At 43.6% G+C, this 144,179-nt stretch overlaps 3 protein-coding genes across 5 annotated transcripts; 1 reads left to right on the top strand and 2 right to left on the bottom strand.

Annotated features, from left to right (window-relative positions):
- Nucleotides 1–3,727: 3,727 nt before the first annotated feature.
- Nucleotides 3,728–8,289, bottom strand: LOC130544591 (ras-related protein Rab-39A-like). The gene is made up of 2 exons (XM_057316893.1): nucleotides 8,252–8,289; nucleotides 3,728–7,814 (listed from the first exon to the last, which is right to left on the bottom strand). The coding sequence occupies exons 1-2, from the start codon at nucleotides 8,287–8,289 to the stop codon at nucleotides 7,388–7,390; spliced, it is 465 nt and encodes a 154-aa protein (XP_057172876.1). The 3' UTR covers nucleotides 3,728–7,387.
- Nucleotides 8,290–31,582: 23,293 nt separating this feature from the next.
- On the bottom strand, nucleotides 31,583–59,645 carry LOC113260103 (ras-related protein Rab-39A). The gene is made up of 2 exons (XM_026505835.4): nucleotides 59,282–59,645; nucleotides 31,583–35,654 (listed from the first exon to the last, which is right to left on the bottom strand). The coding sequence occupies exons 1-2, from the start codon at nucleotides 59,506–59,508 to the stop codon at nucleotides 35,228–35,230; spliced, it is 654 nt and encodes a 217-aa protein (XP_026361620.1). The 5' UTR covers nucleotides 59,509–59,645; the 3' UTR covers nucleotides 31,583–35,227.
- A 37,042-nt stretch (nucleotides 59,646–96,687) lies between these two features.
- SLC35F2 (solute carrier family 35 member F2) lies at nucleotides 96,688–142,688 on the top strand. Of its 3 annotated transcripts, none has more exons than XM_026505827.4 (8): nucleotides 96,688–97,384; nucleotides 127,216–127,391; nucleotides 129,888–130,015; nucleotides 134,088–134,247; nucleotides 135,105–135,261; nucleotides 135,786–135,838; nucleotides 137,094–137,248; nucleotides 141,629–142,688. In XM_026505827.4, exons 1-8 carry the CDS (start codon nucleotides 97,275–97,277, stop codon nucleotides 141,812–141,814), a joined length of 1,125 nt encoding a protein of 374 aa, XP_026361612.1. In that variant the 5' UTR covers nucleotides 96,688–97,274; the 3' UTR covers nucleotides 141,815–142,688. The 3 variants fall into 3 exon arrangements, with proteins under 3 accessions (XP_026361612.1, XP_057172817.1, XP_057172818.1); XM_057316834.1 differs by having other exon boundaries at nucleotides 127,216–127,395; nucleotides 129,892–130,015; XM_057316835.1 differs by lacking the exon at nucleotides 96,688–97,384 and adding an exon at nucleotides 108,032–108,617 and having other exon boundaries at nucleotides 127,216–127,395; nucleotides 129,892–130,015.
- Nucleotides 142,689–144,179: the final 1,491 nt, after the last annotated feature.

Below are 144,179 nucleotides of genomic sequence, written 5' to 3'. Positions count from 1 at the left end.
TGGGAAAGGGGAATACCCAAATATTTCAAGGACCATTTGACACAAGGTACAAGTTGACTTTGAGATTCAGAAACCTAAAGTGTCATCATGGTCCCACTGTTATAATGGAAACATATGGGAACCAGGTATTAAATGATGCATTTGACTGGTTCCAGCTCTCAGTGGGTCCACTGCATCTACAGACCCACCTGGTGGTCCTCTCGCCCCGTCCTCCAATGCAGAATCGAAACAGACACGCCTGGTACCTTACCCGCCATACCGGGGAATCAGCCTGTGAACTAAATAAAAGCTAGCATAGTGCGGAAGGCCAAAGTCTCTGCCCTGGCAGGAGAAGATATATATCCTGAGGGAAATGGTGGAAATTAAGGCTATTCTTAAAGATTCTAGAATTCAGGGGTGATAATCTTCATCACATCTCCATGTGATTCACCAGTCTTGCCCTCATTTTGGAGGACAGTAGACAACCAAACCCAACCAACTGCAGCACCAACAGGTCCAAATTGTGGTGCAAGTGACTGTACTACCTGGACCCAAAATCAGCAGACCCTCTGCCATTGGTGGTTAGGAAAGACGTATGGCAGAGTCTATGGTGAGACCCAATGGGAGAAGCACAAGCAGCCCTTCGGGTCCCTGATCACAGTCATTCCATCTAGAGCAGAGAATTATATGCCTTTTTATTTTATTATTATTTTACATTTTTATAAGATTGTATTTATTCATTTGAGAGGGCGAGAATCTCAAGCAGACTCCCCACTGAGCGCGGGGCCACCCAGATGCCCCTAGCATGTGACTCTTGATCTGGGAATCCTGAGTTCGAGCCCCACGTGGGATGCAGAGATTACTTAAAATTGTAAAAATAAAAAAAACTTCCAGGGGGGTCTGGCTGCCTCAGTTGGTTAAGCATCTGGCTATTGATCTCAGCTCAGGTCTTGACCTCAGGGCTGTGAGTTTGAGCCCTACATTGGGCTCCGTGCTGGGCATGGGGCCTACTTAAAAAACTAAGCTAATAAAAAACTCAACAAATGAAAGTGTGGTGTTAGCTCAACAATAGACAATCAGTGGAACTGAAGTCTGGAAACAGATTCTGTACAGACACAGAGAAGCTAAACTATAGAAGAGTAAATCTTTTGTGATAAAGATGTTAATTCAAATGTTTGGAGAAAGGAACACAGGACATTGGAACAACGGACTATTCAGAAAAAATTCCTATGTCACACCATGTTCAAATAAATTCTGACATATAAAAGTGGTAACATAAAAAGCAAAACGTACGACAGTGTTTTATAATTTGGGCTAGGGAAGAAGTTCCCAATCAAGACATAAATCCTAGAAGACAGGAAGAAAAATGAAAACTTTAAACAGAAGATAACTTACACAAGCTAGTCCTGGCTGTAAGAGAATAATCTCAAAACACAAAACAAAGCGTTTCTGTCTATATTATAGAAAGTAGTCGTAAAAAAATCAGTAAGAAAAATTCTAATAATCCAACTGAAAATTGGCAAAGGATATTAATACATAGTTCACCAAGGAAATACAAATGATCGATAAATTTATGAATGCAGCTTAGCCTCAGAACAGAAAAATGCAAATTAAAGAGAATATTTTTTTAAAAAATAAAATAAATAACATGAGAATATTTTTGCCCATCATTTGTCAATTTGTACTACCGTAAAAACATGCCAACGGAAGGAAGCCAGTCACAAAAGACCATGTATTATTTGATTCCATTTATATAAAATGTCCAGTACAGGCAAAGAGAGACACAAAGTAGATTCAGTGGTTGTTTAAGACTCAGGTGGTGTGAAGTGGGAGGGGTGTTGGGAGTGACCACTAAAGGGTGTGGGGATTTCTTTTCAAGGTGACAAAAATGTTCTAAAACTGATTGTGGTGATCGCTGCACATTTCGGAGTACGTGAAAAACCATCTAATGATACATCTTACATGGGTGAATTGTACGGTACGTGAATTCTATGTCAATAAAGCCATTTCCAAAAAATCTTTTAAAAAACAATGCTACCGATAATCATTTCATACATAACTAAGAAGCCCAGTCCTTTGGCCCAGGTCCTTACCACACCGCGCACACACACTGTTCTGGTGATGACTGTTTCTAGCGCAGCTACGGCAAGACACGAAGGCTACACTTATTTGAGGCCCTGTCCATTGGGTCGGATGCCATCGGGGAACGCCAGCCATCCCCAAGACCTGTATCATCTTCTGTTTGTCCTGCTAAAGCGTGCTCCCCTGATTCTAAGAATCAGACCATTTCAGAGAGTCATGACCCTTTGCAATGATCTGTAAGACTGCCATTATCAACAATTAGTTTCCAGGACACCTTGGGGATTAAAACTGGCTTCCTGGCAATTCGGTGGTTGTAAGAATACCACTAAAAACAAAAATAAAAGGTGACATTTATTAGGTACTTACTATGGGCCAAGCATTGTAAATATTTTACATGTGTAACTAGTTTTCTGTGCAGAAGCTATGAAATCTTTTTCCGTGTGATTGAACACTCGATTCAAAATTTAATGTGCTCTTGCTATGTGCAAGGCTGAAGTATGACAAAGATGAACTAACTAGAGAAAAGTCACAAATTCTGAATTATCTGTTAAGGCATAATAAAAGACCATGATCCTTTTTCGAAATTGTGAAACCCAAAAGGCTCTGAAAATCTGCAATTCTCTTGATAACTCATTTGGCAGCCAAAAAAAAAAAAAAAAAAAATCTGACCTCAATTGATGACAGGTTATTTATAGACATTTTTTAGTGTATATATTCATACATTTTGCTGTACATATATAAATGTTTGATTATGGGGTTCTGCCCCACACTTCACCAGGGTATTATGTAATATATATGGGATTTCAGATCTGATTCTTATTTGGCATTTCATTTGTAAATACACACACATGGACATGTTTAATTGCATTAAATAGTTGCTTCTGTTTTGAAAGCACCACTAAAGATGGATAATATAACAGTCCTGTGACAACCACAGTTCTCATTCTCATTCTTTTTATTCATTATTTAAAATCAAATAACACTAATAACATACTTCAAAAAATGTATACCATGTCTTTCTTTCATTGGCTGTCATTCTAAAAACAAAAATCTGGGAAGAGGATTGTAGCAAAACATGTTTGTTTCTCCATGGAATGTAGAAATTAAAACCACGTATATGGAATCCACATTTAATAGGATTAATTCAACATAATAATCATTAATTACCAGTCACCAAAGAGCACATCGACAATGCTTTAGGCACTATTTAAAAAAAAACAAAAAAATTTTCCAGAGAGATGTAACAATAAGGAGCACTAATTTAAAATACAATCTTTAAAAGTTTTCTTTTCTCTTCATTTATTCTATATCATGATTATGCGTAGGAATGAATCACAGTCTGTAATGATTGATATAGATTGTCACAGCTCAACACGCATGTGTCTACTTTCATCAGTGATTAGGATTATAGGAATACCAAGTCACGTAGCAGTTCATCCAAGTTCGGGAGAAAAGTTTGTTAGTTATCTTAAGATCAGGTGAAGATTGGTTGCTCAGGTAAGTTTAGTGAAAACAGTGGGATTTAGAAAGATTTTGTAGCAGAGATGGCTATTTATCAGCTGTGGAATTTCCAAGAGCTAGCTTCTTGTTGGGAATGTATTCTATATTAAAATACAAAGGATCTAACTTTAAAGCTTTTATAGTTCTCTTCCTCTTCTTCTTCTTCTTCTTCTTCTTCTTCTTCTTCTTCTTCTTCTTCTTCTTCTTCTTCTTCTTCTTTCCTTAAAGATTACATGTTTCCTTTGCATTTCCAGCTAAATCTCTCCAGGCAGTTACTGGGGAACAAATGAATAAGCTTCCAAAATGGGTCTTTAGTCTTCCAAATCCATGTCACTGTCAGACCTAAAGAAATTATTCAAATACAGTGCACTCTTTGAAGTCAGTGGAAGCTTTGTACTTGATTGAAACAAAGGCAATATAAAATCAAAAGCACTCTTAAAAGGATTTTATTAATCTATAGATTCAGTTTTTGAAAACTGTAAAGTTGGATAAATAGATTTGGGAAACTTATCTTAACAATAATAAAGGCTGCTTTGGTTGCCACTAAAAAAAATCATGCAGGACTTGGAGGCTTTTGGAAACCTAGTGTAAACTCTCAAAGAAATCTTGATTGCTACTCTTACGTATATAAAGGCCACATTTAAAAGCATTCTGTTTATAAAATCATTTTGGCTTAAGCTTACTGTTCAATAAACCATCACTTTACCACGGGCACCGAAAGTGTTAACGCAACTCAAGATGAAAACTGTTTGTCAGGGGGACACGTGTATTATATGATCAGATAGTTCTTCATTTCTTCTTTATCATATTTATCTAAAATATTTAGTAACTAGCTACATCATCCATTAGTTTTGAATTTTAAGTTAAAGTAGGTTTAAATTTAAATTAATTAAATTTTAAATTAAATAATTTCAATTATAGCTGATTCAAGTATATATGACTTGTAAGACACTTAGTCAGAATGTTTTGCCTGGAGCAAATATTTTTACTATTTTGGCGTGATTATCCATCTTCTCCATAATTACGTGTAAGAAAATAGGTCAGTTATTTTATATATATATATATACATGGATAAAAATATCTGGCTAAGGTTATACAGACGTTTGGCAATCTTGCATAAGAACTCAGATCTTTGTAGTTATTTTTCATTTTAGTATTGTTACACCACAAACAACTCTTCTATAACCTTGAAATGCCATGGCCCAGTTTTAGTATTTTGTGGATTAAGCTAGATCATATTTTCCCTTTGCTTTACCACACATACACACACACACGCACACCCCTGACACAGCAGGGTAATGGGAAAGAACCCTGACCAGGCAGAGTTCTAGGTTTGCTTCTGCTTCTGTGTGACCTTGGTGAAGTATCAATTTTGGGGGGCCCTGCATTTTCATCTGTTTCTTATGACTCTTTGGTACTATTCTAAATCTTGGAACACATCATACCCTCTAGGCCAAATATTAGTCTTACCCCAATGTTAGTATTATAAAGGGCGTCCACTGAAGTTAAATATTTTATACCTTAGCTGTTTAACTTTACAAGTAGGCACAGGGGACCATACTTTAAATTGTTGTTAGATACTCAGTTTCTGAGTTGGTGCTATTTTGGACCGATGGAAAATTGTAATACAAGATTTAAAATTGTAGCAGTAAAAACAGATGACTTCACATTTGGAGGGGGCAGCTGTTCTCATCTGATCAATTACAGTTTGAACTCACTCGAGTGAAATTAATACAAGGGTATCAAGAAAATGTTGACAACAGAACTATTCACAATCTTACACTGATGTTACAATTTATATTCTTCTCTCCATAAGCACTATTAAAAATACTTCCATGAACCTAGAAAATGTACAAGTATTTAAAATATAATTAAATATCTACTTCAAAGATGCACAAAAACCACATTCAAACAGGACTTCTGATTGAATTAAGTCTCCCGTGATTTCCCTCCCTATTTTTTGCACCCTGGAGGAGCAGTGTTTCCGAGCAAGAGGGCAGAGGGCATACATGAAACCAAGAGAGTCCCCAGGTCCCTGAAAGCATGCACCTTTCTGCTCCCTCTGCAGAATGTGGGGACGAGGGGAAAGAACATGAGAAAACAAAATTCTCATCCGTTGTAAATATAATAGTATGCCCGCGAGCCGCTGATACAACGCTCGTATTTGCATCATGCTTTCTCTTTTTACGAAGCTTTTTCACATGACACACTTGATTCTCAAAATAATTCCATGAAGCACAATAAATGGGGCTATTAGCCTCATTTTACGGTTAAGAGCAATGATGCTTAATGAGGGTAAGTGACTCACTCATGCTTTACTGGTACAGCAAAGGCAAGCTTAGGACCCAGGTTTTCTGGTTTCTCATTAAATATTCTTTCTACTATATCACTTTGGTTTTCAAACAAATGGAGCTACTATTTTAACAGTAAAACCCATGATTTCAAAAAGGGGGCTGCATTTGGTGCCTCATTGTGATTAGGGAAGCATAACAGAACAGAAATGTAGGTTATAAAATATTTGGCTTTGTGATCAAATATTCCAGGAGGAGAATTTAATCAATAAGTTAAAAATTAGAAAACTCAGAAGTCATTTTATAGCCCTAACTCATTATTTTTTTTTGAAGATATTATTTATTTATTCGACAGAGATAGAGACAGCCAGCGAGAGAGGGAACACAAGGAGGGGGAGTGGGAGAGGAAGAAGCAGGCTCCCAGCAGAGGAGCCTGATGTGGGGCTCGATCCCAGAACGCTGGGATCATGCCCTGAGCCGAAGGCAGACGCTTAACCGCTGTGCCACCCAGGCGTCCCCTAACTCATTATTCTATCTTTAATTTTACTGAAATACAATTTGAATGCTAAATATATCGAACATCTAACCAATCTTCCTTGCCCAGAAATCTTTCCTGTACATTTCTTATACAAGAAATGGGCAAATTCAGAAACTTACTTGGACAGAGCGATCACTAAAAATATTCCATATTTACCTATGTTGATAATTTTGACAATAGTTCAAGGTAAACTGCACTTACTTTCTCTGAAAATGTCTGTATTATATAAATCAATTTGTTTCTCTTGTCTAAATAAGGACAATATACTCTAACATCAAAACATTTGCTGATGAATGGTCCTTCATTTTTATTTTTATAAATATTTGCAATAAAATATTTTGTTTGGATCCTTAGATATCTTTACAAAACATAAAATTATCAAGAACAATAAATCAGAGAACAAAAGTGAGTATAAAACTTATTTTCTTCTGTTTGGGCAAATTAAGGGAGGATAGCTATTTCAAAGAATGGTTAAAAACGTGGTACCTCCTACAAGGAATTGTTACTTTAGTCCTAGTTGATGACGCCTCTGAGATGACTGACTTTGTAAGCGAACAATGCACTTTTAAACCCACTTCACTCTTCAGCATTAACAGATTAACTCATGAGAATGTAATGCCTGATAAAATCCTTTCGATCAGACTACATGTGTATAAAACACCCATTTCAAACTGTCAAGAAAAATGAGTAATATTGATATACGTGGACATTCAGGTCAGCTACACGCTAACAAAGTGAGAATGGGAGTAATTCTGTAGACATTCGCGTTTCAAGAAGTAGTTGTCTGCTTTGCCTGATAATTGAGCAAAATACCCAACTGGTAGTGTAGCAGGTGAGCATAGGACTAGCTCTGAATTAAATAACTCACAAAAGAGCATTAGCACGGGCTCATAACTGTTTCTCAAATGCTTTCGCTGCACCGTTCTGCCGTTAACGTTGGCATTTATCCTGAGATGACACCCAACCTGTTCATGTGAGTTCTTTGGCCTGTTTGAACTCAGCAGAAGCACTCTTTCCTGGGCTTTACCGCTTCCTCAGAGGAATGCACAGTATTTGGGACAAAACCACTTTTAACCCCTTCCCAGCCGTCTTGAATACAAATTTCTCCCCTTTTAATAAGTTCATAAATGTCTCTTGTCAAGATCGTGAAGGACTCCTCGACATTGGTGGCATCCTTTGCGGACGTTTCTATATACTTCATGCCACAGTCTGCGGACAGTTTTTCGGCTTCTTCCCTCGTCACCTGACGTCGTGAAGCCAAGTCACACTTGTGTCCCACCAGCAGAAACACAATCCGAAACGGCTGAACGTGCATTTTTGCCTCTTCTAGCCAATCTTTCACGTGTTCGAAAGATCGTCGGTTGGTGATGTCAAACACTAAAAACCCACCAACTGAGTTGCGGTAGTAAGATCGAGTTATTGATCTGAAAAACAAGCAGAAAAACAGGTTGTCAAAGGACACATTGTTCCTTCAAACAATGTAGCACCGCAATAAAATGTGAAGGTAACTTGATGTGACTTAACCCAAATTTATAAATCAAATATGACATGTTTTAAGTGGATAAAAATATTCTGAAGCTAATGGCGAGCTGGTTTCATCCACTGACAGAACAGTAAAGTGTCATTTCTTAGACAAAAGGACTTACAGTGTATGTCATCTCACACTTAGGATGATTTGTTTTTATTTTCAAGTATCTGAGAGAGTAATTATTACATTACTGGGATTAAAAATAGGCATATAGAAAGTTTTGGTGAAGGGCAGAGGTTGCCCCGTTGCAGGGAGGCCCAGCCAACAGAAGCACCAGCTGGAGACCAGAGGGAAGAGGTTGGGTATCTACCCTTCTCTTTGTCTCCGCCAGACCGTGGCTTAGTAGCAGCTGTGTTCCTGGTTTTGGTCATGGTTCCTGCTGGGCAAGCGCCCTTCTTGTGGGTTCCACTGGGTTCAGGTAATCCCATTCTCTTTCCTGTCTCTTTTGGCCAGGTGGCGAATGGCTTCTCATCATTGCTAACTCCAAAAGTCTCACCATCCTTTGTTGACGCCCTTCACCTTGTCCACATTTCCAGAAATGGTCACTTCATTAAACTTTCCTTTAACTCTTCAAGTGTGCTGCTTGTTTCCTGACTGAATCATGACACAAGGTGGCAAGGCCATACTGTTTTACATTTCTTGCCTTTACATATGTTATTGTTTCTACCTAGAATGTCTTCAACCCTTTTCTGCCTAGCAAACTCCTATTTCTTCTTCAAGAATCAGTTCAAAAATCACATATATGAGAAGCCTTCCCTGCCATTGGCCTCTTGTTCTGCACCCCTCTTAGGGAATCCTCTTAGAATTCCATGGAGCCTTTGGCATAATGCCATTATGATTGTGCCCGTTTTCACAATGTGCTGATTGGATTGGTTGGTATGTCTTCCACTCAATTCAAGGCGCCTTGAGGGTCATGTTTTCTCTAAGTATCTAACAATCATACTGCCTGGCAGAAGACAGATGTCACTTAATATTTGTTATACTGGATTGATCAATCTTACTGGAGAGAGGAAGTACTAAGTGTTGTATGAGGCAGAGATGGCACGTGTCTCAGTTTCTAAGCTGTCAATGATCTTGAGCACTGAGATGATCTGACCCCCAAAGATCTTTGTGGGGGGTCAGCAGGGCACCTGGTACTCTCTCCACCTCTTGTAGACCTTCGTTATCCTTACTGCTGAAACCACAGCTCAGTTCGGTGACCCAACACCGCAAGCACCACTTGCTGTGGAAGTGTGAAGAAAGTACTTCACTTCTTTTTTCTTTCCCTTTCGTTTGCTTCCCTGCTTCTCCTCAGAATTCTTTTTTTTTTTTTTTTTTGGTAAGATTTTATCTATTTATTTGAGAGAGAGAGAAAGAGAGAGAGCACAAGCAGGGGGAGTAGCAGGCAGAGGGAGAGGAAGAAGCAGGCTCCCTGCTGAGCAAGGAGCCTGACGTGGAACTCGATCCAAGGATCCTGGGATCGTGACCCGACCTGAAGACAGATGCTTAAACAACTGAGCCCCCCAGGCGCACCAGAATTCTTTTTTTTTAAAGATTTATTTACTTTAGAGAGAGAGTGCACGAGAGAGGGAGAGGGAGAGAACCCCCAGCAGACTCCCCTGACTTGGGGCTCGATCTCATGACCCTGAGATCACGACCTGAGCCGAAATCAAGAATTGGATGCTTAACCGACTGGGCCACCCAGGTGCCTTCTCCTCAGAATTCTTAGTAGAGAGATTCTCAAGTGACTATTTTAGGAGTGTTTTCTCAAGGACTACTGTATTACACAGCCACTGACAATAAGAAAAATCTCCCACTATCTTTGGCAGGCTTCAACTAATGTAGTTCATTTTTTTTAAAGATTTTTATTTATTTATTTATTTGACAGAGATAGAGACAGCCAGCGAGAGAGGGAACACAAGCAGGGGGAGTGGGAGAGGAAGAAGCAGGCTCCCAGCAGAGGAGCTCGATGTGGGGCTTGATCCCATAACGCCGGGATCACACCCTGAGCCGAAGGCAGACGCTTAACCGCTGTGCCACTCAGGCGCCCCTAATGTAGTTCATTTAAGTTGCTGCTTTTTTTTTTTTTTAGTTGAGGGATAATTTGTTATTGCTTTGCTACTTATCTTTATATGTGTGAATTTAGGCGGATGTGCAGTGCCTTTTAAAACACAATTAGGGCTGTGTTATTAGACTGAAAGCTTAATTTACTCAGCACCAAGTCTGCATTACTTTTATTCCCCCTCCTATTGAATCTACCATTAGTTTAATTTATAAAGACATGCTTTTGTGGTTGAGCACTCAATGCTGAAATGCTGGTATATTAGGCAGAGGCATATCTTACAGTGTGGAAAATGCCATGTTTTCTAGCCCTTTGTATTTAGTTTTGCAAACACATTGGGAATAGAGTTGGCAAATTAATCTACAGAATGAAATTAGAGCAAAGTATACACCATGTCCACTACAAAACGGCCCTTATTAATGATTAGTTGGAATAAATGGTCTCAATATGGCATCAGTCATTTTCTATACAATAACGTGATCTTCAGTTTCTCTGTGTGGGTATGGATATGAGGTTTAGAATCCTGATACGGTTAGGCTTCAGATTCAGATATGGTTGTCCCAGGGGGGTAGGTTTCCCCTAAAACAGTTGGGCATCCCTGCTGTCAATTATTTAGGGGACAAGCCAGGCCCACAGACCGAAAACTGGAACTTGAAAGGCAGGTCTTACAGAAGGGTATGAGGAGCATCTGTCTTTCTTTGGACCTGCTCTCCTGGGTCACACTTAGGTCTCCAGAAGTTCTCGGAAGTGTTGTAAAAAGTAGGGTACAGATCCTAGAAGAACTATATAGGTCAGCCTCCCTATACAGAATACCAGAGTTGATGATGAGTACAAATTCTTTGTAAGCAACAACATCACTTTAACTATTTCCTTCTGAGCTTTGCAAGTCTCACAGAATGAACGGATGATTTAAAGAAAGGGAAACAATATTAGGGGAGCGGGAAGTGGAAGGAAAGAAGAGAAGGAAGGAAGAGAGAATTGAATGGATTCCAATCTGGTCTCAGGTGTGTTATGGGAAAATTAAGAGTTATGAGGCTACCCTCTGGCAAGACCAAAAAGGGGATACAGCACCCCCTAAATCCAGCATGATGCTGGTATAATGGGGAAGGTGAATCATGGGCGATAGCTTCAGGGATACAAGTTCTCAGCAGACCCTTGTCCCTCCCAAGTAGATCTGTTTTTTGGTTTTCTTTTTTTTAAGATTTTATTTTTGGGGCACCTGGATGGCTCAGTTGGTTGAGCGTTTGCCTTCAGCTCAGGTCATGATCCCAGGGTCCTCGGATCGAGCCCCACGTTGGGATCCCTGCTCAGTGGGGAGTCTGCCTCTCCCCCAGCTCATGCTCTCTCTCTCAAATAAAGTCCTTAAAAAAAAAAGATTTTATTTTTGAGTAATCTCTACATCTGACGTAGGGCTCAAAGTCACAACCCTGAGATCAAGAGTGGTACAGTCTACCAACTGAACCAGTTGGCATCCCAATCTGGTTTTGAGTATGAAAGAAACCTACTGGGTCTTTTACACCTTGAAAGCACACTGTTAGCAATTCCTATCCCATGTTCAAAGACTAGTCTCCTGGCAGAATGTTTTCCCCGCCTCCTAGCCTCTACTGACCCCTGCTGTATGTAATTGCATTTCCTGATCGCACGGCTTCCCCTGCAGCATGCTCAAGCTGCTCATTCTATAGGATGGGGAGGAGGTGGCTTCTGCTTCCCCAGTGCCACTTCCAGATAATTCTCTCCCAAACCCTGTCGTGAAAAACAAAACAAAACAAAAAACCGGAAAAAAAGGGGGGGGGAACCCCCAAACCCCACTGTTCCTTTGAGGCGTAGGCCATCTGGCTCTATCGTCTACTGTCATCGGCCAAGTGCTTGGTCATTCTCCATGTGCCGAAGACTTCAGCACTTTGCTTTGTGTTTCTTTCCATCTCAATGCCTGTCACTCTGCTCACTCATTTGGACGGGCTCTCTGCTGACATCTCTGTTACTCCACTTCCTCACGCTAATGAACTATCCCCTCCACTCTGCCTTTCTCATCCAGTTCCTTTCCATCATCAGAAATTCACCACTTCCAAACCTGTAGATTTACAGCCTACTTTTTGATCAAAATCTTGCAGCCTGCAGCCTATTTTTAGTGACAATTTTAAAATTTTATCCACATTTGTAATCTACTGAGTAATTCTATTACTTTCTACCCAGTACATTAATACCCTCCTATATTTACCTCCTTCCTTGTTCTGTGAGACATCACTATAATTGGTCTCTTGGAAATATCTAAGTTCCCAAGCTATACTCATTGGGGAAAACTCTATCTCCGGATCAGTCCAGCATGCCACTGAATGTTTCTGGGGAAAATCACTCAGCCAGGCAGCCTGGTGTCCCTATGAATTATAACCAAACCCAAGTAGACACTCAATACTGCCAAGGAACACTGCCGGTATCAGGAGAAACTCCTCTCCCCTCTCTCTTACCCTTAGACCTCTACTATAGGATTTCCCTCTCAACCCTTTTCTCTCCGCAAAAGAGAACTGGAGGAACACTTCACTCCTCTTATGGAATACCCCCATTGAAGGAAAAATGGCGGTAGCTCGGGTAGAATCGGTTTCTCAGGTTGGTGGGCAGAATTAACCGTGTTCAAGGTTAGTAACTCTTGCATACCACCCTTCTCCACCTCTTTCCACTTTCTGAATTCAGGATATTGGTTTGCTAATTGTGAAAGGTAGGCAGGTGCCATGTCTATGCTCGTCACTCGATATCCAGTGATTCTCAAGCGCCTGGCACACAGTGGGCACTCAATACATTCTTAGTGAGGGAATAAGTGGTTGATTTGGTAAAGCCATGAACACAGCATAGGGGAAACAGGGAAATGGCAGAGAGAATGAGGAAGTTTGAGGGAAAGAGATACTAGCAGTGCAAAAAAAGAAGGTGCCCAATATTAAGATCTATCAGCAGTGTTATATTCTCACACCAAGGTCACTGAGATTCTATGAGCATGTCAGTGGCTAGAGAAGAGTGGGTAAACCAAAGAGAGACATGACAGATAGATAGATCTCATACTAAATACATATCCCATGAAAATACAGCCAGTAATTTCTGTGAAGTTTCTTGGGGGAGCTTGGCTGGTTGGAGTTATGGTCCATCAGATCTAATGGTGCCTTCCAGAAGTGTCCATAGCAGACTGGGATGCTCTGTCAAGCCTGAAGGTTCCACCGGACAATTACGGGAGTGGCATTTTGGAATAAAGGTGTGCTCTCTTTGTCAAGAGCTATTATTCTTTTGAGAAATAGTTCTTGGTTTACAAGCTGGCTTTGATAGAGACTAAATGCTTGGAACGCCAAGCGACTATACAATCTGAGCGCTCATTGAGAGCTAGGTGTTCTCTGTTTCACCAGGCTGGAACTTTGCCACCAAGCAGAAGCCGTATATAGGGCAAGACAGGGGTGGAACCTGAGGGGACCCAGAGTAACAAGGCTCACACACCCAGCACGCCTATTTCTGCAGGACCCTCTCAACCTGCGGCCTTATCGGGATTTCCCCGTAACTAAAGAGGAGAAAACTCACACCTGCCTTACAGATGGCTGTGCACGGTAGTATGCTGGCATTGGTAAGCCCCACTCAGTAGTGTGCTTGAAGGCTCGTGGAAAAGAGAGTCCCTCCCATTTGTGGACTTCTAGTGGTACTTTTTCCAGAGAAAGAGATGGAAGGATGTAGGTAACGATCTACACCAATTCATAAGCAGAGGCTAAGGGTTTAGCACAGTGGAAAAAGCAAGATCGGAGTTCTGATAAGGTCTGGGGAGAGGTACGCTGATGGGTCTAGAGCATGAGAAGACCCGTGTTCTATGTGAATCCTCCCCCCCACCCAACCCCCCTCTGTGGAGAGTTACTAATAACTGGTGAAACAAAATATCCTGTCATGCAATTATCAGTCTGTATTTTTACCCCAGTCTGGACTCAACGTGATCATGGCAGAGAGATGGAGGCTGTGACTGGGCTCAACAAAGACGTTCTCTTCCCTGGACTGTCACTGTTCAATAGCGCACTTTCCAGCAGCGACTGACACGTCAGATATGGTACCTCTCTCTGGGGGGACCATCATGGAGGGGACACTGATGTGTCCCCACTGTAACATACGTTGAATCTGGACTCAAACCATGCTGGCACCACCATCCATGAACTTATGGAATCCCTTGTATATAGATGTGGCGTTCCACACTTTGCTACAGACCAACAATTTCACTCAGCAGAGGCAGAGACAGGGAAACGGCTGATGCCACGGGACTCGTTGATCTTACCATGTCAGTATCATCTGGAGGCATCCGGCCCTATGAAACTGTGGAATGGGTTAAGATTCAGTTACACCTACATCCAGGAGGTAACAGCTTGGAAGATTTTGGCTGGATGATTCAGGATGTATATGTTTTAAACTAGTGAGGGACAGAGTAGGAGTTAAGTTTTCCTCATAAACAGATGCTGTGCTTTGGGAGACAAAGGGTGGAAGTGGGGTGATGGTGCCTCTCACAATTACACTTAATGAGTCACTACAATTTTTTGTTGCTTCTAATCCCTGTGACTCTGAATTCTGCTGATGTAAAGGTTTCGGTATCCCAGGGAGAAATGCTTTCACGAGACAACACTGGGATGCTTCCTACTGAATTAGCTAAGACCGTCAGTGGGTCATCTGGGGCTTCTTATGGCAGTGGGCTGCCAGGTGACAAAGGGGCGACAAATTGGCCTCCTGTGGTTCTCGTTGCCCAGAACTCCTGGGATCTTCTGATTCATTCCAAGCCTGGTCCGTCCAGTTTCCAGTCAAGGCTCTGTGTCTCAGATGTGCTTCCAGAAACTTCTGTTTCGTGTAGATTTACATTTCCTCAAGCTGGTTTTGGTGGTGGCAACCAAAGACCAGACGGGCAGAGTCCACATATATTTTGCAAGAGAAGAATGACATAAAACAAAGTCACAAACGTTTTATAACCTTCAATGTTGTTTCACGAGGCCGAAACTCATTCTTTTTTGAAATTATTGTGGTAAAAATGTGAGATCCACCCCTTATTTTTGACGTGTAAGCACAATGCTGTACACCCCATCTCTAGAACTTTCTCATCTTGCATGACCGAAACTTCATGTCCAGTGAACTGCAACTCACTTCCTTCTCCCTGCTCCCAGCCCTTGGCAACCACTCTTCTTTTTGATTCCCTCCGTCTGATCACTTTAGATGCCTCATATACGTAGAATCATGCAGTATCTGTCCTTCTGTAACTGGCTATTTTCACGTAGCATAACGTCCTCAAAATTCGCCCATGTTGTTGCATGTAACAGAATTTCCTTTTTTTTTTAAATGACTGAATACTATTCAATTGTATGTATATACCACATTTTCTTTTAACCATTCATCTGCACAGTTGATTTTTTAAAAAAGATTTTATTTATCCATTTGAGAGAGAGAGAGAGAGAGAGAGAGAGCACACAAGCAGGTGGAATGGGAGAGGGAGAAGCAGACTCCCCGCGGAGCAGGGAGTCTGACGCAGGGCTCCATCCCAGGATCCTGGGATCATGACCTGAGCCAAAGGCAGATGCTAATTGACTGAGCCTTGTCTTGGATCCGGTAACTTTGCGGAGCGCTTCCTCGGCACTCAGCGGACTGTGTGCTGCACCGTGGCTGCGGAGCAGTTTCCCAAGGAAAAACATGAAAAATGGGAACTCAGGAATGGGAGGACAGGAGCAAAGGTGCAGCGAGCAGAAGAGGGAGGGCGCGAGCGGGGTGGAAGGCACCGCTTGCTGTCTGACCCGGAATTTCGTGCACACAAGAGGAGGCCAACAGAGATTAAGAAGGCGAGGGTGAGCCGGGCCGTTGAGACCGACTGGGCAGCATTCTCTCGGATTTCCCCTTCATGCGTCTTGGACTCTCGCCGCACCGGAGACCCCCAGGGTACCGCGGCACGCGGGGCCGGCGCACAGCACCACCACGCGCCCGCCGCCCCGGCCCACAGCGGCTCCCCCGCCAGCCGCGCTCGCCGCCTGCCCTCGGCCGGGCCCTGCACACCCCGGGCCGGCCGGCGGGCGGACAGCCGGAGCCTCCCGACCCCAAGGCCACAGACCAGCGTTCCGGTCCCCGGCGGCCGCCTCCCCGGCCTCCCCCGAGGCGGACAACCCCCAAGCACTCCCACACTTGGCCGCCGAACCCGAACCGGGCCTCTCCCGAGGCGCCAGAGCCGGCGGGCGCGAAGTCCAAGCCGGGCTGGACGGAGGGTCTTACCTTTAACAGATTCGACGTCGCCATGTTCCTGCAACTTCGCCTCTCGCGAGACGGCGCGAGATTTCGTGCCGCTCCGGGCCAGGCCACAGGCGGAGGCCCGGCTTCCCAGCAGGGCCGAGCAGCCCGCCGGCCTGCACCGCGGGTGTGCTGGGCGCAGCGGAGGCGTGCCGACAGCGCTGACCTCGTCCCAGGCACCTGGAGCTTCCTCGCTCTTTCCGCCTACATGGTCACCGGCGTTTCCCCACACCAGAGAGCTCATGCACACGCTCGGGCAGTCGGCAGCGGCGAACGGGGAGGAGATAGCGGGAGCCGACCTGAATTGGAAGAGGAAGCATCGACTCCGCGAGCCTCCCCAGTCTTTCGGATTAGCCTTTGTGGTTGCACCCGCGGAGGCCACCCGCAACGAATTTAGCTCGGCTTAGGCCCGGCAGCTCAGGTTCCGCGGCCGCATCACGTGACGCGGCGGGCGGGGGCGCGCTCGGGAGCGAGCGTGGGAGCCGGGAAGCCTTGGTGGGTCGGGAGGCTGCGGAGAGGGCGGCAGCGCGCCCTCTGCTGGCGGAACTGGATATATTCCCTGGTCCCCCCCCCACCTCCGCCCCAAATCCGGGGACTGGGTGTGCTGGGGAGCACCGCGATCCCGAAGGAGACGCTTGTGACAGCTCGGCTTGGGTCCGGCAGCTCAGTCAGTAAGAACTGGCACATCGAAGGCGTCCAATAAATGTTTGTTGAATGACTGCATGAATCAGTGGAGGCGCAAAAGTGTTAACTATTAATATTTCCAGCCCAGAGTACCTAGCGCCAAAATAATCCATGCAAGGTTGTTCAGGCAATGAATATTAATCTTGGATTTCCTGAAGGCACATGATCCTAGAAGGTACTCACCGTAAACCCCCAAGCTTTAGCCCTTCAGACCACTAACCACTGGCCCGGGGAAGAGAATCTAACACAGTAGAAATGACGGTGTACCTGGTATTATACGATGCATGTGTACAAACCATATCCGTTCCTACATTCATTATATTTTTTTAAAGATTTTATTTATTTGAGAGAGAGCATGAGCAGGGGGAAGGTCAGAGGAATAGGGAGACTCCCCCTGCTCAGGGACTCCATCCCAGGACCCCAGTATCGTGAACTGAGCCAAAGGCAGATGCTTAACCAACTGAGCTACCCAGGTGCCCTATATTCATATTTTAGGGGGGAAAAATCATAAGATCTCTGGAGGAAAATGCAGCCCGGAAGGGGCATGAAGTTTGCACTTTGCAAAGAGTGACCCCAGCAGGCGTCACCGTCACCATCACCCCGTCACCATCACCGAGAAGATGGCATTTGAGCAAAGACGTGAAGGAGATGGGGGGCGAGGCCAGGCTGTGTGTAGAGGGCATTCCAGCCAGGGGGAAGCCCGGGTGGCAGGTTGCCCAGAGAGTGGGAAGATCAGTGAGAAGGTTGGTGTGTGGACAGCAGAGAGGGGAAGGAGAGCCTAAGATCATTCAGGGCCTTGTGGACCACTGTGATTAAGGACGGGCTCTGATTCTGGGGGAGGTGGACAATCACCTTGGGCTTCTGAACAGAGACGCAGCATGACCAAATTCCCGCCTCCACGTGCTCCCTCTACTGTGTAAATAGTAAACAAGCAGAAGGGTAATGTAGGGAGCTTCCCTAATGTCTCCTTAAATTGATTCAACAACCATGCCACCTAGGCGTCCCCACTTTACAAATGCTTTATTAGAGCGATCTAGGCATGATTAAACAGTAACTGGGTGACAGACCAAGGACTCAGAGCCACTGTGCCTGGGATGTCCTGGCCAAGTGTTAGCAGAGGGCTGATCCTCCATTATCGGAGGTTATCTGTCTTGCAGGGTGATCTGGCCAACGTCAGTCAACTGGGTCAGAGAAAAGGCCTCGTCCAGGACAAACTTGATGTAATTACGGTTCCCTTTTCCAGGGAAACTGGATTTTCTCTTCAACCCCAGGCCAACTCCACTGCTTAATTTAAGGTGTAAATTGATTACATTATCGTCAACCTGATGTATCTTTAAAAAAGTTGACAAATTGATAAAGTAATTGCATTGATTAATGGCTAACGCTGCTTAAGAATCCAATTAAGTATTTCATACTTGTTTGAGCGCCTATTATGTACTAGGTGCTGGAAATATAGGATTAAATGAGGCAGAGAACCCCCGTGCCATCTTGAAGCTTATCGTCTCATAAAGGAGCTGGATATTAAGTGTAGTTACACAAATTAAATTTACTTAGTTGAGGGCATCTGGCTGGCTCAGTCAGTGGAGCCTGCAATTCTTGATCTTGGGGTTGTGAGTTCGAGCCCCACTTTGGGTGTAGAGGTTACTTAATAAAATCTTTTAAAAAATTGCTTAATTGCGGTTGTGATAAATAGTGCAAAGGAAAAACACTGTGCAATTCAGAGCATATGGTAGGGAGGGACACTAATACCCTAACTGCCACCATTCCCATGTCCACAGCATGGACCCTATGACTGCTCTTCAAAACTCAGCTGCAGGGTCGCCTGGGTGGCTCAGTCGTTAAGCGTCTGCCTTCGGCTCAGGGCGTGATCCCGGCGTTATGGGATCGAGCCCTACATCAGGCTCCTCCACTGGGAGCCTGCCTCTTCCTCTCCCACTCCCCCGGCTTGTGTTCCCTCTCTCGCTGGCTGTCTCTCTCTGTCAGATAAATAAATAAAATCTTTAGGAAAAAAAAACAAAACTCAGCTGCAAACATCCCACTGACTAACAGGATATTTCATCCCCCCTCACTTGTCGTGGCAACACTTCTACAAGTTGTCCCCAGCTTCCCGTGAACTCTCCTTACCATGGGCTCCTTGGAAGTCATTGGAAGTAACAACACTTCCTTGTTGCCTAGCATTCCCCATTTTCACTGTCTTCCCCTTCCTATTTTGATTTGATGGCCCATCATTAGAGAAATGTTTAAATATTTTAAATGCTTAAATATTGCATTTATTTTAAAATAGAGATCACAAGCACGTGGTACAAAATTCAGAATGTGCTAAAAGGAACACAGCTAAAAGCAAGCCTCCTTCCTGGAGTCATGTTCTAGACTGTGGTAGAGATTTGGGTTATTCAGGTGTATGTATTTGTCAAAACTTAGCTGTGTGCTCTTCAGGTTTTTGCATCACATTCAAAAGAAAAAAATAGTAAATGGTTTGAAATTTGGTTAATGGTATTCATGCTGAAGACTTTAGGAGTAAGTGAGGTCATGTTTACAGTTTACTTTGAAATGTTTTCAAAATAACATGGTTTGGGGCACCTGGGTGGCTCAGCCTGTGAAGCGACTGCCTTCAGCTCAGGTCATGATCCCAGGGTCCTGGGATCAAACCCCACATTGGGCTCCTTGCTCAGTGGACAGTGTGCTTCTCCCTCTCCCTCTCCCCCTCCCCTCCACTCGTGCCCTCTCTCTCTCTCTCTCTCTCTCTCTCTCAAATAAATAAATAAAATCTTAAAATATATATATAACAGGGATTGATGGTTGCATGGAAAGGTTGACCAAGCAAGTATAGTAAAATGTTAATGACAGCATCTAGGTGGTGGGTATACTAGTGTTCAATGTGTAAAATATCTCAGCTTGTCTATACGTTTGAAATTTTTCATAATTAAATGTTGGAGGAAATTTTTTTTTAATAGGCCTCCCTTCTTCCACAGTCCCCCAGCCCACCCATCATCTCTCATGCAGGAACAAACACAGTTACCAATTTCTTGTGGAACCCTAGGACATTCTGTGTCCATGCAAGCATTTGTGTACGTATTCTCTTTTCTCTCCCCACAAATGGTGGCGTCCTACTTATACTCTCTTACGTCTTTTTCCCCCACTCAGCTGTATGATATAAATTACTGAAAAATACGTTCCTGCTTTTTTTTTCTCATAATTCTTGATGGACATTCAAACAATTATTGGCAGGCCCTAATGCAGCCATTGCCCCCAGCGTGTTTAGGATTATTCCTTCAAAATTAGGCTCTTGCAGTCCCTTTTAAACGTGATAGCTATAAAGTCAAAGCTTTTGATTTGTAGGAAGCAAAAAACAAAAAGTTTCTGCACATAAAAAAGATAATATGTAAAGTTTAATCGATATATTGATTGATAAGAGAATTGGTGAAAACCTGGAGGGACACCAAGAGTTTACAAGATTTTAGAGCAAGAGAGGGAGGAGAGAAACAGACCCAAGAGGAGGGGGATGGCCATTGGGCTTCCCAGATCTCTGTACAGCACCTGGAGAAAAAGAGTCCACCTCAAGACTGCCCTCACCCCCCCACACCCGCCCAGCACTAGGAAGACCCATGGGAGCCAACCCTAAGCCTAAGCCAAACTTGAATCTAACCATAGCCCGATATCCATTTCTATTCTTATCCCTAAGCCAGAAGATCCTTCCCCACTCTGCCGGGGACTGTCACACATCACCAGTGCTGAGCCATCTGTTAGCTGTCTTTCTTCGGAAGGCTATGTCAGAGGGAGCTGCCTTCTCCATATTGCTTATAAGACAGTTGTCCCGCGCTCAGCCCATGGCACTACTTTATATGGGTGACTCCCTCTTCCATGGCCCCCGAACACTTCTAAGCTCCATGCCTACCTCTAGGAAGTGGGGCCCTGGACAAGATGTGTGGCCAGGGGCTGGGGGTGGGGAGGTAGGGGGGTGGGGGGGAGGAAATGAAAACCCCGCTAGCAGCTGTGTGAAACTAAGGAGAACCATCCTGAGATTTCCACCCATGGGACCAGGTCAGGGGGGAAACTTCCACAGCCCCCTTTCTACATGTCACATGATCACTTTTCTTGCAAATGTCTTCAACAAAACTCGTCCCTTTCCCAGTCCATCAAACATAAGTAACCCAGTCACAACCTTGAATAAACCCTTCCATCTTTTTCACGCCTACACCCAAGGAGTGAAACATCACCAGAGAAAAGCCTGGAACCAAGGTCAGAGGCTTCTCTCTAAACTCCCAGACTTAGACCACAAATGAGCATTGAACACAACCCAATAATCCTGGCGTGTGTTTCTCCAGGGGGCTTGCTCTTCCACCCCATTCCCTGGTACACCCATTCATTTCAGACCTCCTCAGTGCATTACCTCCATCCAGACTTCACTGCAAACATAAACGGCAGCTTTCTTTTCTTCCCAAAGCCCATCTTCAAACCTCGGTCCCCGCATTCGTAATTCTTCTCCCCGGTTGCAGTATGCTGGCCGGGCCCCTGCTCCAGCTCAGGACCATTGCTTCTGCTCTCACTCTGGGTCCTGTCCCAAGAACTCCCTTCCTCCAGCAGGCTTTTACCTCTCCTGTGGTCTGGTGTTCCCCTCTCTCCCATATCATTCCCACCCCCATAAAAAACCCCACTCGTCAGCAGCTGTCACCTTAAAAGAAATGAATCCCTCCTTTGACTCTTGCCAATTCTGATGGTCACCGCCCTGGTCTTACTGTTCCGCGCGTCTCAGTCCCAATCTCCACCCTCCCGGTCCCGAAGCACTTTCCTCACTTGGCCTCCACAGTACCAAATCCTCCCCCTTGTTTCCTACTCCACAGGTCTGCCTCTCTCGCTGTGGTCTGCCTTCGGGCCATCATGAACCTCGAGTCCCAGGCTCCCTGCTTAGCGGGAGGGAGTCTGCTTCTCCCTCTGACCCTCCCCCCTCTCATGCTCTCTCTCTCTCTCTCTCTCAAATAAGTAAATAAAATCTTTAAAAAAAAATAGCATCTGCATCATAGAGGAGTTTTTCTTTTTCATGGAGTTATTTTAAAGATTAAATATGGGGGCGCCTGAGTGGCTCAGTTGGTTAAGCCTCCGACTCTGGGTTTGGGCTCAGTCATGATCTCAGAGTTGCGGGATCGAGCCCTCGGGGGACCCCCGCTGGGCAGAGTCTGTCTGTCCCTCTCCCTCTGCCCCTCCCCCGCTCGAGCGCGTGTGCAAGCACAGTCTCTCTCCCAGATGAGTAAAATATTCAAGAAAAATTTAGAAATAAAGATTAACTGTGATAAGGCGTGTAGAGCATAACGTATCACGCGTAAGCAGTCGTGCACAGTAAGAGCCGTACGGACGCGGCAGGCCCCGTGCGCTTCACCTTTCACACGGAAGCAGTCGTGCACGGTAAGAGCCGTACGGACGTGGCAGGCCCCGTGCGCTTCACCTTTCACACGGAAGCAGTCGTGCACGGTAAGAGCCGTACGGACGCGGCAGGCCCCCTGCGCTTCGCAGAGGTGACGGCTCGTGCTGCCGCAAGTCTTCCCTCCTCGTGGAGAACTCGCGCAGCATTTAAACTTCACGTCCGGCTGATGCGAACAAGCTGGTAGGAGGGAACAAACGAAGATGCAGAAGGTGGAAGGGGGGAAGCTGCCGGAACCATTGTCCTGATGAGGAGCGCGGATGGCGGTGGCCGGGAGCAGGGGCCGTCACACACAGCAGCCGGAGGGGCACGACGCCTACATGGGCTGTTGGAAGTGAACGTTCTCTTCTGATGGCTCTGCTGCCCAAGTTGGAAGCCTGACAGCGAGGGCATTGTGAGAAAAGAAGGTGGGGAATTATGATTTACGGTGGAGGGGGAGTGAAGGGACTGAGGGAGTGCATTGTGACTTCTCGGCAGCCCCAAGGACGCCCTTGAGACGACTGGTCCTGAATTTTAGTTGAGACTGCTCAGCATAGCTGAGGAAACTAAGACTCGGCAGGAGTAGGTGATGTGCCCACAGTCCCGCAGCTCGTGAGTGGCAGGATCTGTCTGGTTTTAAACCCACATTCAGCTGCTCAGATGCAAGGAATGAATGGGTAGAGAACGCGATGGGACCAAGGCTGGGGTTGTGCTGAGGGAGGATGATGCAGGAAGTTGAGCACACATGTGAAAGCATAAGTGTGATGGTTGACTGTGGGAGTAAAGCTGAGTCGGGTCGGGGACAGTGAAGAACAGTGATGAGACAGAAGGATCAAAGAGCTGGGATTCTAAGGATTGTTGGAGCCAAGACACAATAGGGGACCGAGTTGATAGGAAAGATATGAGCAGGTGGTTGGGGGTGAAATAGAGCTCAGGCTGTGAGTGGTTGCAGGAGAGAGGGGAGTTGAGGTAGGGTGGAGGACAGGATCCCTGGGAAAGAGGAAGGTAGGGAACTGAGAAACCAGGCATTCCTGATGCTTTTGGGATCCTAGTCACATTCCTTAACCCACTTCTGATTTCAGCAGCAGTTATGGTGGAAAGAATTTCAGTCTCCCCCTGATAGCTTCCCACTTGAAAAGGGCACCTCTCTTCTCTGCTTTCACTTCGGGGTCTTCTCCAAGACCCCAGGAGCCTACTAGGTTCACAAGCAAATGTAGCAAGTATGGGGAAGATAATGCTTCAAGGAAAACCTTCAACCAGTAGGGTCAGAAGCCAGTGAGTAAGTGACCCAGCCTCCAGTGCTTTGGTAGACAACGTTGTGGGGCACTCAGGAGACTTCCCAGAGGTCTCAGTGGACTTGAGTCTCTGGGGTTCATGGTAGTGGCCTTGATGCCACACCTTTACAGAGGCTTTTCCGCCTTCCCTATCTTATTCTCCTTGCTCCCTAGTTCCTGATTCCTGGATCATCTCCCAAATAAACCACTGGTATGTCCAGTCCTTGTTTCAGGAGAAATCTTACTAAAACAGCAGAGTGTTAGTAATCTTCTGTTAATATTGAAATCACTAAGAATTATGACAGGGGTCATGTTGGAGAGAATGATAGTGAGTCAGCACTTTAACTAAGGAATGAGAGTATGACCTCAGGGGTCGATACATGATGGCGACAAGGAGAGTTCATGGATGGATAGTCCATTGACACCCAACTCAAAACAGAGTGTTTCTAGGAAGGAAGGGAGAAGATGATTTGGAACTGGGAGTGGGAGGCAGAGAAGACCAGCACAGGAGCTCCAGGCCCAGGGAACATCAACCATCTTGTGAGAGACGCAGGAGAGGCAGTGACTTCAGGGCTGAATCAAGCTTCACGGAGAATAAAAAAGTAAAGAGAAGAGTTTGAGGGTACAGAGGATTTTACTGCCTGTCCAGAGGCTTGGAGATTGGGGAAATGGGAGATGAAATCAGATGGGGTAAGTGCCCAGGGGTAACCTTCTTGTGGATACAGACATAACAAGGGTAAAGGCATAATGAGGTTGGTTTTAATAGTGTAAGAGCAGATAGTGGAGGTGTGTCAGGCAGTAGGGCTGGGTGGGGATCTTGCCAGAAACACACAGAGTTCTAGGGTCCCCTTTCCTCTGTTACAGTTGAAAGTGTGGAAGCTGGGGAACGGCGCTCCTACTCCATTCAAATCCAGAGGATTCTTGGGAATTCTCTCTCTCTCTCTCTCTTTTTTTTTTTTTTTTAAGATTTTAAAGTAATCTCTACACCCAGTACGGGGCTTGAACTCACAACCCTGAGATCAAGAGTTGTACACACTCCACCAACTGAGCCAGTCAGGGGCCCCAGGGATTCTCTTGATTCTTATTAGAAGGAGGAGGGAACCCAGGGAGAAAGACAGGCTTAACCAAAGTACTGAGAATTCTGGGGAACAAATTTTAATAACTAGTCTGAGACTGGTGTTCTCAAGGCAACCGATAAGTTGTCACCGTTCTTTCCAGCTTCTTCATTAACAATTGTTAGCCAACGCCTGAAGTTTATGCTTTAAATGTGTTTTCTAGACAAAGATGAATTAAGTAATATGGGGTTTGTGACATTTTATTTATATAATGGAAAATAACCCCAAATCCTGAAAAATAGAAAAAGTGTCTAAAGATGAAAAATATTGCAAAACAACACTGTGAGACCCCAGAATTGTCAATTCTTGAAAAACCAGTGATTGGGTGTACGATTTCTGGAACAAACAGATATTTTAACCAACTTGATGGGTTGACCAACTTGTATCCTATGAATGTGCTTGGAGTCAAGTTATCTTCCACCATAGTAGCTAGTGTTGGTGATTGACACTAGATCCAAGTCTTCAGATTTGGAATTTAATGTTCCTCTTGTCTGAAGGATGACTTCACAGAAAAATATCAACGGAAATATGCTCAAGGAATGTTTTGCTTGAACTGTGGGGTTGAGCCTTCACTTCTAGACCTGATTCTTCTTACCTTCTCTGAGGCTGTCTCACCAAAGACTCAGACTCTAGATCTTCTTTGCACCTGTCACATCCGCGGATCTCTCCTTACTCTCATGATATACCCTAACTCTTCTCGTAGGAGAGGAGCGGTTAACCTGCAGATGGCTCCAAGTTTTCTGACATTTTTGCTGGACTTGTTTGTTCCGGTGCCCAAGTCAACCTCATCCTCTTCCCCTTCCTCTCCCACTGAATATTCCCCAAAATGAATAGTTCCCCAGCAGGTAGAAATCTTCCTTCTTGGAAAAAGAAGACTGACAGGTTTGAAGTCTGGGCTCCTTAATTTTGCAGTCTGGTGCACTCCAGCGACTACTGTTGGAGTTGCAGCCGCTGGGATGGGGAGTGTTCAACGCTCTGTCTCATGCGCTCCCCCTAGTGGCATATCAGTTAACTACAGGAGCAGGAGATGCCGTCTGAGACGAAGTTGATCTGGGGCTTAAGGGGGATTTCAAAGAACCTGGAAAAAAAAAAAGACACACACACACAGAGACACCCTAATACTTCTAATACTTGTTTCATTATCTATAATTACACAGGCAATTATTCACTTTCCCAGTACCAGAAAAAACAAGCAACTTTATCTTGCCTAATTAGCGCTAAGTGGAAAAAACAAATTAACAGCTGTTGGCCAATTATAACATTTTTATTCATGCTATCACTTGGAGACCTCATCTAATTAGAATTTTATTTTACAATTCTATAATAGTACTTTTACTCAAGCTAGTACCATTCAAAAGCCTTATCCAATTTATTTTTAAATTCTCTGTTTAGACAGTTGACAAGATAAGGATGAATGATGAAAATAATATCTTAGTAATAGAATTTACAGACTTTCTACATGAAACTCAATTTCCTAATTGAATTAAACCCGAAGTAAATTGTCAGAGAATTTTTCTGTGCCAAAGCAATCCAGTTGTTGGAGCACGAAGGATGTGTCTGCTTTATTTTGCTTAATAAATTACTTATGACTTATGAAATTAAAACAACCCCAGGTTTCACAAGACTAGGCAATGAAGTCACATCAGTATATTTTTTAAGTTCACTTATTTTAGTAATCTCTACACCCAACGTGGGGCTCGAACTCACAGCCCTGAGATCAAGAGTCACGTGCTCTTCCGACTGAGCCAGCCAAGAGCCCCAGTGTCACATCAAAATATCAAAACCACACTTTTGCCACCTCGTCCACCAACCTCCGCTTCTCCCCTTCACTCTTTCTGTTTTGTTTTATTCTGTTAGTCTTCAGGGCATCCTTCAAAATGCTCAGGATCAATGCAGCTCGTACTCGGCTTCACTTAGCCCTGTCATTTACAATATATTGATGATTTCAGATAATACAGTTAGAAACTAATTCTGAGCCAACGGACGACACACATAAGGGGACGAGTAGGGCATAAAATATTTACAGTATAGTCTAAAGCTGTGCTGGAGAATATGTCTTGGAAGGGAGGCCCAATGTCTTTTTTCTTCTCTCTTCTCTCTGAATAGAACTCACCCGCTCAATTGTCGATGGGGTGGCTGGAATAGGACAGCCCTCCTTCAACTGGTGCGATTTACAAGGTACCATAGCTGGAGCCCATCCACTGGACACACGCAAGAGTCAGCTCAGACTGGCAGGGACGTCTGGTTACACTTACCTCTGATACGGTTTCCCCTAAACTAATTGTATATTCAATAAAATGCTGATAAAATGCTTACCTGATTTTGTTTGTTTGTTTACAGAAATGTGACAAGCCAATTGAAAATGTATTTGGAAGAAATATGTGGAAGAATGACAAAAAAAATTAAAAAAAAACAAAGAAAAAAAACAAAAAATAAATTAAAAAAACAAAGGAGGACTTGCTGAACTACATATCAACCCACATTACATTTACTTTTTCTTTTTCAAGATTTTATTTATTTATTTGAGAGAGAGGGAAAGAGAGCATGAGAGCAGGGTGAGGGGCAGAGGGAAAGCAGACTCCCCACTGAGAAGGGAGCCCGATGTGGGACTCAATCCCAGGACCCTGAGATCATGACCTGAGACGAAGGCAGATGCTTAACCAACTGAGCCACCCAGGTGCCTCCTACTTTGCATTTCATCTGCAATATTGACTCTTCTTGATTTTACAGCAGGTGGCCTCCAGACTCAAGCTGGCATTCTGGCTCTCCTGCCAACCGACCCTGCGGATTCTGGACTTGTGAGACGCCATAATCTAATGGCCAAATTGCCCATAATGAATCTCTTCGATATCTATGTCTTATTGGTTCTCTGGAACTAATTCACTAATACAATGGCTCTGCTTCTAGACGATGGGCAGCCAGAGTGGAATACGTCACTCTATACTGTCAAAAAAAAAATCAAGGATATATGATGAGGAGGGCAGTCACTCCAAAAAAAAGTCCCACATTCCCAGAACCTATTGACTTTAGAAGAAGTTGGGTCCCCAGAAGGAAGGACCCCACAACATCTCAGCGAGTGGGCATAGTGATGATTTCTCCTGTTCTTTGCCAAAGAGACTTACAGTTATTTACTTTGGCAACTATGCACTTGGGAAAGGGGAATACCCAAATATTTCAAGGACCATTTGACACAAGGTACAAGTTGACTTTGAGATTCAGAAACCTAAAGTGTCATCATGGTCCCACTGTTATAATGGAAACATATGGGAACCAGGTATTAAATGATGCATTTGACTGGTTCCAGCTCTCAGTGGGTCCACTGCATCTACAGACCCACCTGGTGGTCCTCTCGCCCCGTCCTCCAATGCAGAATCGAAACAGACACGCCTGGTACCTTACCCGCCATACCGGGGAATCAGCCTGTGAACTAAATAAAAGCTAGCATAGTGCGGAAGGCCAAAGTCTCTGCCCTGGCAGGAGAAGATATATATCCTGAGGGAAATGGTGGAAATTAAGGCTATTCTTAAAGATTCTAGAATTCAGGGGTGATAATCTTCATCACATCTCCATGTGATTCACCAGTCTTGCCCTCATTTTGGAGGACAGTAGACAACCAAACCCAACCAACTGCAGCACCAACAGGTCCAAATTGTGGTGCAAGTGACTGTACTACCTGGACCCAAAATCAGCAGACCCTCTGCCATTGGTGGTTAGGAAAGACGTATGGCAGAGTCTATGGTGAGACCCAATGGGAGAAGCACAAGCAGCCCTTCGGGTCCCTGATCACAGTCATTCCATCTAGAGCAGAGAATTATATGCCTTTTTATTTTATTATTATTTTACATTTTTATAAGATTGTATTTATTCATTTGAGAGGGCGAGAATCTCAAGCAGACTCCCCACTGAGCGCGGGGCCACCCAGATGCCCCTAGCATGTGACTCTTGATCTGGGAATCCTGAGTTCGAGCCCCACGTGGGATGCAGAGATTACTTAAAATTGTAAAAATAAAAAAAACTTCCAGGGGGGTCTGGCTGCCTCAGTTGGTTAAGCATCTGGCTATTGATCTCAGCTCAGGTCTTGACCTCAGGGCTGTGAGTTTGAGCCCTACATTGGGCTCCGTGCTGGGCATGGGGCCTACTTAAAAAACTAAGCTAATAAAAAACTCAACAAATGAAAGTGTGGTGTTAGCTCAACAATAGACAATCAGTGGAACTGAAGTCTGGAAACAGATTCTGTACAGACACAGAGAAGCTAAACTATAGAAGAGTAAATCTTTTGTGATAAAGATGTTAATTCAAATGTTTGGAGAAAGGAACACAGGACATTGGAACAACGGACTATTCAGAAAAAATTCCTATGTCACACCATGTTCAAATAAATTCTGACATATAAAAGTGGTAACATAAAAAGCAAAACGTACGACAGTGTTTTATAATTTGGGCTAGGGAAGAAGTTCCCAATCAAGACATAAATCCTAGAAGACAGGAAGAAAAATGAAAACTTTAAACAGAAGATAACTTACACAAGCTAGTCCTGGCTGTAAGAGAATAATCTCAAAACACAAAACAAAGCGTTTCTGTCTATATTATAGAAAGTAGTCGTAAAAAAATCAGTAAGAAAAATTCTAATAATCCAACTGAAAATTGGCAAAGGATATTAATACATAGTTCACCAAGGAAATACAAATGATCGATAAATTTATGAATGCAGCTTAGCCTCAGAACAGAAAAATGCAAATTAAAGAGAATATTTTTTTAAAAAATAAAATAAATAACATGAGAATATTTTTGCCCATCATTTGTCAATTTGTACTACCGTAAAAACATGCCAACGGAAGGAAGCCAGTCACAAAAGACCATGTATTATTTGATTCCATTTATATAAAATGTCCAGTACAGGCAAAGAGAGACACAAAGTAGATTCAGTGGTTGTTTAAGACTCAGGTGGTGTGAAGTGGGAGGGGTGTTGGGAGTGACCACTAAAGGGTGTGGGGATTTCTTTTCAAGGTGACAAAAATGTTCTAAAACTGATTGTGGTGATCGCTGCACATTTCGGAGTACGTGAAAAACCATCTAATGATACATCTTACATGGGTGAATTGTACGGTACGTGAATTCTATGTCAATAAAGCCATTTCCAAAAAATCTTTTAAAAAACAATGCTACCGATAATCATTTCATACATAACTAAGAAGCCCAGTCCTTTGGCCCAGGTCCTTACCACACCGCGCACACACACTGTTCTGGTGATGACTGTTTCTAGCGCAGCTACGGCAAGACACGAAGGCTACACTTATTTGAGGCCCTGTCCATTGGGTCGGATGCCATCGGGGAACGCCAGCCATCCCCAAGACCTGTATCATCTTCTGTTTGTCCTGCTAAAGCGTGCTCCCCTGATTCTAAGAATCAGACCATTTCAGAGAGTCATGACCCTTTGCAATGATCTGTAAGACTGCCATTATCAACAATTAGTTTCCAGGACACCTTGGGGATTAAAACTGGCTTCCTGGCAATTCGGTGGTTGTAAGAATACCACTAAAAACAAAAATAAAAGGTGACATTTATTAGGTACTTACTATGGGCCAAGCATTGTAAATATTTTACATGTGTAACTAGTTTTCTGTGCAGAAGCTATGAAATCTTTTTCCGTGTGATTGAACACTCGATTCAAAATTTAATGTGCTCTTGCTATGTGCAAGGCTGAAGTATGACAAAGATGAACTAACTAGAGAAAAGTCACAAATTCTGAATTATCTGTTAAGGCATAATAAAAGACCATGATCCTTTTTCGAAATTGTGAAACCCAAAAGGCTCTGAAAATCTGCAATTCTCTTGATAACTCATTTGGCAGCCAAAAAAAAAAAAAAAAAAAATCTGACCTCAATTGATGACAGGTTATTTATAGACATTTTTTAGTGTATATATTCATACATTTTGCTGTACATATATAAATGTTTGATTATGGGGTTCTGCCCCACACTTCACCAGGGTATTATGTAATATATATGGGATTTCAGATCTGATTCTTATTTGGCATTTCATTTGTAAATACACACACATGGACATGTTTAATTGCATTAAATAGTTGCTTCTGTTTTGAAAGCACCACTAAAGATGGATAATATAACAGTCCTGTGACAACCACAGTTCTCATTCTCATTCTTTTTATTCATTATTTAAAATCAAATAACACTAATAACATACTTCAAAAAATGTATACCATGTCTTTCTTTCATTGGCTGTCATTCTAAAAACAAAAATCTGGGAAGAGGATTGTAGCAAAACATGTTTGTTTCTCCATGGAATGTAGAAATTAAAACCACGTATATGGAATCCACATTTAATAGGATTAATTCAACATAATAATCATTAATTACCAGTCACCAAAGAGCACATCGACAATGCTTTAGGCACTATTTAAAAAAAAACAAAAAAATTTTCCAGAGAGATGTAACAATAAGGAGCACTAATTTAAAATACAATCTTTAAAAGTTTTCTTTTCTCTTCATTTATTCTATATCATGATTATGCGTAGGAATGAATCACAGTCTGTAATGATTGATATAGATTGTCACAGCTCAACACGCATGTGTCTACTTTCATCAGTGATTAGGATTATAGGAATACCAAGTCACGTAGCAGTTCATCCAAGTTCGGGAGAAAAGTTTGTTAGTTATCTTAAGATCAGGTGAAGATTGGTTGCTCAGGTAAGTTTAGTGAAAACAGTGGGATTTAGAAAGATTTTGTAGCAGAGATGGCTATTTATCAGCTGTGGAATTTCCAAGAGCTAGCTTCTTGTTGGGAATGTATTCTATATTAAAATACAAAGGATCTAACTTTAAAGCTTTTATAGTCTTCCCCTTCTCTTCTTCTCTCTTCTTCTTCTTCTTCTTCTTCTTCTTCTTCTTCTTCTTCTTCTTCTTCTTCTTCTTTCCTTAAAGATTACATGTTTCCTTTGCATTTCCAGCTAAATCTCTCCAGGCAGTTACTGGGGAACAAATGAATAAGCTTCCAAAATGGGTCTTTAGTCTTCCAAATCCATGTCACTGTCAGACCTAAAGAAATTATTCAAATACAGTGCACTCTTTGAAGTCAGTGGAAGCTTTGTACTTGATTGAAACAAAGGCAATATAAAATCAAAAGCACTCTTAAAAGGATTTTATTAATCTATAGATTCAGTTTTTGAAAACTGTAAAGTTGGATAAATAGATTTGGGAAACTTATCTTAACAATAATAAAGGCTGCTTTGGTTGCCACTAAAAAAAATCATGCAGGACTTGGAGGCTTTTGGAAACCTAGTGTAAACTCTCAAAGAAATCTTGATTGCTACTCTTACGTATATAAAGGCCACATTTAAAAGCATTCTGTTTATAAAATCATTTTGGCTTAAGCTTACTGTTCAATAAACCATCACTTTACCACGGGCACCGAAAGTGTTAACGCAACTCAAGATGAAAACTGTTTGTCAGGGGGACACGTGTATTATATGATCAGATAGTTCTTCATTTCTTCTTTATCATATTTATCTAAAATATTTAGTAACTAGCTACATCATCCATTAGTTTTGAATTTTAAGTTAAAGTAGGTTTAAATTTAAATTAATTAAATTTTAAATTAAATAATTTCAATTATAGCTGATTCAAGTATATATGACTTGTAAGACACTTAGTCAGAATGTTTTGCCTGGAGCAAATATTTTTACTATTTTGGCGTGATTATCCATCTTCTCCATAATTACGTGTAAGAAAATAGGTCAGTTATTTTATATATATATATATACATGGATAAAAATATCTGGCTAAGGTTATACAGACGTTTGGCAATCTTGCATAACTCAGATCTTTGTAGTTATTTTTCATTTTAGTATTGTTACACCACAAACAACTCTTCTATAACCTTGAAATGCCATGGCCCAGTTTTAGTATTTTGTGGATTAAGCTAGATCATATTTTCCCTTTGCTTTACCACACATACACACACACACGCACACCCCTGACACAGCAGGGTAATGGGAAAGAACCCTGACCAGGCAGAGTTCTAGGTTTGCTTCTGCTTCTGTGTGACCTTGGTGAAGTATCAATTTTGGGGGGCCCTGCATTTTCATCTGTTTCTTATGACTCTTTGGTACTATTCTAAATCTTGGAACACATCATACCCTCTAGGCCAAATATTAGTCTTACCCCAATGTTAGTATTATAAAGGGCGTCCACTGAAGTTAAATATTTTATACCTTAGCTGTTTAACTTTACAAGTAGGCACAGGGGACCATACTTTAAATTGTTGTTAGATACTCAGTTTCTGAGTTGGTGCTATTTTGGACCGATGGAAAATTGTAATACAAGATTTAAAATTGTAGCAGTAAAAACAGATGACTTCACATTTGGAGGGGGCAGCTGTTCTCATCTGATCAATTACAGTTTGAACTCACTCGAGTGAAATTAATACAAGGGTATCAAGAAAATGTTGACAACAGAACTATTCACAATCTTACACTGATGTTACAATTTATATTCTTCTCTCCATAAGCACTATTAAAAATACTTCCATGAACCTAGAAAATGTACAAGTATTTAAAATATAATTAAATATCTACTTCAAAGATGCACAAAAACCACATTCAAACAGGACTTCTGATTGAATTAAGTCTCCCGTGATTTCCCTCCCTATTTTTTGCACCCTGGAGGAGCAGTGTTTCCGAGCAAGAGGGCAGAGGGCATACATGAAACCAAGAGAGTCCCCAGGTCCCTGAAAGCATGCACCTTTCTGCTCCCTCTGCAGAATGTGGGGACGAGGGGAAAGAACATGAGAAAACAAAATTCTCATCCGTTGTAAATATAATAGTATGCCCGCGAGCCGCTGATACAACGCTCGTATTTGCATCATGCTTTCTCTTTTTACGAAGCTTTTTCACATGACACACTTGATTCTCAAAATAATTCCATGAAGCACAATAAATGGGGCTATTAGCCTCATTTTACGGTTAAGAGCAATGATGCTTAATGAGGGTAAGTGACTCACTCATGCTTTACTGGTACAGCAAAGGCAAGCTTAGGACCCAGGTTTTCTGGTTTCTCATTAAATATTCTTTCTACTATATCACTTTGGTTTTCAAACAAATGGAGCTACTATTTTAACAGTAAAACCCATGATTTCAAAAAGGGGGCTGCATTTGGTGCCTCATTGTGATTAGGGAAGCATAACAGAACAGAAATGTAGGTTATAAAATATTTGGCTTTGTGATCAAATATTCCAGGAGGAGAATTTAATCAATAAGTTAAAAATTAGAAAACTCAGAAGTCATTTTATAGCCCTAACTCATTATTTTTTTTTGAAGATATTATTTATTTATTCGACAGAGATAGAGACAGCCAGCGAGAGAGGGAACACAAGGAGGGGGAGTGGGAGAGGAAGAAGCAGGCTCCCAGCAGAGGAGCCTGATGTGGGGCTCGATCCCAGAACGCTGGGATCATGCCCTGAGCCGAAGGCAGACGCTTAACCGCTGTGCCACCCAGGCGTCCCCTAACTCATTATTCTATCTTTAATTTTACTGAAATACAATTTGAATGCTAAATATATCGAACATCTAACCAATCTTCCTTGCCCAGAAATCTTTCCTGTACATTTCTTATACAAGAAATGGGCAAATTCAGAAACTTACTTGGACAGAGCGATCACTAAAAATATTCCATATTTACCTATGTTGATAATTTTGACAATAGTTCAAGGTAAACTGCACTTACTTTCTCTGAAAATGTCTGTATTATATAAATCAATTTGTTTCTCTTGTCTAAATAAGGACAATATACTCTAACATCAAAACATTTGCTGATGAATGGTCCTTCATTTTTATTTTTATAAATATTTGCAATAAAATATTTTGTTTGGATCCTTAGATATCTTTACAAAACATAAAATTATCAAGAACAATAAATCAGAGAACAAAAGTGAGTATAAAACTTATTTTCTTCTGTTTGGGCAAATTAAGGGAGGATAGCTATTTCAAAGAATGGTTAAAAACGTGGTACCTCCTACAAGGAATTGTTACTTTAGTCCTAGTTGATGACGCCTCTGAGATGACTGACTTTGTAAGCGAACAATGCACTTTTAAACCCACTTCACTCTTCAGCATTAACAGATTAACTCATGAGAATGTAATGCCTGATAAAATCCTTTCGATCAGACTACATGTGTATAAAACACCCATTTCAAACTGTCAAGAAAAATGAGTAATATTGATATACGTGGACATTCAGGTCAGCTACACGCTAACAAAGTGAGAATGGGAGTAATTCTGTAGACATTCGCGTTTCAAGAAGTAGTTGTCTGCTTTGCCTGATAATTGAGCAAAATACCCAACTGGTAGTGTAGCAGGTGAGCATAGGACTAGCTCTGAATTAAATAACTCACAAAAGAGCATTAGCACGGGCTCATAACTGTTTCTCAAATGCTTTCGCTGCACCGTTCTGCCGTTAACGTTGGCATTTATCCTGAGATGACACCCAACCTGTTCATGTGAGTTCTTTGGCCTGTTTGAACTCAGCAGAAGCACTCTTTCCTGGGCTTTACCGCTTCCTCAGAGGAATGCACAGTATTTGGGACAAAACCACTTTTAACCCCTTCCCAGCCGTCTTGAATACAAATTTCTCCCCTTTTAATAAGTTCATAAATGTCTCTTGTCAAGATCGTGAAGGACTCCTCGACATTGGTGGCATCCTTTGCGGACGTTTCTATATACTTCATGCCACAGTCTGCGGACAGTTTTTCGGCTTCTTCCCTCGTCACCTGACGTCGTGAAGCCAAGTCACACTTGTGTCCCACCAGCAGAAACACAATCCGAAACGGCTGAACGTGCATTTTTGCCTCTTCTAGCCAATCTTTCACGTGTTCGAAAGATCGTCGGTTGGTGATGTCAAACACTAAAAACCCACCAACTGAGTTGCGGTAGTAAGATCGAGTTATTGATCTGAAAAACAAGCAGAAAAACAGGTTGTCAAAGGACACATTGTTCCTTCAAACAATGTAGCACCGCAATAAAATGTGAAGGTAACTTGATGTGACTTAACCCAAATTTATAAATCAAATATGACATGTTTTAAGTGGATAAAAATATTCTGAAGCTAATGGCGAGCTGGTTTCATCCACTGACAGAACAGTAAAGTGTCATTTCTTAGACAAAAGGACTTACAGTGTATGTCATCTCACACTTAGGATGATTTGTTTTTATTTTCAAGTATCTGAGAGAGTAATTATTACATTACTGGGATTAAAAATAGGCATATAGAAAGTTTTGGTGAAGGGCAGAGGTTGCCCCGTTGCAGGGAGGCCCAGCCAACAGAAGCACCAGCTGGAGACCAGAGGGAAGAGGTTGGGTATCTACCCTTCTCTTTGTCTCCGCCAGACCGTGGCTTAGTAGCAGCTGTGTTCCTGGTTTTGGTCATGGTTCCTGCTGGGCAAGCGCCCTTCTTGTGGGTTCCACTGGGTTCAGGTAATCCCATTCTCTTTCCTGTCTCTTTTGGCCAGGTGGCGAATGGCTTCTCATCATTGCTAACTCCAAAAGTCTCACCATCCTTTGTTGACGCCCTTCACCTTGTCCACATTTCCAGAAATGGTCACTTCATTAAACTTTCCTTTAACTCTTCAAGTGTGCTGCTTGTTTCCTGACTGAATCATGACACAAGGTGGCAAGGCCATACTGTTTTACATTTCTTGCCTTTACATATGTTATTGTTTCTACCTAGAATGTCTTCAACCCTTTTCTGCCTAGCAAACTCCTATTTCTTCTTCAAGAATCAGTTCAAAAATCACATATATGAGAAGCCTTCCCTGCCATTGGCCTCTTGTTCTGCACCCCTCTTAGGGAATCCTCTTAGAATTCCATGGAGCCTTTGGCATAATGCCATTATGATTGTGCCCGTTTTCACAATGTGCTGATTGGATTGGTTGGTATGTCTTCCACTCAATTCAAGGCGCCTTGAGGGTCATGTTTTCTCTAAGTATCTAACAATCATACTGCCTGGCAGAAGACAGATGTCACTTAATATTTGTTATACTGGATTGATCAATCTTACTGGAGAGAGGAAGTACTAAGTGTTGTATGAGGCAGAGATGGCACGTGTCTCAGTTTCTAAGCTGTCAATGATCTTGAGCACTGAGATGATCTGACCCCCAAAGATCTTTGTGGGGGGTCAGCAGGGCACCTGGTACTCTCTCCACCTCTTGTAGACCTTCGTTATCCTTACTGCTGAAACCACAGCTCAGTTCGGTGACCCAACACCGCAAGCACCACTTGCTGTGGAAGTGTGAAGAAAGTACTTCACTTCTTTTTTCTTTCCCTTTCGTTTGCTTCCCTGCTTCTCCTCAGAATTCTTTTTTTTTTTTTTTTTTGGTAAGATTTTATCTATTTATTTGAGAGAGAGAGAAAGAGAGAGAGCACAAGCAGGGGGAGTAGCAGGCAGAGGGAGAGGAAGAAGCAGGCTCCCTGCTGAGCAAGGAGCCTGACGTGGAACTCGATCCAAGGATCCTGGGATCGTGACCCGACCTGAAGACAGATGCTTAAACAACTGAGCCCCCCAGGCGCACCAGAATTCTTTTTTTTTAAAGATTTATTTACTTTAGAGAGAGAGTGCACGAGAGAGGGAGAGGGAGAGAACCCCCAGCAGACTCCCCTGACTTGGGGCTCGATCTCATGACCCTGAGATCACGACCTGAGCCGAAATCAAGAATTGGATGCTTAACCGACTGGGCCACCCAGGTGCCTTCTCCTCAGAATTCTTAGTAGAGAGATTCTCAAGTGACTATTTTAGGAGTGTTTTCTCAAGGACTACTGTATTACACAGCCACTGACAATAAGAAAAATCTCCCACTATCTTTGGCAGGCTTCAACTAATGTAGTTCATTTTTTTTAAAGATTTTTATTTATTTATTTATTTGACAGAGATAGAGACAGCCAGCGAGAGAGGGAACACAAGCAGGGGGAGTGGGAGAGGAAGAAGCAGGCTCCCAGCAGAGGAGCTCGATGTGGGGCTTGATCCCATAACGCCGGGATCACACCCTGAGCCGAAGGCAGACGCTTAACCGCTGTGCCACTCAGGCGCCCCTAATGTAGTTCATTTAAGTTGCTGCTTTTTTTTTTTTTTAGTTGAGGGATAATTTGTTATTGCTTTGCTACTTATCTTTATATGTGTGAATTTAGGCGGATGTGCAGTGCCTTTTAAAACACAATTAGGGCTGTGTTATTAGACTGAAAGCTTAATTTACTCAGCACCAAGTCTGCATTACTTTTATTCCCCCTCCTATTGAATCTACCATTAGTTTAATTTATAAAGACATGCTTTTGTGGTTGAGCACTCAATGCTGAAATGCTGGTATATTAGGCAGAGGCATATCTTACAGTGTGGAAAATGCCATGTTTTCTAGCCCTTTGTATTTAGTTTTGCAAACACATTGGGAATAGAGTTGGCAAATTAATCTACAGAATGAAATTAGAGCAAAGTATACACCATGTCCACTACAAAACGGCCCTTATTAATGATTAGTTGGAATAAATGGTCTCAATATGGCATCAGTCATTTTCTATACAATAACGTGATCTTCAGTTTCTCTGTGTGGGTATGGATATGAGGTTTAGAATCCTGATACGGTTAGGCTTCAGATTCAGATATGGTTGTCCCAGGGGGGTAGGTTTCCCCTAAAACAGTTGGGCATCCCTGCTGTCAATTATTTAGGGGACAAGCCAGGCCCACAGACCGAAAACTGGAACTTGAAAGGCAGGTCTTACAGAAGGGTATGAGGAGCATCTGTCTTTCTTTGGACCTGCTCTCCTGGGTCACACTTAGGTCTCCAGAAGTTCTCGGAAGTGTTGTAAAAAGTAGGGTACAGATCCTAGAAGAACTATATAGGTCAGCCTCCCTATACAGAATACCAGAGTTGATGATGAGTACAAATTCTTTGTAAGCAACAACATCACTTTAACTATTTCCTTCTGAGCTTTGCAAGTCTCACAGAATGAACGGATGATTTAAAGAAAGGGAAACAATATTAGGGGAGCGGGAAGTGGAAGGAAAGAAGAGAAGGAAGGAAGAGAGAATTGAATGGATTCCAATCTGGTCTCAGGTGTGTTATGGGAAAATTAAGAGTTATGAGGCTACCCTCTGGCAAGACCAAAAAGGGGATACAGCACCCCCTAAATCCAGCATGATGCTGGTATAATGGGGAAGGTGAATCATGGGCGATAGCTTCAGGGATACAAGTTCTCAGCAGACCCTTGTCCCTCCCAAGTAGATCTGTTTTTTGGTTTTCTTTTTTTTAAGATTTTATTTTTGGGGCACCTGGATGGCTCAGTTGGTTGAGCGTTTGCCTTCAGCTCAGGTCATGATCCCAGGGTCCTCGGATCGAGCCCCACGTTGGGATCCCTGCTCAGTGGGGAGTCTGCCTCTCCCCCAGCTCATGCTCTCTCTCTCAAATAAAGTCCTTAAAAAAAAAAGATTTTATTTTTGAGTAATCTCTACATCTGACGTAGGGCTCAAAGTCACAACCCTGAGATCAAGAGTGGTACAGTCTACCAACTGAACCAGTTGGCATCCCAATCTGGTTTTGAGTATGAAAGAAACCTACTGGGTCTTTTACACCTTGAAAGCACACTGTTAGCAATTCCTATCCCATGTTCAAAGACTAGTCTCCTGGCAGAATGTTTTCCCCGCCTCCTAGCCTCTACTGACCCCTGCTGTATGTAATTGCATTTCCTGATCGCACGGCTTCCCCTGCAGCATGCTCAAGCTGCTCATTCTATAGGATGGGGAGGAGGTGGCTTCTGCTTCCCCAGTGCCACTTCCAGATAATTCTCTCCCAAACCCTGTCGTGAAAAACAAAACAAAACAAAAAACCGGAAAAAAAGGGGGGGGGAACCCCCAAACCCCACTGTTCCTTTGAGGCGTAGGCCATCTGGCTCTATCGTCTACTGTCATCGGCCAAGTGCTTGGTCATTCTCCATGTGCCGAAGACTTCAGCACTTTGCTTTGTGTTTCTTTCCATCTCAATGCCTGTCACTCTGCTCACTCATTTGGACGGGCTCTCTGCTGACATCTCTGTTACTCCACTTCCTCACGCTAATGAACTATCCCCTCCACTCTGCCTTTCTCATCCAGTTCCTTTCCATCATCAGAAATTCACCACTTCCAAACCTGTAGATTTACAGCCTACTTTTTGATCAAAATCTTGCAGCCTGCAGCCTATTTTTAGTGACAATTTTAAAATTTTATCCACATTTGTAATCTACTGAGTAATTCTATTACTTTCTACCCAGTACATTAATACCCTCCTATATTTACCTCCTTCCTTGTTCTGTGAGACATCACTATAATTGGTCTCTTGGAAATATCTAAGTTCCCAAGCTATACTCATTGGGGAAAACTCTATCTCCGGATCAGTCCAGCATGCCACTGAATGTTTCTGGGGAAAATCACTCAGCCAGGCAGCCTGGTGTCCCTATGAATTATAACCAAACCCAAGTAGACACTCAATACTGCCAAGGAACACTGCCGGTATCAGGAGAAACTCCTCTCCCCTCTCTCTTACCCTTAGACCTCTACTATAGGATTTCCCTCTCAACCCTTTTCTCTCCGCAAAAGAGAACTGGAGGAACACTTCACTCCTCTTATGGAATACCCCCATTGAAGGAAAAATGGCGGTAGCTCGGGTAGAATCGGTTTCTCAGGTTGGTGGGCAGAATTAACCGTGTTCAAGGTTAGTAACTCTTGCATACCACCCTTCTCCACCTCTTTCCACTTTCTGAATTCAGGATATTGGTTTGCTAATTGTGAAAGGTAGGCAGGTGCCATGTCTATGCTCGTCACTCGATATCCAGTGATTCTCAAGCGCCTGGCACACAGTGGGCACTCAATACATTCTTAGTGAGGGAATAAGTGGTTGATTTGGTAAAGCCATGAACACAGCATAGGGGAAACAGGGAAATGGCAGAGAGAATGAGGAAGTTTGAGGGAAAGAGATACTAGCAGTGCAAAAAAAGAAGGTGCCCAATATTAAGATCTATCAGCAGTGTTATATTCTCACACCAAGGTCACTGAGATTCTATGAGCATGTCAGTGGCTAGAGAAGAGTGGGTAAACCAAAGAGAGACATGACAGATAGATAGATCTCATACTAAATACATATCCCATGAAAATACAGCCAGTAATTTCTGTGAAGTTTCTTGGGGGAGCTTGGCTGGTTGGAGTTATGGTCCATCAGATCTAATGGTGCCTTCCAGAAGTGTCCATAGCAGACTGGGATGCTCTGTCAAGCCTGAAGGTTCCACCGGACAATTACGGGAGTGGCATTTTGGAATAAAGGTGTGCTCTCTTTGTCAAGAGCTATTATTCTTTTGAGAAATAGTTCTTGGTTTACAAGCTGGCTTTGATAGAGACTAAATGCTTGGAACGCCAAGCGACTATACAATCTGAGCGCTCATTGAGAGCTAGGTGTTCTCTGTTTCACCAGGCTGGAACTTTGCCACCAAGCAGAAGCCGTATATAGGGCAAGACAGGGGTGGAACCTGAGGGGACCCAGAGTAACAAGGCTCACACACCCAGCACGCCTATTTCTGCAGGACCCTCTCAACCTGCGGCCTTATCGGGATTTCCCCGTAACTAAAGAGGAGAAAACTCACACCTGCCTTACAGATGGCTGTGCACGGTAGTATGCTGGCATTGGTAAGCCCCACTCAGTAGTGTGCTTGAAGGCTCGTGGAAAAGAGAGTCCCTCCCATTTGTGGACTTCTAGTGGTACTTTTTCCAGAGAAAGAGATGGAAGGATGTAGGTAACGATCTACACCAATTCATAAGCAGAGGCTAAGGGTTTAGCACAGTGGAAAAAGCAAGATCGGAGTTCTGATAAGGTCTGGGGAGAGGTACGCTGATGGGTCTAGAGCATGAGAAGACCCGTGTTCTATGTGAATCCTCCCCCCCACCCAACCCCCCTCTGTGGAGAGTTACTAATAACTGGTGAAACAAAATATCCTGTCATGCAATTATCAGTCTGTATTTTTACCCCAGTCTGGACTCAACGTGATCATGGCAGAGAGATGGAGGCTGTGACTGGGCTCAACAAAGACGTTCTCTTCCCTGGACTGTCACTGTTCAATAGCGCACTTTCCAGCAGCGACTGACACGTCAGATATGGTACCTCTCTCTGGGGGGACCATCATGGAGGGGACACTGATGTGTCCCCACTGTAACATACGTTGAATCTGGACTCAAACCATGCTGGCACCACCATCCATGAACTTATGGAATCCCTTGTATATAGATGTGGCGTTCCACACTTTGCTACAGACCAACAATTTCACTCAGCAGAGGCAGAGACAGGGAAACGGCTGATGCCACGGGACTCGTTGATCTTACCATGTCAGTATCATCTGGAGGCATCCGGCCCTATGAAACTGTGGAATGGGTTAAGATTCAGTTACACCTACATCCAGGAGGTAACAGCTTGGAAGATTTTGGCTGGATGATTCAGGATGTATATGTTTTAAACTAGTGAGGGACAGAGTAGGAGTTAAGTTTTCCTCATAAACAGATGCTGTGCTTTGGGAGACAAAGGGTGGAAGTGGGGTGATGGTGCCTCTCACAATTACACTTAATGAGTCACTACAATTTTTTGTTGCTTCTAATCCCTGTGACTCTGAATTCTGCTGATGTAAAGGTTTCGGTATCCCAGGGAGAAATGCTTTCACGAGACAACACTGGGATGCTTCCTACTGAATTAGCTAAGACCGTCAGTGGGTCATCTGGGGCTTCTTATGGCAGTGGGCTGCCAGGTGACAAAGGGGCGACAAATTGGCCTCCTGTGGTTCTCGTTGCCCAGAACTCCTGGGATCTTCTGATTCATTCCAAGCCTGGTCCGTCCAGTTTCCAGTCAAGGCTCTGTGTCTCAGATGTGCTTCCAGAAACTTCTGTTTCGTGTAGATTTACATTTCCTCAAGCTGGTTTTGGTGGTGGCAACCAAAGACCAGACGGGCAGAGTCCACATATATTTTGCAAGAGAAGAATGACATAAAACAAAGTCACAAACGTTTTATAACCTTCAATGTTGTTTCACGAGGCCGAAACTCATTCTTTTTTGAAATTATTGTGGTAAAAATGTGAGATCCACCCCTTATTTTTGACGTGTAAGCACAATGCTGTACACCCCATCTCTAGAACTTTCTCATCTTGCATGACCGAAACTTCATGTCCAGTGAACTGCAACTCACTTCCTTCTCCCTGCTCCCAGCCCTTGGCAACCACTCTTCTTTTTGATTCCCTCCGTCTGATCACTTTAGATGCCTCATATACGTAGAATCATGCAGTATCTGTCCTTCTGTAACTGGCTATTTTCACGTAGCATAACGTCCTCAAAATTCGCCCATGTTGTTGCATGTAACAGAATTTCCTTTTTTTTTTAAATGACTGAATACTATTCAATTGTATGTATATACCACATTTTCTTTTAACCATTCATCTGCACAGTTGATTTTTTAAAAAAGATTTTATTTATCCATTTGAGAGAGAGAGAGAGAGAGAGAGAGAGCACACAAGCAGGTGGAATGGGAGAGGGAGAAGCAGACTCCCCGCGGAGCAGGGAGTCTGACGCAGGGCTCCATCCCAGGATCCTGGGATCATGACCTGAGCCAAAGGCAGATGCTAATTGACTGAGCCCCCCAGATGCCCCTGCAAAGTTGATTCTTACAGTATTTTTGCTTTAAAAAAGAAAAATGGCCAACTAATTTATGTTAATCCTCCTCTTAATTTTTTTTCCTGAAACAATATGTAGACAAGTGATACTGAGAGCACCGGGGTTTGCTTGCATTTACAACAAATTAATACAGGAGCAATTCAATCAAGTGTGAATGATAAGCCTTGGGGAATCTGGAATTTTTTTGACCCAAATGACATGACTACTGAGATTCTAAAAAATGTAAATAGCTCAAATTAAACAGTTATCTAGTTTCCTGGAGGACACTGAAAACAAGATGCTGCTCTCCCATGAAGGACAAAAATCCACAGGTCTTAGAATGCACATGATTATTTATATTATATTTATTTAATATAAAATGTCATCTGAAAAAGTGGCCAGATTATCTAAATCTTATGTGCTATTAATATGAATTTCGTTGGATGTGCACAGGTCTCTTAAAAAAGCACCAAGATATAGAGCCCTTGCTGACTTGCTTCGGTCAAACGAACCAGATGTTCCACCCTGGAAATGCCCTTCTTGTGGCTTTGCCAATTATAAAGCAGGCGTTTAGAGGACAGAAGCACTTCGATGCCAAAGGCTGCTGGCAGTGGACAGTGTATGAATGCATTAGCCCCGGGAGCGCTCCCCACCGTGACATGACATTCCAGCCGCCCTGCTGGGAACAGTCATTGTGTCGATGCTGTATTTACCTGCTTCACTTGCCTTGTGATCCAGACCCTCAGGACTGCTTTCAAGAGACGAAAACACAGGTTTCTCCTCTCCTTTTATTATTATGACTCTAACAGGCCCTCTCTGCCCCGAGACTCTGAAACTTGGAGCTCATAACTTGATACCTTTCTTTATACATACCAACATTAAAACTCTTCTTCTTTGTGTGATCCCAGGGTCTTGGCATTAAAAAATCAAGTCTGTGGTTGCAGGCCAGCTACATCTTTGACAAGACCTAACGGGCCATACTCTCTCTTCGTACGTAGCTCCCATGACCACCTTCTATTTCCTTCTTTGACAGATCACCACTTGATGATAGTGAGGTCTTCCCACGTCCTAGCACGCTCTATTCACCTCTTACCTTCTATTTTCCTCCACAGCACTTAACGCTGAGAGCCTACAGAGTTTTTAAAGCTTTTCTGGTTATAACCTGACCCTCCCATTATCAGATAAGCTCCACAAAAGCAAGGATTATTGTCAGTTTTTCTGGAATGCTGTATCCCTAGTGTCTACCACGGAACTGGGCACGATGAGTCCTGGCAATATTTGTAAAGGAATACATCAACAGCTGAGTAAGTTCATACTGTCGGACTGTGCCCAGGCAGCATGCAAATGCCGAGCAAATGGGAAAATAACAGAGAAATACAAAAAGCTTTTCTCCTTTCGATGTTTATGTAGTAGGGATTTGTGAAGCCAAAAGGAGAGAAATGGGCTGAATAACTGCATATACTTATAAGCATATAGGTGAAATCAACCACATTTTCTAAAGAACTGCTGTTTTAAAGTTGGTAGTAATTCAGGGGCGCCTGGGTGGCTCAGTCGTTAAGCATCTGCCTTCGGGTCAGGGCGTGATCCCAGCGTTCTGGGATCGAGCCCCACATCAGGTTCCTCTGGTTGGTAGTAATTCAAATTGTACTTTGCAGTGGATTCTGGAAGGGAGAACAAGTCATGTGTGAAAATCGAAACAGTTTGTTCGGAAATCAATGGGAACTGTTTCTAGCTTCGCTAATTGTCTGCAAGGTGATAATGAAAGGATGCTTATTTTCTATTCCGTATGTTACCAGAAAATGTATAAAAAACTTCAGCAGGCACTCCAATGCTTTCTGGCATCCTTCTGCCAAATAAAAATACGACAATGACCATCTTCTCATGATTATTTTATGTTCCATATAACAGTGCATTACGTGATCTAACAATTAAAGAATAGTTTTTCTTGGGTTTTAAGTCTCCCACCATTTTTGTAACTTAAGTCTGTTTCCACAATACTTTCTCTGTGCTGCTCCATTTCACGTGCTTTTGTGCACCTCTCCACATCACGGAATTTATAATTGGCGTGTAGCCTTTTCTCCTTTTTTTCTATCTCTGAAGTTATGCAGCTTTTATTTTCAAGTCATTTGAACAGATTATGTGCATGTTCTTTTCCTTCTTTTTTGTTTTTTTCAAAAAAGATTTTACTTATTTGAGACGGAGAGAGCAAGAGAGAGCACATGTGCGGATGGTGGGGGATGAGCAGAGGGAGAGGGAGAGAAGCAGACTCCTCAGTGAGCACAGAGCCTGACTCGGGGCTCGATCCCACGACCTTGAGATCACGACCTGAGCCGGAACCAAGAGTTGGACGCTCAATTGACTGAGCCACCCAGGCACCCCTGAGTTTGTGTTTTTATCAAAGTGACATGTGCACTTACCACACATCCTTACTTTCCCCCACTCCCCAACTGCCAGTATCATTACATCATAATTTTAGACAGATCATCTCTTGGCATCTGGGTTATTCTGATCATGGACATTCTTTTCATTGCTAAGCCCTGAAGTAAACTGTGACTTCTTCTCCTTTCCTGCACAATCTTTTCTAAGGTTAATAATTATCTTGTGTATTCCTAAAGATGGGCCAGGCTTGCTGTAGTGACAGACCCCCCAGCTGTGGATGGGAGGAATGATAAAGAATCTGGGCTGATTTTTAAAACCAGCATGTTCTACTTCTGCTCAAATCCACTGGCCACAATTAGTCACGTAATTCTGTCTCTGTCGGAGGAAGGGGAATACATGCCTCCCACGTGTCCCGAAGTAAAGAAGCACCTGATAGGAGTGAGCACGAAAGTCTCCACCACATCTTTTTCTTTGTGCTAAGCTCAATAATCCCATTTCAGACACTCGGCCAGTTGTGTCCTTCCAAGGAGTTCTCATTAGCCTTTCTGTCTTTCCCACCGTCCTGAGCAGGTCTCCGCTACGGCCCTCTGCCCCGCTACTGAAAGCAGAGGGGCCACGCTGCAGTCTCCCCTCACCACCTTCCCGGACACGGCCTCTGCCTGTCTTCAGAGGGAGCTTCCTGTTCCCCGTATCCGTGTTCTGCACTCCTGGTTTCCTCCCTCGCGTGTGTGTGCTGAGCACACATGCTCAAGCAGCTTCCTTACAAAGACACAGGGGGTGAGATTTTGAAATCTTGCACGTATGACTTATTCTGCTCTCCCGGGTGAATGACAGTCGAGTCAGACATAGAATTCTCCCAGAATTTCGCAGTCTCTCATTGCCTTCTGCTTCTACTGCTGTTTTCAGGAAGTCTGAAACCAACATGATTCCTGATTTGTTTCCTCCCCTCTGAACATCTGTCTGTAGGAACTTCTCTGTGGTGTGAGTGTTCTAGAATTTCATGACGATGTCCCTTCATCTAATGTGCTAGGCCCTTCCCATCTGAAAATGAAGTCCTGGAAGATTTTCTTGAATTGCTTCAGTGAGGATTTCTCCCCTGTTTTTTCTGTTCTCTCTGGAATGCCTGTTACTTATGTATCGAACCTTCTGGACTATTTTCTAATTTTTAATAAAATCTTTTCCTCTCTATTTTCTTTCTCTTTTTGAGTGCTTTTTTTTCTACTGTGTTTCTAACAGCTCTTTTGTTCTCAAAATATTCCTCTAAAAAAACAGTATCCTGTTCTTTTGATTGTAATATTTTCCCATTATCTCTATGAGGAAATTAAAGACAGTTTTATTTTGTTAACATTCCCTTCCCCCTTATTAAATTTGTTTCTCTGGTTGCTTTGGTCTCTGTTTGTTTTGGTCTCTAGGTTTTATATTACAGATTTCCTAGTATTTCTTTTCTTTTTTTTTTTTTAAGATTTTATTTATTTGAGAGAGCGCATGAGTGGGGCAGGGCAGAGGGAGAGGGAGCAGACTCCCTGCTGAGCAGGGAGCCGACTTGGGGACAGGGGGCTCGATCCCAGGACCCTGAAATCATGACCCGAGCCGAAGGCAGACACTTAATCAACTGAGCCACCCAGGCGCCCCCCTAATATTTCTTGCAATCTTGCATTGAGACCAAAAATCCCCACTGCCAAAAAATCAGGCTGGATCACTTAGTTGCAGGAACTCTCATGTTGGTATCTTAAGTTTCTCCTTTTGGGCTGGTCAGATTCTTCAGAAATGCTTTCACCAATGTTTGAAGGGGGGTGCGGGCCTGCCGGCCAGCATCCTGGGAACTGAGCAGGGGAGCAGGGGAGAGAACCAGACTGTATTAGTATCCAACATGCATGCATTCGCTTAACGGCCTTACTTTTAATAAGCCAGCCCGACTGGTTCTTCCAAATGAAGACTTTAATTCTTTCCCAAGAATAAATTCCCAGTTTTTGCCAATGTGGGGGGAGAGGAAGTTACCTGGTGTGAGCAAAGGTGGTGGGGATGTGAGAATCCAAACTTTCTTAACCAGACTGACAATCAGTGATCCTTATTTTCGCACTCCTACTTCTGGAAGTATCTGGTGCCAACCATTTCCTGAGTCTTTGGGGCATTGATGGTATATACTGGGTTGGCTGTTAGCTTTTTTCCATCAGTTGCTTAGAAGCAGTTTTCTTAAATCTGCTTACTCATTGGACATCCTCCCATCTGCTTTCCTGCTTCCAAAATTTTGTTGCTATTGTCTCCTTACCTAAGTCTCCTTGTTTGAGGGTTTAGGGTCCCAAAACAAAACTATCCTCACTTTGGTGAGATTTCAGGAAAAAAGGCTAGAATCGATACAGGTGTTCAATCTGCTATTATTACTGGAAGCCACTTCTCTTTCTACTGCAGTTGGTCCTTTTGTCACTTCTCTCTCACACATCCTTCATGTCCCAGCATAAAGGACAAGCGTCTTTGGAATACATCCTCTGACACGAGCCCTCGCCCGAGGCACAGGGACGATTCCTTCCTTTGTTCTGCCCCTGGAACTTATTCTAGTACTTGCCAGCCCTTAATGCAAGTATTTGATTATTATCTTTCTAGCCACAGTCTGTGCGCAAGACCACGGTCTCCCAGGGTCGATTCTCCCTGCCCTCCTTTAGTGACAGAACTCCCAAGTTTGGGCTGGCACCTAGCAACTCAGAGACAGCCTGTATCCCCCAGCTCTCCTGCAGTCCTCTGTGGTCATGTCACGAAATCCGGATTAATGGGACACGAGACATAGTGTGTGCGGGCTGCAATCCACCTCCTTGGAGAAGCCATTTGCGGTAGGCTTCCTCCTCCTCCTTCCTGCTCACTGGGAGACGGCAAAGACTGAAGAATCCTGGAAGCTGGTCCTGAGGCAGAGCCACCCTGGCAGCCCGGAACCGTTCATTCTATCACGGGAGGAGTAACAAGGTCCTGCAGTATTTACGGAGCCGTATTTGGGCAGTCTCTCAGTTACGGCAGCATAGTCTGCACCCAGTAGAGGGACAGCATGGACCTTGAAAGTGAGACTATATCTTACTTATTTAAAAAAAAAATCTATTCATTTTAGAGAGAGAGAGAGAACAAGTGGGAAGGGCAGAGAGAGAGGGAGAGAATCTCAAGCAGACTGCCCCCTGAGCACAGAGCCCTATGCAGGACTCGCTCCCACGACCCCGAGATCATGACCTGAGCTGGAACCAAGAGTCAGATGTTTAACTGACTGAGCCACCCAGGCACCCCTATATCTTACTTATTTTTATATCTATTACTACATCTAGTGCTTAACATACAGTTAAGCTAAATCAGTGTCTGGATTTCCACAAGTAAATCATCCTGGTTGATTTCAACTTCTCCAGGAAAAAGGGACAATGCTTAAGGCTTGGAAGCTACTCAGCAGCACTTATGACATTTGAGGACACCAGAGCCAGTATTTGCCGGTAGCTTTGGGCAATATCCGACGCCTCTCCTTGTCTAACAAGGCGGGATGCTTCACACAAGTCTGTCCACTTCAGCAGCTGGACTCGCTCCTCCCACTGAGAAAAGCAGTGCAGTCATGGAGTACTGCATGGAGGCGGGGGTAGGGTCCGTGCAGCCACAGCTATTTGCTGTCAGTGATCAGTACTGCTGTGTGTAATGCTACTTCCACCTTGTTTTCTGAATACAGCAGTAAAATACCGGTTTGGGTGGAGCGGGTAACTAACGTGGGTGTATCAAAGACGGGGGAGGTGACTGTGCGCAGAGTACTTTTCAGGACAGAACCGATGTGCCAGTAAAACTCTCTTCAATCACGACAGGACCCCTGGTGCAGCAGAAAGAGCACTGAACACGGAGTTAAGAGAACAGGGTCCTTGAGCAAACCACCGAGTTGCTAAAACCTCTGGGGCAAGTTGAAGCCGTTCTGGACATTAACTGTATTATTAACAACTGCTGTTATCGGATCACCTGTCTGTTCTTTCCCGGTCCTGCGGCTACCGTTATTTATGGACTAAAATGGCCAGCATGTCGACCAGAGTGTGGCTGACCCCTGCAGCTTTTTTTTTTTTTTTAAGATTTTATTTATTTATTTGAGAGAGAGAGAGCGAGCACAAGAAGGGGGAACAGAAGAGGCAGAGGGAGAAGCAGGCTCCCCGTGGAGCAGAGAGCCTGATGTGGGGCTCGATCCCAGGACCCTGACATCATGACCTGAGCTGAAGGCAGATGCTTCATTGGCTGAGCCCCCCAGGTACCCCTCTGCAGCGTCTTTCTCGTGTCTGTTCCCCTCACTTTCTCACTGATTTTCTTTGCTGCCAGTGGTCCTCTGCTATACAACGAGCTGTATCTTCCCTTTCACTTGTAATTCTCTTTTCAGAGTGTATTCACCTATTCTATCAAATCGGTCTTAAATTTCACCTCATATCTGCTTCATTAACATTTGCTTTCCCACAGCCTTTCTACGGTAGCCCTTTTATATCTAAAAAATCCAAAATTAAGATGTTTCATCTATTTGCTCCTTCACGTTTCTTCCAGTTTCTCTAGTGACTCTAACTGGGAGGTTCTGTGCTTAAGAAGAGTGCTGAAGATCCTGTGTGATCTCAGTAAAAGTGTGACAAGGGGCTGGAAAATCAACCTCTTAATTTAGACAGATGGGACACAAATTGAGGGACTTTCAAGGGCTACTGAATCTTTTCCTGAAACATCAAGAGTTTTAAAGGGGAAATCTGATTAAATCATACCCAGGAGCACCAGCAAAAGGGACATGGGGAAATCACATGAAAGAAGAAACCGAGAGATTCTTAAATATATTCCTAAAATTTAAGGAATTGCCTATACTTTTTTTTTTTAAATATTGTTTCCTAAAGTGCTCTATGTACCTACCTACCTACCTACCTACCTACCTACCAGTTTCTAAAATGCTCTGTGTAAGGACGCCTATTACTATATCCATGTATTAAAAGCTCTGAGAAATCCTGCAATAGCCCAACATTTCCCAAACTATTGGATCCAGGAAAACTCTTCTCAAATTACACCTATTAACATCACTCTGAAAAGCACCCTCGTTGAAGAAAAACGAGAGGCAATGCCTAGAATTTAAGAAATTATAATCTTTGTTCATCATGCCGGGAAGTTCTTAATAATCTATCTAACTCCTGTTTGGAGTAGTCTTTCTTATCTTTTCTCAGAGAGGGTTCAGTGTGGGACCCACACCATTCTTTTGTGTTTCTGAGGCAGGAATCTGTTATTAAGGCTGTCCCTAAGCCTTATCTATGTGAGGCTGTAGGCCACTAAGTCCCACGAAAAGGAAATACATTTACAAAGACTTAAAAATCAGAAGAAAAGCCACTTTTAACATTCTTAGTACAGCAAGATAATTTAAAAAGAAACTATGACCAATCATACAAAATTAAGGAAGAAAAAAAAAACTGGCATAGGGTGCCTGGCTGGCCGTGTCAGAAGAGCATACGACGCTTGATCTCTGGGGCTGTGAGTTTGAGCCCCACACCGGGAGTAGAGATTACTAAAAAAAATCAAATAAACTTCTAAAAAAAAAGGTATGGGGAAAGATCACATTTTGCCAAGAAAAGTCACTGATGACCTTTTGAGCATGGCTTGACAAGACCTTTCACACGTGACTTCCAAAGCACTCACCACATCAGTGAAGCAGAAACAAGCCTAACCTGACTTCAGTATTTTTTGGCACTTTAGTATTTTTGATGGTTTCTGTATCCTTGCTATTGATACCAGTCGGTGGTTTTAAAGACTTACTGACACTAATACAGTAAATTTGACTTAGCAAGTTGTTCCTAAACTAAAAATGAGCAGCTACCATAGGAAGGAAAACAGGAAAACTTCACTACATTTCAAGAACGTTTAGAACACTGTTAAGATTTCAAGCCAAACTAAAATAATATACCAGCCAGCCACCAACGTTTACTTAGACATGCTCACATACAGAACTGCTTACCTGTATTCTGAAACTCTTTCACGGCCTAAACTAGAAACACACTTGTATATTTAGAACATACTTTCACGTTTGTTTCATGTTTTTCTGCAACTTTTGAAGGTCGGACCAGTACTTTATTACATAGAGTGATTCCTTTCAGGAAACAATGGCTTTTACCCTAATAAGATGTTTTGTGATAAGCCAGGTAGAATGTGTGGGGTTGCAATTTTTATTTATTTTTAATTTTTTAAAGATTTTATTTATTTATTTGAGAGAGTGTGAGAGAGCAAGCACAAGCAGGGGGAGGGGCAAAGGGAGAAGCAGGCTCCCTGCTGAGCCCCCCAGCCCCCCACATGGGGCTCGATCCCAGGATCCTGGGATCATGACCTGAGCTGAAGGCAGACGCTGAACTGACTGAGCCACCCAGGCGCCCATGGGGGTAGCAATTTTTAAAGTGAACTTTCTGGAATTATATATTATCAGAATTGATGAAAACTGACTGACATTTAGAGATTTATTAAAATCATAAAGTATAAGCTATGCAGGCACTTCGCTTCAGAAAGAATTAAAATATCTTATTAAAGCAATATCTGATGTTCCCTGGTGTGTGTGTACCTCAGGGTCACTTGGGTGGCTCACCTTTTCCACGGCTTGACAGGGCAGACTGGAAGAAAGAAGATTCCCCCTAAGTCAGCCAGGACAAGAATAACTAACATAGTAAATAGTCCTCGGCCATTCCAAGAAGTCCTCTTTAAACTTTTAAGTAACATGGCTATGAAGGATAAATCAGAAATCTTTATCTGCTAGCCAAACTGACTAACGGTGGCTGGAAACTTCCTCTTTCTCTCACAGACTGAGCAAAGCACGTTTCTTCAATTGACCGCTTTACTGTGGTAATCTCTGTACTCACAACGTCATCTCTAACTTTTTTTCCTAACCTGGCTTTGAAAGCTGAATGGGGAGCCGTGTCAGAATAGGTGGTCATCAGTGTGGCAACACGAGAGAACATTCCACCCCACCAGCCACATTGTCTAGAACTCTGCCACAGGAGAGGCGTCAAGATGAAGCGGCATTCCCTCGCCAAGTGGCCATCCTCTTTTAGAATCTAAATACTCCTGGAAAGACCCTTATTAAGCTGTTTTCAACCATTAATAGTTGTGTGTCTGTCTGTGAAGCAGAGATGGACTATTAAGGGATGTGAGGGAAAAACGGAAGAGAATAGGTCAAGGTCTCGGTGGCCAAAACACAGAAGTTAAGAAAACTGGGAAAGCCCCAAAGAGTCGCCAAAAATGAGTCCTGTCTACTTTGTAATTTGGCCCGGGGCCCTGAGACATTTGGGAATATTTAGTTTACTTCAGGAGGTATAATACCTTCCTATATCAACAAGGCATTGAGGTTGTGGCCAAATCAATTGAATTATGGAAAAAAAAAGAAATTAAGAACGACAATTATATATTTTTCAAATTACAGTTTCTTGACTATGCTGACGACACAGTCACTCAAAATGGGCTGAATGCCCTGAGGGGACAAGGACAATAACCTTTAGAGGATAAAAATATGTCTGGCTACACATGTCATCTCTTCACATCCTGCTACACTTGGGAGAAATGATGCTGGCTCATTCTTACATACCATGTTACCCTGAAACACCACAAAATAGATTCTCTGGGGAATGACTGCTCACTTCCTTCTGTGAATTTCTCTTTTCCAAAAAGTAGATCCTTACAGATAGATTTGGGTTTTATGACCCATAAATACATACCTCGGGTATTTGTATCTGTATTACATGTGTAATATACATATTATATGCATATTATATGTGTATATATATATCTGATATATATGTATTTCTATCTGTACTATATGTGTAGGTATCTTACAGTTTGACTGTGGGGAAGCTGATTCACTGGTAGGCAATGAGTAGCAGATGAAATTGTCAAGTAGCCCAGGAGACTATTTTCCTCCCAGAATCTGAGTAAGAGGCTGAGACACCGAGACAACTGGGAGCTGATGGTGTTGGAGAAGAACCAGAGGGCAAACCCACAGCCTCTCACTGTTGGAGTTCCCATACTTGACACCTGCATGTTCCACAAGCTTCTGTCATTCATGAGATCTGGATCCTTTATCATTTATCCCCTCCTACCTAAACTAATTTGGCTAGATTTCAGTTATTTACAACACAAATAATTTTTTTAAAGATTTTATTTATTTATTTGCGAGAGTGTGTGTGCAGAAGCAGGGTGAGGGGCAGAGGGAGAAGCAGGCTCCCCACTGAGCAGGGCGCCTGATGTGGGGCTCGATCCCAGGACCCTGAAATCATGACCTGAGCCAAAGGCAGGCACTTCACCGACTGAGCAATCCAGGGGCCCCTTACAACACAAATAACTTTAAACAAGACATTATTTTATCTGATGACTCAATAAACAAGACATTATTTTATCTGATGACTCAACACAAATAGAGTATCGCTTTTACTGTTTCTAAAAACCTGGACCAACAGGAGACTACAATGATTATGGCACTTAATTACGGACAATTTCCCCTCTGTGACATATGCAGTTATGAACCCACCGATCCAGAATCAGAAAATCTTTTTCTACTGAAGACTATGAACTGCAGTTAAGAGGGTAGGAATAAAAAACAAAACAAAACAATTTAGTTTAGGCATTTAAAACATTCTCTTAAGGGGCACCTGGGGCGGCTCAGTCAGTTAAGCATCTGACTTGGTTTTGCCTCAGATCATGATCTCATGGTTCATGGGATCAAGCCCCGTATGGGCTCCTCGCTCAAGAGGGAGTCTGCTTGAGGATTCCCTCTCTCCATCTCCCTCTGCCCCTCCTCCCACTCATGCTCTCTCTCTCTCTAAAATAAATACATAAATAAATTTTAAAATAAATAAATAAAAGTTCTCTTAAGCAGAAACAGAAAATGTTGATCTTACTTGCTTTTAAAATCAAAAACAAAGAAGATAAGTTAAGCCACTTTTATTTTTTTTCATCTTTTTAAAATTAAAATTCAATTAATTAACATATAATGTATTATTGGTTTCAGAGGCAAATTGAGCCGCTTTTAAACATTAACTTCATATGAATGTTTTGAAGGGGCAAGAGGAAGCAGAGACAGGAAGGGAGCCAGGGGACAGAGGAAACGGAATCAGAGAGTAAGAGACACACTGAGATGAGAAGGAAGGAGAGAAAAAGATGGAGGGTGGGAGGAAACGGAGGAGGGACAGACAGAGGAGAGGGGTAACAGAAAAATAAAAATAAAAATAAGCCGCTGAAGGAGAGGCAGGACACAAGAGGAAGAGAAAGAATCACAGTAGAAGAGGAGCTACAAAGAGATGATGAGGCACGCAGAGGGTTAGGGAGAGGCCCAGAATGTTTAGTGTGTTAGTTAGAGGTTACTGTCAGACGCTGGGGGGCCAGTGGAGGGCAGGCTGTCCCCTAGAGAGCACTGACCACCTAACGCCCTTTGTAAAGGAACTTTAGAAGCTCTTCCATTGCTTTACACCTCAGGATTCTGCTCCAAGGATGCGACCACAGCATCTCATCAGTGGAGCTTCTCTTGGGTTATACTCCTTCCAACACGAGTTACCATAGATGTCTACATTTTAAAAATAAAATTTGAGACACGATGGTTTAATCAAAGTTAAACAGGCTTCCCTGCTGCAAGACTTCTGAGAGCCTTTGCTATCAATTTCTAAGAGAGTGGAATATACATGGAATATAGGGATTCCCAAATTTACCTGGTCACAGAACTCATTTTTAAAAAGAATCACAAGGGATAACTGTTCTGCAGGACACACTGTGAGAAGCACTGTACCTGGAGGATCCTGTTCTCTCTATAGCTGGGCTTTATAATTACTTGCTCTAACTCTAACACCCCAAAGATCAGACAACAAGAAATAAAAGGCAAAATCTGGTTTAAAGCCTTGAAGTTTCCTATTCCTACAGCCAACATTGCTATTTCTTTATCTTGTTTTATCATCATATTGCTCTAAGCGCTTTCCATGGGAAGTTCAAAATTTATATTCTTCTATTTGATGCTCTCCATACTCTAGCACCTTCTAATATTTATCCTTATTTATGCTGTGCTATATGATACTCTTGCTTCCTTTCCTGCTAAACTTTGTCCATGTGATAATTAAATTTTGGAAGTGTGTGGGGGGGGCACCTGGGTGGCTCAGTCGGTTAAGCATCTGCCTTCAGCTCAGCTCATGATCCCGGAGTTCTGAGATTGAGTCCCACGTCGGGCTCCCTGCTCACCGGGGAGTCGGCTTCTCCCTCTGTATCTGCTCCTCCCCCCACTCGTGCTCGTGCTCTCTCTCTCAAATAAATAAATAAATAAATAAATAAATAAATAAATAAAATCTTTAAAAAAAATTGAAAGTGGTGTTTGTTAGTTTCCCTGCAAAGTCCACAATGCCAGATCCACCTTTCCTTCTTCATGGGCACATGGTAGCCCAGCCTAACTGTGGTCTTGTAACTAATTTCTTCTCAGCGAACTTATTGCTGAAGTAATCTGCACCACAGTGGTTTCACTTGCTTGAAAGGAGCATTGCTGGGACGCCTGGGTGGCCCAGTCAGTGGAGCGAGCAACTCTTGATCTTGGGGTTGTGAATTCAAACCCCATATTAGGCATGGAGACTACTTAAAAAAAAAAAAAAGGAACATTGCTTGATTTAGAGCTTTTCTTCTTCCTTCTCCTATGCAGGAACAGTGTTCACAAAGATGATGATAGTATCTTAGGGTTGGCAGAAAATTAAAAAGGAAGGTACTTGAATGATGGCTCAGAGCAGAGTCCCTCCACCAACACGGACCAATTACCTTGAGACTATCACACAGAGAAATAAATTTTCAACTTTAACGAAGGGACTGTAATTCTGACTCTCTTTAAGACAGTAATTTGACATCCTCATTAACACAGAGTGTTAATAAAAACATTACAGTTTAAGGTATGCTCACATATACATTATTTTTGTAAACATTTTTCACTTTGATTTTGTTCCTTCTTACTTTTTGCAGGTAATTATTGTCTTCTAGCATGTGTTAATCTGAACATCGAAAATTAATGCTTTATGCATCAATTATATCTCAAGCTGGGGGGGGAGGGAGAAAACTTAAAAAACTAAGGCTAAGTATGGTCATAATTATCAGCTAATTATTTTGTTCTGTTTTCTTAATGCTTTCAAGCTACATCCTGAGTTATCTAAAGTAGATTCCTTTTTGTTAATTTATATCCAATCAATAATAAACCTTGAAATATAAAATTTCCCATGAATTCCTAATGATATGATATGGTTAATATCTTCATGAACTACAGTACATTTCTATGAAATAACATGTGTAAGGATATCTACTACTCAAAATGTATCTATTTTCTTAGATAAAGATACAGAATGATTTAACAATGATTGTTTCAAATGCAATTTTATGGGGAAACATTCTGCTAAACAGAAGAGCAAGTATTTGGAGGTAGCTACTGAAATATGTATGTATTTATGAATATATCTTTGGTAAAGAGCCAGACAAAATAAAGCATGACTCATTGTCAGTAAACATTCCCTAAATGTCCTTGTATTACTATGGGAGAGGTACTGTCTGGTTTTAATAATGTATATACAACGAATTACTATTTACATGTGCTTAAAGGCATTAAAAAACAATGATCTATTCAGCAGAAAGGACTTTAAAATCTAACAAATTAATTATCCTTAACTTTCTTGTCAGTAAGTTGAGGGGCTACTTGTTAGGAAATAATTAGATACAATAAGATTTTACTACTTATGTTTCTTGTAGTTGCAACTCACTAGTTTTTAGAAGTTCAAGGCATAAAGAATATGTTTTTATTATATTCATTTCAGAGGGTAGAGCAAAAGGTATTAATAAATGCTTTTTTTTTTTTTTTGGACCACAAAATATCTAAAGTTTCATCTCTGATTGAGATGACAAGGGAAGGAATTTGCAATCAATCTTACAATGGTAAAACTGGAAGGAATCTTAAGAGATCATAATGACCCCATTTTACAGATGAGGAATCATACTTTGAAACCCTGTTTTAACTAAAAGAGGCTTCTTGAAAAGAAAAAAACAAATTCTTCATGGAATTCTAAGCCTTGTACAATTCAAAGCGTTAACAGGAAGTTTTAACATCTCTCTGAAGGGCTGGCCTTATCATCTTTCCACTTCATACACGGGAGAAAACTAAGGTATGAGCAAGCTAAGCAGTTCCTTTATCATCTGTCTGAATCCGCGTGTAGCTGGGAATGGAAGCCAGAACTTTCAAAGTTGGAGCATCCTCACTCACAGGGGGAGGCTGGCTTATTGGGAAGGGATGCTGGCTGGGGCTGGTGAGGGGAAGCCATGTTTGGGAAGTCCCCTCACGGACTACTGCATTTCTCAAGCGAATACTTGAAGATTGCAAAATGCTTGCTTAAGTGAGTTTCAGGTGACAATGCAATCTTAAAACAACAAAAACCACCCAAAACATTACAGTGTATCAGATTTCCTAACTTCCTCTAAAAAAAGTGTCCTCAAATCCTAGAACTTTAAAATACGCTTTATTACGCTGTTCGGTCTTAAACACCCATGGAAATGCGTACAAATTACTTAGTTTGTATTTGCGTAACGTGAGTTGTCTTTGCAAAATCCTTCCTTCAGGGTCTCAGGGAACATTTAGAAAGAGACTCTTCATTGGGTTCCCTCCTTCTCTATTCAGAACGCATTTTCTGATATATTAGCACCCTGGAACGTTAAGCACCCATTACAAATACCATAAAGGAAAAGTTCGTGACAAAATCTCAGTGTCTCTCTCTCTCTCTTCTCCACCAAACCACCAAGGATGACAAACTTCTAAAGACAACTCAGCCCTTACTAAGCAAAACAAGGAGCCTCCACGCTGTGCCTCTGTCCCCGATGTCCTGATGATCCATCCAGCTGCTACCTGAGACACATTCCCACGGGTCACATGGCCCAGCATTTCTGATGACCACATTCGTTGCTGTGAGGTGTTCCAACCATTACAGCATCCCCCTCCCTCTCTGAACGGTGCCCAATGAGCTCATGCAGCAGGCTGGGCTGGAGCAGCGCTCGCCGTCAAGCCGGAGGGATCAATCACCAACGTGGGAACCCCACTTTGCAGTTCTCCCGGGCGGCACGGAGCGGGGTGCAGAAGGGGCGCTCGGAGGAGGGTGGCCGGGTCAGGGTGTGCGCAGCAAGGGGCGCCGAGTTTGGGGAGCAGGCAGCAGGGGGAGGGGTACCGAAGAGATGGGGATCCCAGCACCCGCAGGGGCAGAGAGCGCGGGGCCAGAGAGGGTCCGCGAGGGGGGGGGCCGGTTCAGGCGGGAAAGGAAAGGCGCAGGAAATGGGCGCCAAAGAAAGAAGTGAGAAATTGCGGAGGAGGAAGTCGTCCCTGGAAGAGGAGGGGCAAAGGGGAAGCGAGGATGGAGTGTTTGCACTTTCGAGAGGGAAGGGCCGGAGCCTCCTCCAAGCCGGGCGGGGGCGGCCGACCGCGGGGGAAGCGGCGGTCCCCGGGGTGCCCCGGGGTCCCGGCGGCCCTACCTGAAGCGCTCCTGCCCCGCCGTGTCCCACAGCTGCAGCTTGATCCGCTTGCCCGGCTCGATCTCCAGCAGGCGGGAGAAGAAGTCCACGCCGACCGTGGGGTCGCAGGCGGGGGAGCGCAGCCCGGGGAAGCGGCCCTGGGTGAAGCGGTGCAGGAGGCACGACTTGCCCACCGTGGAGTCCCCGATTACGATGAGGCGGAACTGGTAGATCCAAATGGTCTCCATCGCTCACGTGCCCTCGCGGCTCGGGGGCCGCCCCACCCGTCCTGCCGCCGCGGGGCAAGTTTGGCGGCGGGAACTGTCCCTTCAGCACCGCCCGGGCGTCAGCCCGCCGGCTTCCAGCATATTCCTGCGACTGCGGCCGCCGCCTGGTCCCCGCCCTCTCTGGAGGGAGGGGCGGGACCCGGCCAGGCCGGGGGCGGGGCCTCGGGCCAGTGGGCGGGGCGGGGGCCGCAGCTCGGGTGGGGGTGGGGGGACCGCCCGGGCTGGCTGCGCGCGACTCCCGCCCCCGCCCTCGGTAAATCTCTCTCCCCCAACGCTCACTGGGCGCCGCCGGGTAGGTGGGTGTGGCGAGGTGACGTGACGGCTGCGGCAGCCAATGAAAATGAAGCAAGGGCTCCACCCCTAGGGTCAGCCAATGAAAAGTGAGAATCGTTTTCTTGAGGGCGAGAGGGCGGGCTTGTCGGAGTAGGGGTGGGCTTCTGCAAGTCAAGGAGGCCGGCACAGGGGTCAGTGGTGTTGAGACTGCCTCTGCGGACAGTAGCGGCCCTGGGAGCTCTGCCCCTTCCCGACTGCTGCAGGTTCCAGCTGACGACGTCCTGCTATCTGGCCTTGCTCCGCGCCGCATCCGACGCGCTCAAGGTGAAGGAGCGAAGAACAGAATCGAGATAAATTTGCAGAGCCAGTTCTGGATGCTTCTAGCAAGCGCTTTGGCCATTGCTCCTGCCACCGAGTATCCTCCTCGTTGCTTTCAGTGCCACAGAAGAGGGAGAAGAATGCCTGGGATCACGCCATCCTCTGGGGGCCTTCCAGCCCGGAGGAGAGGAGGGGGGGAAAAAGTGTAACGTTGAGATGCTCACGAAAGCTCCTATTCTTCTGGGTCTGCGTTCTGTAAATCGGAAAACATCCTAAAGGGGTCTCCACCTCGCCAAGTCAGGTCCGGGGAGCCAAATATAAATAAAGCACACTTGGATTCTGATGCGGTCTTACTGCTGCTTTTTTTTTTTTAAGATTTTATTTATTTATTTGACAGAGAGACAGCCAGCGAGAGAGGGAACACAAGCAGGGGGAGTAGGAGAGGAAGAAGCAGGCTCCCAGCGGAGGAGCCTGATGTGGGACTCGATCCCCGTACGCCGGGATCACGCCCTGAGCCAAAAAGCCAGACGCTTAAGGACTGTGCTACCCAGGCGCCCCACCGATCTTACTGCTTCTTAATGCCTGTCTTAAAATTGGGGAGTAGTGAATTCAAGGTCTAGCTTTTAAAACTTCCAACAGTTTTAAGGTGTTTTTTTTTTCCAAAATAAGAGTTTTTGACAATCCCACTTTTTTCATCCCCGCATCCAAACCTATTGTTATTCATCCTTAACTTCCTTTCTTGTTTTGGAGACAAAGTTATCGCTTTCAATATCGCATTTAATTCCCTGTCACACAAAGGATTTTGCACTTTTTTCCAATAGTTGATCTTTTTGTCATGCTGTTTATAGCTGTGATCTCCTCTCCAATCGTTTGGGCTCAGCCTACAAACATGCTCACGTAGACACAATCCTAAAGCCAGACAAAGCCTCTCCACCTTATGGTTTTTCAGATTTTTGCTCCATTATTCTCCTTTTCAAACATGAGGAAAGAGCGGGCGCCTGGGTGGCTCAGTCTTTAAGCGTCTGCCTTCGACCCAGGGCGTGATCCCAGGGTCCTGGAATTGAGCCCTGCCTCGGGCTCCCTGCTCCGCTGGGAGCCTGCTTCTTCCTCTCCCACTCCCCCCTGCTTGTGTTCCCTCTCTCGCTGGCTGTCTCTCTGTCAAATAAATAAAATCTAAAAAAAAAAAAATGAGTAAAGAACCATCTGTAGTCGTTTCCCACCAACCCAATTAGTCTTCCACAGCCTTCTCCTTACCTAATGAAATCGCTTTAAAAAAAAATTATTTTTAAGTAATCTCTACATCCAACCTGAGGCTTGAACTCACAGCCTGGAGATCAAGAGTCCCTTGCTCCACTGACTGAGCCAGCCAGATGCCCCTCTGAAACTGCTTTTGAGAGGTTGTCAGGAACTTTATATCAAATCCCTCCTACCCCCCATCTATCTTTAGTTGTCATTCTTCTTCACCTCCCTGTGGCTTTTGTTGATTATAATCTTTTGTTAAAAGCTGATTGGGGGGACAACTGGGTGGCTCAGTCGATGAAGCGTCTGTCTTCAGCTCGGGTCATGATCCCAGGGTCTTGGGATGGAGTCCTGCATCGGGCTCCTTGCTCATCAGGAAGCCTGTTTCTCCTCCTGCCTGACACTCCCCCTGCTTGTGCTCTCTCTCTCTCTCTTTCTCTGACAAATAAATAAATAAAATCTAAAATTAAAAACAATAAAAATTAAAAAAAAAAAAGCTGATTGGGTGACCCAGCTCCTACCCATAGTCCTCTTCTAGTCTTCTAGGTAAGGATGGCAAGGTGACAGAGTTCTGACCAATGAGACTTAAGTAGGGCTTTTGGTAAAGCTTTTGCTTTTCTGGTAAGGGTCCAGCTGCCATACTGCCCTTCACTCTTTCTCTTGTGCTTTTCCTTCCTGTCTGGAAGGTTTAACAACCATCTTGTGACTGTAGAGATGAAGGCTAGATGCTAAAGATGGTGGTAGGAGAGAGCGGAAGAGCTTGAGTTCTTCATGGAATCCTGGATCTGTTTGTTGTACCAGATCTGAACATCCTATTGTTTGAGACAAATAAGTTAATCCCTGTTTAAGCCCCTGATGGTGGGGTTTTCTGTAAGGATAACCTGGATACTTTAATTTCTTGGCTTTTACAAAAGCATTCTCTCCTAGTCTCCTGTATTTTTAAACCTTATTTACTGACATCCGTTTCCTAAATATTAATGTTCCTAAGAGACCCGTTTTCCTCTCTGTGCCCTGTCCTCCTTTTTTCCTTTACTTTGAGCTGCTTCTGATGACGTCCTCAACTCCAGTGACTTCAGTTACTCCCTTACCCAAACCATGTGTCCTCCCCTCTGTCTTCCAACGACCTCTTCCCTTAGGTGTTGGATACACATTTCAGACTCAACACATCTGTGTTGGTTAGGATTCTCTGAAACAAACTCCAGTTAGGATGATATAAAAAGACAAATGCACTTATCATAAGGATACAGAGGTATTTTTACACGATCCACAGGCAGGAATGCAGATGGTGTTGTAAAGGGATTGGAACAAGGAAAGGGAAAACTGTAAGGAACACAGGCAGCGTAGGTCTCTGTCCCTCTCCTATTTACTTCCTTCTAACATCTGCTCACTTCTTACCTCTCTGCAAACCAGAGAGGTTTATTTCCTGCTTCGTCCATATGGAAAACTATAGTTGCTGCAAGTTCATGTTTGATACCTAGACACATACAGAGACCAATTTCCATTTTTCTCCAGAGACAATCTAGTTTGGAACAGATGTTTATACCAAAGATATACAGCCAGTGAGACAGGAACATGTAGCAAGCCAATCCCTTTGGATGGAGTATATGGGGTATTAGCGGTTCTGGAGAAAGGATTAGTCAGTGGCTCCCCTTTGTGCCAAAAATATATTCTTTATAATGTCCAAAAGTGAAATCATATTTCTTTTTTTTAAAGATTTTATTTATTTATTGGACAGAGAGAGAGCACAAGCAGGGGGAACTACAGGCAGAGGGGGAGGGAGAAACAGACTCCCCACTGAGCAGGGAGCCCGATGTGGGACTCGATCCCAGGACCCTGGGATTACGACCTGAGTTGAAGGCAGACGCTTAACCAACTGAGCCACCCAGGGGTCCCTGAAACCATATTTCTTGCTGTGTTTTCTTTTCCTATACTTTACAGATGGGTTGATGTCTTTAATGTCTATTCTAGCTTCCTAGACCAGTGAGAGCTTATGGTGCTGAATCTGGGGGCTAGGGGTCTGTGCTGTGGATAACAGAGGGATGGACTTGGTCTAAAGGCACCAGAATGTAAAGCTAAGGATAATCTAATATGTAGCATCCTGGACAAAACTAAAATGGAAAGGAAAGTAGCAGGTCAAGTGAAGCCTCTTACAGGGACTAGGTAGATAGAGCAGACCATAGCTACAAGCCAACTGAATGGAAACCAGGGAAACCAGTCCAAAGAGAGGTCTGAGTGGGAGGTCAGAAGCATAGTTAGATACCATTAGCCAGAGGAAGAGGCACGGGGCTTTCTGTAAGGTTCCTGGCCTCAGGAGAGCTCTAATAAGGATCTAAGGTCTAAGGTAGTTCAGACACTATGTTCGGTTGATTAAGACGGAATAACAGCTTCATCCATCTTGGACTCCTCTCTCCTTTGGCATTTTCAGCCAATCATTAAACCTGTTTACTTTTGCCTCGCAATATCTTTCAGCTTTATGACCTTTTCCGGACTTCCCACTGTCAATGTCTTTGTTCGGTCTCTTATCACTTCAGATGGTACTGCTCAATATCTCTGTGTTAGTTTCCCAGGGCTGTGCTAACAAAGGGCCACTAGCCGAATGGCTTAAAGGAACAGAAATTTATTGTATCCGAGGCTAGAAGTCCAGCGTGTTCCAGGCTTGATTCCTTCTTCAGGCTGTGAGGGAGAATCCATTCTACGCCCCTTTCCCAGCTCCTGGTGGCTTCCTGGGCAATCTTTGGCTTTCCTTGGCATGTAGGTGTACCAGTCCAGTCTTCCACTGTGACATGGCATTTTTCCTGTGTCTCTTCACGAAGTCTTCCTTCTGTGCATGTCTGTGTCTGTGTCCAAATTTCCCCCTATGAGGACACCAGTCATATTGGACTAGGGCCCACCATAATGACCTCATTTTAGCTTGAGCATCTGTGAAGACTGTTTCCAAATAAGGCACGTTCTGAAGTACGAGAGGTTAGGACTTCTTTGTATCTTTCTTGAGGGATATGATTCAATCCATGACAGTCTCCCATTATTTCAACATTGCTTCTAGAATTATGATACTGAACACCCTTGATGACTCATTCACCCTAGGATAAGGTCTGAATACCTAATCGTGTAATACACGTCCAATCCTAATGTGGCCTCTTGATCTAGTCAGTGACCCCGCTATTCAGGCTGGACTTTTTCTCCACCCCCCTACCTCCTGTGCTATTGTGTCCTCTCCTTATATCCTTTTCAACCTTCATCTGGTCAGCAAATTTCTATTCATTTTTCAAGGCCCCGAACAAATATTATCTCCCCTTTGTAATCTTTCTAAACCACTTATATCCCCAAGGAGAATTGATTGTTCACTCATCTGTGTTCCTACAGCAGTTAAGCAAAGAGTACTCTGTACTTCTATGATATCTCCTACCTTCCATAACATATCTCATATTGAATTATGGCTCTTGGTTTGATTGTCTGGCTAGATTGTAAGTTCCTCAAGGCAGTTATTAATTCATTGTTATTTCCCCAGCACACACAACACTGGCACAACAGTGGTGCTCTGTAAATGCTCACTGAGTGGAAATGAACTGTTAACTATCATTCTCTACGACCCTGCACTTCTATATATGTGCAGTGCACATAACCCGATGAGCTTCCTGATGAACTGAAATTGAATAATTTTATGATCCCTAAGATCTGCCTTTGAATAATCCACGAACAATTACAATTTTAAGTATATTTGGATTATGCTGAGTACAAATAATATTTTATTTTATTTTATTTTTAAAGATTTTATTTATTTATTTGACAGAGAGACACAGCAAGAGAGGGAACACAAGCAGGGGGAGTGGGAGAGGAAGAAGCAGGCTTCCTGCCGAGCAGGGAGCCTGATGTGGGGTTTGATCCCAGGACCCTGGGATCATGACCTGAGCCGAAGGCAGACCCTTAACCGACTGAGCCACCCAGGTGCCCCACAAATAATATTTTAATTAGAAGAGTTTATAGAAGTTTTGGCTTAGAAAATAAGGCACATAGGGACGCCTGGGTGGCTCGTCAGTGAAGCGTCTGCCTTCGACTCAGGTCATGGGTCCTGGGATCGAGCCCTGAGTCGGGATCCCTGCTCAGCAGGGAGTCTGCTTCTTCCTCTGCCCCTCCCCACTCATGCTCTCTCTCTCTCTCTCAGATAAATAAATAAAATCTTTAAAAAAAAAGATTATTGTTTCATGAGACTTTTCAGTAATATGTGTGAATGTGAGTGTGTGTGTATACCTACATGCATGTGTGCTAGGTCAAGATGTAAAATTTATTTCTTTTGAAACAAAGTAAAACATTTCAGGGGCACCTCAGTGGCTCAGTGGGTTAAGCATCAGATCCTGGATCTCAAGGTCATGAGTTCAAGCCCCGCAGTGGACTCCACACTTGCACTCCACAGAGCCTACATAAAAACCAACCAACCAACCAAAGTAAAACATTTCACAAAGATTTTATTTATTTGAGAGAGAGAGTGATCGAGAGAGAGAATGAGCACGAGTGGGGGAGGAAGAGAAGGAGAGGAAGAAGCAGAGGCAGAGGGAGAAGCAGACTCCCAGCTGAGCAGGGACTCCGGGATCATGACCTGAGCTGAAGGCAGACGCCCAACCGACTGAGCCACCCATGCGCCCCTGTTTTGTTTCTTAAATCCCACATATGGGTGAAATCATATGGTATTTGTCTTTCGCTGACATATTTCACTCAGCATAAATCCTCTAGCTCTGTCCATGTTGTTGCAAATGGCAAGATTTCATTCTTTCTGATGGCTGAATAATATTCCATAGTATATGTATATACCACATCTTCTTTATCCATTCATCAGAAAATGGACCTTTGGACTCTCTCCATAGTTTGGCTACTGTTGATAATGCTGCTATAAACATCCGGGTCCCCGTGCCCCTTCGAAGTAGTATTTTTGTATCCTCTGGGTAAATACCCAGTAGTGCAATTGCTGGGTTGTAAGGTAGCTCTATTTTTAACTTTTTGAGGCACCTCCATACTGTTTTCCAGAGTGGCTGCACCAGCTTGTGTGTCCACCAACAGTGTTAGAGGGTTCCCCTTTCTCCACATCCTCGCCAACACCTGTTGTTTCCTGTGTTGTTAATTTTAGCTATTCTGACAGGTGTGAGACCATGTCTCATTGTGGTTCGGTTTGTATTTCCCTGGTGAGTGATGTCGACCATCTTTTCATGTGTCCGTTGGCCAAATGGATGTCTTCTTTGGACAAACATCTCATTCTTGATTCCACTCTTTGTCATTTCCCCCTAAGTATTCCATCAGCAAATTCCATAGCCTGTATATTCAAAATGTATCGATTCTAACCATTTCTCTCCACTTCCTCCTCTGCCACCATGATCTGAGTTGCCGTGACCTCTGGTCTGGATTACTGTAATAGTCTCTAGTTAGGTCTTGCCCTGCTAGTACTATTGCGAGCAGCTGCTAGGTGATCCTGCAAGATTTAAGTCAGATCTTGTCACTCCCATGCTCAGGACCTTCTAATGGCTTCTTACGTCACAGGGAAAGTCACATTCCTTGGTCTCTCATTACCTCTTGGGCCTCATCTTCCACCTTCCCTTCCGTATCTTCACAGTATCCTGGCTTCCCTGATGTTTCTCAAACATGAGAGGCAGGCTGCCACCTCAGCGCCTTTGTACGGGCTGTTCCCTCTGGAAGGGGTCTTTCCTTTTGTCTTTACAAGCCCTGCTCTCTCACCTCATTCAAGCTCCACTTGAATGTCTTCATAAGCTTTCCTTCCCTACTATATACAAAACTGTACCCCAACCCCCTTCTTGGCTTTATTTTTCTCCATAGCATTTATCATCACATAGCATGATATGCATTTCACTTATTTATTTTGTTTATTGTCTGCCGCCCGCAAGACAATGTAAGCTCCCTATGGGTAGGGATTTTTGTTTTGGACTGTTTAATTCACGGCTGTATCCCAGTGCCTAGCACAGTGCTTGAATTATAATAGACAGTCAATAAATATATGTTGGATAAATTTAAGGTTCCCATAAGTTTCCCACTAGAAGACAAAATCAGGGTAACTTATAAAGGATCTTTGTTTTCTTTTTCAAGATTGTGTTTTTAAGTAATCTCTACACCCAACATGGGGCTCAAACATACAACCCCAAGATCAAGAGTTGCCTGCTCTACTGACTGAGCCAGCCAGGCGGCCCTTGTAAGGGATCTTTAAATTGAAAAGATAGTGGCATTTGATTTCAGACATGAAGACTGAAGACTTTGGATGGGAATTAAAGAAAAATATTTCTGGGTATGGAGAACAGACACAGGGCGTTATCAGTTACAAGTTTGTATTTATAAATTGAGTGTTGCCTAATCTTCTCCTACCAAGGATTAGTTTTGATAATAAATTTGATGTCAAAGCTAGCTATTTTCCTAGTGGTTCTGCCAGGGAGTCATGACACAGATGACTGAGGGTCCGTGTGAAGTGATAAACATCCTCACTAAACTCAATCCCTGCTCCTCAAGATCAGGGGCTGATGACACTGGAACCAACGTTCTGATTTGAACTGGTTAGCTAGTCTCATTCAACGGTCTTATGAGACTGCTGGAGACAAATAGAGTTTTTCCAAGTTTATGCATAGGATCGGCTGAAATAATTGCATAAAATTAGAAGTCAGTTTGAAGTGTAAGTTCATGCCATTCTCAATACTCTAAAGAATTATGATCTTCACAATTCTTTTCTGAATAGGGGAGTTCATCCAAAGTGAATCAGAAGTCAATTTATGCTTCAAAAATATAATAATAATTTTCTAATGTGTGTAGGCATTATTTTTATTTTGTTATATTTGACCCGCGAGGGGCACGTGAATGGTAGATTTCCACTATGTACTCCTGTGTACTTAAAAGATACGACTCTGCAGCCATTGCATCAGTGAAGGCTTTTGTCATTTTTCAGTTGGACCAATGTGCAATTCCACTCTCAGTCTCCAGTACAGTGAGGTCATATAAACATCCGGGACTTTAAATGACCTGAATAAACATGAGGAGGGAGATAAAAGGTCCTGAATGGGCAGAGTTTAAACCTGCAATGGCGGGGGGGGGGGGGGGGGGGGCGGAGTGGTGGGAATCCTAAATAACTACATTAGGTCATTAAGTGGAATGGAGACTGAAATCAAAGGAAGCTGAACTGTAGAAAGAGAAAGTTACAATTCATATGCATGCCTGAAGCTGTAGACTGAAGATATCTTGCTTGCTAAAAGAGGAAGGACTGATCAAAATGATAACCAATATGTAAGAGTGATTTATTTTTTTAAAAGATTTTATTTACTTATTTTTGAGAGAGAGAGAGAGAGAGAAAGAGAGAGAGAGCTCGTGCGAGCAAGAGGGGCATGCAGAGGGAGAAGCAGGCTTCCCACCAAGCAGGGAATCCCATGCGGACTCTATCCCAGGACCCTGAGATAATGACCTGAGCCTAACCAAAAGACCCCAGCTCACCTGACTGTGCCACCCAGGTACCCCAGTTGGTTGTAGTCTTGTAACAGTGCCTATTTGTCTCCATTGCTTCAGAAGTCATTCAGGTTGACCAAATTCTGGTCAATTCTACCTTGTATATATCTTTCAAATCTTTCTACAGATTTGCTTTCCCCAATACTGTTGCCCAGATTTTGACCCTTCTCGTCTCTTATCAAAGTTGTTACAAGCTCAGTTCCTCTGGTTTTGTCTAACTCCAAAAGATCTTCAAGAATCTTTCTAACATACAGAATAATCTAATCATATTATTACACCTAGCTCGAACTATTCCAAATACCCCAGGTGTGTGTATATATATATATATACACATACACATTGCTAAAAGAATAACATTTAACTTATGAAGACAGCATAAAAGATATGCTTTGGTACCATTGGATTTTCCTTCACCTTCTACTTTCTATTTGCTTACGTTATCATGCTATAGGGAGCTCCTGAAATGCCATGATCTGGCTCAACACCATATACTTTGCTTCCATTAGTATTAGCATTAGATTAGGCTATAAGTGATGGAAAACACCAAAATAACAAAACAACAATAGCTTAAATAAGATGGAAATGTATTGCTCCTTCATGTAAAAGATGTATGAAGTTGGGCTGTCTAGGACCAAGGGGGCAGCTTTACAAAGGTAGAGACCCAGGCAGTAACCATACTGTCCTTCTGCCGTGCTCCGCGTGTGGCTTTCACCTCCAAAACCATCATGGAAGCATCAGCATCATATTCACATTCTCACCAGCTGGAAGAAGGAGGTGTGAAGTGCTTCTCCTCTCAGTGATTCTTAGTGAACCTCAGAACTTTAGTGAAAGCTATTTAAAAAGAGAATCTCTCTGGGGCAACTGGGTGGCTCAGTCAGTTAAGTGTCTGCCTTCAGCTTGGATCATGATCTCAGGGTCCTGGGACCGAGTCCCACATTGGGCTCCTTGCTCAGCGGTGAATCTGCTTCTCCCTCTGCCTCCGCCTGCTGCTCCCCCTGCTTGTGTGTTCTCTCTCGCTTGCTATCTCTCTCTCTCTCTCTGTGTCAAATAAATAAATAAAATCTTTTAAAAGAGAGAGAGAGAGAATCTCTTTCAGTTGGATTGGAGTTTTGAGGCTAGTGAATTCAGCCTTCTTGCCCTCATGAGGAAGTGCCTGCCTGAGGATGGAATCGATATAGAGGAAGCAGAGCTCTTAAACCCAGAAAAGAAACTGAGTTCTTTTGACATCATCTGATAGCTAGCATCAAGCTATAGCTAAAGCAAGATATACCCTTGTATTTTTGTTTTTATTTTTTTTAAAGATTTCTTTATTTGAGAGAGAGAGGGAGAAAGAGAAAGAGCATGCACGCACACGTACACATGAGCGGGAAGGAGCAGAAGGAGAGAGAGAGAAATCCTCAAGCAAACTCCCCACTGAGCGCCAAGCCTGAGGTGGGTCTAGATTCTAGGACCCTCAGATCATGACCTGAGCTGAAATCAAGAGTTGATGCTTAACTGACTGAGCCACCCAGGCACCCCTACCCTTGGATTTTTACATTACACGTGTGATCATGTATTTAGGCCATGGTACCTACGGTGGATAAGGAAGAAAGTGAAGACAAGAACACTTGGAAGGATAGACTGAAATGGTGGTGGTGTCCATGGACAGCTGCTCTTAATGAGACGAAGAATGTGGCCACACCCTCCTTGGGTAAAGAAGGTGGATGTGCAGCAAAGAGGTTCAGATGTTAGATCTGTGAGTTTGGAAGTAAGTGTAACCATTTCTGGTGATGATATTCAGAACGTGAGCCTGGAAAGTAGGTACATCAGGTGGTGTAGATGAAGAATGTCCACAAAGAGGAGGAGGTCAAGAAAGTGAGAGGCCAGTGAGCTTGTTTCGTATCAGTGCCCTTTGGTGTAGGCCAATGACATCATATCTGAGTTTAATTTAGCAAGAACAGAATCATCAGGGGCTGACGTCCACTTCTCTTCTGGTTTGGTCCTTCCTAGGGATAGATCTTAGCATGAACGGGGGGAATAGCCCATTCAGGCAATCTTCCAGAAATATTATGTCTTACTTTGGATAAATACTGTAAGTTCAATGTCATTCTCAATGCCAGGTACCTGTAGTGTAGTTCAAGGTAGATTCATAAATATTAATAGTGATCTGGGCTGGGGATAGGATTGACAGCCTCTTTTGAGGGCAGAAAAGTCTTAGAAGGGCATGGAGATAAGTCAAAGGAATATTCTTGAGTAGAGCCTACATTCTCCTCAGGCAGAGATGCAAGGGTCTTCAAGTCCCCAAAGGTCAACGTAACGAAGCATGATTTTAGGAGATTAACCTGGAAAAATTTTACATCAGATGAAACTACATGTCTATTTCAACCATTCAAAATGAAAATCCATGTCGGCAATTCAATGAGTTAACTTGTCTAAGTTTATACTTGAGGAGCAAGTTAAACATTGTTATCTGTCTTTCAAGGGTAAGAATTTATTGTTAGAGCAGTTGACTTTTTAGAAACATTTCTTGTCTGAAAATACAGAACAGAGCAGTTATGCAAAAAAATTTAAAAGTGATTCACGTTTAAGATGGTTAGTTGTTTAGTTCGTTTTGTTTGGTTTTACGGCTACAGACCTGTTATCTACTCATCCAAGAGCATTATCTTAAAGCACAAATTTAAAAAGAGAGGGGATGGAACATAGTTTGTCTTTACTCCAGTGGAAATTGCCATCTGATTTATCAAAAGATCATTTCTACCAGTGAATGGTCAGAAATGAAGAAATATAAATGGCCAGTAAGCACTGAAAAAATGCCCCACCTCAGTAGTAATCAAAGAGATGCAAATTAAATCAATGATACCTCTCAAACTGGCAGTTTTGCTGAGAGTGACTAACTTGGTGATCGATCACTTTAGTTTTTCCTTACCTCACGTTTCCCATCACTGGAAATTAAATGACTCAAAGGTTAGGGTATAAATCATCACACTGAATTTCAAGATCATTAAAGAAAGCAGTTTTGTTGGAATTTCTGAACTGTGAATGTAAAAGCAAATTTTCCTCTAATTGGAGACCTAAGACATTTAGAAAGTTTTTCTCTACACAAATACTCAGAAACCAATATTGTTTAGGGAGAGCAAAGAGAAAGAATTGGCTCCCTTCCAATTCTAAACCTTCTCCCATGCCAGTCCTTTCTGACTGGAAGTCCACCAAAGAGTGTTCAGGACCTATTCACCTTATCAGAGCTAAATGCTTGGGCTCTTATTATTTTTTAAGAAATGATTTAGCTTTTACTACATTTTCTATCAAGCCACATTTCACTAGGAGTAGGCAGCCTGAAATGTAGTGGGCATTCTTCAGTAATGCATTCATGGAGTTGTTGCAAAAGAATGCCCATTTATTTTTATTAAAAACGTAGAGACGTTTTAAAGATTCTATTTTTGAGTAGTCTCTACACCCAACATGGTGCTTGAACTCACAACCCTGAGATCGAGCGTTGCACGCTCCACTGACTGAGCCAGCCGGGCACCCGGAGACCTAGCGTATTGTAAGAGTCATTGTTATGATCCTTCCTTATTTAAGTACACTGAACAGTATTTTCCTAAAATCCTAAAGGTCTCAAAAAGAAGAAGAAAAAAGATTTTTATTTTCCTAAACCACCATCTTACAGGTCTCTTCAAATGATGGGTGTCTGCTCAGTAGTTCTTTGAAGTCTTTCAGCCTTTCAGCCTGTCTTCCAAGGCTTTCAGGGAGAGTCCTTAGGGAATAAATATCATGTGGCCAACAGCTACATGCACCCCAACCACATCCCACCATGCACACGTGTGCACCTCTCTTCCTCTTCTCACTGCCATTACCACTAGCATTTCATTCTTCTCTTCAAATGTACCTCCCCCCACCTCTGCACATTCACTCTTTAGAGCTGGAAGAGACCTTAAAAATCACCCAGTCCAGGGGCACCTGGGTGGCTCAGTCAGTTAAGCATCTGCCTTTGGCTCAGGTCATGATCTCAGGGTCCTGGGATTGAGCCCTGCATCGGGCTCTGCGCTCAGCGGGGAGTCTGCTTCTGCTTCTCCCTCTCCTTCTCCTCCTGCCTGTGCTCCCCCCCCAATAAATAAATAGAAGCTTTAAAACAAAACAAAAACAATATACAGTGGCAGTTTGACCTAAATCCCCTGTACAACAGAGAACATATTCCAAAGCTTCTTCAGAACAAGACACAAAAATTTCAAGAGACATGGCAAAACTGGTCATTCAACTCCTATCTCCCTGTCTGTGTAGACTGTGTAAGTCATGGGTTGCTGGTGATGAAAGGTGAGTTCTGGAGAGAGCTGGTAGGGTTCTGAGAGCTCCTCTTCCCCTCCCCAGGGATGCCTGCCCCTCTTCTCCCGTCCAGGGAAAGCCCCTCAACAGGACCACTCACAGAGTTCAACTTGTGCCGCCAGCAGTTTGGGAATGTGTTTTAAGGACACCTGAGCAATCTAAAGAGTGAGGGCCTTGCTGGCTTTCTGTTCTAGTGGAGGAGCGAAGGAGAGGCTGCCGACGTGTTGGGACTCACCTGCATTTCTCTATGTCGTTGGGGCAAAGGATGAATAAGTGTGTTCTATGGACCCGAAGCAGAGTGTGCATCTGAAAGAGGCAGCTTGGAAATGTCTTAATTCCATCCACGGGGACTCCCTGGGAGGTGTTTGGCTATTCCTTCCAGCAAAGCAGTGCCTACGTAAGGCACAGTTCAGTTCGCACAGGCGATAATTTAGGTAACATGCTGCTGGGAGATGTGGTCTATCAGTACCCCGACTTCTCATTGTAACAGCTCCCCACTCCTTCCAAAAAACCCAGGTCACATAATCTCAGATCTCTATCCTTGATGTCTGTTGCCTGCAATCCTTTTGGGTCCAGACAGACAACAGAAATCACCCCAGTTGCTTCTAAGTAGACAATTATTTAATGCAGGAAGGAATTCAGTGGTGAAAACAATTGCTATGAGGGCCAGGAGGGGGGCAGGCTCTCGATGGGGCCTCCACGGATGATTCAGAGGACAAGACCAGCTACTAGACTGCTGCCCTATGGCCCTGATGGAGATGCGGGGGTGGAGAGGTGGGCGGTGGTGGTGGTGGTGGTGGTGGTGCAGGAAGCCATGCTACAGCTATCACCTCCAGGAACAGCAATCGGGATGTAGCCACTGAAAGCATTGGCTCTGGAGCCATTTTACACTCACTACAGTCACAGCAGCAAAAAAAGGTGCCATGCACGCTGTATAGTCATTCTCTACTTACTCAGTCCTGAGTTCAAGTCTCGATGCAGGCACGTGATTCATAAAACTGACGTCTTCAAGAGCATTGGGTGAATGTGTTTTCAGCTTTCCGGCCTCTAAAAAAACCCAGAGAAGCACAGCAGGAGAAGGTCAGACAGGTTCGTGAGCCCAGTCACTGCATGGCCCACACCTTCTCTCTTTCTCGATAGACTCTTCGACTTGGAGGATCACACTCTCCAGCAGCTTCCCAAAAAAGGATGCAGAACAAGGAATGTTTTGAGAAATTTCATGTCTAAAATGTTTTTATTTTACCCTCCTGTTTACTTCATAGTTTGCCGTACTGTTTTGTGGTTGGAAATCATTTTCCATCAGAATTCTGAAGACATTTTGGCATTGTCTCCTAGATTCCAATGCTCCGTTTGAGAAATCCTAAACATTTTCATTCCTAAACATTTGTGTGGAAACAACTGGGTTTTTTTCTCTCTGGAAGCTTTTCTTTCCTTATGTCTGGTTTTATAAAATGTTACAACGATGCAACTTTCTCTTTCGCTGTGGGTTCTTTCATTATGGATACTCTAGCTTTTCAATAGGAGGATTTTTTCGTATTTGTTTTGATTTGAGAATTTCTTTTTCTTCACTTCTTCATTCTCTTCCTGAAATGCCTAAAACTTGGATGTAAGATCTTTTGGATATGTCTCCGATTTTCTTATTATCTCCCACTTTCCATCTCTTTGTATCTTGGTTTCCCTTCTTAGTAGATTTCCTGAACTTTATCTTTCAATCTTTCTGGTAAATTAATTTTTTTTATTTTTTAAGTAGGCTCCACCCTGGGCTTAAACTCACAACCCTGAGATCAAGACCTCAGCTGAGGGGCGCCTGGGTGGCTCAGTTGTTAAGCGTCTGCCTTCAGCTTAGGGCATGATCCCAGGGTCCTGGGATCATGCCCCACATTGGGCTCCCTGCTCTGCTGGGAGCCTGCTTCTTCCTCTCCCACTCCCCCTGCTTATGTTCCCTCTCTCACTGGCTGTCTCTGTCAAATAAATAAAATCTTTAAAAAATTAAAACAAAAAAGACCTTGGCTGAGATCAAGAGTCAGCTGCTTAACTGATTGAGCCACCCAGGAGCCCCTTTCCTGTTGAATTTAAAATTTTTGCTCCCATCCTTTAATTTCTGAGAAGTTTTTGTTGTTGTTGATGCCTTCTTATTATTTTCTCTTTACAGCATACTGTTTTTATTTCACGGATACGTTATTGTATTTTCTCTCTGGTCATATTATTATCTTCAAAGTTTTATTTTATTTTTTAAAAAAGAGTTACTTATTTTAGGAGAGAGCGAGAGCGAGTGAGCAGGGGGGAGGGACAGGAGAGCGAGAGAGAGTCCCAAGCAGATTCCCAGCTAAGCACAAGCCCCACGTGGGGCTCCATGTCATGACCCTGAGATCTCGACCTGAGTTGAAACCAAAAGGCGGTCGCTTAACTGACTGAGCCATCCAGATGCCCCCAAAGTTTTATTTTGGTCCTGGCATTGTCTGCTTCCTCCGACTTCATTTTATTTTATCTAGTGGTTTGTTTTGGCCTCTGAATTTTCACGCTAGGTTTCAGCTTCCTTAATTCTGCTAAGTGAATTACCAAGTGTTCAACTACTTTTATCTTCTAAAATTTTCTTCTTTTTGTCCTGGTGGGTTTAAGTCTTCCTTTTTTGTTAATCTTTTTTTTTTTTAAGATTTTATTTATTTATTTGAGAGACAGTGAAATCGAGAGATCACAGAGTCAGAGGGCAAGGGAGAAGCAGACTCCCCACTGAGCAGGGAGCCCGATGCAGGGCTCGATTCCAGGACCCTGAGATCATGACCTGAGCCAAAGGCAGATGCTTAACTGACTGAGCCACCCAGGTGCCCCCCTTTTTTTTTATCTGTTTACTATATCATTCCCTGAGGTTTTGGAAAGGAACAAGGATAAACATACATTTCAATACACTGTATTTTATTTATTTATTTTCCAATACACTATATTTTAAAATAACTTCCATTTGACGTGTGAGGAATGAAATCTAGGGAATGAGGTGCTCTGCCCAAGGTCCAAACACTAGCTTGTGGGAAAGACAAGCTAGTCCTTAGTTCTTCTGTTTCCAACGTTAAGGTTACTATCAATTTCTGCTTTACCATTCCTTCTCTCCTACCACTAGCACTTATAACTACCTGATACTCTTCCTGCGTATCACTCATTCATTCATTCACTTCCCAAACCCACCTCCATGCTGTATAAATGGCATAACTAGAACAGTGCCTGGCACCGAGTTAGTAGTCAATATTTAATTATTGAATAGATTAATGAAAAGGTATGTGACCTAGACCTCCGATTTCCCACCACTTAGGATTATGCTTTGAGGGAAGACAAGCTCTTCTCCAGGTGATGGCTGATGAGAGGATTTCAGACATTTTGACTTGGGGGTTGGGAAGATAATATCTAACCTTCTTTGTTAAAAGGCAGAAAACAGGGTGACTGGAATCATGAAATTTGAAGACAGAGGTAAGTCTCAGTCTTGGGTTTAAATCCCAGCTACCTCATAATTTGCATAGCCTCTTCCTCCTTTTCAAAAGGTAAGAAAATTTAAGTGTTAAAGCCCCAGATCAGTGTATTTTTTCAATTTCTTCTCTCTCTCCCCTCATAATTGTTCTCCCCTTTTGAAGTTCTGTGGTGTCTGCTTTTGAAGAAAGGAGGCATTTCTTTCTCTGTCTACATGGGTTAAATGCTAACCATATTTTGTAGAACTTGTATGAGTCCTCTCCCCGACAGGCTAGAAAAATCATTCTTTATTGTCTTGGTATTTTTTCTGTAAATCTTCAGAGTATGCTCACTATAGTGCTTAACAATGCTTTGGCTTTTTATTAATAGTAGACATAAATTCTAACCTTTAGTGCTTTTGGCCGAAGACTACAAGAAGATAGTACAGCGAGTAATTACATTATACTTCCAGCCCTTGTTTCTAATTGGTCCATTACTTCTTGGTAACTTAATAAAGCTAAGAATAAAATCCTTTCAGATTACTGAATAACTCTTTTTTTAGGTCATATAGAAATTATTATTGAGTTAAGGTTTTATTCTGGGAAATGCCAGACTATGGTAGAACTCCTAAAATGTTTCCTCAAAGGTTACACAGACCAAGAATATGTCCCATTGGATTACTTTTGGCCTCGAAGTATTTGAGTATGTTTCCTAGAACAATGAGGTGGGTGAGGTACTTTCCTTCTGCTATTGCATCTGGGATACACACGGAGGCAGTACAGTCTAGTGGACAGATCCAAGGTTGACACACTGACTTTCACATCAGGGATCTGGTGTTGACCAGTCGTACGGTTATGCTCACTGGCATACGTTATTAAATCTATACCTCTGTATGTCCATACATAAAAGGACGTTTTTCAAATTAACGAAAGAATATTATACACTTGGAAGGGCTGCATCCATCTGATATTAATGGATATTAAGAAATCACTTCTGAGTGTCAGACATGTATTTTTTACTACCTCACTATACATCTCCATCTGGATGTCTTTGAGGCATTGCAAACACAAGAAGTCCAATGTGAAATTCATTATTTTCCATTTCAGACTTGCTCCTCTCCCTAGATTCCTCAAGAGGAAAAAGCCGTCTATTGGATGTTGCCTTAAACAGAAGCCTGGAGTCACCGTCCCTTTTACCTGTGACATCCTACCAGCACTAAACTTTGTAGATTCTACTTTATAATATTTTCACACTCTGCTTCTGCCTTTCTGTCCTTAGTGTAGGCTCCTGTTATCTTTGCCTGGACTACTACAGTTTCTGCCCCCCCTTATCCCTCACACACATTACTGTCCCCACGAGCATGACATTCCTATGCTTCCTGGTGTCACAACTCTCAGGAGGCATCAAGCTCTTCAAGGAAGGCATGTTCCTGCTGACCTTTCTGACCTTGTCTTTCACCACATCTTCACCTGCCCTCTGCGAGCCAGCCACACCCAGTCTGTTTGTAATTCTTCTCCTTTTGCCGGCAACGTTCTATTTCTTTGTCTACCGAACCCCTACTTTTTAAGAAACTGCCTTTTTCATCTCAGTAACATCATTGCCGATCTCCTGTTACCCTCTCCGTGCTGTCTCTTGCCTCTTGCATCAAGAACCTACCTCTTCCTTTCTACTTCCATAGAAACTCCTATTCACCTCTAAGACTTGATCCATCTATGTTGAAGAGCCAAGAGTGGAGTCAGCACATCTGGGTTTGAATGTATTATTTATTAACTGTGTGACATTGGAGAATTTATATGACCTCTCTAGGCCTCAGTTTCTCATTCTATAAAATGGGGATAATAATAACATGGTAAGCACATAATAATAATAATAATAATGAGCATTATTATTTTTGCATCATTTTACTTTATTTTAATTGGTGATTAATATGTCTGGTTTCCTGCATTGCCCATGAGCATGTGAAATCAGAGTATCCTTAACTAATTATTAAGCAACATTAACCAAGCACCTTTTTTTTTTTTTAAAAAAAAACTAAGCACTTCTTATGTGTATACATCCACTCATGTAATCTTCCTAATGTTCTGTCTGGATCTAAGTTTGCCCGACTCCTAAATTCACACTATTTTACCAAACAGCCTCCTGGTTTTAATAGCAACCTGTTTAAGTTCTTCCAATAATTCGGCAGTTCCATAAAAATTCATCAATCGTATTCCCATGCTTGAATACAAGGTAATTATTTCCAAATGTTACTTTGTTGCTTGACATAATGTAGAATTCAGGGATTCATCAATGAGTAGGTTTGAGAAATACCTATAAACTGTTAGTGAATAATTAGGATTTAAGCATATATTTGAATAAATTTGCCTTTGTCTATGTGACCACATGATTCTAAAACAATCAATCAAATACATTAATCCTATTAACTTGGTCAACTTATTTTTAAAAATCTAATTAGATAATTGACTCAGGTAGCTAGCATAAGTGATTTATTTCCGCATACATAAATATGTAATTATTATGGATAACTTCATCTTATCCTTTCTAGAAATTTTGTATTCATTATTAACGCAAATATTTGTATACAAATACTTTTTAGCCTTCATCTCGCGTAAATGAGGAATATACATTTAACTTGAAAACATCCCAGTATTTATCTCTCTTGATATGTTATAATTTCCATTGGCAGAATTCGTGAAAACAGGTTTTGGTTGGTATTGTTCTTGCTTTTTCATGATTCTTTAGTAAATTTTCAATATCTTATATTTGTTTTGTTTTGTTTTTTAAAGATTTTATTTATTTGACAGAAAGAGAGAGACAGACAGTGAGAGAGGGAACACAAGCAGGGGGAGTGGGAGAGGAAGAAGCAGGCTCCCAGCAGAGGAACCTGATGCGGGGCTGGATCCCAGAACCCTGGGATCACACCCTGAGCCAAAGGCAGACGCTTAACGACTGAGCCACCCAGGCGCCCCTTCAATATCTTATATTTGTCTGAATACAATTGAGAGATAAACTTCTAAGATAATAGTCCTAATCATCACTTGTTTTACGTGTTCCCACTTCCTGCATGGACATCTGCAGTGTCTTTCTGTCAGATGGGAGCCCCAAAGGTGGGATGACAGCAGGTGGTACATGCCATGAAAGGACTCACCGGAGGCAGAACAAAGGAGAGAGAAGTTTGTTGAATACTGCGCAGGGGAGCAGTGGGCAGGGCAGCAGAGGAGAGGCTGTCTGTCCAGAGACACTGGGTGGGGGCCACTTCTAAAGAGGGAAGGTGAGCAGCTATGGCAGCATACAGAATTCTCCCTTTTTTGGTCACTGTGCCTGGTTGTAAGTAGCCCATGTTTTGAGGGGGGGGTCCCCTGATGGGTCTGTCTGTAGTCGGCCAGGGGGGTCGCTGTGGTCCTTTCTACATTCCATCGCTCAAGCCTGTTTGCCTAAAAGCAGCCTCTACAACAGCCATCAAATGTTCTGGCTTCCACCAAAGGCCTCTCTTCCTCTCTCCCTCTAAGTGAGGGCATTTGCTAGGTTCGTTCCTTTTTTCTCCATCTACATTCTCATCCTGAGGGAATTTCATTTGGTTTCATTGTCCAGCTACCACGGCTACGCCAGATCTCTTTCTCTAGCACCGTCTTTCCTGTGCATGTTAAACAGGCCCAGACATGACCCCCAGCAAACAGAGCTGCCCCTTGACACTTGCAAATCAAACCCATTCTCTCCGTCACAAACTGTTGATTTCTCTTCAGTCCTTTCTTAGGCTTTCTTTCATCTCTTCTTCCTTGCCAATGCCAACTTCTATAGGTTCTGCCAACACCTCCTTTGTTTGGGTTCCTTCTTTTGTATTCCTATCACCACAATTCACGGGGACCCTGGTACCAAATCCCTGCAGCAGTAATTACCTTGTAATGGCTCGTTCACTCCTGTCTTTCTAATGTGTTCTCCCGGATCAACCTTCTTAGTACTCAGACTGCTCAAAAAGCCTCTTAATGACTGTCTGGCCAATGAAACCCAAACCACTTGACCTCAGTTCAAGGCCCTTCCCGGTTTGGTCCCAACCTACGCTTCTTTCCTCATCTTCTGTTTCGGACTGAAGTCCCCTCTTCTGTCCAGGCTCTTTCCTTATTTTCCATGCTTATAGGTAATACTCCACTTTGCACCTTGATTCCAAATGCTGTCTTACTCATCAACTTATCCAAGGTCCTAACTGCAATTTAAAGCTCAGAAAAATAGCTTTTGTTTCTTCCTTCCTTCTCTTTCTTTCTTTCTTTCTTTCTTTCTTTCTTTCTTTCTTTCTTTCTTTCTTTCTTTCTCTTTCGTGGAAGTTTTTTCTGATTGAAACTAGTGCTGTCTCACCTAATTTCGAATCCCTGTTGAATTTATGGCACTTGACATTTAGTGCCTCACTTTGTCAGTTAACTTTTATTGTATACGCTTTATTTCCCTAATATAATGCCAATTTCTCGATGCCAAGGACACATATACATAATAATACACGTATTAGTGTCTTGAGCCAAGGACCATATACATTAAACCAAAAACTGGGACGTACAGTCTGTGAAAATAGGACAGTACCTATGGGGAGACAGGACTGTGATTTGAATTCAGAGCACGCAGGACTTGTGGAAAATCCACCCAAATGTCACATTTCTTAAGTTCCTTTGGTTGACACATTGAAGTTTGTTTTGCAACAGATGGATTTTGCAGGACAGTAAAGGCAATGTTGTTTGGCATGTGGGAGTTGAAAGTTGAACTGCTTTTTTATTTTATTTTATCTGAGTTAATAAGAAAACAAGTAAATCAAAGCATGGAAATCAAACAGATTAAACCTCAGAATATTCTTAGCTGATTCCTTTTGACAAATGTTTAAATTATTCAGCTATTCTGAATTTATTTGATTTTAATTATTTATAACAACACTGTAGTGCATTAGTAAACGTCCTGAAGAGTATTTTGTAAAAGTAGGTAGCATCTCAGAAATAATATCACAATAACTCGGCCATTTAATTTTTGCTGACAAGTGGGTTGAGCCTGTGAGGATAATTGTAAGGAACATTAGGGGACAGCACTTATGCAACTGATACAGGATGGCACTATAGTTACCCTTTCAATTCTTCGTGCTACTATAGTTTTTCGATATTTTCAAAACTGTCAGCAGTTCAATAAGACTTTTAGTTCCTTCTTGAGCTTAAAATATCATCTTTCTATGTACTCAATGCCATATGCCCAAATTTCTCAAGTGCTTACCTACTTACTTTTTAGCAGCAGCACTTTTAAATGATGTTCCATAACATCCTAAATGTCCCAAGCTCTTCTCTTTCTGCTGCTGCTTGGAAATTTTTCAGAAGTGCATCAGTATTTGAACAATAATGCAATAATCCACAATGCAGATTTTACTGGAACAACTCTAGGTGATTAATCTACCTTCCTCATGCGTTTCCCCCCTTCATTATTTTCCCTTGACATTTTCCATAAAGCCTCCTTATTTATTTCTCAGTGAGAAAGAGATTAGTACAAGGAGGGTGAGAGTAAGGCATTCCCCGAAGTTTGTTGCCTTTGAAAGCAAAACCAAGAAGAATCAGTGCATTAATTACGTAACTCCTGCAGGGGATACGACCACAGGACTATCCACTTGCAGACACACACTGCTAATAAACACTGCACTTAGACTGTAGTCCTACTGCTGGTAAATACCCCAGAAAGTTAAAACCTTCAGCACTATCCAAGAAGGAAAGACATTACATTTCACAGATATAAATATTCCAGTTACCAGAGAGATGAAATCATATCTTGGTAAATATTTCAGGAAGCATCTCTAACTGTTAAGTGTATTTTTTAAAAAAAAATCGACAATAGCTAGGTTGTTACAAGATGTGTGTGGTCAAGATTTGAAAGGTAGAGGTGAGGTAGAGGCCAGCTGTCTGTTCCTTCTGCTGTTCAGGATGGGTAGGGAAGATCTCGGGGTTTTTCTGCCACAGAGATCCAGCGTCTAGTTGCTCGCTATAGGCAAATAGAGGATCACTACCCTCACTGGGATGACTGATCTTGATCATCAAGGAGAAATAGGGTTCCTGCTATACAAGGGAACAAAGAAAGAGTTTTTCTGGAATTGAGGGAACCTGTTGGTTTGCGTCTTATGTGCCAAGCCAGTGGTAAAAGTTAATGGAAAACTACCTTCCTAATGCAGGCAGGACTTCTCAGGAATAAACAACAAATAACCTCGTAGGTAAGAAGCATCGACTACGCGTCAAATACTGTTTTCTCTCTTACATGTATCAACTTCTTTGGTTCTCACAGTATTACTATGATGTAGACGCTTTCATTATCTGTTTTGCAGAGGCGAATACTGAGGCACAGGGAAATGAAATAACCTGACCAAGGTCACAGAGTTAATAAGTGGCAGTGCTGGGCTTTGAATCCAGATAATTCCCGACCCACGCTCTCCGTGACCACGTTTTACTGCGTTCTTCGCTTGGCTCACCCGACCAGGTCAGACCCAAATCAGCTGAGGCCCAGAGAGCAAAGGGAGCGCTGAATGAGTCATCAACAAGGAAATTCTAAATATCAACTGCAATTTTAGGGCCCGTAACAGAAACGAGACCTGTTGGAGCAACCCAGATTTGTTTCCAGTCCCTTGGCGGCTGCCTCTGGTTTTAGCAGCGGTTGGGGGGGGACTGATTTCCCTGGTGGACAATCCCTTTGCAGGCTACAGCGTGTCACTTCAAGTGTTTGTGTTTTCTGTGACATTGTGAAAGTTCGCTTCACCCATGCACAGGGCACCCCAGACAGAGAGGAGGGAGTGCCCCGGGGCAACTCTCCACCATGGCGAGGCGGGGTTGTTGGATAAAGTCCCATCTCTGACCTTGAGACGGTCAACTGTGAGATGCGTGCAACCTCCTCCCCAGAGGAGTTCCAGTGGGATCAGCTGCACCTTGTCCACAGCGGTCACCAGCTTATAATGGTCCTTTCCCGTCTCTCTCAGCCCCATGTCCTATTCCTCCTTCATGAGGTCACCTCCCAAATTAATAAGTGCAGCAAGCCCTTGCCTTGGGTTAACATGTATATACTTGAACCACTTTCCTTCATTTTTTCCCTCTTCCTTTTTTCCTCATATTTGTACAGGATGTGTTGTTGGTGGTTAACTTCAGAATTTAGCCACTGTTATAGAACACGGACTATGGCTGGACAAGAAGAGGAAGGACCATCACCCAGAGATCGAGGCCGTGACTCTTTAGCACTTGGATGTACCCTCCTCGTGAGAGGTTTTGCACGTCTTTTTATCAGGAAGGATAATGGCATCCCGTGAGACGGGAACAGGTTGTTTTGGTCTTTCCATTGTTTAGAAGTTTAAGTGTGGGTACAAGTGTGCCTAGATAGCGAGCAGCCGAAGGGCTCAACTCTGGGCAACATAATTCATGATTTACCTCCATCCCCAAGGCTTCCGACCTGGCCCTATACCTTGGAGTCTGCAAAGTGACACACTGCACTTCCCTTGTATTGATGATTACTGCTGTGATAGTTTCCACGAATTAGATACACTTGTGATGTCAGAGGGAGGTGAGGTGAAGGCCATCGGTCTGCTGTCATGTACAGTCATGTGTCCAGTCTCTCGCTGTGCCGATAGCAAGAGACAAGGCACGGGGTATCCGACAGTCCTGAGTGAGCTCACAAGCAGCAGCGGCTTCCTCATCCATTAGCTTCCACAGTATGTTCTAGAGGCAGCCTCTGTTTCTCCACCTTCCTGGCTGTAGCAGACGCTGGGGGTCCTCCGTTGGGCTAGTTCTGTGTTCTTCCCAGATGTTGTCCCCAGAGAGCAGACCAGAGTCGGCTTCTCTAGGCATTCCAAACAGTTTCTGTAAGTGCCTAATACCAAATCCTCGATTTATATCCTTTTATGTTTAAAACAGTTCCCAGTGCTGTTTTCTGAGGGGAAAAAATAGAATAAGACATGTCTTTTGGGGCGCCTGGGTAGCTCAGTTAGTTAGGCATCTGACTCTTGATTTTGGCTGAGGTCATGATCTTGGGGTCATGAGATTGAGCCCCACGTCGGGCTCCAAGCTCAGCAGGGAGTCTGCTTGTCCCTCTGCCTCTGCCCCTCTTCCTGCTTGCATGCTCTCTCTCTTCCTCTGTCTCAAATAAATAAAATCTTTAAAAAAAAGAAAAGATGTCTCTGTGCCGTATCATCTTAGGGTTATTACTGGGTCAAGCTTCTCAGCAGACCTGAGGGTCTAGCCCTCAACTACTCTTGCCTCCTCAGGGTGATGGCACTGTGAGATCTGGTCTAAGTTAGCTCCCTTTATGATTTCTGTTCTCGAATAAAGCAAAACCTCTTTTCAAGAACGTTAGACCAGGAGGCACATAAAAATAATCTCTTTCAGCACCCTTGTTGTACTTGAAAAATGTTTTTGTACTATGTTTTTTTGTTTGGTTTCCTTTTTTTTTTTTTTTTAAGATTTTATTTATGTATTTGACAGAGAGAAAGAGAGAGGGCACGAGAAGGGGGAGCAGCAGAGGAGCGGGAGAAGGAGAATTCCCGCTAAGCGGGGATCTCGTCACAGGACTCGATCCCAGGACCCTGGGATCATGACCTGAGCAGAAAGGCAGATGCTTCAATGACTGAGCCACCCAGGCACCCCTGGCTTCCTTTTTATTTACTTTTGAAATTGGGTATAACTTAAAGTGCAGGTAAAAGTGTAGCTCCATAAAGTTTCTCCATATCTATACATCATGTAACCACTCCCCAGGTCAAGATACAAAAGAGTTTTTAGTAGCCCAGAAGGTTCCATTGTGTTCTCTCCTAGTTGATACCTCCCCATAGGGAGTTAGTTTCCCAGGGCTGCCTTACAGATTGCCACAAACAGAAATTTATTCCCTCCGGGTTCTGGAAGCTGGAAGTCCAAAATCAAGGTATCAGTGACGCTGGTTCCTACTGGAGGCTCCTGGGGAGAAGCTGTTGTAGACTCTCTTCTAGCTTCTGCTGGCTGCCAGTGGTCCTTAGAGCTCCCTGTCCTGCAGCTGCCTTACTGAGCTCTGCCTTCCTCATCACACTGCCTTCTCCATCCACATCCCTCAGTCTCTGTGTCCAAATTTCCCTCTTAAAGGACACCCATCATTGAGGTAGGGCTCACCCTAATCACCATGACCTCATTCTACTTACTACATCTTTGAATATCCTATTTCCAATAAGGTCACATTCATGGGTACAGGACTTAGGACTTCGACTTATCTTTTTGGGAAACTCAATTCAACTCCTAACACCAGAAGTAACCCCTATTCTGATTCCTGTCATAACAGAAAAGTTTTACCTTCTTGGGCTTCTTGAAATTCATATAAATGGAAGCCCAGAGTAGTTCTGGCTTTTTTCACTCTATATACGTCTGTAGATCCTATGTCGTTTCACATATTAGTACTTTGTGTTTTTCCCATGCAGTACAATATTCCATTGTACAGATTTATCTGTCCTATTGTCAGTGGACATTTAGTTGTTTCCTAGAATCTGGTTTTGCCAACAGAACTCTTCTGACACCAAGTTTGTAGATTTTTTCACACCAACAACCAACTCTCCCACTCTCTGGACACCAACTGGGTGTCCTACTATCTAATTCAATTCTGTTACTAAGTATCAGGAGTTAGCACAGACCCCACTGAGTAAGGACTCAGCCTCACAAGACTGTCCTACTTCAGATGCCAATCGCAAGTCAGGACCACCCATACTCCTGACCAGCCAGCTATAAAGTCAGAGGGTTCCCATGACCCTCTCCTCAGGTTTGATAATTTGCTAAAAGAGCTCACAGAACTCAGGAAAATAGTTCACTTACTGTTACCTATTTATTTTAAAGGACGAAACTCAGGAGCGGTCAAACATGGGAGATGCAGAGGACAAGGTGTGTATGTGGGGGCAGGTAGGCACAAGTCTCCACACCCTTTCTGGAAACACCACCCTCCAGGGCCTCCTTGTGTTCATCAACCCCGAAGCTCTCTGAACCTCATCATTTAACTTTTTATGGAGGTTCCAATAAGTAGTCACAATTGATTAAATCACTGGCTGTTGGCAATGAACTAAATTTCTAGCTCTCTTCTCCTTCTTGGAGGTCGGGGGGTGAAGCTAAAAGTTCCAACCCTCTAAACACATGGTTGGTGTTTCTGGCAACCAGACCCCTTTCTTGAAGACTTATCACAGTAGGATAAACTCAGATATGGTGGAAAGGGGCTTATTATGAATAACAAAGGATGTTCCTCTTACCCCTGTCACTTGGGAAATGCCAAGGGTTTTAGGAGCTTTGTGCCAGGAACTGGAACCAAATATGTATTTCCTCTATGTCACAATATCACAGGGTAATACTGATAAAGATGCTACGAACATTCTTGCATATGGATATTGATGCAACCACGTGTTCATTTTCTTTTGGGTCTATACCAAAGAGCGGGGCTGCAGGGTCATGTTTGGCTTTAGTGGGTATACAGCTTAATGAAGTAGTTGTATTTTTTTACGTTCTCATTAGCAGTATATAAGAGTAATAATACTTCTGGATCCTCATCAATATTTCACATTGCTATTTAAAAAATAGCACTTCTGTTGGGTGTGTAGTGGAATGTTATTGCCTTTCCTTGGTGACCATTTGGATATACTCTCTTGGGAAGTGCCTGTTAAAATTATTTTGCCCATTTTCTAATTGGGTTGTCTTTTTCTTCTTCAATTGTAGGAGTTTCTATGTAATGTGGGTATGAGTCCTTTGTCAGATATACATATTGTAAATATCTTCTCCCAGTCTGTGGCTAGTTTTTTTTTTTTTTCTTAAATTATCTTAATGGTTCAATACTTTTATGTTATAAATTAAGTAAATGCAGAGTTCCATCTCAGGCAGTGTTGTCAATTGGATACCCTGAATGACCCTATAAACTAAACAGATAAAACATAAAGAATATAGAATCATTTAAAATCCGTTGCTGAGCTGGAAGGAAAGGAACACCTCTGCAGAGGCCTCCAAACTCAGAGACCCCGGGAACTAAGAATGTGCTAAAACCCATTTTCTGCCCTGCTAAATCCTGAAGGTTTAAGTGTAAATGTTAAAGTTCGGGGCATGCTTAAGGTGAATGGCCTGGTAATAAGCCTCTGAATAAAGCTGGAGGCTCCAAGAACTATACCTGAAGTATAAGTGTAAATGAAAAATTAACCCCATTCTGCAGAAGGGATCAGAAAAGAGAGCTTTCTGTTCTGAACTTGAGAAAATATCCTTGTAAGAGTCATAACAGAAGCTGGCCCTTGTGAGTTACGCAGTTCTAATTCATGCTATCTGTGTGATTTAAAAAAACAACAACAACCCTCCAGCGTAGAATGTAATTTAAAGTGGTCCCGATGAAGGGTAGTTGGAAGAAAGGCAGGCAGGGACAAGGGGCCCCCACTGTAAAAGGAAACCACCCTTAAAAAGATTTTATATCACCCTGGAAAAGAGCCCTTCACCTTTTCCCATGTGATAGGTGGATGACAGGTGCAGGGAGGGTTAATCAGATTATAACAGCCCACCAAGCCCATAAAAACCCCTAGACTTAGAAACTCCAGTGGCAACCCGTTCAGATCCCCTCCCTCTTTAGGAACTTTGTACTATCACTTTGCTATTGCTCCATAAACTTTGCTTTGCTGACCACCACTCTTCTGTCTGGTCTACCTCTTCATTCTTCAAAGTGGCATGACCAAGAACAGTGGGCACTGAAGGAGAAGAAATCCTTTAATGGTTCCAGTTTGATGGGCCCCCCCAGGTAGAAGTAACTCATCTTTGAGGGGAGTCAACTCTAATCTAGATATTAACATATTCACAGATAATATTGCAAAGAAAACAACAGTTCAAGAGAAATAAGGCATTGGGGCGCCTGGGTGGCTCAGTTGGTTAAGTAGCTGACTCTTGATTTCAGCTCAGGTCATGATCTCAGGGTCTTGGGATGGAGCCCCATGTTGGGCTCTGTGCTCAGCACAGTCTGCTTGTCCCTCTCCCTCTGCTCCCCCACCCCATAAGTAAATAAAACCTTAAAAAAAAAAAAAAAAAACCCAAAGAAGAGGGGCGCCTGGGTGGCTTGGTCTGTTAAGCATCTGCCTCCTGCTCAGGTCATGATCCCAGGGTCCTGGGATCAAGTTCTGTGTTAGGCTCCCTGCTCAGCCCCTCCCCCGCTGCTTGTGCTTTCTCTCTCTCTCTCTAATAAAAAAAAAATTAAAAGAAAAACAAAGAAGATACAATCAAGATATTCTCAGACAATCAAAAATAGAGAGACTTTACTATCAGAAGACACACTCACTCCAAAGGAAGTTCTAAAGATGTTAACTCAAATGGAAAGAAAATAAATTCTTGATGGAAGATCTGGCTACATGATTTTGGGGTCTCCGTGCAGAGCCCTGAAAATGCAGGGCCCCTCGTTAAAAAATTAATAAGAATTTCAAAATGGCAACAGCAGAGTAGGAAGTCAAGCATGGGGCCCTTCTGAGCAGGGGGCCTGCAGGGACTGTACAGGTCCCACACCTAGGAATCTGGTCCTAGGTATGTCTAAACAATCAATGACTGTATGAAACAATAATAAGTGTATCTATTCTGTGGGGGGGGGAAGAAATTAGAATTAAATTACTAGACAATAGCATGAAACTTGGAGAAATTATTATTCTAAGGTTCTTGTATCATTTAGAAAGAGGATTAACACTGATGAATTTCAAAATTGTTAAGTTTGCATGTTAGACTAGCTAGGGCAACCATACAAGAACAGACACAATTATATAACTTACAAGTAAATAGAGGAGAAAAAAATATAGCCAATCCAGAAGAAGGCAAGAAAGAGAAGAAAAAGTACCATTAAGTGAGACAAGCTGAAAACACATGGTAATTTGGTATAAATAAATCTGAATATTCCATTAATCATTCTATGTGTAAATATGATGATGAAAAGACTAGATTATCACATTGAAAAGGAAAACGAAATCTAGCTATGTGCTATTTCAAGCGATGTATAAAAATCATTATTATACAGACATATTATTGAAAGAGTTTTGTCTGGGCCATGTTTGAGATGCCTTGAAGATTTCCTAGTGGAAATGTCCAGGAAGCAGTCAGACGTGTGAATTTTCAGCTCAGAGGATTTCCACACCAGAGATTTAAAAAATTGGGAGTCGTCAGCCTATGGATAGTATTTGAAACTATGCAACTGAACAATAAGAAATAGCTATGGGCAACTACAAACTTTAGGTTTCTCCAGATGATTCTCCCCTTCTTTTTTAAATTTTTTATTGTTGTTCAACTGCATGTCTGTTTCCTCTTCATTGGCCCTTAAGTCCTTATTTCAGAGGTTGGACGACCTCAGGAAAAAGGATTCAGGCAGTAGCATCTGGAAAAGGTGAAGGAAGAGGAATCCTTCAGTTCTGAGCAGAAAAGAGGGCATGAAGTGAGGGCTGGCTGCAACTAAGAAATAATCCTGGAAAAAGGTCATGTTTCAAACTCTTCTTTCCTTGCAGAGATAATAAGGTCCTTTAGGGTTCTGTATAGATCTTCTCTATTAAATTTTAGACCATCTGAGGGCAAGAACCAAGTCTTTACATTTTCCCTGCCACGTACATGGGTCCCTGATTATAGCAGGTGTTCTAAAAGTGTTCGTGGGGGAGGGAAGAAAGGAAAGATGGAAGAAAAGGTAAAAATATTTTTCATGCCTTGAATATTGCTGATCATATCTAGAATTGTGGTCTGCACATAATTTGCATTCAACCAATGCCTGGTTGATTGATTTACGATATTCCCTATCATAAGATAATGGTTTTGATGTGAATTCTCCAAACTTGCCATCTAAGCACACAGTATTATTGATTTACTCTGTTTAATGACAGATAATTCTGACATTTTCATTTTCGGTACCTTGTGTCCTTCCAGCAATTCAAATCGAAGAGAGCTTGACACCAAGATTCTTAGAACACCTAGGAAAGAGAAAATAAGGAGGTTTAGCTAGAACAAGACGGCTATGTGTCTTTGTGGGCCTCAAGTGTAGTGGCAGTAGGATGCCAGGAACAGGATCTTTTAAAATAAGGGTTTTTCCTCCAGCTTTATTGAGACAATGATTGACAAATAACATCGTGTAAGTTAAAGTGTATAATACGATGATGTGACATCCATATGTATATATACGTTAGAGTGATTACCCCACTAAGGTTAGTTAACACAACCATCACCTCACGTGGTTTCTTCCATTTTTGTGTGTGTGTGTGTGTGTGTGTTTTTTTTTTTTGTGAGAACATTTAGGGTCTATTTTCTGAGCAAATTTCAAGCTTACAATTCAGCGTGGTTAACTGTCGTCACCAGGCTGTACATTAGATCCCAGAAGTTAGGCATCTTATAACTGAAGTACTCTGACTGACATCTCCCAATTTCTACTTCCCAACCCCCAGTAACCACTGTTCTACTCTAGTTCTATGGTTCACCTTTTTTAGGTTCTGCATATAAGTGAGGTCATGCAATATTTGTCTTTTTCTGTCTGACTTATTTCACTTAGCACAATGCTCTCAAGGTTTATCCATGTTGTTGCAAATGGCAGGATTTCCTTTGTTATGACTAAATAATATTCCATTGTATTAAAATAAGGCTTTTTATATAAGGGCTTTATGAGGAAGTTATACATAGATTGCATTTGTGAAAAGTTCCCATTTACTTTTCATGAAAAGTAGTTAATTTAGTTCTGGATTCAAAGAGCCTTTTTTTTTTTTTTTTTTTAAAGTAGGTTCCACACCCGGCATGGAGCCCAATGTGGGGCTTGAACTTACAGCCCTGAGATCAAGACCTGAGCTACAATCAAGAGTCAGACGGTTAACAAACTGAGCCACCAGGCACCCCTGGATTCAAAGAGTTTTAAATATTGATGTGTGCATATTGAAAATGTTTCTTCTTTTTGATCATGTTGTAGTTCATTACGAATATGGCATTTTTAGTTTTCAAATATGCCTCATAAAATAACATGATATAAAATCTTTAACACTGAGAACCACAATCTTGTGTTTTTAGATTGATGAGAATCAATATGGATGTGACCATAACAGCTTTTATTAGACAGTATGTTGTATTTGGTGAGATTTACAAGTATGTTTATTTACAATTATTTTTACAAACAGGGGGGAAAAGATATGGAGAAAGAGGCTCATGTGTGCTTTTTTAAATTGGAGAGAAGCCTATTGAGCCTGACGTCAGAGTCAGTTACTACCATGAAGAACAGGGGCAAGTCCCTTAATCTTTCTGAGCTTTCATTTACTCACCTGAAAAAACAGTGCTAAAAAGCTAATAAGAGCTAACAAGCCTGGCATTTTGAAAGCATTTGTGGCAGACTCTACTTTCCAAAGATGTCTGCAACAGTATCTCCCATCCCACAGGCTCTTTCCCGTGACTTCCCTGTGATGCGTCAGGTGGCAGTTGTCTTAGTCTATTCAAGCTGCTTTACCATAGACCGTGTTCCTTAAACAGCAAGCATTTATTTCTATGTTCTGGAAGCTGTTAGCCTGAGAACCAGGTGCCAGCACGGTCATGTTCTGGGGAGAGCCCTTGCCTGGGTTGTAGACTGCTGACTTCTCATTGTATCCTCACATGGCAGAGAAGTGAGCCCGCTCTTTGGCCTCTGTTCACGAGGAGTCCACTCTCACCACCTAAATTACTTCCCAGAGACCCCACCTCCAAACACCATCACACTGGGGATTAGATTTCAACATACAAATTTTGGAGCGGCACAAGCATTCAATCCAAAACAGGGGTCCTTGCATCTAGATGGCCTTGTGATTATAATGAAGATGATGCTATGCGACTTTTGATGTTAGGCCATAAATGGAAATACGAAAACAAAACAAAACAACAACAAAAAAAAACCAGTCTTTAACATCTGGAAGCTGGCCTGGCACTCACAGCTAGGCCATTTTTCGTTTTCTCTTATTGAACATAAACAATCTCACAGAGCAACATCCTCAGACAGGATTGCTCTGAGACCATGATAAAATGAGACAAGGCAAGGCCAGTTCATTATTTTATCGAAGCAGAAGCCAGGATCATTGTGCCACTCACAAAATACCAACTCTCTCTCTCTTGGCCAAAATGAGCAGCTGCTACTTCCTTACCAATTGCAGTTTTATCCCCACCGTATTCAGCCCTCCATACAGATCAGATTTACTGACTGAGATACCAGGCGGAATTGCATCCAGTCCAACAGCATTCAACCCAGGGCAAATCCCTGCTTCCTTACACCTTTCCTCAAATCATCCAACCAAAGCCCAATATTCAGCCCTATAATAGCTTCTTTCTAACATCCTCTTACTGAGAGGGGTTTGTTCTCCCTTGATGCAAGGAGTAATAAATTCAACTTGTTTAACTACATGCATATACTTGGTGGTCTTTGGCTGGAGGATATTAACAATGTTTTGGCTTTTTTTCTCTTGGGACACTAGCTTGTGGGTGGGGGGGACCAGTTGCCATATAAGCAGACTAACTATCCCAAAGTCACCAGGCTGTGAGGAAGCCCAAATTAGCCCACCACAAGAGACCCCATGGAACTAAGTGAAGAGAGAGAGGCTGGTCAGTCCCTCACTGCTCCAGCCCTACCTAACTCCCAACCACCCTCCAACACCCCCACCTTCCAGCTTCAACTATCTTTGGACTGCAACCGCATGGAAGACCTTGAGCCAGACCGCCTGGCCCAGATCTTCCTAAATTTCTGACCCACAGAAACCATAAGAGATAATAAAATGATTATTGTCTGAAGCCACTAAGACTTTGGGTGCTTTGATACAGACAACAGATAACTGGAACAGAACTGAAAACATATACGAAGTACCCGGCACACAGTAGGTGTTCAATAAGTGGTAACTTTTTGGGTACTTGTAAGAAGTAAGGCTATTCTGTGCAAAAATCTCCCAAAACTAAATAATTTTTTTAAGTAAATTTCCTTGACAAAACCTTGTGGATTGACGCCCACAGATCCACTCAATATATGTTAACCCTGATACTAAAATAATATAGACTGATCAATAATCTTCAGGGAGGGGGATGAGCTCATTTTGGAGCAATGCCAGAGCGATACTATTATTGCTACTCTTTGAGGAGGATCTTCTACTTAGAAAATACATTTAACTCTGTCCATAACTTCAGAATCCACATCAGTGTTGACTACATTTCCTGACCTCATTTTTTCTGTGGGGGGTGAGATGTTGAGCCTAATATGTTTTTAATTAGGATTAACATGACCTGTAGAAAAAATGTCTGCGTTGAATATCTTTCAAGTTGCAGAAGTAGCATATGCCCACAGTAAGAACACAAAATGAAGATGTATAGTATAAGGACGTTTTTTCTCCCTTACCCCTCTCCTCCACCTCCCCCCATCACTCCTGTGACTTAAACAGTATCAGTAGCCTGGTATACAGTCTTCCACACCTTCTTCTTCTTCATATGAACAGAAGCAAGAATAAATACATGCATATAGATGTATACCTAGAGATAAAGATATTTAGTTATTTAGTTGCTGGTGTTTACTAAAACAGAATCATATTATACAATTATTCTGCAAGTCTGTAACTTGCTTTTTTCACAGGACAATATATCATGATCTCTACCAGTTAGTTTTCTCTGGCTGCTGTAACAAATTGCCACCAATGTACTGGCTTAAAACAGCAAAAGTTATTCTCTTACAGTTCTGGAGGTCAGAAGTTCGAAATCAGTTTTTTTTTTTAAAAGATTTTATTTATTTATTTGACAGAGATAGAGACAGCTAGCGAGAGAGGGAACACAAGCAGGGGGAGTGGGAGAGGAAGAAGCAGACTCCTAGTGGAGGAGCCTGATGTGGGGCCCTATCCCATAATGCTGGGATCACACCCTGAGCCGAAGGCAGACACTTAACCGCTGTGCCACCCAGGTGCCCCCAAAATCAGTTTTATTGGACTATAGATGAGGCTCAAGTCCGCAGTGCTACTTCCTTCTTGAGGCCCTGAGCTTCTAGAGGCTGTATTGACTCCTTGGTTTTGAAAATGTGGTGCATTTTCAAGGTGCATTCCCCCAACGTCTATTACAGCGTCATGTCCCTTCCGCGGTAAATCTCCATCGGCTTCTCTCTCGTCACGACACTTGTGATTACGTTAGAGCCCACCAGACGATTCAGGATAATTTCCTCACCTCAAGATAGATCATCTAATCACATCTGCAAATCTCGTTCCCTATCCCGTAGACTTTGCTTTTAGGCCACAGGCTGCTTGCACAATGGGATGTAGAGAGGGCCCATAGCTCACTGAATACAAACAAGACCATCTCAAAATACCTGTAAGCCCTAACTGACCAACGGGTTACTGACACCTGGACACAGGTACTGCAAAAGGAAAATTCCTTAAGTTCCATTCCCATACCGCCTCACCTTCCTCCTTTAAATACAGGCCCCACCCACTGCCTCCTGGCAGACACTCTCCTTTGGTGTTCGGCCTGTCACACCCTTGCCCGCAGCTCCTTGCTGCGAATTCCAGGAACTTCTACCTCCTTTGTTCTGCCTCAGGTGAATCTTTTCATCACCTGTACCACCGACCCCACCCAGTCCCGTCGCCCTACATTTGGGGCCGCCATTCCATTGGGAGAATCACCACATATTTGAAGGAATATTCTTAGGTTCTAGGGATTAGGAGCCGAATATTTTTTGGGGGTATTATTCAGCCTGCCCCAACACCTAAATCTACCTTTTAATCTCATATTTAGACAGAACACACACTTTTATATAATAGGGACTATATCATACATGCTGGAGTGGTTTTTTTAAGTGTGGATTTTTTTTTTCTTTTTTGTATCCCTTAACTTTTCTAAAGTTACTTGTGTTGACGTGCATCCTACACTTTTGTTCATGCTCACGTAACTATATACATATTGTCAAATAAAAAACAAATCTAGGGTGCCTGGCTGATCAGTTGGTGGAGCATAAGACTCTTGATCTGGGGGTTGTCAGTTCAAGCCCCACATGGGGTGTGGAGATTACTTATATAAAATCTTTCAAAAAATCCGATTTAGGTATGCAAAAGGGGAAGGGGGACTCTTCCCTGCTTATGAAAAAGAGGAATGAAAGGGTGGCTTGACTGAATAGTAGATCAGAGAATGTTTTACCCTGAGGGGACCATATTCTCAAGAGGGACCCATTATTAGGGTGGTTATAGTGGGCTCCTGCTGAGGTGGGTCAAAGTTCCCAGGCCTGGAGGAAGAAGAGGAATTTGGCCAGTTAACGAGTATTTTGTTCTGAATGGTCAGGGGGGAAAGCAGTTTAGCCATCATTTATGAGGCAGAGGACAGGAACTTGGAGGGTCTTCGTCTAGCTGTGTCCTAGGTGAAAAAGGACAACTCTGGGTCTTTATCTGAGTCATATGGGAAGCCTGTTTCTTTGCAGCATGCCACTTCTAAGAATACCAAAGTATGGGGGAATTTCTTTTTTGTTTAGAGAAGCATGGGGGAGGGGCAGAGAGAGGGAGAGAGAATCTTAGGCAGAATCCAGGAGCCCAGTCGGGGAGCCCAGCGGGGGCGGGGACGGGGGGGGGGGGGTGGGGTGGAGAGGACCCTGAGATCAGGACCTACGCCCAAATGAAGAGTCAGATGCTTAACCGACCAAGCCACCCAACATGGGGGGCAGTTCCTAACCATTACTATCTTCCAGGAACACAGGGCTCAGGTAAAATTCAACACTGTCAATATATAAGGTTTAATGGGCTGTTTGCTTTAGAAAAATGAGATTACATTAAATATAATTCTCTATATCTTACTGTTTTCGCTCAAAAATAGCAGAATTACCAACTCGTTTGAATTTACCTTTATTTTGCTCCTTCTTCGCACCCCTCCTCCGTCCTCTCCCCGCTCGCCCGGGGAGGGAGGCGGCCAGAAGAGAAAGGGTCCCACACCTTCTCTCTTGTCTTCTGGAGCCTTCTGTCGGCGAGGACCGGGAACTTTCCCACCACAGGTGCTGGTCCCTCCTCAGTCCGCGGAGGCATCGCAAGGCGTGGCCCAGGCGCCGCGCGCCGTGGCTGCGCGCCAGCGGGCGGCGGCGTGCGTGGCGCGGGCACCTGCCGAACAAGCTTGCTCACCGAGGAGGCCCTCCCACAAAGACGTGTTGCAAAAATCCCTGTGGGATTTTACTCAGGTTTTGCATTGAAAAGAAACAGCACGAAATTTAGCGTCTTTAGCTTTTTTATCTGGGAAGTGTCTTTCGTAAATTAGAGGGAGGGAGGCCGGCCGGCAGTCAGGGGAGGAGTCAGCCGGCCCTTTCCAGTTAGCAAAGTTCAGGCGGCTGCAAAGTCACTGCTCTTTAGGTTCGGACGCGCTGGCGTAACCTCGTATCACCTCGTGAGCTGGTTTTAAACAGGTTTTAAAACCCTGAGATGCATGTGGGGTGTCACCCATCCCCGAGGCTCGACTGCCAGAGCGGGGGAACACAGTGTCTGTTGTCCTCCAGCTCCCCGGGAGGAGCCAGGTTGTAGTCTGCAAATGTCTGGTCCGGCCCCGGAGGCCTGACGGCGAAGGACTGGCGGCCGCCGAGGGCTGAGGAGGGAGCACGCGAGCGAGCGAGCGAGCGCGGGCGCGCGGGCACGGAGCCGGGTCCCGCCGGCAGCCCAGGCGCCGCCCCCTGTCTTCCCCGCCCCGGCACGTCGGGGGGTTCCGGGCGCCGAGACTGCAGGGGCCCCCATGGAGGCGGCCTCGCCGGCGGGACCCCGCGTCTCGCAGCTGTACGCGCCGGCACCGGCGGCCTCGCTGGGCAGCCTGCTGCGCGGGCTCAAAGGCCAGCTCTTCACCTGGTGAGTGCGGGGGTGGCCGGGGCGGCGGCGGGGGCCCTGCGCGCACGTGGCGGCGGGGCGCACGCGGCCGGGGGGCGGCGCGGAGGTGGCGGCTGCGCGGACTCCCTGTCCGGGTTCCGGCGGCTCAGCACGTGCGGCGGGGACGCGGCTGCTCACCTGGCTTTGTGAGGCTCCGCGCGCTCCTCCCCGGCGCCCTCTTGGAAATGTGGGAATGTGCTTCAGGCGACTGGGGGGACGTGGACCGTGTAGGCGCGGTTAGGTCGGTCCCCGGTGGCACCCCTCCCCCCCCAGCTCCCCAGGGATGCCGTGAAGGAGGGCTTGGCAGGTGGGTGAGCCCGCGCCCGCATTCCTTCCGCTGCCAAGCCCGTCAGACAGGGCCCTGAGCCTCCACTACGCGACGAGTTCACCCGAGTGAGAAATGTGGGTTTTCTGGTCCCGCTCCGAGGTCGTCCGGAGCGTGCCTCCTTCCTGGCCCTGGGCGAGGTGACACAGCCCCTCCTGGCCCGGGGTGCAGGGAAACCGGCTTCTGGTGTCTCTGTGCTCCGGAGGAAACAGAGAAGTGCTCCAGGGATTGGCAGCGACTCTGGTATGGGGAGCCTTTCTGTGGTCCCTGCGGGACTTGCCTTCTGCAGACACAGAGGACTTAGGACCTCAACAGGGAAGGCCACGTCTGTTGAGCTTTCAGTGCTTGGCCTACTGTGCTTAGCCCCTTATGTGGACACTATCATGTAGTTTTTACCACTTTCTGAGATAACACTATTATAGCCACTTTGCCACGAAGAAACAAGGCCGAGCATTTTGCCCAAGGCCGTGAGATCACCTGTAAGGGGTATTGCCCGCAAGCGCCAGTCAAAAACTGTGATTTAACTACTTCTGGCCACCAGCACCTCATGAAACAGGCTTTTTTATTTTTCCTTCAGATTAACAAAGCAAATATCCCATTAATGACTGTGAAAACTCGTTTTCAAAACCAGATCGAGAATCCTGTGTGCATTTTTGTTGTGTAAATAAGAATAACCTGAAATAGATGCCCTGCTTAAAGGGCCAACTTGGCCAAAAATCACCTTGCGTCCTCCCATTGTATATGTCCTGATAAATGTCCACAGGTTCTCAGCTGGGAGGCAGCGTAGGGTCATGGCTAACAGCCCAGATTCTGGACTCAACTGCTGTTTGTGCCACGTCTGAGCTGGGTGACCTTGGGCAAGTCACTTAACTTCTCTGTGCCCCGTTTTCTTACTTGTAAACTGGAGATAATTACAGTTTGTATCTTGGAGGGGAAGTTGTGAGGCCTGCGTGGCTGACCACACAGCCTGGCTCATGGTACTGCTCTGTAGAGGTTGGCTGTCACTTGCCATGAGCCCTCCATTCCTGGGTGTCGGGAAATGTGGTGTTGCCCCAAGAGATGCCACAGGCCCTAAGGATGGGCAGACATGGTGGACAGAAGGATGTAAGAACAAGGATTAGTGGTGCTTTCTTTTGTCTCCTAATGTTCTAATATTTTCAAAATCCTGGTATGCTGTACAGTCGGGAGTATCTAAGAGCTTCCTAAATAAGAGATTTCTTCTGTCTCTGAACACACTTTCTTATACCTCCTTTATGGATTGTTACTCTTCCTTGTGTGATAGCTGTTTGTGGCGGTCTTATGTTCCTGATGGACGGAGTCCTTCACAGCAGGAATGAAGTCTTTCCTTTTTCTGTCTCCCATAACCCTTAACACAGAAATGCATGAGTGAATAAGGGGTGACAGGGGCTCTTGAGGCTTCCTTTACCTTCTGCCACACTCCCAGCACCCTTCCTTTCATTGATCTTTATTCCAAGGATCTTGGGCTGAAGTGTTTTTTTTTTTTTTTTTTTTTTTTTTTGGTTGGCAGAATATTTTTTTTTAAATTAATTTATTTTAGAGAGAGAAAGCATGAGTAGGGGATGGGGGCAGAGGGAGAAAATATCCAAGCAGACTCCCTCTGAGTGCAGAGCCCGCCTAACGCCGGGCTCGATCTCAGGACCCATGAGATCAGGACCTGAGCCAAAATCAAGAGTTGGCCACTTTACTGACTGAGCCACCCAGGCGCCCTGGTTGGCAGAACTCTTGTTCCTTAAGGTTTTCATTCCTACCTTTGGCAACCGTCCAGACACTTGGATTCTGGTTTGCAGTTTTTCCTTATCTGACCCAGCAATCAGAAAAATGGAGTTTCCCAGATATCCAGTATTCTTTATTCTCATTATATTAAACTCAGTATTAAAACTCACCTCTCAGATTTAAGTTTGGCTCCGTGAATCCCCAGCTGTAGCCAGGGAGCTGTCGGGGAGGCTGGTGAGTGGATGTGTTATTACCATATGGATAGTACATAGAGGAATAGTTTGTATGTGGAGGGACAGACATGATTCTTTTCTGTCTGGGATAAAAGGGGAAAGAATAGCCCTTTTGGCAACTGGGTACTAAATACAGAGGAAACATTTGGGGCCTGTTTTCATTATGAGAAGGATGTATTCTAGGTAACCCCAGCTCCTGATACACTTGCCTTATTAGTAGATAATTTTTCCCTTTGGTTAAGAATATCAGATCACTCATTCAATAAAAGTTTATTGAGGACTTACCATGTGCCAGGCATTCATGATAAGAAGCACTGTATGTTTTCAAACCGACTCTGCTTGGAACTTTGGCCGTTCGCTGCTTTCAGCTCAGACGACAACAGCTGTGATAGAAGGCTAAGGGTTTCCTAGTGTACCTGAGGAGAGTGATTTAATTGTATACCATTTAGCAGTTTACATCCTAACACCTGTACTGTAATTCATATATGAAAAAAATGCATATTTCTTGTAATGACTATCAAGTTTGCATCTCTAGCAAAAATCTTCAATTATTATTTCACATATTTATCCTTTTCCCATTGAGGAGGTGGTAAGCTTTTTTTCGTTATGTTTATTTTCAGGATTTTATTCTGATGAAAAATGAGTTCACATTTGTTTTAAATATAATATTAAGACACATATAAAAAGATCAGAATCATTTGCATTCCGCTAACTGTATTTACTGTTATATTTTGTGTGTTTATTTCTAGTCTTTTATTTCTGAATTTTGTGAGGATGTGTGATGGTATATAGGAAGGGACTTTTGGGTACAGTAATTTATTTGCTTTAAGTGTAATGTCGACTTAGAATTCTGATATTTTAGTTTTTATTCTTTTAAAGATTTATTCTTTTTAAAGATTTTATTTATTTGAGAAAGTGAGATGCCCACGTGGCACCCCCCCCAGTCCCTCCCACCCCTGAGCTGTGCTGATCAAAAATCTTTCCAGACGTTGGCCAATGTGTCCTTCCCTGGGTGAGAACCTCTGATGTCGCCCTCCTGTTTCTCATGAAGTGCTGGAGAGTGTTTTGAGCTTCCACAGCCCTCCAGTGATGGCCACTCAGGTAGTTTCTAACTCTGAACCTCCACAAAGCACCGCGTGCCGAGTGTTCTCCTTTGTGTCCCCTTACGTGCTGGGGAAGAGCCAATGGCTGGGCTCAGGTGAGTCCCGCCAGGTGACGAAGGAGAAGGGAAGGGATGAACCCCAGGTTGGAGCCTCTGTGGGCACCAGCATCACTCCTGATTGCTGCTGCTCTGTGCCCTTTGGCAGGCTCTTCTAGGACCCCGGCAGCTGCCCTGGAAGGAGGAGGAGGCTGTCTCTCTGGATTGTGGCCCATGAACCCTAAGAGCTTGGAGGGGGTGGGTGGAGGAATGATTTTTGGCTGGACAGCTTGATCCTTTTTATTAACTTCTCAGTGCTGCAGGGAGTTGGTAAAGGGACAGGCAGTAAAGTGTCCCCATGCAGCGTAGGACAGAGGTGAGGTGGACTTCATAAGCTTCCCTCTAGCGTGCCCCGATTGGGCCCCTGGTGAGTCTCTGCCCCAGGCTGTCATCCTCCCCCTCCTGCAGACCAGCTGCACATAACCTTTGGGTTACTCCTGCTTATCTCTGCTCCCTTTCTCAAGTTGACTGGGAGACAAATGAAATGATGGCTTCTAGTGCTTATTCCCCAACTTTTTCTTTTCTTTTTTTTTTTAAAGATTTATTTATTTGAGAGAAAGTGAGAGAGCATGGGGAGGGGCAGAGGGGGAGGAAGAGGGACAAGCAGACTCTGTGCTCAGGGAGACCCCATGATCACCACCGTAGCCCAAACCAAGCCCAACCGCCCCAATTCCCCATCTTGACAGCACTTTCAGACTCTTTCCAGGGTCCACCTCCCCCTTCTGCCCCTGCGGTCAGGACTTCAGAGCAGTTCTTCATCATCTGTCACGTGGACTCTTGTCATAACGGCTGTCCTCGCCTGTGCCTGCCCAAACCATCTCACGGCACAGGAACCAGAGAGATGCCAGATAACTCCAGAGGCTATCAGGAGCCGCCATCGAGTGAGAATTCACCCTGCGTCAGGTGTCCGACTTACCTTTCATCCCTCAGGTCTTACGACAATCCTGTACAAATCTTTTTAGTCCTGTTGGTGGCAGGTAGGTAACTTGCCCCAGGGCGCTCGGCCGCTGCGAGGCCCAGTTGTGACAGTTTCCTTTGATTGTAAAGACCAGACCTGCTTTACTATTTCAGAAATCCAACTGCGTCCTGTTTGGTTTCCTCTAGGGACCTGCACCGGGTTTGCAAACCAGGGTGCTCTTGGGGTTCCCTGGAGGTTCCTCAGGGCCCATTCTGGGGGCGAGTTGGGCGATGGGAACTGGTGGGCTTCTCCGATGTCTGGCACCCATCAGATGCTCTGCCTGGTGCATGTATGGTTAGGCTTTTGTGCCAGACCTTTGAAGAAAGGGTTCTGGAGCGAAAAGAAGCCCGAGAGCTACTGGTTACGGGATAGAGCTCCAGCTGTGGTGGTCATTGTTCCCATCCCCCCTTCCCACCCCCTCCACCTCCTCCTTTACCTGAGCCCAATGATTACATTTTTAGTGGTTTTCATTGTGGTAAAATGTATGTAACAAAGTTTATCATTGTAACCATTTTTAAGGGTACAATTCAGTGACATGAAGGACATTCACAGTGTTGTACGCCCATCACCACTGTCCATGTCAAGAATTTGTTCATCATCCCCTACAGAAACTCTGTGGCTGTTGAACACTAACTCCACGCCCGCTCTCCCCTCAGCCCCTGGTGAGCACCATGCCCCCTCTGTCTCTACGAATCTGACTACTCTAGCTCCCTCACAGAAGTGCAGTCCTGCAATATTTGTCCTTCTGCGAGAGCCAAGCTTGACATGAACTACAGGCCCCCCGTCACTGGCCCACAGGCCTCACCAGGCTCGTCTTCCAGAACGTCCATCTCGCAGAGGGTAACGCTGGCGACAGCCACATGCCTGCGATTCCCCTGCACACGCCTTAGTTGGCACCTTTACACCCGTAGCTTCCTGCATGGGTGCTTTTCCTCTCCCTTAGAGCCTGTAGATGGCCCGGGTCAGGCCGTCGTCTTCCCTCTCTCTCTTCACACACATCTTCGTCTCTACTCTTCAGGCCCTTCTTCCTAACTCATTACGCTGACCATATTGTGACGTGAAACCAGCCTGGGACAATGTGTTAAGGCTGGAGATGGCAGTTCATCTTTGACATACCTGTACTCACTTCGTACCTGGCTTTGGACTGAAATGGTGGCTGCTGATTTCTAGAAACAGTACTAACCTATTTGCAGCAAGATTTGGTAAACCAGATGTACGTGTTAGGGCTGAAATTAAAGTCGGCTGTTTTTGAAGAGGACTTTTCAGGGATGCTCTGAACAGTAGCCACATCTGTGGAAGAAGTGAATTGCCTCCCAAGGTATTGCTTGTGTGTATAGGTTTTGGTAAGATTATTAAAAAAGCTATAAGAACTTTCATATAGTATTGTTTATTGAGGATTGTTGGAGAAAACGAATCCTTTCATACAGGTGAATTTTACAGATAACTTAAAACGCACTCTTTCAAGTATTAAAGTTTACTTTTAAATCCAGTTGCGTGGCACTATTCACGGAATAGGTGACTCGCTTCTGTTAATTAATTCATAATTTGGGGCAGCAGTTTTCCACATTTTATTGGTTTGTATTGAACAGCTTTCTAGGGCATGTAATTATTTTGTGGGTCCATTTGTAACTAATCCTGGAGATTTTGCCCAGAAAAAACCAAAACATTATTTAAAAGTCTTCATGGTAGGGGTGCCTGGGTGGCTCAGCCGGTTGAGTGTCTGACTCTTGATTTCGGCTCAGGTCATGATCTCTGGGTCATGAGATCCAGCCCCACATCCGACTCTGTGCTGGGTGTGGAGCCTGTTTACAATTCTCCCTCTCCCTGTCCCTCTGCCCCTCTCTTTAAAAAAAAAAAAAAGAAAGAAAGTCTTCATGGCATATTTATTTATTTATTTTTTAAAAAGATTTTATTAATTTATTTGACAGAGATAGAGACAGCCAGCGAGAGAGGGAACACAAGCAGGGGGAGTGGGAGAGGAAGAAGCAGGCTCCCAGCAGAGGAGCCTGATGTGGGGCTCGATCCCATAACGCCGGGATCATGCCCTGAGCCGAAGGCAGACGCTTAACCGCTGTGCCACCCAGGTGCCCCAAAGAGGAACTGGTTTTTAAATTTTATTTAAGGAAACTAATTTAAATAAAAGCTTTATAGACCGATATACAGAACTGCTACAGAGATTAGTACATCTTTTCACCCAGGCGCCCCCTTCGTGGCATATTTAAAACAAATATATAAGACTATTCACCTTTTAGTAAAGTGTATTCAACATAACACCTTTTCTTCGTGACTCAGGGTCATCATCCTGAAGTTTAATTATTCTGCTGGGTGCCAGTAATAACAGTATGTTCAGGGGCCACTGAAGTGAATTATTTGTCTTATTTTTTTCCCACAGCTGTCACATGTGATTTTTTCTGTGTTACTGAGCATATCTCCGGAAGTCTGCATTCTTTCTAAATTATGACTTCTAACCTGCTAACACAGTAGAAACCAGATAACCCAATTTCTCAGAATTGCTTGTAGTGAAAGTATAGGTCAGCTGTGAGATTTAGATAATTTTCATTTTAATAAATTATAACAACGTTTAGTTCACAAATTTGAGGTCTTTTTTTTAAAATTTTTTTTTAAGATTTATTTGACAGAGAGAGAGACATAGCAAGAGAGGGAACACAAGCAGGGGGAGCGGGAGAGGGAGAAGCAGGCTTCTCGCTGAGCTGGGAGCCCGATGCGGGCTCCATCCCAGGACCCTGGGATCATGACCTGAGCTGAAGGCAGATGCTTAATGACTGAGCCACCCAGGCGCCCCTGAGGACTTCTTTTTAAATGGTAACAGAAGTCTTTGTTAATTAGAGTCATCAGATAAGTGATATATCAAAAAAAACTTGGCTATTTATGTTAACGATGCAGAGAGAGAGAGTTTTGTTCCTCTGTGTATTTCTAAAAAGTATGCTTTTATTATCATGTTTTTAACTTTATTGAAAGGGTATCATGCTATAGATAATCTGTTGTGATTTATTTCCCTTTCTGTATCATACTGCCAAGGTTCATCCGTGCTGTTGCCTAATGCTGCAAGATCCCTCACTTTGGATAATATGCTTTCCTGTGCATATACTGTGCTTTATTAATTCAGTTAATGGGCATTTGGGTTTTTTCCAGGTCTTTTCTTATAGTGAAGAGGACTTCCAGGAACATTCTTCTATATGTCTTCTATTGATCACGTATAAGCACTTCTTTTTCTTTTTCTTTTTTTTTAGAGAGAGGAAGAGAGCACAAGTGGGAGGAAGGGCAGAAGGAGAGGGAGAGAGAGAATCTTAAGCAGGCTCCACGCTCAGCGCAGAGCCTGACCTGGGGCTTGATCTCACTACCCTGAGACCACAACCCTAGCCAAAATCAAGAGTCAGACGCTCAACCGCCTGAGTCACCCAGACGCCCCAGCACTTCTTTTACACACACACATGCATATACAGTATCTGGGGGGGGGGGTGGACAGCTAGATGGCAAGGCACCTGACTTTTCAGCTTCACAAAATGCCAAATGGTTTTCCCAGAGCGGTTGTACCAGTTCACACAGCCATCAGCTGAGTATGAGAACAAACATCCTTTCTAACACTTGGCATTAATAGACTTTTAAAGTTTTGACAGTCAAATGAATGTAAAGAGTATCTCTAACCTGCATATCCCTGATCACCAGGGCAGGTGGGTCCCTGTTCATAGGCCTTCCATGTTTCCATTTCCTAGAGATGCTAAATGGTTTGCCCTATACAGAGTACAATGTACACGGATTTTTTTTCTTTTTAAAGATTTTATGTATTTGTCAGAGAGCGAGAGAGAGAGAGAGATAGAGAGAGGGTGAGCACACATGGCAGGCAGAGGGAGCAGCAGACTCCCTGCTGAGCAAAGAGTCCAACATGGAGCTCTATCCCAGGACCAGGGGGTCATGACCTGAGCTGAAGGCAGGTGCCCCTCTCTATGGATTTTAAGAATACCCCTTGAGAGCTGAAAAAGTATGGGCTAGCATCAGGTTCCCCACTAATGGTAATTTACTTCTCTTTGCCTAATAAAGGCGTTCTGTTGAAAAGTTTGAGAGTTGGCTGGGTTAAATCAGGAGCAGGGAAGCTGACTAAGGAAGCAAGTGGGTTTTTCTGGTGTGAGCCCTTGTGGGGGGTTGAAAAGCTCACAGGAAATCTCCCTTCCGCCTCCGCCTCCCCTTCCCTCCAGGCCAAGTCCAGGAACTTCTAGATCAGACTCAGACTGCTCTTTTCTGGGGCCTGGTTGGTGTTTGAGGAGTGTATTAGTGAGAACTCCAGCTCACCACTGGTGTAGGTAGGACAGAGGATTTATGACTTCACAGAGTTTGAGGAGGTGAACGTGCCAAACCACAGAGGGCAGGGCCACAGCTGGAGCCCGGAACCCAGCCACGCCGGGATTTCTGTCTGTACTTTGGCTGGCTGTTGGTTTCCTTCTTTTAACTGTCTGTTGGTTGATTGTCTTCACCCCGGATCGCACTTGACAGTTTAAACCACACACAGAAACAAGCAGTTTTGTTTTGATAATCCCCAGGAAGGCTCATTTAGATTTTACAACAGTTTAAAAAAATAGTCCTTCAAAACTTCCGATTTAGCCTCAGTGAGCAGGCAGTAGTAGGAATTTAAAGTTTTATGGGCTGTGGCTTCTTGGCTGCTTGCTGAGAACAGGGTTAGTCTGTTTCCTTCCGTGCCTGTGCCAGACTGGGGTGGGTGGAGAGAGGGCGGTGTGTCTGTCATAAACTCATCATCTAGACTCTTTTTTTTTTTTTTTAAAGATTTTATTTATTTATTTGACAGAGATAGAGACAGCCAGCGAGAGAGGGAACACAAGCAGGGGGAGTGGGAGAGGAAGAAGCAGGCTCATAGCAGAGGAGCCTGATGTGGGGCTCGATCCCATAATGCTGGCATCACGCCCTGAGCCGAAGGCAGATGCTTAACCACTGTGCCACCCAGGCGCCCCTCATCATCTAGACTCTTGAAACAGCAGTGCATTCATTGCCCCGTGCTAATCCCATCCTTGACAATCTACCCTTCCCCCATCCCTGCATCCACCCGGAGCTCATGTTCCCGGCCTCTGCAGTATGTTCACATGGGTGCCCCTGGTTAAATTCTCACAGAGGTGTCTGGGGGTTGGGAGGGTCCTGGAGGTGAGAGGCCTGTCCTCCACATACTGACCACAGTTAATGCTGCCCCCTCCTCGCATCCATCGAGGCTGTAGGACTCACGGTCCTCTGACAGGTTCCCAAAGAGAATAGGCAGTTTGCCCACATGTTTCACGCTTTCTCATTTCAACCAATCACAAATCGAAGGACAGAGGGAGGCTATCATGTGTAGATCTTATGTCCTCTCTCATTTTCATTACAACACCCCTTATTAAAATAATTGTTGGACATCAATCAGATGGGCGGAGCTGATTAGTGCTGACTGTTCAAGATGCAGGATAATTTGTATCACGTGATCTCCTTGCATGATATCAGAATCTTCACTATCATTTGATTTATTGTTGTTATTATCAGGGAGGCAGTGTGTAGAATGGGAAAAACATAGACTCCCTGATTTTCTGACCTTAGGCCAGTTTCTCACTGCTGCAGGTGTACACATGATCCCTATCCCATGAGAGGTTCTGTGAGTTTTAAATGGAGCCACTGAGCACGGCCCCTGCCATGTGGTATTTTTCTTTTCTTTTCTTTTCTTTTCTTTTCTTTTCTTTTTTTTTCTTTTCTTTTCTTTTCTTTTGTTTTCTTTTTTTTTAAATATTGACAGAGAGAGAGACAGCCAGTGAGAGAGGAAACACAAGCAGGGGGAGTGGAAGAGGAAGAAGCAGGCTCCCAGTGAGCAGGGAGCCCGATGTGGGGCTTGATCCCAGGACTCCGGGATCATGCCCTGAGCTGAAGGCAGATGTTTAACGACTGAGCCACCCAGGCGCCCCGCATGCGGTATTTTTCTTAAGCCACCTCACTTTTGTAGGATAATGAGAAAGGTTTTCTGAGTCCCTAATAGATGCCAGTAATGTGCTCCCGTGGGGCAGTGATGATGAGCCCATCCTGCTTGGGTTGGTTTCCAGGGTCTGCCATTCGCTAGCTGTGTGATATTGGGCACATTGTGCGACATCTCTGTGCCTCAGTTTCTTTATAAATACCAGTAACAGTAGCACCTACCTCTTTGGATTGTTGGGAGGATTGAATGAATTAGGACTGTGAAATCCTGAAATTGCTGGGACAGTGCCTGGTACATAGAAAGGGTGCCCTCAGGGTGTTAGATACTGTTTTCACTGTTAATAGTAACAATGATAACAGTAATAATGGTAATTACGGTAGTAACTATAACAATGGTAGCAACAACCATAACAGTAACAGTACTAGATACTGTGTAGATATGCATATGGGGGGGGCACAAAAATATCCATGACGTAGTTTCTGCATTTATAATCTAGTAAAGCAAACGCAACAGACGTATAACATACTACAGGAAGGATCTAGAAAACGGGGAAGGTGGGGTACAACGCAAATGCCGTAGGAATGGAGAGGTCGTCATTCTGGAACTCAGCCCCTTTCTTACTTTCTTCCCACAATTATTTTCTTAGCATAGCGGAATGGAAAGAGCACAGGCTTGAGAGCCTTGTTTGGATTTTGATCCCATTATTCATTTACCTTAGGAACCTTGTGAAAAGGCTCTCGAATTTTGGCAAGATGATACCTACATTTTCGGGTTGAATGAAAATCCAGTAAGTTAATGTACATACGAGGTGAGTACAGCGGCTGTCACTAGTCTCCCTTCCTTTTATGGCATCGAGGACGAGTCCTAATATGTTTCCCCTGTATTCTTGACTATCTAAGAGTCCTGCAGGACGGAATATGTAGGAAGTGATCACTGAATTTACAGTTTCTACTTTTGATGGTTTGCATAAAACTAGTTCAGTAGTTTGTGGTTTGATGGCATGGTTGCATTTTCTCCCTGGCAAATGATGGAAGTGTTTTAATCCAGGATGACTCTTGATCAGCTTTGTCTGCAGTGATTTAAAAGACTCTTGTTTATATGATGTAACTGTCTTGTTACTAAGGAAATTCATTGAGGTGAATATAAATAGTTATAACATTATGATTCAAGTGTTATTTCAAGGTATCACACCCATTGTCGACCTAGCATGTTACTTTTCTATTACTGTTAAAAAACCACCACAAACCTTATTATCTGACAGTTCTGAAGGACAGAAATCGGACACGGGTCTCACCGGGGAGAGCTGATTTCCTCGTCTCTTCTGCGTCTGCGGCTGCCTGCCTTCTTGGGCTCCGGCCGCCCTCCTCCATCTGCAAAGCCAGCAACGCTGCATGTCTCTCTGACTCTCCTCCTGTGGTCACATCTCCTTCTGACAACAGCTGGGAGAGGTTCTCCCTTTTAAGAACGCGGGTGATTAGATGGAGCTGAATGGATAAATCCAGGGTAACCTCCCCAGAGCCTGGGATCATGATCTGAGCTGAAACCAAGAGCCAGATGCTTAACATACTGAGCCACCCAGGCTCCCCTTTGGTAGGAATTATATGGACGACTTCATTATGTAGGCACAGGTGATGAAATCATTGGTCATTAGTGAATGGCTCAGTCTCCAGCCTTCTCCCCTCCCTGGGGTGGGGCTGAAAGTTCCAACCCTCTAAGCGCAGGTTAGCTCCCTGGGTAACAGCTCCCTTCCTCCTCAGGGATTTTTCCAAAAGTCACCTCATTAACATAAACTTGGGTGTAGTTGAATGGGGCTTGTGATGAAGAACAGAAGATGGTCCTGTCTCTCTCATGACTTTTAGGAGCTCTGGAGGGAGCCAAGATTAAACTATATATTTCTTATTATATCACAGTAGGTGAGGTGATGTAGTCACAGGTTCCAGGGGCCTAGTGCGGGGGCATTTTTGTGGAGCCGTTATTCTGCCTACTGTGTTTGGTGACAGAATCTAAATATAGTTCCAATAAGAAAATAGAGCACGAAGACCACCTAGATGCTGGTGAAAAGGTAAACAACCATTCGTAAAATGTCAAGGACACATTTTCTCAGCTCATCTAACCCACAACCTTTAGTCATTGTTTGAAATGGTCAACTGAGATTTGCCAGACTCTTTTTAAGCTGCACGACATGTTTGAAAGATTAGGTGGCCGCTCATCTGGGGGGTTACGCCTGAGACTCCAGGCAGGGAGGGTGATGGACAGTATGTACTCTTCCTCTGCTGGGACACAGTTCCTGTTCCCTTTCTCTTGATCGGAACAACTTGTCTTCATTGGTCGAGTCTCAGATGAAGTATTGCTTCATGAGGAAAGTCTCCCTTGGAATCTCAGATTAGGTTAGGTCCCATCCGTCGTGCCATTTTTGACAAAATGGATGGACCTAGAGGGGATTATGCTAAATGAAATAAGTCAGACTGTTCCTCCAGCATTTTTCTTCACTGCTGTATTATGAATTCCATGAAGGTAGGGCTGGCTGTTTCTGTGTACTCCGGAGCCTGGCCATGTCGGGGAATTGAACTCGATACCATTAAGAAGATGGTAATAAAAAGGTCACTGTGGGTGTTGAAGTTGCTGCCAGGTTGGACAGTTTCCACCAAGCAGACGAGGAGAATTTGCACACATTCTGCTCTCTAGGTAGGAGTCTGGGAGGGGTATGCTATTGCAAGCGCTACACCCCCGCTTCAGAAAAGGTACAGATATAAACTTGATTTGAGCATCCGTGAGACAGATCAGCTCCCGCAGACAAGGCTGCAGTGTTCCAGGCCGTAGGTGTGGTTACCTTCACACACCTCAGGTGACTATTCTCTCTCTGCAACTTCTTTATGCGAGGGTGTGTGTGTGTGTGTGTGTGTGTGTGTGTGTGCGTGCACGCGCGCGCACTCAGTAGCCAGTCAAGTGAGTGCTGGCCCCTTCAACTAGCGTTCACTTGATTTCCTGCCAAACTCTAGTTTTCCAGATCTGATATTGCTAGCTGATATTGCTAGCTTTCTCTTATTGGCTCTGGGATGACGTTGTGATAATTAAAGTGGACACGTATTACAGAACGTTGTGTACTTCCGTAGTGTGGATGGTATTGATTAAATTGATTGGAGTGTGTTAGGATACATTTGCCCACAAAATTCCAAGTAAAATATAAAATAATTATTATTCTATAGGAACTGATTTAGTTCTGTGATAACCGAGTCTGCAGTTATCGTGGACTGTAGTATCCATTATAAAATGTATGGGAAAATACAATGTTGATGTGATATTCAATGATCAGATAAAAGGCCACGCATTTAAAAAAGAGCCTTTGAATGATCTGACCTGCATTTTTGCAGCTTCATCCATTTTTATCAAATATGGGTTAGAGAGAAAAAAAGGGATGGATCCTCCGTTCTGAAGTTATTTCATTTTATTTTTTAGATTTATTTATCTGTTTGAGAGAGAGAGAGAGAGCACAAGCGAGCCAGCAAGAGTGGCAGGGTGGGGCAGAAGGAGAGGGAGAGAGAGAGAATCCCAAGCTGACTCCCTGGTGTTCATGGTGCCCAACACAGGGCTTGATCCCAGGACCCTGAGATCATGACCTGAGCCGAAACCAGGAGTCAGACACTTAACCAACCGAGCCACCCAGGCCCCTGAAGTTATTTAGCAGAATCATGTAGGAGGGAATGTAGTAGGCAAGGAGATGCACTTTACTTAGTGCTGGGGGTTTGCCCCTGATTCTGCCACTTTCAAAAAACATCAGTTGGGTGACCCATTTCACCTCTCTGAGCTGCACTTTCTTCATCTGTCACCGTCCGGTGGATCAAAAATTAAAAACGAGAGGGTTCCGAAGAGTTTTTGTAAATGGCAAGGCACTGTAGAAAACAGGTATTCTGATGGGGTCCATTAGCATGGATGTAATAAATAAATAATACTTGATAATGATGCGTGTCCCACTGGCAAATCCAGGGAGCTTAAAGTCAGCAGTCTGGAAACCTCGAGTTGTCAACAAAGAGTCGCGGGTCATAGGAGAGAAGGTGAGCTCTGAATCCAAATTAGCACAAGGATTCAGAACGAGGAATCAAGAAGGCTTCTGATGTTATCCTTCATGATTGCTTTGGTCCCTTCATTTTCCCAGGTCTTTTAAGAAAGAACACAGATTTGAAAAAATAGATCTCTCCTTGTTAGAAAATTTGGTATGCACAAAATGGATAAAGAAGAAAACAACCAAAAAATATCCTATAATCCCACCCACCTAACTTTTCTGTTAATTCTTTTTTTTTTTTTTTTTTTTTTAAAGATTTTATTTATTTATGTGACAGAGAGACAGCCAGCGAGAGAGGGAACACAGCAGGGGGAGTGGGAGAGGAAGAAGCAGGCTCATAGCGGAAGAGCCTGATGTGGGACTCGATCCCAGATCGCTAGGATCACGCCCTGAGCCGAAGGCAGACGCTTTAACGACTGCGCTACCCAGGCGCCCCTTCTGTTAATTCTAAGGTTCAATCAGGCAGTTTGACCCATCCATCATTGTAGTCATTGACTTCTTATTCCTTCCACGACTATCCTTTGGCTGTAGGCCTGCTCTTGTTTGCACAGAGTCAGAATAGAAAGAAACAGTTCTGGGGCACCTGGGTGGCTCAGTCGGTTGAAGGTCCGATTCTTGGTTTCGGCTCAGGTCATGATCTCAGGGTCGTGGGGTGGAGCCCCATGTCGGGCTCTGTGCGCTTACTGGGGAGTCTGCTTGAGATTCTCTCTTTCCCTCTTTCTCCCGCTCACTCTCTCTCTCTCAAATAAAATCTTTGAGGGGAAAAAAAGAGAAACAGTTCCAGGAATGAGCAGAGTTGGGAAGGTCCAGAGGTTGAAGTTCAGACTGGATGAAAATACCCTGAGGTACAGCTAAAGTAAATGGGTGTAATTGGATGGATTCCTTGCTGGATTTAGACCCACCCTAAGCTTGCTCTTCTGTCTACTAAAGCTGTATTATTACAGAATACTGAAAAATTGGTTAGCCCCACTCCTCCACCTCGAGTCTAAGAAGTGTTCAAGAGGACATATGGTGAGGAGAAGTAGAGGAAAAATGTTTTGCTAATTTCAGAAGCGTCCTGTTCTCTTGTTCTGTATAATAATCATAAATATAAGAGACTTTGATAGGTGTTATTTATGGTGCAATTTTTGGAAGAGCTTGCTTCATTACTTAGTTAAGTACCGGACTGTGGTTCTGCCAAACCTTTATGAACACACTTCTAGCATCGTAGCTAAGAAAGCTGACCTCTGAAGCTCTTGATTCCTGTACGTTGGTGGAATATTCCAGTCTCCTGTGTCTGGGACATCATGGTCAGTTCATTTGAGGGGGGCACCAGGCTCTAGGTACGATTCTTGCCGTTCAGACTCGTATTTATGCCTGAAAATAAATGTGTTAATTTATAACGAGGATTGTTGCTGTTATACTTGACAGCTACTCGCAGGAAGACCATCCCAACAGAAAAATCTGCTTAGGAAATATGAGCTCTGAAGTTGCTTGGTGAACGTAGAACAGAGACAAAAGAAATTATGTGTCTGTCCAAACCACCCCCCACCTTTATGACACACCTGCTTCTACTCCTGGCACCTGCCTTCCAATTATGAGTGACTTGTTAATAGACCAGGGGACTCTTGCTCCTGTGCCGGACTGGAGAAATGGATAACTTGCCAAGTTTCCTTTTTCTGGAATTTATATTGTTTGGGAGAGCAAACTACTGTCACTCTGTCCATATCAATATGCACTGTAACTTATTTTACATTTTTGTTTCATTTTATTTTTTAAAGATTTTATTTATTTGTTAGAGACAGAGTGTGCACACTCGTGTTCATGCAGGAGGTAGGGGGTGGGGGGCGGGCAGAGGGAAAGGGAGAAGCAGACTCCCCACTGAGCATGGAGTCAGACACAGGGATTGATCTCAAGACCCTGAGATCACGACCTGAGCCAAAATCGAGAGTCAGATGCTTAACCAACTGAGCTACCCAGGCGCCCCTCATTGTAGTTTTGATTAGCATTTCCTTGATGATGAGTGATGTTGAGCTTCTTCTCATGTGTCTGTGGGGTATCTGGATATCTTCTTTGGAGAAATGTCTGTTCATGTCTTCTGCCCATTTTTAATTGGATTATTTGGTTTTTTGAGGTTGTATTGTTTAAGTTCTGTATATATTTTGGATACTAACCCTTTAGGGGCCATATCATTTGCAAATATCTTCTCTCATTCAGTAGGTTGCCTTTTAGTTTTGTTTCCTTCGCTGTGGGGAAGCTTTTTACTTTGATGTAGTCCCAATAGTTTATTTGTGCTTTTGTTTCTCTTGCAGACATATCTAAAAAAATGTTTCTACAGCTGATGTCAGAGATAACTGCCTGTACTGTTTTCTAGGATTTTTATGGCTCCAGGTCTCACATTTAGGTCTCCAATCCCTTCTGAGTTTATTTTTGCCTATCACCCATTTTCAGTACTTATCAACTCATCTTCTTTCCTCTTCACTTCCTCCTTTCTGGATTATCTGAGAGTAAATCTCAGGCATCATACAACCTCATGCATTAATATTTCAGTATTCATCTCTAAAAGATAAGGACGTAAAAAACATAGTCATGATACCTTTATTCTACCTAAAACTGAACAATAATTCCTTAATATCAGATATCTAGTCCATGTTCAAATTTCCACAACTAGCACATGATTTTTAAACTAGTTTCTTCACGTCAAGATGCATGTAAGATCCATACGTTTCAATGGGTTGTTGTATTGATGTCTCTTTCTTCTGTGGGCTTCCTCTTGCTCTTTGTTTCTTGCAGTTTATTTTTGAAGAAACTGTTCATTTGTCATGTAGAGTTTACCGCGCTCTGGGGTTTGCTGATTGTATCTTTCTAGTGAGTTTACAGTATTTCCTTCTCAGAATGTTTTTAAATGCATAAAATAACATAAGTGGGATTATAATGGCAACCAGTTTCATGTGTTTGGGTATTAAACTATTAAAAACACATGGTGATATATGTTAATATATATGTTTCTTTTTTAAAAGAGAAGTCATTAAATAAGGTGTCATGAATGGGTGTTTAACCATCATGACGTGGAGTCATGATGACTGTAAATGGTATTTTGAATTTCAGCAACAGCTGTCATCTGATAAGAAAATGTTTGTGATTCTTTGGCAGTAAGGTCTTAGGCACTGCTATTACTACTGTAGTTTGTTGCCTATGTTCATAATTGAAGGGAATGTTAAACTTCAGTTAAATGTTACTGAAAATCAGGGTGTATTTTTTTCCCCAAGTTCATAGATTCTCCAGAATATTTTCATTGACCTGGTCCATGAGCCCCATTAAAAATCCTGTGGTCTCTCTCTCTCTTTTTTTTTTTTTTGGCAAGAGTATTTCATAGATATTGTGTATTGCCATCAGGAGTTGCATAAAGTTTGCTTGTTTCTCTGCTGTGTTAGGAGCTATTGAGGTTTATGGCCTAGATTCCTTACTTTATTAGGGGTTGTAAGCCATTCGATTTCTGCCATTCTGCTTTTAATTATGATCCATGTATTTCTGCACAGAAAAGCCCTGTCATCAGATCATTGCCCTGAGGTATCATTTGTACAGGAAGGGCAGGGTAAATGTTTGTGTGTCAGTTTTCAAAATAATGGTTTGTTGGTTCCCTAGCATCCTTCAAGATGACCAGTGAGTTTTATTTTTATTTTTTTAAAGATTTATTTATTTATTTTATGGAGAGGGGGAGAGAGAGAGAGAGAGAGCGGGAGGGAGGGAGAGAGCATGCGCAGAGGGAGGGAGAGAGCATGCGCAGAGGGAGGGGCAGAGGGAGAGGAAGAGAGAATCTCAAGCAGACTCCGCACTGAGCGTGGAGCCCAAGGCAGGGCTTGGTCTCACCACCCTGAGATCAGGACCTGAGCCAAAAGCAAGAGTCGGACACTTCACCGACTGACTACCCACATGCCCCATGAGTTTTATTCTATTGCTTTAAAGCATTGCTTATTAACTCATGGATTTAAACGTATTTGAGATGCTTCAGTCCATTGCAGCTGTTCTTACTGATGTTCAGAATGTCTTCTCGTCATGACTACACTAGTCTTTTGCTCACTTTCTTGCCATCCTGTGTGACAAGGTGTTCTAGGCTTATTTCGTACATTTCTTACCCCAGGTCCGAGATCAGCCGTGCTCCAAGGAGCCCTAGTTCTTTTTAGTGGGAAATCGTATTTAGTTGCCATATCTAGGCACTTAAGAGTGTTCATGATTGTTGGTTGGTCATAGTTTCAGACTGGCTTTTTAGTGGACAGAGATAGGAATTATATATTTTTAAAATATATAAAATGGCATATGTGTTAATTCTAATTTTCAATAAAGTTCAGAACAATACGGGGTTTTAACTTACCCTGTTCCATCTCACATCTTTATCTCCTTTTTCCTATACTATAAGTCAATGCGTCAGTATAATTTCTTTTCTGCTTTATTCCAGTCTCAAAATAATGTTACTACCTCCAGGGGCGCCTGGGTGGCTCAGTTGATGAAATGTCTGACTCCTGATTTCGGCTCAGGTCGTGATCTCAGCATCATGAGATCGAGCCCTGCATTAGGCGCCACGCTCAGTGGGGAGTCTGCTTGAGATTCTCTCTCTCCCCTTCCCTTTACCCCTTCCCCCAAATCCTGCCTCCAAACAGTTTAAAATATTTTGCAGTTCTTACTGTTCTATGGTCCATCCCATTAGGAATGCACTGTCAAATTCGTGTTTTAAAGTCATTTGAAATAATTTCTGTTTGGTCTTGCTACCAACTTAAAGCGTCCTTAAGTCATGTAACATTTTGGTTTTTATTTTATTTATTTATTTAATTGTATTCTATTCTGTTTTAAAGATTTTATGTTTAAGTAGTCTCTACACCCAACATGGGGCTTGAATTCAAAACCCCAAGATCAAGAGTTGTCTGCTTGTACTGACTGAGCCAGCCAGGCAGGTGCCCCTGTTTTTTATTTTAGACGTGGCTTTTTAAAAATAAAATTCTTGCTCTATAATTCTGTAAAACAGTCACATGGCTCCTAAAAGAAAACTATAAAACAAGATATATTCAGGCATATACCTTTTACTTGGCTGTCTTTCCTGATCTTTGAAAACAGTTTTGATTTTATCTTTACACTTAAAAATAGCACATACAGGTAAATGTTAGCATTTCATACTCATTTTCCTCGACATTTGCTTCTTTTTAAAGTAGATCCTTGCAGTAACTTTATAGCAGATAGAAATGTTTGCCTGGCTTTTTATAGCCCACAGTCCTCCTTTGTGTTTATTCGGCTAGTTCGCTGTTGGTAGGCATTTAGGTTTTTTCTGTAGTCTTTTACTATTATAGATAGTGGTGGAATGAATAGCCCGTATATAGGCCTTTTGTATTTTTGCCAGGGGATCTTGGTGATAGACCCTAGAAGTAAAGTAACTAGAAATGCCCCCGCCTTAAGGACTGTGTCATTCTGCTGTCTTACCAGCAATGGTCAGAAGTACCGTTAAGCTTTTTGCAGTGTCGAAAACAGATTCTGACCAGACTGCTCTCATTAGTTCCGTGGACTCCTAGAGTTGAGCGACCTCGGCCTTGGAGGCACTGCCCTAGAGGCCTGCTCCTCGAAGTCTGGTCCAGGCACCACAAACACAGGCAGCACCGAGAGCCGGTGTGAACTGCAGAATCTCAGGCTTCTCTCCAAATGTATTGAATCAGAACACACAATTTTTTTTAAAAGATTTTATTTATTTACTCCAGAGAGAGCAGGAGCATGAGTGGGGGGAGAGGCAGAGGGAGAGGAAGGAGCAGATTCCCCGCTGAGCAGTGAGCTGGATGCAGGATCCCAGGACCCTGAGATCATGAGCTGAGCCAAAGGCAGATGCTTAGCCAACTGAGCCACTCAGGGGCCCCCAGAATGTGCAATTTAACAGGATTTTCAGGTGATTCACATCACGTTAAGATTGGAGAAGCGTCGGTCTGGAGTTGTCTTTGGTGCGACCTGTGACTACTTAAATTAAAATGAATTACATTGAAATACGGTAAAAGCTTCAGGTCCTCATTCACAGGCCTACCCCCATGCTCAGTAGCCCCCTTTCCAACTTTCCGTCACTGTAGTGACTCCGCTGCACTGTGTTGGTCTGTGGCTACACTAGCCATTTACTGCTATTTTAATTTGAATTGAAATTACATAACGTTCAAAATTCAGTTCCTCGTGTACATTGGCCCCATTGCAAGTGCTTCACTGCTGCCTGTGGCCGGAGCCTACTGTACTGAATGGTGCATCTACAGAACATTCTCGTCATCTCAGAGATTTCTGTCGGATAGTTCTGGTCAAAAGGTTTCTGAAAAGCTGGGTGAGCCAGAGGCAGGAAGGAAAGAAAATGCATTGCGTGCCCAATACGGTAGGTGCTTTTATATAGGTTACATTAATGAACCCTTAAACTCATACAGGTGGTGTTACAGCCGTTAAAAAAACAAACCAGGGGTCACCTGGACGGCACACTTGGTTGAATGTCTGACTCTTGATTTCGGCTCAGGTCCTGATCACATAGGTTGTGACATGGGGCCCCCCATTGGGCTCTGCACTCAGCGGGGAGTCAGCTTGGGATTCTTTCTCTCCCTGTCCCTTTGTGCCTGCCCCCATTTGTGGGTGTGTGCTCTCTCTCTGTCAGATGAATAAATAAATCTTAAAAAAACTTTAAAAACAGAAACAGTTTTTGAGAGACAATTCAACTTCATAACACTAATAAGGGGTGGAATTAAACTCTGATTTAAAGTCTACAGTTCTCTACGCTGTGTTCACAAAGAATTCTCCTTTCCTAAAGATCACATCTGGGGTGCAGTCTCCACCAGCCTTTTATAAAACAAAACGTGATGTGAACCCCTCTTTTCCACTTGCCTGCCCCTGTTCCTCTTCTCTTTCATGTTTCAAATTTAAATCTAGACCCCAGTGTTCTCTGATTCCTGTGCTTATATTCATGCCACTATCCTATTCCTTGAGTTCACTTCTGTTTCCTAGCTATAGTATTTGTCTACCTTGCATTTTAATGTTATGAAATGTCATTTACCATTACTACATCTCAAGAATTAATTGCATTTATTCACTAATCTAATAAACATTTACTGAGTATGTACTCTGAGTAAGACATAATCTAGTGGGGGAGAAAGAAAACACACGTTTCCTTTCCTTACTTGCCTTCCTTTTAAGGTAATGATCTATCCTAGTACACATTCTAATCTTTGAAATTTGGCTTCTTTGGCCTTGAATATGCTTTTTTTACACAAGACTGTGGGTTCTTGTGTTTATTATTCTAGCTCCTTGTGTTTATTAGAATGACATGGTACTGGGGCACCTGGGGGGCTCAGTTAGGTAAGTATCTGCCTTTGGCTTGGGTTACGATCCCAGAGTCCTGGGGTCGAGCCCCACATTGGGTTCCCTGCTCAGTGCGGAGCCTGCTTCTCCCTCTGCCCCTCCCCTTGCTCGTGCTCTCTCTCTCTCTTTCTTCAACTAAATAAATGGACTCTTAAAAAGAAAAAAAAAAAAGAATGACATGATACACTAGTGGCTAAATTTTTGAATCAGAAATGTAGATATGGAAGGAATAGAACCTGTCGTCAAGGCTGCTTCTCACTATGTAGAGAAAGACTATATATTCTCTAGCTTGCTGCCAGTATCCTTGAAAATGCTGTAGTAATAGACACTAGATAATCTATGTGCTACGGGTAAGGATTTGGTCTAAGTGACTATTTCTTTTCAGATTTATAATAGGATTTTTATAGAGGGGTTGGAAGTTACTCTTCTGTACCAGGTCGGTGTGATGGATTTTGCAATCTCCCTAAGGAAGGTGTGCTCCGTACAAGTCTTTTCGCCCTAATATGAAATCCTGCCGTTAGCTGACGATGTGCAACCCAGCAGCACAGATTTATTGAGACATAAAGTGAAGAAAAATGTGTGATTTGCATTCCAGCAATGCATTTTATCACTCATTTGGAACTCTTTCTTTCCCTCAAATAAAAGGGAGAGAATAACTCAGTGGTTTGCCATCCTCAATGTATATTAGACTCACCTAGGGGGCTATTCAAATGGACTGCTGTTGGGACCCCATCTCCTGAGAATCTGATTTAACTGGTCTGGGCTCAGGTCAGGTTTGATCGTTTGTTTTTAAAGTCTCTGATGATTTTTAAAAAAATATACGCTCAAGGGGCGCCTGGGTGGCACAGCGGTTAAGCATCTGCCTTCGGCTCAGGGCGTGATCCCGGTGTTGTGGGATCGAGCCCCACATCAGGCTCCTCCGCTATGAGCCTGCTTCTTCCTCTCCCACTCCCCCTGCTTGTGTTCCCTCTCTCGCTGGCTCTATCTCTGTCGAATAAATAAATAAAATCTTAAAAAAAAAGTATACGCTCAAGTAGAGGACTGCTGATCTAACTTATTGCGAGTTAAGAAGAGCTAAAGAAATGAATCAATCTGATCATTGTGTCTCATGTATATTTTATGTAAAACTAGTGTTGGAAGTAGGCAAGAACCCACATAGCTTTTTCTTCATTCCTGAATCTTCCTGGAAATTGTTGACTCTTCTGGTCCGTAATCAAGTGTTTCATCCTGTGAACCTTCTCTGGGCAGTCTGGATCCTTTCTTCCCCTTGGCCACAGACCCAGCTCAACACCGACACTTTCCATTTTGTTGTGAGGTCTCTCTCCTCATGCAGACAGAAAGCCCGTTATCTTGTTTAAAAATGGCCAGTGTCCCATTAAGCACTGACATGTACCAGGCACTGTGTTCATCATGGAAGATATAATGTCCCTGTCCTCTTGGAGTAGAGAGTTGGAGGGGGGAGACCCACAAGCAGTGTGGTAGGTGTTATTTCAGGGCTCAAAGTGTGAGCCCCCTGATGTGGCCTGGGTAGAATAGGGTCTGGGACCAGGAAATACGTGGGCCTTTTAAATTCTAAATCCCTTTTGCTTAGCATGTGTTAGGAACCCAGCAAACTCCAGTGAATACATGACTGAATACACGAATAAGAGAAGATAGAAGGTATAGTTTCACTAGCAAGTGTGTGCGTGAGTATGGATTTTGGAATGGAAGGAATATTAAGATATGTACTTTTATGTTTTCTGGAAGAAGGAAGGAGGAAATAAAGTGCTTTAAAATGCTTTTCTTCTTTCCATCCTTACATTCTCTTTTTAAAAGATTTTTATTTATTTATTTACTTGAGAGAGAGAGCATGAGCAGGGTGAGGGGCAGCGGGAAAAGCAGACTCCCCACTGAGAAGGGAGCCCAACGTGGGGCTCGATCCCAGGACCCTGGGATCATGGCCTGAGCCGAAGGCAGACGCTTAACCGACTGAACCACCCAGGTGCCCTAAATTCTTAAACTCATGTAATATATTCAAGTAGTAATGTGGTCAGAAGTGACCTTATTCATTTATCTTCACCTGCTTTCCCACCCTACCCCCTAATGATTGATAGCTCTTGTTTGCTCTGCTTTCCGGAGGCCTGGCTCCTGCAGCGGGAGGCTACCTTGGGAAACGTGTCTTAGACTTGGACCATATCCTGCCATTGAACTTCACTGCAGCCGAGGTTCCGTTTGAAAAACCATGACAGGATATATCCCATGGTTAGAGGCACGTTGCTTCTGGCAGCTTCCCTTAGAAAGGGACAGGTTTTGTTATGGTTTACAGAGTCCCTGTGTTCAGAATTCCCCATGAACTAGGACCTTGTGAAATACGAATGCTTAAATGTGAGGGCATGCTAACAAAAATTGTTCTGAGGCCTTTGGTATCTCTCTCGGAAGTCTGAGTAGTTTCCTCTTCTTTCTCCCTTTGTTCAACCTCCATCCCCTTCAGCTTCTCAGCTTCTCCCTCTCTCCGTCTCTTGCTCTCGCTCTCTTGCTTCTCCATTATAGATGAGGTCATTAGGATTTGGAGCCAAGAGAAGTGCATTCCTGTAACTTTAAATCTCCATACTCAGTTTGCGACTTTTTTTTAGAAGATGGTGATACTTTATAGTGGAGGACAGCTTGCTTAATTGTGCTATTTTAGATGGCAAATGGCAGCTTACAAGAGGAATTTTGTCAATTTGTGAACAGGATTTCATGCTTCCAGACTTCTTATTCTCACTTATTTCAAATGTATCGTTGCTTTTTAGTCTGTTATGGGGTGTGAAAAATGCTCCGAATTTGGTTAGGTAATGGGTCACTTGGTTAGCTCTCTGGTGCCTTGTACTTCAGACCTCCAGCTGCCCGCTGATGGACAGGGAAGCAGGGTTCATGCTGGTAGGAGAGAGATCCGCCTAGATGCCTTTCTTGGCAGTGAGGTGGGGGGCAAGGGTCCCTTGAAGAAGGGGTTTTCAGGTGTCAGCTCTGTTATGAAATCATAAGAGAAGGGACACAGGGTGAAGAGAGGGGTCTGGGGGAGAGGAGTGAGGAGAAAGAGATCAGAAAATAAGAAGATACCAACTTTGAGGGATGATCTCACGTATTATCCCCAAACCATGTGCTGCCAGGGGAACAGCAGATATTTGGTGATCAGAAAATTTGGGCATCAGCTCGGCTTCTGTATCATCTTGGGCAAAACACTTCCTTCTTCTGGTTCACCGTCTCTTCAACTTAAAAAATAAAGTGGGGATTAGCACCAAAGGTCTGTACTTCTGAGACTTCCTTCCAGGGAGGAGAGGAGAAGTTTCCCTAGGTCCTTTAAGTAAATCTGAACCCCTGATCCAGTCTTTTAATAGCTGAGAGCACTGACTTCCCCAGCCTTCTCCTGGTTGTACGACTGTGGGTGAAGCATGGAGCCTCTCTGGGTACCGTTTTCCTCATCCGTAACAGGAGGGTGGTTGTACTTTTCTCTGGTAGTCGTGACGATTATGTTGAGAACGTGTGCTATAGCGATACCAGTTGAACAGTGAAATGCAGGAGAATTGGAACCATTTCTTTGTTTAGGTGTTTTTCCTCACATGATCCCTGAGGGAAGTATACAGCTGGGGACAGTGACACAGAATGAATACACTTCCCCACTTTCTGGCTTTGGCTCCTTAACTTCTGTAGTGCTCTAGGCAGACCAAGTAGCGAATTTCTTTTCTTTAGCCTAAAATCTAGAATCAGTGTCTCCTTTAGAAAGAAGTGAGCACGAGAGGAAGACGTCAAAACCCCTCGATGCATTTTGCCTCATCCTCCTGTGATGGGCAGAGCATCCCCAGAAAGACTGCTACCCGTGTGGGGGCGAGTCCTGAACTCTTTGCTCACCTGGCTGAAAATGTCCTTCTGTAGCCTAAAAAAAAGTCTTTGCGTCTGGCCAGTTACTGATACATTCTTCCCCTTGAAGGGTGGAGATTCCTGTAGTTCCTTCCTTTTGAGAGCAACAGAGTAAACAACATGAAGTGATAGAACCCTTTAAAGAGCCGTCTAGCAAAACAAATAAAATTGAAGACGCTTCTTCTAGCCTAAGAGCAACCATTCCACTCTATTTCTTCAGAGCAAATGATTCCTTTAAACTTCGTGGAACAAATAGGAAGCCATTATATTTGTAGGATACTCTGAGTAGTCCCTATCAGGCCATCCTGAGTGCTCCTGTCAGGCCACCCTAAGATTATATCTGAGCATATCAGCAACCCAGTTGCATCAGTTTGCTAAAAACCAGAAAAACTCTTAAGATTTGTCCACTGGGAGACATATGCAAGAATATCTGCAGAGGCATTGTTTATAAGAGCTTGTGCTCGCGCGCGCGCACACACACACACACACACACACACACACACACTGGAATACAGCTTCAGTATCAAGAAGGGAATGGATAAAGTGATATCATGTAGTAAAAATGAATGAACCACACAACTAACGTATCAACACAGGTGACTCTCCTACAATGTCAATCAAAATAGCGAGTTGCGACAGAGGTATACATACATATTATGCTGTTTATATAAAATTTTAAAACAAGCAGAGCAGTGCTATTTATTGCTTAGGGATATTTACATAAATATTAAAATATATGGAAATGCATGGCATGATAAATGCCCAGTTCTAGAATAGCTAGTTACCGCAGAGAGCTGAGGCTGGGGAGAGCGGAGGGGGATATGTTGATGTTGCTAGTGTTTTGTGCTTAAGCTCCCGGGTAGATACATAAATGCATGTTGGCTGCACATTATACTTTGTTGTATTTTAAATATCTTACAGAAATTTAAAAAATCAAAAATTAAAGCTGTGAGAGTAGTCCAAGATGAGACTGGCAAAGTGAGCCAGAGGTCAGATGATGGGGTGCCCTGTAGGCTTTCATCTAAGGACAAAGGGGATCCATAGAAAGATTTCAGGAAGCGTGAGAGCAGGAGGAGCAGAGGGAGAGGGAAAGCATCCTAAGTAGGCTCCAAGCCCAGTGTGGAGCTGGATGTGGGGCTCGATCCCACGACCCTGAGATCACGCCCTGAGCCGAAATCAAGTCGGACCCTTAACTGACTGAGGCACCCAGGCGCCCCTCAATTTTTATCTTCTTGTCCTGACACGTGGCAAAAGCTCTGCAAGTGTTGGTTGACTCACCCCACAAACTTCCCTTTTCTCTTTCAGCCCCTGGGCTAGGATTGTTCGAGGTTAGTTGCAAATTACTGAAACAGTCATTCCAGAAGAAAAAATACACTGTAAACTCTTAGAACAGATATTCTGCAGTTTTGATATTTGCTACTTTACCTAGAGCAACTCTGGAAGGATTTATATAGAGAGCATTTTAAACAAAAGGGGCGGTGTTCTCGGTCCTGATCTCTGATCCTTCCAAGAGTTGTCTTTATAATCTCTTTTCAATTTCTTTTTTGTCAGTCTTCACATGTTCACTCTTACTGCCTTCTGCTCATCTCCCAGATCTGTTTAAACGTCATTGATCCTTCAACAAGATGATAATGATAATAAATAATTAATAAACCTGTCTTCAGCACTGCTGCTTATTCTTCAGACTTTCCTTATCTCCGTTCTCCTTTTCATCATTTTACAAAAGCAGCCGGTCATGCTTGGTGCATTCACTGGCTCGTGGTCTACTCACCCCACCCACTGGAATCTGACTTGAGGCATTCCCACTGGCCAAAAGCTTTCCTGCAAAGGTCTGAGTACTGCCGCTTGCGGATCCAGCTGTGTCTCTTTAGCCATAAGGCCACCCCTTCTCTCTGTACTTTTTGATACTATCGTATTGATCATCTCTTGATTTTAAAAAAGTTTTTCCCCTCTTAGCTTCTGTGTCACGCACTCTCATATTTTCTGGTGTTTCTCTGACTTTTGCACTTCACTGGAAAACTAGAGAAGTATCTTATATTTGGAGTTACCAATATATTTGGGCATGTATGATCATTTCTTTATCCATTTACATTCATTCAGCAAATACTTACTGAGTGACAACAAAGTGCCCGGCCCTTGCTGTGTGTAGTGGAGAGAAGACAGAGGCGGTCTATCTTTCTGAAGTCCAGTGCTTCAACTTTGTTATTTAATACTGTGTGACAAATTACCACAAACTTAGTGACTTGAAATAAGCTCCGTTGTTGTGGGTTAGGCCTGTCTCTACCCTCTGCTCCGGGGCCTCTCGCAGGGCTGCGGTTTGTGGTCTCTGCGGGGCTGGGGACCCAGCTGCAGCCTCCCGTGGGGAGGACTTTGCTTCCAGACTCATGTTGATGTTAGCGAGACGCATTTCCTTGCGGGCCGGTGCGCTGACGTTCTCAGTTCCTTGCTGGGGTTTGGCGGGGGCACCTTCAGTTCCTCTCCACGTGGGTCTCTCTGTACAAGGAGAGGGAAGCTAGCAGGGAAGAGAGTCGAGTTGACTTGTAAGACGGAAGTGACAACCTTATGGAATGTATTCGTGGAAATGACATCCCACTACTTTTACTGTGTTGCACTGGCTAGAAGCAAGTCACGGATCCTGCACACACTCAAGGGGAGGTTACACAGGGCGAAAATGCCAGGATGCAGAGACTCACCAGGGGCCTTCTTAGAGTCCGCCTGTCAAACCTCTCACTGTTTTCCCTCCAGCGATACAGCCCTCTCAGTTTCTGCTGCTCTCATGCTGAACTCATGACCCTCCCCTTGCCCAGACCTACCTCTCGTCCTGTATTCCCTGACCTGGTCGGCAGCCTCGTATCTGTCCAGTCATCTACTCTAGAAACCCAGTGATCGGGGCTTCCGGGTGGCTCAGTCAGTTGAGCAGCTGACTCTTGGTTTTGGCTCAGGTCATGGTCTCAGGGTCGTGGGACTGAGCCCCGTGGCTGGCTCCAGGCTCAGCCCAGAGTCTGCGAGAGCATCTCTGTCCTCCTTTCCCCCTGCCCCTCCCCACCCTGTGCTTGCTCGTGCTCTCTTTCCCTCTCTCTCAAATAAATAAATAAAAATCTTAAAAAAGAAAGAAACCCAGGGATCATTTTCAGCAGTCCCCCTGAGGTTTATTGGGCGGCTGGGTTCCATACGTTCTATGCCTGGGGAGCCTTTCACATCATCTTCCACTTTCCACTTGCTGACATGGCTTTCGTTGCTTGTTAAGATGCCTCTTCTTTTTAAATGCCAAAAGGCAGAGTCTGGGTCTTATTCTTCTATGGATCCCAGGTGCCCTCCTCTAGAGCAGTGATTCAGTGTCGGCTACACGGGAATCACCCAGGGAGCTTGGAGCATCAGCAACGCCTGGGACCCACTGCCAGGGACGCTAATGTGCTCGGTCTGGGTGCAGCTGAACGTTGGCGTTCAAAATCTTGGTGATTCGGGGGCACCTGGGTGGCTCAGTCGGTTAGTGTCGGACGGACTCTTGATTTTGACTCAGGTCATGATCTCAGGGTCATGGGATCAAGCCCCGCATCAGGCTTTGTGCTCAGTGGGGAGTCTGCTTGAGATTCTCTCTGCCTCTCCCTCTGCCCCTCCCCCAGTGGTGCTCACATGTGTGCGCACGCTCTCTTTCTCTCTCAAATAAATAAAAAATAAAACTTCACAGAGTCTCCGTGATTCAAACATGCAGGCAACCTTGAAAGCCATTGCTTCTCGTTGAAGAAATCAGGTCTCCGGCACAGTGAAAGGATGAGAAAACGGTGAACGCTTCATGCGTAGGAAGAATTTAAAACTAGAGTTAAAGTTAAAAAAAAAATCACCCACACACTTCGACTAGTCTATGACACAGCTTAGTAACCCACACGATCTCTATGTGGTCAGTGAAGTTGGGGAATGTGTATTTTTGTGGGAGTGAGGAGGAAAATCAGAAATGTGAAGGAGTAAAGCTATAGTCTCTCAAAATACAAAACTTCAGTTTTTGTGCATATGAAGTAAGCAATAAAGTGAAATAAAGGACCCCCTGGAATAATTAGAATATTTCTTTGTGTTGAGTGTGTATGTGTAAGGAATAACTTACTTGCCAGTTATTCTGATTTTCTCCTTTATTTTCCAGGAATATTTTGAAGACAATTGCCCTGGGTCAGATGTTGTCCTTGTGTATATGTGGGACAGCCATCACCAGCCAGTACCTGGCAGAAAAATACAAAGTGAACACCCCCATGCTTCAGAGTTTTATCAACTATTGCTTGCTGTTTCTATTTTATACAATGATACTGGCGTTTCAATCAGGTAGGTCACATGTGAGGATGACCTTCCCAACAAATTATCTTCATAAAAATGTTTGGCTTCTAGATATTTAAAAAATAAAATGTGAGGTAAATCCTAGAACAGGAAACTATTTTTCATAGAAGTTATTAGAAAAATAGGACTGAATGCTCTGAAAATGTATGGAGATTTATGTATAATTCTCTGAAATTGTTGATTAGAACAGGTAGCACCAAACTGTCCTGATAGAAGTTGTCAGAAAAATGTAAAGAAGTGCTGGGGTACCAGGCTGGCTCAGCATGGGACTCTTGACCTGGAGGTCATGAGTTCAAGCCCCATGTTTGTGTAGAGATTACTTAAAAAAAATAAAATTAAAAAAAAAAGTGGAAACGCCATTATGAGTTAGGTTTTATTTTTTTCTCCTGTGGTTGATAAATTTAAGAGACAATACTAAAAACCCTTAAAAAGAGCCTTGCTCTTCAAAATATATATTTCCAGCCAAGTGGAGAACATTAAATGGAACATTGATTATGTGTAGACCAAGTCTGTGCTGTGAGAGAGACAAACACAAGGAATTGGCAAGGAATTAACATCTTTATCACTGCCTGGTTGTTATTTTTTTAAGAATTTATCATTCTTGGGGCGCCTGGGTGGCACAGCGGTTGGGCTTCTGCCTTCGGCTCAGGGCATGATCCCAGCGTTATGGGATTGAGCCCCACGTCAGGCTCCTCCGCTAGGAGCCTGCTTCTTCCTCTCCCACTCCCCCTGCTTGTGTTCCCTCTCTCGCTGGCTGTCTTTGTCTCTGTCGAATAAATAAATAAAATCTTTAAAAAAAAAAAAAAAAAAAGAATTTATCATTCTTTTTTTGGTAAGATTTGTTTATTCCAGGGAGAGAGAGAAAGTGTGTGCGTGCAAGCAGGGGGAGGGGCAGAGGGAGAGAATCTCAAGCAGACCCCCTGCTGAGTGTGGAGCCTGATGTGGGGCTCGATCTCACAACCCTGAGATCATGACCTGAGCCGAAACCAAGAGTCGGAGGCTTAACCGACTGAGCCGGCCAGATGCCTGGGTGAAGTTGTTTTAGAATCATGACAGAATTATGATTTCTAGCTAGCTACACAGAAAATGGGAAAAGCTGGATTCTGGCTGACGTTACTGTGCAAGGCATCACTTGAATTGCTTAACTCCCTTTGGTGATGTGTTACCTCACTGAATCCTCCCAATGACGCAGGTGGGTATTACTATTACCCCCGCTTTGCCGGTGAGGAAACTGAAGTGTGCAGCACTAGGGAATGGGATGTGAGTCATGTCGGTAGGAACTGGAGCCGGTTTCCGACCCAGCCAGCCTGCCCCGGAGCACAGCTCTCACCGGCACTCCACACTAAGGGCTGCCAGTCACGACAAACATCCTTGTCACAAGAGGAGAGCATGACTTTGAAAAATAAATGAAATGAGATGGAACTCGGAAACTTGAAGACGATGAGTAACCCAGACTGATCGGGAGGGGGCAGTACTTCCATTTTCATCATCTTAAGATGCATAATGACATCACTGGTATTTGCGCATCCTCGTTAATATGGACCTTAATGCACAATGGTACGCGGTGTCTGGATAAGTGACTTATTTTTGAAAGAAAGTGGAAACAAGTGGTGGGAGAGGGGAAAGTGTCTTAAGGGGGAAGTACCAAATTTGGTAAGAGCTTTAGGAGTTGGAAATAGAATTGGGTCCATGGGTAATAGCCCTGGACTTCGTTCCTCTCTAAGCACTGGCCTTTAGGAAGTCAGCGTGACTCCTACGTACATCAGTGAGGTCCCCCTGCGGGGTGGTTGGTGGGTGCCTGCCACGTCATGTTGAGGAAGACTAACTTTGTGTTTTCAGGATGTTCCTGATAATTGGGTTTTAATGATAATTTTTTGGTCATGATTCCCACTTGTAGGTTCTTTTTACCATAAAGCCTTCTCATATGTGCGCTGACTACATATCTCCTATCTACTAGATTCTCCAGAGAAGTGAATTGCAATTAACTAAGTAGAATTTAGGGGATAAAAGATGTTTCTTCAATGATGCCACCAACTCTTTTTTTCCACACTTATCACTGAGTTCATTTTCTCTTGAAAGAACATCTCTTCCAAAAGAATGATCACGTGCGGAGGTTAAATAACCAATGAAGTCATAAGATAACATTTGATTTTTTAGAATAATCTGTAGCTTGTCAGGAATGGCAGCATCCAAACCCGTATCTGGTTATTATATTTCTGTTACAGTAGGAAATGAAATTTAGCTGCTTTTCTCCTATTCACTTTCTCTGTGGTGTTTTCTTTAAACCCTTGGTCTATGCGGACATCTTAGCTTGGGTCTCATAATAGAAAAAAATCTGACCCTTGCTGAGCTATTGTGGGCATTTTGGTTATGAGTCATGGAAATTCGGAGAAGCCACCTTTACTTTGACTCTTGAATCTCTAAATTGACGTTCGTACCATCATTTTCAAGTAGCAGGTACCAACCCAGATTTCTTTCAACCAGGTAGTGATAACCTTTTATCCATCTTGAAGAGAAAATGGTGGAAGTACATCCTGCTTGGGCTAGCAGACGTGGAAGCTAATTACCTGATTGTCAAAGCATACCAGTACACCACTCTAACCAGTGTCCAGGTAAGGGGCCCTCCTCTGACCCGTGTGGGTTTTGCAGCTTCAACAGAAGAATTGGAACCCATCTGTGCTAATAAAATTTTGTTGAAAAGCTGTTCACTTACAGAAAACCTAACCACAGGTGGGTGCGATCTGTTTCTTCGAGGAGCATATGTGCTAATGAGTAAAATTTCCTAGAATTAGTGAAAATGTATACAAGTTAATCAGTTCTCAAACTGCCAATGCTGTTCCACAATAAAACAGTTGCTACGAAAGTAAGCATAAATATTTAGTTGGCAGTTGATGCTCTGATGTGGACGTGAGTGCTTTTTTAGTTTGCTTAAAGATGGCATATAGAGTGAATATACTTTTGTGCCACAGAAAAGTTGGAGGTTTGCTCGTAAAGTAGATACTCAAGACAAAGGGAACTGTTGGAATCACTGGAAAGAACCTTGTAGACCTCAGGGGTAGAGATTAAGCACCTTGGGTAGCCAGAGGTAAAACTGATACCCCTATTCCTTTTTTAGGTTTATTCTTGCTGGATTGAGAGAAAAATGTTCCTGCAGAGCAGTGCTTTTTAACTAGGTGTTGAGGAAGACTGATTCAGTTGTCTTGATGTGAGCAGACTCTGGACCGTATCATGACACTGACTCACTACTGTTAACGAGGAAATGTTTCATGAAGGGAGGTGAAAGTGAGAGACTCCAATGCCAGGTTTAGTCTTCACACTTTAATAAATTTGTGACTTTTTTCTTTTCAAGTTTTTTATTTATTTGAGAGAAAGAGAGAGAGAGAACATGAGCTGGGGTGAGGAGCAGAGGGAGAAACAGACTCCCGCTGAACAGGGAGCCCGATGGGGGCTTGATCACAGGACCCTGGGATCATGACCTGAGCCAAAGGCAGACACGTCACTGACTGAGCCACCCAGGCGCCCCTATATTTGTAATTTTTTGATGCATCAGTTTTCTCACTATATGAAACAGAGATGTCCTTATTTCATCTCTGGAAAAATTAAAGTGTAATTCAACTTATTTCACTCGAGGGACCCCTGGGTGGCTCAGTCGGGGTTAAGCATCTGCCTTCTGCTCAAGTCATGATCCCAGGGTCCTGGGATGGAGTCCCGTGTTGGGGGTCCTTGCTCAGCAGGGAGCCTGCTTCTCCCTCTGCCTGCTGCTCCCTCTGCTTGTTCTCTTCCTGACAAATAAATAAATAAAATCTTTTAAAAAAGACTTATTTCACTTGGAAGATGTAAGGACTGATGAAAATTCAGTAGTTTTCCAACGTGAAGATACATTAAATGCTACTATTATCTGAATGCGTCATACTAACTATTTTTTCTTCCGTAACATTGTGCTAGTCGAGCTAAGCATTGTCTTCAGTGGACCTTTTGGTTTAGGGAAATATGGGTTATGACAGATATCACAGGAGGCACCTAGAAAACCCAGCATTCACAAACCAGGAGTTACCTAAAGGATCAAGTTCATCAGAAATAGGATTAAGTGTGCTTTTAGCTATGGGTTATAAGCGTATATGTATGTGGAAAATGGCACGTTTCTAGTCACATCTACCCTCCTAACCTCATGCACAATTTAATGACTTGATTATAATTCCCAGAAACTTTGGTTGCTGACAACCGAGGATGACCGGTTTGACTTGGTACAAGGTCTAAACCCAGCTAAGCAAAAATACTTACAGTTGGGTCTTTGTGACTGAAGCGCATGCCTTAGACTATTGAAAACAATTTCTTTCATTCTACCCTCATAGAAAAACCTAAGCATTTGGTTGCCAAACATGACGTGCTTCTGGCCTTTGCAAGGAGTCTGTTATAAAACGGGCATCTGGCCGCTAAAGCTCCCTGCTGCAGTGGCTGGGGACTGTCACCGCGGCTCTTCCAGCTGGTTCTCTACTTGAGTACATCTGCGGTATGGGTGGAAGGGTGGAGGTTGGGCTCAGGGGGTCTGGAATGGCAACCGCTGACGGAGTGGTTTATGGGAGGTTCATGACGTGGCCGTCGGCACCCCGTGGAGTAGGTTTCTACCCGTGTGTCCTCCCGCTTTACCCCACCTCTGTTCCTTCCCCACCGACAGCCAGCTTCTCCTCCATTGGGCTGCTGCCTTGTTCTTTCGAGAACACAGTGCTGTTTGAAGCCCCCGTCCTCCATCTCCAAGGCCTCCTTCAAGCTCACTTTCTCCTGCCTGCTCCATCTCTAATAAAGTATTTCCAACAGAGCCTAACTCAGTTTTGTATCTGTGCCTTCCCCACTCGGGGGTCTGACTTCGTGCCTTGCCGACTGTGGCTGAACAATAATTTTTAAAGATTAAATTAGATAGGGAGGCTCTTGGGACTGAATGCATCAAGGAGAAGGCATCCATCACCAGGAGTACTCCGTGACGAGAAGCGATGTAGATAGACACCCAGTGTGCTAGGTAGCAGGTGAGTAGTCGTGGAACTTTATGGTAGGAAGGGACCTGTGAGATCTTTTGGTCTCATGTCTTCGTTTCATATTGTGACGCCAAGGGGCACTGGCTGGGGAGCATGCCGCTGGTCAGTGGCGGGATGACATAGGCAGCTCCCTTAGATGGCCACTCTTTGCCCACCAAAATTGTTAGAACAGATTTTTTAAAAAGATTTTATTTATTTATTTGACAGAGAGATAGTGAGAGAGCACAAGCAGGGGGCGGCAGGCAGAGGGAAAGGGAGAAGCAGGCTCCTCGCTGAGCAGGGAGCCCAGTGCAGGACTCCATGTTGGGACCCTGGGATCATGACCTGAGCTGAAGGCAGGCAGCTGAGTCACCCAGGTGCCCCCCAAAATAGAATAAGTTTTATTTTAAGACACAATTTAAGGATAGGGAGTCTCCTGTGAGAGTTTTGAGAGTGACCTTTTTTTCCCCTTTTTTTGTTTAAGGAACATCATTTAGACTTTGTTAAGTCATTATGGCTGGATCGTGCTGGTGTCTTCCGGGACGGGCTGTTATCATTTGCGTGGTTTAATGGTTTGTTATTCGGGCTGGCTCAGGAAAGCACTTAGGGGATTAGAGCTCTGCAGCTGGAATAAATAACAAGGCAAGGTGCCCGTGCCGGGCGCGCCGGCCCCTGGAATGACACTGCAGTGCAAGGCAGTCAGTCAGCCGTGGACGGGCTCGGGCAGGCTGCGGGAGATTTAGGGGCCTGCCTTGTCCAAAACGAGACAGACACAGAGAGAATCTGAGACAAGGTTAAAAAAAGAACAGGGGGAGCAATAAAACCAGTTCAGGAATATTGTCAGTATACGGAATAAATTTTATCCTTGAATGCACTTCACAGAATTTGTGAATTCGAGAATCGAGTGAATCAAATCTCCAGTTTTTCCCTTTACTAGTGATTTTGAATTTGCTGTGATGTTGGCACTGCCTTCTAGCCTGGAAATATCGGGGGTGGAGGAAGTATTTTCTGGACCCACGATCAACAGGTGATGGAATATTCGATGAAGATGAGCAGGAGAGTTCGCTGTGAGCTAGGGTGGGGTTAGCCACTGTCAGGGAGATGGTGCTTTTGGCTTTCTGACAATCTCTTGTACTTCTTGGTAGCGCTTAGCCCCACGACAATTAACTGTCTGCCTGTGTGACTATTCATTCTGTGTCTGTCCAGCCTGTATGCTCCTGAGGGCTGGGCTGTGTCTCATTCTCTACGCTCCAGCTCCTCTCCTAGGGTCTCCCCCCATGAGGTGCGAAAGTGTTGGTGGACTGAGTGGGTGCCTGATGCTGGACTTAGGAGAACCGCGGGCGGCAGGCTAGAGATAGAGCACGGGTTGTGAGGCAGAGTCCCTGGGGTCAGCCACTGGTTCTCCCACTTCCAGCTGTGGGATTTGGGGCAACTCATTTAACCTGTCTGTGCCTTGGTTTTCCTCATACGTAAAATGGGAATCATGGTTTCCGTCTCACAGGGCTGTGAAGATTTCAGTGAGACGATCCAGGTAAAGGCAAATCCAGGTAATCCCGGTAAATCGCCATGAGAGACGTACAGGGCGAGCAGGAGTAAACACAGACTCTGAGGATTATTTACCCATCTTTTGGCTGAGGACAGATGGCTTACGCTGTGGGTGTCTCCTTCCTTGCAGCTTTTGGACTGCTTTGGGATCCCTGTGTTGATGGCTCTCTCGTGGTTTATTCTTTATGCAAGATACAGAGTTATCCACTTCATCGCCGTGGCTGTGTGTCTGCTGGGCGTGGGGACCATGGTCGGTGCAGACATACTAGCGGGAAGGGAAGACAATTCAGGTGAGGCCGCGGTCCTTGCTTCTGCTTCGGTCACAGAAGAAAGGTGTTGCTTGTGTTTTCGCTTTTGTATTGCAAAGCTATATGGGAAAAGACAGAAAACATGTCTTGGTTAAGCTGTCTTTTAAGTTTTATTTTCAGATTTACTTGCTTCTGCTATTGAAACCCCTTCTACCAAGTGTGCTTTCAGTTTCTGCCCGCCCACGGCCCTTGCTCCTGTTTGCCACACTAAATAGCGTTGTTTTGTCTCCTGAGAGAGAAGTTTCTTTAAATGTTTGCCATCATCCTCTTTTGGCCCATCCATCTGGGTTAGTTAGTGGAAAAACCTACTCTGGATTCTTGGCTTTTTATCAAAAGGAAACTTCGCGTCCACTGGGTGACCAGCCTCTTTTTCAGTCGCTCTGTGGATGAGAACACTTGGACATTGTTTGGGTCAAAGTTCAGACTATGGTTGCTATAAAATCTAAATATGGTCTCTGAATTCGCCCAGTGTACAAGTGACGTCACTGTGTCCTTGCATTGAGGGAAGATGACCTTGACCACCTAACTTCCTTCCCTGTGGTTTTTAGTTAATTCCCTCCCATAAATTCCATTAATTTCTTTGTCATAGAATCAATTCCTAAGGCCTTACACTATCCATCTTCCAGTCACGTCGTCTCCCGAGGGGTCAAAATATGAAAAATCAGCAGAATTGTGCCAGAAAGTGAGAGGAGTAAGAGTCCTTGAACTTCTAGAAACCAGGGTTTCTTTCTGTAAAATCTTACTTAAATGAATGTGAACCAGATAAACTCCTGGAAACAAGCTAGAAAGGGTCCCCTGTCTTGACACTGTGTACCTTTTTGTGTCTTGTCTTCCTGTAGGTAGTGACGTCCTGATTGGTGACATCTTGGTCCTTCTTGGGGCTTCCCTCTATGCTGTTTCTAATGTGTGTGAAGAATATGTTGTGAAGAAGCTGAGCAGACAGGAGTTTTTAGGGATGGTGGGCTTATTTGGAACCATTGTCAGCGGCATACAGCTGTAAGAGTCTATAAATCTCCCTTAAAAACAAAATAAGCTCTTATATGGTATGTGGTTACTTTCCAGTTACTAATATTCATTGCTGATTTGGCCCAGATTCCCATTTGGAATCAGTAACTTGCTAACTATTAGAAGTTTCTTGAAATATCAAGAATTATGCCACATTTTCTGATCATGTGCATGATGTTTAGGATTTCTGCTTTCAGTGGGGTAGAAGCATTACCAGTATAGACTTTATTTTTCAGTTATTTCCAGAAAACACGAACTCCCTATTCAAATGGAAAACACAATGTCATGCTGGCTACTATTTGAAAAGTGCCTTGAAGGGCCTCAAGCATGTTTATGGGCTCCTTTGGTTTTATTCATTGTCCTTTATATTAAAGATATTTATTTTTATACCCTAAGAAACATTTTAAAAGATCAATGTAATTCCTCACCTTAGTTGAAGTATGGCAACTAAAATGCTTATAAACTAGTGAAAATGAGTCTGTGGATCTCTCTCTGACCTCTTGTTTTAATCTTAGATTGATCGTGGAATATAAGGATATTGCCGGCATTCAGTGGGACTGGAAGATTGGTATGTACATAAATGGTTATCCTTTTTTGGTCAGTATCCTTTCCTCTCAGTGACAAAAACACACGTCAAGAAATAAATACTTCATTTAAGTAGTGTTTAACCATTTTTGTAAAATCACAGAGTAATTCGGTACCCAGAGGGCTCCGGGGGGTTACATTGAGTTTTCCCTGAGAACTTGTAAATGAACCTTCACTGGAGTTAATTCTTAATCCTTACCTTCAGGAATAGCTTTCCTTTGCTAGGAGTGCTGAACAAGACTGACCTTTGGTCACAGTCACTTTCAGCTCGATCTGTATTGCGAGTCCTCAAACCTCGTGTGAAGGTTGTCTGCTCGATGCAATTTGGGAAACATTAACCCTCATATTCTTATGGTGTGTGATCACCCACCACCTTCCATTACGACTCTCACCTGATATTCCCGGGCATCTGCACAAATAAATAATGCAGAAAACAGTGGTGGAACAGTTAGGAAAGACTCCTCCAACCTTATTTAATCATGGGTGGAAAGAAGTTAAAAACAGTCCATAAAATGTCATGGAAGTTCCTATGCTGTGCTTGGATAATTTAATTCAATCAAATAACTTGGATTGCCAGAGTGTGAATGAGTGTGCATGAATGTGAGTGGGTGTGAGTGGGCGTGTGTTGACTGTGGGGGTGGGATTGAAGGTGTGGTTGCAAAGCTAAATGGTGAGCACCCACATGACCAGCTCTGTCCTGAAGAGGACGGTTGTACTGTGTTTTCTGAGAATGCTGAATGTAATGAGATGAGCACAAGATAATGGGCTAACAGCCAGCTGCCTTCGATGACTAAAAATACTTATCCTGAGTCCAGTGACACCGATCATGTCCAACCAATGAACCGGATAAAAGCCAACAAAAGATAATGGGTGATTTTTCTTGATAGTGATTCTGCTTTGCTTGGCCTTTCATCACAACATCACGCTCTCTGGGGTGGGCGGGGTGGCCAGAGCTGTTGAACCAGTCACTCCATGAACAAGTGCATACGGCCTTCACCGTCTTACACCCTGTTGCAATTTTGAAGTCCTTCCTCTGTGTCGCATCTTGTTATTAGTATGATTATTGTTTTCCTGAGGGCTTTCTGGGTCTCATTTGCAATGCTGAGCATTAGCAAGTGGCTTTTTAGAGAGTGTGTTAGAGGATCAGGAAATTGTAGACGGCAGCCAAGCCTTAAAAGGGTCTTTGCCTTCTGATTTCTTCCTGTAACGTTAGATTTTCCCCTTTGCTTTTTCTGCAGCCCTGTTGTTCGCGGCATTCGCGCTCTGTATGTTCTGCCTGTATAGCTTCATGCCGCTGGTGATTAAAGTCACGAGTGCCACTTCTGTCAACTTGGGCATTCTGACAGCTGACCTCTACAGTCTTTTCTTTGGACTCTTTCTGTTTGGCTATAAGGTAAGCAAATAGATATGTTCAAATAGGAACACTTGTTTGGTCTAAAAGAAGTCATGGGTGTCTTCACTATTTTAGATCCAAAAATAAAGCCTCATCTTTTTTGGCAAGAATCTCATTGGACAATCTGCACTCCAGGCAAACAGCGTCATGTTTGTATTTCTAATAGGAGTTTTGATGTTACAGGCTTCTGAAAGGGTCTTGGGTACCTCCAGGTCTTGAGAGCACACTTTCAGAACTGCTGCATTGGAAATCCGTCTTTCTTTAGTATACCTTCAGTAAATGCTTGTCGACGAGCTTGCTATCCCAGTTATTTGAACAAATAGTGAAAATGTTGGCTGTTGCTTGATAATTTTAGTTTCATTTGGGGACAGCAACTACACTTCTTTGTCCTTGTAAAATTTTGTATCCAGGCAGAGATTGCTTGGCACTGATTTACACTATTCCCAGGAATTGGCCATGAACTCACAGTGCCTTTTTCAGTGGGTTCTCAGAAATTTCTGCTTAAGCAGCATAAAACATTTTGCCTGCAGTGTTACATATGAAAGGAACTGGGTGTTATCTTTGTAAACTTGCTGGTTAAGGTATTCCTGAACTTAGACCAAAGGAGTATATATAGCTTTTTGGCTGCATCATTAAAAAGTAACAAATGTCAGAGTGAATCAGAGAAGTGATCTGGCAGGCCTAGTAGGTTTTTTTTTTTTTTTTTTTTTTTAATGAAAACGACTGCCAAGGGCCCCAAAGTGAATTGTGGTGCTGTGCTTGCATTTCACGAGGCCGCCGCTAGGGGGTGATGGTGTTTATATTCTGCAGTTAAGCTTGTGGTTATACGTTATCTATGTAACTAACATATGGTCCCACTGACCTATGTGTTTTTCTTTTTAAACCAAGTATATTGATTTAGCTTTAGTAGTTTAACTTCTAAGTAAAATAGTATCCAAGTGGGAAGGAAGAAGCAAGGTTAAAGAAAGAAAAGCTCTGAAAATACACCTGTCACTACCTATTATAAGCTCCCTTCATGTAGATATTTGTTCTTTAACTGCTCTTAACTTTAACACGAAAAAGCCTTTTTGTGTGTCATTTTTTTTTTACCACATAACTTTAAACTGTTATTCTCAAAATCAGAGCATGTGAACGTTAAATTCCTTCTCAGTTCTTTTGCTTTATGTTTCTTTGTCCTTGCACGTCTTGCAGCTCACTCTTTTTTTTTTTTTTAAGATTTTGTTTATTTATTCGACAGAGATAGAGACAGCCAGCGAGAGAGGGAACACAAGCAGGGGAGTGGGAGAGGAAGAAGCAGGCTCATAGCAGAGGAGCCTGATGTGGGGCTCGATCCCACAACGCCGGGATCACGCCCTGAGCCGAAGGCAGACGCTCAACCACTGTGCCACCCAGGCGCCCCTTGCAGCTCACTCTTAACCCAGATCAGATTTGATTGTTTTCGTTCAAAGGCCATTTCAAGGCTTGTAGAGCAATGAGTGAGTCTTCTGTGATCTTCAGAGTAAATTACAGGGGTGGAAAACCATTCAGAGCTTAAAGAACATACCTAGCATTTTATTTATTTATTTTTAAAGATTTTATTTATTTATTCATAAGAGAGAGAGAGAGAGGGAGGCAGAGGGAGAAGCACGTTCCCCACGGAGCAGGGAGCCTGACATGGGACTCGATCTCAGGACCCTGGGATCATGCCCTAAGCCAAAGGCAGACACTTAACTGACTGAGCCATCCAGGTGCCCGATACCTAGCATTTTAGAAGCAGTTTTTAAAGGCAGAATTATAAGCCCAATATACCACCAATTCTTAAAAATGTAGTTTCTAAAGCAACTTTGGCTCTTCTTTTTAAAATCAACAGTTTAAAGAAGTTTAAAAATTTCTGCACTCCTCATTGTCAGACTCTGCCTCCTCTGGAACTGATCTTAAGAGTAGCCACAAGAAGCTTCCAGTATAGATCCGGACACAAAGGGTAGAATTTAAACAAAAAAGCAGAAAGGTAAAGGTAAGAGCCTCTCGTTCAGGAGACTTACTTCATTCCCTTAGAGTCTCTCCCTTCAAAGGGAAGAGACTCCATTTGATCACCTGCTTCTTAAGAGAAACAAGATGCTTTTTCTTCTACACATTTAAAACCACCAAACAGGATGGGTTTTGAACAAGTTATGTAGGTTTTCCTACAGGTAACAGTGAACATTTTATAGGAGGGCATAAATACTGACTTGGTAATACTGACTTAAAAGTTTAGGGTACTCTAACTAGGTTTACTTTTCCCTAATATTCTCGGAATCATTTTTTCCCCTAACAAATATTTATTAAGTGCCAGCGGTGTATTGAGGACCATGCTAAGTTTTGGATCCGAGAACTAAAGCCAGGTTTGGCTTTCAGCTTGACTTGGCATCATTGCCATTGACTCTTGCTCTGAATCTGGTGAAGGCTTTCCTGCTTTGGGGAAAAACTGTTCCTTAAAGGGTTCTAAAGGCTTGAGGTTAAGAAGGAATTGAGCAGGGGCGCCTGGGTGGCACAGTGGTTGAGCCTTCGGCTCAGGGCGTGATCCCGGTGTTATGGGATCGAGCCCCACATCAGGCTCCTCCGCTAGGAGGAGCTTCTTCCTCTCCCACTCTTCTTCCTCTCCCACTGCTTCTTCCTCTCCCACTCCCCCTGCTTGTGTTCCCTCTCTCGCTGGCTGTCTCTATCTCTGTCGAATAAATAAATAAAATCTTTAAAAAAAAAAAGAAGGAATTGAGCATCTTTAAAAAATTAACGTGCAGAAGCCAATAGTGACTCACAGAAGCCCACAGCTGGAGGTGACCGGCACTGTACATGATACTCATTTCAAAACCCTGGTTAGTTCCTCCTTCTGCTTTTGGGAGTGTATCTGGGTTCTTCTTCTCTCTCTCCCTCTCATCTTCTTTCCCAACCTGTTGTGTTTTCTTATTGTTTTTCTTTGTCAGCTATTAGAACTCTTTTTAGGCATGAGAACTCTTTGAGGGCATCCTATGAAATCTAAGTGAGTTTAAAAATATTTATTGGCTTGAACAAAATAGCATGCTCTGTTCTTTTTTTTTTTTTTTAAGATTTTATTTATCTGAGAGAGAGAGAGCGCACAAGTGGTGCGGAGGGCAGAGCGGGGTGGGGGGAGACTCCCTGCTGAGTGGGGAGCCCAGCACAGGGTTCCATCCCATAACCCTGAGATCATGACCTGAGTAGAAGTCAGACGCTTCACCCACTGAACCACCCAAGTGCCCCAGCATGCTCTGTTCTTAACTTTAAAATCAGGTTGTCAGGACCATTCATAAATTTGAGTTTGCTTGTTCCAAGAAAAAAAATGATCCTAGGCATTTAATTATGCATTCATTATGCTACATAGTTTCCTTACATTTTTACTATATCATCCTGGGTCAGTCTTTAGCTCTTCTCTTTCTGTGTTTTATCTTTCATGCTGTCAAGAATATTAATTTCTTTAATACTTGAACTTTTGTATGGATCCTCAATTTAAATAAGAGCAAATATAGAGTGCATAATACTATTTATTTAAACTTTGGGGGTATGTCAGTATGCCATTTTCAGTCATAATACACAATGAATTAGTGTCTTGTCTTCACTGCATTTTGCTCGGGGTGGTTGTTTTCCTAAAAAGGGGGGCGTGTTGGAGAGGGTCACCAGGAACTCCATCTGTCCTCGTGGTGTGTCTGTCAGAATGGGGCTCTCGCTACAGTCAGTCCTCTGGGAGCTGCGAGGGTGGGAGACTTCTCCCGCAGGCTCCGTGCCCCGTGGTTGTCCGACTGCACTTTACACCAGTAACCTCTTTGCGTTTGAGACTTTTCTGAAAAATGACATCTTTCGAGCTCTAAAAATCTTAACCTGCTCAGTCCACCATAAATCTGATTGTGTAACACTTGTCTACCGAGAGAAGATAATTTATTGAATTTTAGCAAACTGGATTTTATTGCATTAGCATACATGAAAGGTTGTGGAGAACTTGTCATATCTGTGCCTCCACATTTTATCTTAGGTCCTGTGTTTCTCTGTTTCGTAGCAGTATTATAAACCGTGTTTAGGGTCTGAAATTGGCTCTCTCATGGTCTCCGTGCTGACCTTTGAGTCTCTCCACGAAGTGGGAGTGGTTGCAAGGTGGAAGTACAACTAGGAGTATCACAGAGAGAGGCAGAAGTTCCATTTCCTAGTGATCTGAGGATCCACCTGGCTATTGTGACGTCCGAGACCGTGCGTTCACCAGTATACGCATGGGAGGGTTGGGGGCCTTAGTGTCTCCTTAGGCGGCTTCCAGAAGAAAAGATAAGGAGAAGGGAGCCCTCAAAGCACAGCTGGCAGAGGGCAGCAGCCAGCGTGTGTTTGGCAGAGACCACAGTCCATCGCCTGTTCTCCTCCTAGTTTTCCGGGCTCTACATCCTGTCCTTCACCGTCATCATGGTGGGCTTCATCCTGTACTGCTCCACCCCGACGCGGACGGCTGAGCCGCCAGAGAGCAGCGTGCCGCCCGTCACCAGCATCGGCATCGACAACCTAGGGCTGAAGCTTGAGGAGAACCTGCGGGAGACTCACTCCACTGCCTTGTAGCTGGAGAGGAAGGCACCCGTGCATGTGTACCCGAGGCTCCCCGGGAAACCGGGAGCGGGTATTGGGAGGCTGCGGAGCCTGCGGAAGGCAGAGGGGACTCTTGGAAAATTATGACACGGGGAGTGAGCACTGCAACATTGGATTGGATCCAGTGGTTTGATTTTACAAGGAATAGAGAATAATGTATTGAAAGTAGAAATACGAAAATAAGCAGAAGGCGAGGCGGCTGGGATCATGTTTCTGTGGGTTTGAGGACCAGTACCTGTTCTTGTCAGGGAGACAGGGTGTGCCCCACACTGGGGTCTCGAGGCACAAGTGGGAAAGCGTGGTGGGGCCGATGCCCAGGCGTCATCCAGCCAGGGCAGAGCCTGCAAGCAGGCTGTCCATGCTGGGCTGGACATCAGGAGTTGGGGCAGCCCAGGGTGGCTTGGGAGCAGCTTTCCACACTCGGACGCTTCTGGGTTTTGTCTTGCTGAGGTCGTCATTGTCCATGAGCCTGTGGCCTCTACGTCACAATGAGGTCTGGTGATGGATTGCATGTGGCAGCAACATGGGTGGGGTAGCACTTGAGAAATCCTGAGATACCAGTGTGAGTACCATCGAGGCAGGAAAGAGGGGTGGTGCGGTAAACCTAGGGACCCTCTCTCCGCTGTTCAGAGAGGATACTGCACTACTTCTTACCAAGGATTTGTAATGTGCCATGAGATTTTTGTGATACTTCTTCAGTTCAAAGTGCAAATATGTAGCATCATTATATCAACTACCACTCTGCCACTTTACAAAAACTGTAAACTGTATGTAAACTTTTTTTTAATGTAATTAAGGAATTGTTGGTAAGTGTTAATGTTATTAAAAGATTTTGATTTCATGGAAATACATTCGTTGTGTGGTTTCTTTGATTAACCAGCTCCCCTTCTGGACTTTTAAGTGACTTAATATATTCAAGATTTCTTCATATCCAACTTTTCAGAATCATGTTTGTCTGTAAAGTAAGGCAGACCTACCTGGGGTTACATTGGGATGGAGGGGAAGTCAGAGGGAGCCCACAGATCATTTGCCAGAAGAAACTTTTTAGAATTCTGTTTTCTTTTTTCTTTTCTTTCCTTTTTTTTTTCTTTTGTTAGTGAAATAACTTTTTATTCTCTGTGGCCAATTAAAGCTGATGTTTGATTTTCACTGTGCGCCATTCACAGCTGCCAATGAGCGGGAAAAGTTTAGGTTACAGTGTTTGGCCTTTGGGGGAAGACTTTAATTTTGATTAACATGTCATTTCTTAAAATATCCTGCTTAAGAGCAAACACCTGTATATTCAGGGTGAAGTGGAGAGTGTCAGGTAACAGCATCCCATGTCTCTGTCAAGTCTCAGCTCAACCATCATCTCTTTGAAGCCCTTCTCAGGCTATCCAGGCCAGGCCCCCTCTCCTCTAGGTTCCCAGGGCCTTTGTTCATATCTTCCTTGTTGCATTATTGAGTGCTTGCTGTTTACCTGCCCTTCCTCACCACTAGCTGAGCTCTTCAAGGTCAACTGTGGTCTCTGTTCATCTTTCTAGACCTTTTGTCATCTCACTTCTTGGATGTTTATTTATTTTTTAAAAGATTTTGTTTACTTATTTGAGAGACACAGAGCAAGCATGGGCAGAGGGAGAGGGAGAAGCAGACTCCCCTGCTGAGCAGGGAGCTTGATGTGGGGCTTGATCCCAGGACCTGAGCCAAAGGCTGACTGAGCCACCCAGGTGCCCCCTTGGGCATTTATTAAATGAACTTTGTCTTTGGCCCCAGTTCATAACATTTAAGGGGAGAGTGACCTAAAGTAAGGTGTTTTATGCAGATACATATGGGCAGTATTATCTTACCCTGCTTGGCTCTTTCTCCCCTTCCCCCTAAACCTAGTGCTTTTTCTCCTCACCTGCTCTCTCTGGAGAGGGGCAAAGGAGTTCAAACCTGAGCATCCTAAATTAAAACTTAGAATTCAGTGTTCCAGAGAAGCAGTGCTGTGAGTGACATTCAGCAATTAAATAATAATATTGCAAAGCCGTGCGTCCTGGTTTCATACAAGTTTGTGAAGACTGAGAGTTTCACCGGTCTCTGTAATACACTTCCCTGGAAAATGTATTTTCAAACGTCTGGCTCACATACAAGCTTCTGAAACATAACACGTTCTTAAGTTGAGAACCTCCCATAAATTGTTTTCCAGCCTATTAGAACAATATTGATTTTTCAATATTTTCTTGTAGATATTCATGCCATTAAAAAAACCCTGATGAATAGTATAATAGGGCTGCTGGATTGTTCCCTCGTGTTGTATAGAGGTAATAAATTGTGCGTTTGGACTGTGGTTATGTCGGAAGAAGAGAGGGCTTTGCTG

This window comes from Ursus arctos, unplaced genomic scaffold, assembly GCF_023065955.2.
Source record: "Ursus arctos isolate Adak ecotype North America unplaced genomic scaffold, UrsArc2.0 scaffold_22, whole genome shotgun sequence".
Classification (NCBI taxonomy): Eukaryota; Metazoa; Chordata; class Mammalia; order Carnivora; family Ursidae; genus Ursus; species Ursus arctos.
This window is presented reverse-complemented; position numbering and strand designations above follow the sequence as displayed.

Excerpts from the sequence above, each read along its gene's own strand:
- LOC130544591 (XM_057316893.1), bottom strand. The coding sequence starts at position 8,289 with ATGACCAAAACCAGGAACACAGCTGCTACTAAGCCACG. Across the intron at positions 7,815-8,251 it reads ACAGCTGCTACTAAGCCACG|ATCAATAACTCGATCTTACT; the intron begins GTCTGGCGGAGA and ends CTTGTTTTTCAG.
- LOC113260103 (XM_026505835.4), bottom strand. The coding sequence starts at position 59,508 with ATGGAGACCATTTGGATCTACCAGTTCCGCCTCATCGTAATCGGGGAC. Across the intron at positions 35,655-59,281 it reads GCGGGGCAGGAGCGCTTCAG|ATCAATAACTCGATCTTACT; the intron begins GTAGGGCCGCCG and ends CTTGTTTTTCAG.
- SLC35F2 (XM_026505827.4), top strand. The coding sequence starts at position 97,275 with ATGGAGGCGGCCTCGCCGGCGGGACCCCGCGTCTCGCAGCTGTACGCG. Across the intron at positions 97,385-127,215 it reads AAAGGCCAGCTCTTCACCTG|GAATATTTTGAAGACAATTG; the intron begins GTGAGTGCGGGG and ends TTTATTTTCCAG. Across the intron at positions 135,262-135,785 it reads ATTGTCAGCGGCATACAGCT|ATTGATCGTGGAATATAAGG; the intron begins GTAAGAGTCTAT and ends TTTTAATCTTAG.